This window comes from Rhizophagus irregularis, chromosome 1 (assembly GCF_026210795.1).
Source record: "Rhizophagus irregularis chromosome 1, complete sequence".
Classification (NCBI taxonomy): domain Eukaryota; kingdom Fungi; phylum Glomeromycota; class Glomeromycetes; order Glomerales; family Glomeraceae; genus Rhizophagus; species Rhizophagus irregularis.
Genome location: NC_089429.1, coordinates 2,944,194 through 3,049,947, shown reverse-complemented (window position 1 = coordinate 3,049,947; position 105,754 = coordinate 2,944,194). Strand labels below are relative to the sequence as shown.

Sequence of the window (105,754 nt, the reverse complement as noted above, 5' to 3'; positions counted from 1 at the left end):
TCCCAAAAATCTGAAAAGCTGAAATCTATGCATCATGGTAAATTAGTGTGTACGATTAGGCCACACATTTCAACTAAAGGTTATGGTGTCCTTCTAACGTTTTTTATGAGGCCATTGGCATGTGCGCAGTCTTATCCTTCAAAAAGAATAAAGAAAAATAGTAGAAAAATAAATAAATAAATAAAAAAACAAAAAAGAAACAAAATCCTCTTCTCTAATTTATCTTTAAGCTGAAATTCAGTTCCAAAAAGATGTTTCCTAAAAAAACAAAGTAAAGAGAATATCCTAAGTCATTTAAGCCAAATTCTGAAAGAGAAGATTGACCAAAAATATTCTAAAAATAAAAGTATTTTTTTTTTAAAAAAAAGCAAGTCCAATAAAAAAAAATATTGGATTTGACCAGATTATCTGATTAATCTGATCAATCCAATTATCTGTGTAATATCTGATCAATCTGGTATTATTTAACAGATCCATCCAAATTTTCTGAAATCCATTTATTCTTAATCTAAATCATCTGATTCAGTCAAAAAATGGATGACAGATTGAACAAATTCTACTGGAGCATACCTCTATTGCAGAGTAATATTAATTTGTGTTTAATAAATAGATATTAATGTTGGCTTATTTTTTAATAATCCAATATTGGTGGTATTTGAATTTGAAACTAAGATGTCAGTTCAACTTAACTAATCTTTTTTTAGTAAGCAACATTATTTTCATCATTAAGTTTATTTTTTTTTAATACTTAAATTAGAATTTTGCTAATTTGCTTTCTGGATTAAATAATCTGAATTTAATCATCCCTCAAAAATTTATATTTTATATTAATCATTTTTTTTCTTAAAAAAAAAAATTATTCATTTCACTTTATATAGATTTATTTATTTGAATATTATAGAATACTATAATTAACTTTTCTTACATACATTTTTAACAATGTCTCTCAATTTAATTGTAATTATAATTTACATTTTTTTTTTTTTGAAAATTGGGGCAAAATTATTTAATTATATAAAATTTACTAGTAGGTTAAATCATTCTAGGTTATTATAATTTAAATTAAATATAAATCAAATTTTATATTTTATTTCAGATTTTATTTTATTTTAAATAAATAAATATAATAGGACTATGAATTATTTATATGATAATTTATTATTTGACTTTGTAAAATAATAATTTTAGATTATAGGGTTATAAGATTTTAAAATAACCAAATAACTTCAAATCATGCAAGTTATAGAAGATTAAATATTAATGTAAAAAAAATTAAATTACATGTATAATTATTCATTTTTAATTAACATTTAAATACATATATATATAATGTGACAATAGAAAATTTATGATATGACTATTTGCCAAATTTTAAATAATTTATTAAATATCAATATTTAAACTTGAGATTAAAAAAAGCTTAATCAAAGAAATATTGACTTTCCATAATTGAGGATAATTTAAATTCACCTTTTTCTGGCAATTTTGGAAAAGTTAAATCCACCCAAATGTGAATATATTTTTTCTTTTTCTTATTTGTTTCTGCTTCCTCATCTATATCATGATCCTCATCGAATAAATCATCTGATATATTATTAATGTTTGTTATGTCAGTCAATGACTTTGCTACTTCATTGTCCAAATCAATTGCATTATTAGCACTTAAAGTGTTTGTAAATTCTCTGAGTTTTGAATCCTTGTTCTTTTGAGAATTTGGTATTATCTTATATAAATCATCTAAGCTAAGGGTTGGTTCGTATCCATTATCTGTTATTGTTATCGAATTCTTTTCTGTCTCTTCCATCTTTTGCAATTTTAATTTTTCAAGATCCTCTCTTAATATTTTAACGGGAATTATATATCCTTTATAACGCTCAATAAATTCATTTCGTAGATTTTCCATGATAGGCTGTTCATGAAGTTGGATGAATTGATCACGTATTATTTTATTCATAACATCCACATCACAAGCATGAGTCCAAAAACTATCATGCACAGAAGCAAAAGTTAAATTTTTTTCGTTACAAGCTAGTGCAGTCATTAACATGTGAGTTGCATCGAGAGAATGAATAAAATTGGGTGGAAATGCTTGTCGTTGTTTAGTAGAGTCCACTGGACTAGGATGATTCGGATCTGAAATATTAATTGTTTGAAGATTAGTTTTGACAGCTCTCTTGCTTAATTTACGATAAGGTTGCACAATTGGCAAGTCTAATGGAGTAGTCCAAACGACAGTTGTCATTTGATTTTGACCTGGCTTACTAGGTGGAATTTTAGCTATAGGTCTTTTTTTGTTAATCAAATTGTCGTGGTTGTTCCTTTTACTCTCACATAACTCTTTTTCACTGTCATTTATAGTATTCTTTTTATTACCGTTTTCATTGTATTGTAAACTTTCTAGATTATGATTAATGAAATTTTCATCATCTCTATATTCGGAAGAATTTTGATCTAACACAACTTCTGCCGGTACACTCTTTGAAATTCTCTTAGCACATTCGACAAGCCAGTCCTGGATAGCCCTAGCACCATAAAACATTTCTCCAAGACATTCAAATACAAGTCTAGTAATATACAATGATAAATCTCTAATTTTCTCCTGAGGAATATCTTGTCTCTCTTTGAGACGTGATTCTATTTGTAACCTAGCTCCAATAAAAGTTACACCATAAACACTTGTCATCACAGGTTGTTTGACAATTTTACGAGAAATCTTGCCATGCAAAATTAATGCTAAATCTTTTACATTTATTTTCGCATCCATATCACTATATATATTAAAAGGATATAAATTGTTCTGTTTTTTATCTTCCAGAGATTCTAACGGCTCAGAATATGCAGCTAAGTCTTTTGCTATCATTTCATTTACTCTCGCAGCTACGCTAGTATATATATCAGATGGTTTATCTGAAGGATATAAATCGACCTGTTTTGCTCCTTCCAAATCACCACCAAGTGCCGCATAATGTTGTAATCCATTACATGTGCCATCTTGATGTATTGGAATTTGTGAGAGGTATTTTTCGGGATCTGGAGACTCTAATGCATCTTGTAGTTCAAAACACGCAGCCAAACATTGCCAAGGATCTTCGGCTTTTATCCACCAGCCTCTGCCATCGAGAGGGTTTTTAGCGGAATCTTTTATATCTTCCAAGTGGTCTTCAGTAAATTTTATACGATCTTCAAAGGAAACTTTATCATTCCCAGCTAGATTGGCAATTTGAATCTTAAGCCAAGTCAACCCATTTTTACGCAATGGTTTGGAGTCTTTAAACAGTAATAGACCTCGACACAAATCATTTCCTAAGTGATTAAACAGAGGTGGTATAGGGTATGCACGACCTCGGAAATCAAGACTGTGAGGAAAGTACATATTTTCGTTTAAAAACTATAAAAGAAATAAAATTATAAGTTTCGTTTATTTATAAATTCAAAATATTTATAGTTACTTACAGCACCAGCAATATCGACTTTATAATTTGCTGTACACCTTTCAGAATGATTATTACAAATTTTACGAGCAATATCTTTACAATCTTTAAACCACTTAACTTTTACAGACATTTCAGTTTCAAAATTCTCAGGTTTATCGGGCATTTTTAAGTCTATTTCAGCTGGTGGTATATTGCCTAAAGCCTCTCCTTTATTCCAAGCTTCTAGCACTACTTTGTATATTTTCTTATTAATTGTCCAACAAGTGGATCCTAGAACATCCAATCCTGCGAAAACACGGTCCAAATGTCCTTCTTCAGATGCTTTTTGCAGATAAGCCAATTGTTCGGGACAATCTCTTGATCTCATAGCATATGCTTACATAGAAATAAATTTAAGTATTAAAACCGATAATTTAAAGATATAAAAATATCTTACGAGAAATAATAAATAATAATAATTCATACTTGGAGATGTAAGATATCCACCGCTATTATAAGTTAACCAAGGTCTTGGGTGAACCAACATTGGTAACATTTGTGGATGTATACTATCTCTGACAGGTTCCTTTGACAAATATTGAATTAATTGTGGATTAAACTTAATAATTCCCGTCCTTTTCCCTTTATGTTGAATATACGAATGATAAAAGGCGGGTGCTTCCATAGAACTAAATTCGTATTAAAACTTAACCATTTGAATAAATAAAATAGTAAATTATTATTATTATATTTACATTTTCTCGTTTTTCTCTTCATTAATAGTAGTAGTTGGTATAGTTGCACATTCTAGTAACATGGAAGCTAAGATAGAACCAACCTTTAAAATTGAAATAAAGAGTAAACATTAAATATATTTTGTAAAATTACTGAAAATTAAATAAATACTACCTTAGCTCTGACGGCTATTGGCCATTCGGGGTTCCAACTTGTTTGCATATCTTTTGACTCAAATTTGGCTGCTGCTCGCCGAATCGTCATATTGAAAAGTTTTCCAGAAGCAAACAGTTCATGAACGCTTAAATCTTTGTTGAACTATAATATAGGTAAATTGGAATAAGAAGCTTCTTGAATATCGCACATTTATATAGTACCAAAAAATAAACATATATTGTACCGCAAAACGATTTCGTCTCTTCTTCAATTGTTCTGAATTATACTCATTCTCAACCGATTTTCCAATCGAAAGCACAGCACGTGTAGTTTTCACTCCTTCACCAATTCCTCCTCCGCCATTTTGACGCAATAATTCTAATATTGTAATAGCCGAAAGTTTTTCAGCGCTTAATAATTGCAAAAATGGTCCGTAACTTGCGCGTTCTCTATCTTTTGAATATAAGTGTAAATATAAACATAGTTTACTCAAAATTTAAGATCAATTTTTAAGAAAAACATTTCAAGCACTTACCAGTTAATAAGGTATCTTTGTTTTTACATCTCTTCAATTCCTCTTGAATTAGAGGAACTAACTTTTCGTGCCACGACCACATTGATTTTTTCAAAACATTCTTTTGCAAATTAACAAATTTATCTTTTCGTTCATTTCCATGCTTCCAACGCTCCGTAGCAGCTAGTAATGCATTCTCTTCTAATTTGATTTGACGTTTAACTGAACCTAGATCTCTTTCCTTGATAGCCGAAAGAGCACTTTTCATCAACCTTACTCCAAACGACTAGAAAGATTTGAATAAAGATATTTTATTATATTTTTTAAACGTAAGTATATCAACTAAATTATACCTTTGTAGAAATTGGCTCATCCACGTTCAACTCATTTATCATAACGGGTGTTTGTTTTTCAATAACATTCTCAATTTTTTCCATAAGCTTTTTTGATGTTTTGTTGGAATCTGTATCTGCTCGTAATAACTATAATAAATATTTGACATCAAATCTTAAAGTTTCATTGAATAAACCAATAATATAGTAGCTTTTCCATTTAGATATAACTTACATATAATACTTTTTCTGTTTCTTTGTCAGATAATAAATTACTTTCAATTAATTGTTCAAACGAATAACCACATTCTTCAATTTCTTTTACTAGAATATTTAACATCGAAGATCCGAGAAAATCTAAATCCAATCTTAAAAATTTTTCATTTAAATAATGTTAATCTTTTTGCTTAACCAAAATAAAACTATATTAACGAATATACTAAAGGAATTTCGCACCTCAAATAACCTCTTATTAAAATAGCAAAAGTCGCTAAATCAGGAGTTAGCCCATAATAATTCAATTTATCAAACCATTGTAAGGCTTCATTGATCCTAGGCACAGGTTTTGTTTCTAAATAAGATTCAATAAACTCATTATGTAGCTTTATGTCTAAATGTTTTTTCGTATCACTTGAATTTTTATATAAATTGGTTAAAATATGCCTTGCACGTTCTACTTCTCCTATTTTTAAGCACGCTCGTAAAACAGCGAGATGTTCTGTAAAGAGTATTTTTCCCGTTTCTCTGGGTGTATAACGAGGTTGAGGAAGGATTACTAATGGGTTATTTATGCTTAACGGTTCTGGGGAATGATAGCTTATTTCAGAAGAAACAGTGGACATAGCATGTTCTGCTGTCGTTGAATAATTATGTATTGCGAAGGGCCAAGTCTGGGCTGGTGAAAGTTCACTAATAGTCTTGGTGAGGTCATTTCCGAAATGTAATCTAAAGGTTTCAAACCTTTTATTACTTTTATTCCTTTTTAACGATATCAAATAATAAACTCTTAAATTAATATGAATATTCGGTCGCGGAATACATTTTGACTTAGTATTTCTTATAAATGTTATCATTATTTAAAAAAATTTTTTTTTTTGTTTATTGAAAGATCGCTTTCATCTTGATAAAAAAAAATTTTTAATCATGTGATTATTACTACCATCAGGATCAGAGACCCGGATTTATTCCGATATTAAATCGCAAATTTTTATCACGATAACGGAAAAAATTCCGATTTTATTTCGATAAAAAATTACCAATTATAGAGGTCGTCTAAAGCGGGGAAAATCACGTGATTCGGTGTAATTTTAATTAGAATAATTTTTTATAAAGAAAGATTAATAGAAACTTTAAAATCATAATATAAGTGTATTTTTATCTGCTTTGCAAGTTTACTTAAGAAAAAAAAGTGGATTTTGAATATTGTTTTTGACTTTACATATAACTTTGCCGATCATTAAGGTTGCTTGTCTAAACCTCTTCAAAATCCTACGATTAGTTTTGTCAAAATTTTACTATAGATTTATTATAATTTCGGCAGAGTTTCGGCAGTTTTGGCATTTATAATAAGTTTCGGCAGTTTCGCCTTTCTCCAAAATTTCGCCAGTTTTTTAATATAACTTTAATATAGTTTTGGCAGAATTTCGCTTTTCGGCGAAATGCCATCTTGCCTAAACCCCTAAGTTTCGGCAAGCAACCTTACCGATCATATCCAAAAATGGATAACGAAATTGAAAAAGTCAAATAAATCAAAAATAGCATTCAAAACCCTACTCTGCGCTCAAAGTAAACTTGCAGAGCAGGCAAAAATGCATTTAGGATGTATATTTAGAATGGTTAAATATATAGTAAAAAGTTTTATTTTATGAAAACAATTTTTTTTGAAGTCACGTGATTCGCCCCCACTTTAGGGCCATCCTTAACCTGATTCACCGGTCCAGATGCTTATTCTGGACCAGTCAACTTTTGATTGGCTAATCAGCCCTTTTATTACATAACTCCGGCATAATTTATTTTATCTCTTACTCTTCCTATCTTTCACTCTTTCTCTATTCTTTTTTGTGGTATGTTAGTACTTAGTATTTCATATTTCATTTCAGTTTGTATATTTTAATTTTAATTGTATTTATTGTAGTTTTATGATAATACTAAATGTTTTTTATTTTCTTTTGAAGAGTTTTATGATATATTGATATTATTCTGGAAATCAAGTGTTTTTTTTTTAAGTTTTGGGGTTAAGCAAAGTTGTTCAAAAAAGGTTGTAAATTACACATTTATAACAAAACTTTTAAAGCTAATATAATACTATTACTTTGTACTTTTGTTTTGATATTAACGTTAAAATAATTTTAATAATAAAATTACAGTAAAAAATAATGTAAAGACCTTTTTTATAAAGTTATATATGCAATTTTACTTATTTATTAATAAAGTTTAATAAAATGCATACCAAAATACAAAATTTAAATAACATATTACTTTAAAACGGTAGTATTAAATGCTTTAAAAAAAGGCATTTCGTAACTTTTTTTTTAAAAAACGTGAATTGTTTTTTTTCCAAGACAAATGTTACACAAAACAATCTCATCCAATTAGATTTGCTGGTCCAGGATAAGCATTTGGACCGTGGCCCAGGATAAGGATGCTCCCGCTTTAGATGACCTTTAATTATAGTAAGAAACATTTGATAATTCTAGCCGGCTTACATCTTAATGTTGGCCAATTTAGATTGCACTAGTGATACGATAATAATTTTAACCAAAAACTGTATAGATATTGCAAAATTGCAAAATCACATTTTTTAATGAGACTTCTATCATGATATAGTCAATAAAATATGCAATAATGATTGGCTAGTTGTTACATATTAAAATAAAATTGTTAAAAATCATAAAAATTCCATTTTATTTCATAATACAGTGACACCTCTCTAAGTGCACCCCCCTTAGGACCATAGTAAAAAAATAGTAGAATGTGCACTTAGAGAGGGTGTGCATTTATAGAGAGTAAAATATTAAGAGCTCTTATAAGTTGGGGAGATGTGCCATTTGCGACTTAAAGAGAATTTATATAGCGCGTGCACTTATATGTGCACTTATGAGGGTGTCACTCCGTACAGCAAAAATTCTGATTTATAAAAATGGAATTTTCCTGGGTCTCTGATTAGGATTTACCGTTATAACATCAACAATTTTATTTAAGAGAAATATGAAAAAAATAATTTTGGCCCTTAGATAAATATAAAAAGTGAAAATGTAGTAAGTAGCTAGAGCTCTGCAAACTGATCTGACAGATCAGGTGACCTGACGGGTTGACCTGAAATATTCAGGTCAGGTCATCAAATTCATGACCTGACATGGGTCAGGTCAGTACTAGTCGGTACCTGATCTGTCCTGTTGACCTGACATATATTTGGGTCAAATAAATTAAAAACGCCGAAACTAATAATGATTCCGGTGTTTTTACATGTAAAATCAAAAAAAAAAATGCTGAAACTATCAGTTTTGGCATTTTTACATGTAAAATCTAAAAGAAAAATGCTGGAACCAATTATTCTGGCACTTTTACATGTAAAATTGAAAAAAATGTCAAAACTATTAGTTTTGGCATTTTTACATGTAAAATCAAAAAGAAAAATGCCAGAACTAATTATTCCGACGCTTTTACATGTAAAATTGAAAAAAATGTTGAAACTATCAGTTTCAGCATTTTTACATGTAAAATTAAAAAGAAAATGCCAGAACTAATTATTCTGGTGCTTTTACATGTAAAATCGAAAAAAATGCTGAAACTATCAGTTTTGGCATTTTTACATGTAAAATCAAAAGGAAAAATGCTGAAATAAATAGTTTTGACATTTTATATATAAAAACAAATAGTAAAAAACATTACAAAACGTTTTTTTACAATATTTAATAATAAAACTTCAGGTAACCCAAGTTACCTGAAGTGACCCGAATACTTTCAGGTCAAATAGGTTAGGTCGGATCAGAACGGTTTACCCGACCTGACCTGATCTGAAAAAAAATTTTAGTTTGGGTTAACCAGGTAACCCAACCTGATCTGACCTGTGCGAAACTCTAGTAGTAAGGTATAATGCTGGAAAATTTGTTGTAAATAAGGTGTAGATTTTTAATTTAAAATTCAAGTGCACTAAATTTGGTAATATAGATCTAATTATTTGATCCAGAATATTTGTTATTTTAAAAAAAATTTTTTGTCAATTTAGTCCTTTTTTTAGCATTCACTTCAAATAAAAAATATAAGATGAATGATATTCTAACATCAGTAAATTTTTTAAGGTAAAATTCTGAGAAAATCTTCAGCCTAAATTTTTGTGCAGATCTACTATCCTGTCAATGGCTCAACGCATATTAGAAAAAAATTTTTAATAAAATTTGCACAAAATTTTAAAATTTTTTTCAGAATTCTGGTAATTTTCTGGATCTACAATAAAAAGAAATGAACGTTAGTTAACATTCGTTAAATAAAAATAAAAATAAAATTACTTTTTTTCAAAGTTTACTTTCAAAATTCTTTCGTCCAGGAGTTAGAGAACAAAAATTCTACAAAAAAAAATTAATCAAAATGTTAGTAAACATTTCGCAAATTAAAAATAACAAAAAAAAATAAAGAATTTTGAAGTTTTATCTTTAAAATTCTTTTCAGGAATGATGATGACTTACAAAAAAAAATGAAATGTTAGAAAGCGTTTCACTAAATAAAAAAAAAACATGAAAGAATTTTGAAGGAATTTTACCTTTGAAATTTTATCCAGAAGTTATAAATCTGCAAAAAGTAAAAATTGAAACGTTAGTCAACGTTTTGTTTAAATAAAAAATAAAAGGTATTACTAAATATCACCAGTATTTATTGTCACCACATCACTTAATTCTGGCTGAAAATTATAATTTTGGCCAGAATTAAAAAACACATCATAAATTTTTTTTCAAAAATTTCAATTTAAATAATAAATGTGTTGTAACCAGCAGAAATCAAACATAAATTAATGAAAAACAGAAGTTGTAGGTAGAGTAGGAATTATAGAATTAAAGGAATAGAATTAAGGATTAGCCAGTAATGCAAATCTATTACTTCAGGTCACTGATCAAGGATACGATCTATATAAAGATATTATACATAGATGATGGACAATACTCCTATTATACGAGTATAAACTGGATATATAATGTCATTTATTATATCATAGTTCTTGAAATAAGGATATTTTGTATTACTATATTTTGTATAAATATAGGTCCTATTTAATTTATTTTAATAAATTGAATTCTGATTTGAAATTGTATTTTATTTTTGTTAACCACGTTTTTTATATTACTATTATCACATAATACTAACTCTTATTCATGAAGCCTGATTCGATGTAGTAACTCTTATAAGAGAATCAGAGGTCTTCAGTGTAAAACAAACCTGAGTTAAATACTAATCATACTAAAATTTTGAAAATTTGATTAAAAAAAATCTTTTTTAAAACAAAAAATTGTATTTTGCTTATAAAATCAAACTTTCCTATTTTTTTCAAAAACTATCTAAAGTACAGCTTTTATACACAGGTCGAAAAGTGAAAAATCAGGTATCAATCAAGTACCAATCAGGCAGTTTGCTAACTTTTGATCCAGTGATCAGAAAAAAATGAAATATAGCTCATTGGAATTGTCTCAACAAGACGAATCTAATGATAGTAAAATCGCATCTCTAGGATTAATAGTTAATAAAAAATTAAATAAAATATAAATGATACATTTTTATTTTTATATTTTACTTAATTTCTCATCAAGTATTAATCCTAGAAATGCGATTTTACTACCATTAGATTCGTCCTGTTGAGACGATTCCAATGAGCTATATTTCAACTTTTTCTGATCACTGGATCAAAAGTTAGCAAACTGCCCGATTGGTGACTGTATTTGGCGAAAATGCCAATCAGTCACCAATCAGCTACCTGATTGGTGACTGATTGGTGCCTGATTTTTCACTTTTCGACCTGTGATAATCTAAGGCAAACTTGTTCTACCCATAAATTTACGTATAGTAATGATATTTTATATTATAATTAGAATAATATCTCAGTCAAAAATTTTTGAAATTCAAAAGATATTTTACATATAATGACGATCACCACTGGTAGGACCCCAGAAAATACATATACAGGTCACATTTAAGTTTTAGCAAATTAACTCAAATTTAATTTAATGTCCAAATTTAAGTTTTGGTGAATTCATGAAATTTAAGGGGTAGTCATAATTTTTAGTTTTGGCGAATTATATGAATTTTCTCATAGTCATATTATATGTTTTGGCGAATTAAATGGATTTTCTCATAGTCATATTATTCGTTTTAGCAAATTTATCCTGTTTTAATATTTTTTTTCACCCTTTCTCATGATCAAAAGTATATATTTTAAAACTAAATACGTGTTTTTTTTACAAAAACTTTTAAAACTTTACTTTTATAATGTTGAAGTGGAAGCATACTTGAACTCGCTTAAGTGATAATAAATTTTGTGCAGCTATTATTAATAAATGTGAAGTATTTTGCAAATGTGGACAAAAGGTTATTCTTGATAATGACTATGATGTAAAAAGGCTTAACAAACATTCTAGAAACTTAAGATGTAAAATAAATAATCAAAAATGACAACTTGGTTTACCTGGTTTGTTTTTTGTCTTACCTAATCCTAAAAAAGTAAGAGAATACTTAGAATATTCATTACCGCCACCACCGCCATCATTTTCAAATAAACCATGTCCTGGATTTCATTCTGAACAAATTGTTACTTATATTAATCAAACACCAGCTACATACTGTTAAAATAGAAATGTGACGCAGTAATTTTGTAGATCAATTTTGTAGATCATTTCGTAGATCTCTTGATTTTTTCGATTTTCTTGATTTTCTTGATTTATTTGATAAATCTGATAAATTTGATATATTTGATTTATTTATTTTATTAATTTTATTTATTTTATTTGTTATATTTTATTTATTTGATATATTTATTTTATCTTATTTATTTATTTTATTTTATTTATTTTATTTATTTATTATATTTGATTTATTTATTTTATCAAATATTCTTGATTTTTATTTTATTATAAATAGTGATAGGATTTTACCAAGTAGGAGGAGGTCAGTTAGTGAGGTCAGTTAGTTAGTTAAGAATTGTATTGTAGTTTTCGAGTTATACGAAAAGAGTATTATTCCCAGTAGTATAATTCAAGATAGTTAATTTCGCAACCAAGAGATTATCTATATTTTTGTCGTATTCAAAATCTTATATTATTTTAATAAAAACCTATTTTCTTTAACTGAACATTCAACGTTATTTCACGTGATTATTTGTGATCAACTTAAGACTCTCTTATTAAGTTAAACTCCAGTTAACCTGTTAAAGCGTTAAAGTTTTTCAGTCGGCTTTAATCGTTGACAGGATAACAATTTGGTGCGAGTTGGGTGGAAACTAAAGAAAAATAGTAATTGTGAATGAATAAGGAATTTCAGTATTTACAACAGATTTTTCAGCATATAGAAGATCATAACCAGGGAAAACAAGATTTAATTGAAGATTTATCGTGTGCAGATTGCTATCCAGAAGATCAGAATTTAGGATTATTAGAGAATCCCAGATTTAGAGAATTTTGGCAATTCGTTATTTCACCCAGGTATCCAGATAGTGTTTTTACACAAAATACTATACGAATCTTTAGGAAATTACAGCGACAGCGAGATATCCAAGAAGCTTACAAACTAATTCAGGAGTTAGTACAAACTATTAGGTACATAGTAATACCGGCATTTGATACATTAGTAGAAACGATACAATTTTATTGGGAAGTAACAGACCGATTCAATAATTGGGAAGCATATTATTCAGAACAATCATCAGATACAGCCAGTAATACAAGTAAGATGTCAGGGAAAGTGAATCAAAATAAGACAGATAAAAATAATGAAAGTTCAGGTAGTGAACAACAATTTGGAGGAACTGAGCCTACAACAAGTATACAAGACAAAGCATGGCAAGACCAACGAAATGAAGAAGGTGAAAACGAAGAAGCAGAAAGTATAATATCACATGATACAGTACTCAAAAATGGTGAAGATAGTAGCTTCAGTCAAATAGGTATAAACGATACTTCAAATGATCACATTTATGATCCAAAAAAAGAAATGAAAGAGAAGCAAAAGGCTAAAACCAGCAGTAGTTCAAATAAATGGAGTACAGAACCGTATTCAACTTATAAACCGTATCCTGGTACTGGATCATCATCAAATCTTAAATCATTTGTAACTGTAAAACCGTTTCAGGGTTCATTTGGTTCTCCTAGTATTAGAACATCAACCTTGAAAACTTCTCGACAGAATGACCTTCTTGATTTTTCTAGTAATAATTTACAAGATGATGAGGAACCAGAAGAACAAACTCCTATTAATGAAGCTGAACAAAATAAGATCATGTTCCAGTTTTTTCAACAGGCACAAAAATTTTACGCAAAAGGAGTTGAGCCTAGAGAATCTAGACTAGTCGACTTTCCAGTTTTCAAAGGAGGAAATCAGGATCCTGTTGAATGGATTGAAGCTTTTAGTAGAGCTTGTGTAGCTAATAGAGTCAGTGAAGAACGAGCGATTGTTTTAGTAGCATCCTATCTTAAAGGGACAGCATTAACTTGGTACAATCGTCAAAATATTATTTTTTGGGAGAATGATAATAGTCCTCAACGATCATTTACGCATTTATTTAAGGATCATTTCTGTAATCCCTTCAGGATTAGTCAATGGAAACATCAACTGCGAAATAGGAAACAAAAACAAGGAGAAACAATTGAAGAATATATCGCAGCAATCACAGAATTATGGAAAAGAGTGGATCCCACAGATAGACGAATGGAATTAGATAAAATCCATGAATTTATTGAAGGTTTAAGACCTGAATTCATTGTACCTGTACAATCTGCTATGCCTCAAACAGTAGAAGAAGCAATGGAAAAAGCATAAGCATTAGAAACTGCTTTTTCAATGGGAATGGATCTATCAGTTTATTCGATGATGCCAGGTTATTTGCAAAATATGAATGGAGGAATGATCCCTGCTCGAACCAACTTAGCCATGTATCAACCTGCCTATTCGATGAGTTATTCCCAACCAGAAAGTGTAGAAAAGATGGTTGAACGGAAAATCAGCGAAGGAATTACTGCAGCATTAAGTCAAATGCGCACAGAAACTAAACCAACCAATCCTACTCCAAATAATAACAATAATAATAATCAAAATAGGAATAATTCAGGATGCTATGTCTGTGGAAGAACTGGCCATATCGCGAAAAACTGTCGTCAAAGAAATAATCAACAAAATAATAATAATCGCAACAATAATGGAAGAGATTTAAGGAATGTTGATTGTTATAATTGTGGAAGAAAAGGACATGTATCTAGGAATTGCAGGTCACCACCATCAAATGATAATAATAGTAATAATGGAACCAATAATGGTTTCCAAAATAATGGTCGTTTAAACTACTGAACGCACCTCGGGAGGGGGAGAGTGCGAATTTTAGAAAACCCTCTAACGAAATTAGTACTAAAAGAGTGAATTGGAAGGACCCATTAGAAGAAATCAGACCTATTAAAAAGCCAATTCAACTATTAAAAAGACCTACATATGTTCTCAACATTTTATATAATAACTTTGGAATTTATTTATCGAAACGGCTACAGAAAAATAAAACAATGTATAATTTATGGCAAGTAGCAGGAGGAAAAGTAGAAAATCGTGAATCTTCTCTTCAAGCTGTACTTAGAGAAACAAAAGAAGAAACAGCACTAGATATTAAAAAAGATGAATGTGTATTTTTATTTAACAACCCAGCTTTTAATTGTGATGTTTATTTAACAAAAGTACCTGATTACCAAGAGTTACAGCGAACTGAACCTGAAAAACAAGGAGCTTGGACAATTACTTCTTTTGAACAATTCCAATTTATGGCAAAACATAATGAATTAACCCCAACACTAGTTAATTATTATACTGATATTCTTAACCAATTGATTAGAGAAGAACCAGCATATCTTAATCAAAAAGAAAGAGCCGAAGAAGCTTTGTATGGAGAAGCGATTGTATATGGACAACCTGTTAATGTCTTAATAGATTCAGGGGCTGTAGGTTGTATTATTTCTAAAAAATTCCTAGATAAAGTCAATAAAGGAATTGAATTACCTACGAATATTAAAATCATCGATGTAACGGGACAAAAGTCATCACCACTGGGAATGGTTCAACAAGTTCCAGTACAAATGAGGGATATTAAAGTCTATATTAATATGATAGTTACAAACTCAGCTGAATATAATGTTCTGCTTGGTAATGAGTGGTTGAAAAAGGTTAATGCAAACATTGATTATGGACAGAATACCATCACCATTAAATATGAAGGAATCCAACAACAAATTCCTGTCACATGTTCTCAAAAATTGGACCCAACAAAATATACAGTCATTGACCCAGTAGATGAACTAGAATTAGAAGATGAGTTAGAAGACACCATAGCAGTTCCATTTTATAGGGCAGAAATAACCAAAAGTACTTTTCAAATCAATGATCGAGAATATCACCCAGGATATTTAGAATATATTAAGCAACAAAGTCACAATAGTACTGGTATAATTAATAGTAAAGGGCCAGGAAAATGCCTATGTAAAACCTTAGGAGAACAAGAAGTTTGTGATAATTGTCAAATAGTTCAAGAAGATTGGAACATTTATCACGTGATGCAAGAATCAGAAAGTTCGAATATATTTAATATTCAATTAGAACCAGAAAAAGTTGTTCCGATTGGAGAATTAGAGGAAAATCAATATCAATCACTTTATCAATTATTGGATAAAAATAAAGACTTATTCGCTAAATCATTGCAAGAGTTAAAACAAACTCCAGAAGGGGAACATATTATTATCACTGAAGAAGTGCCACCTATTAAAAAGCGAGCTTATAGGACAGCACCAAAGGAAAATGAATTTATTGAGAGTGAAATTAATGACATGTTAGAACAAGGGCTAATAAAACCTTCAACTAGTCCCTGGTCATTTCCAGTAGTAGTAGTGAAAAAGAAGAATGGAAAACTTAGGTTTTGCGTTAATTATAAACCTCTTAACGATATTACAAAAAAGGACAATTACCCGCTTCCAAGAATTGATGAATTATTAGATTCTTTACAAGATGCACAATGGTTCACCACTTTAGATTTAGCATCAGGGTATTGGCAAATAAAAGTAAGGGCGGAAGACCAGGAAAAAACAGCCTTTATCACAAAATTTGGAACATACGAATTCAAGGTTATGCCTTTTGGACTTTGCAACGCACCTGCGACGTTTCAGCGAACTATGGATAAAGTTTTACATGGGATAAAGGAGAAGTTTGTTTTAGTTTATCTTGATGATGTTATTATATATTCAAAAACTTTTAAAGATCATATTCAACATTTGGAAGAAGTTCTAAATAGAATTCGTAAGGCGAATCTAAGATTAAAAGCAGAGAAATGTTATTTCGCAGCAGCTGAACTTCAATTTTTAGGACATGTTGTAGGAAAAGAAGGTGTTAAACCTGATCCAGAAAAAGTTAATAAAATGGTTAATTATCCAGAACCTCAAAATATTAGAGAATTACGCGGAGTCCTAGGATTATTCTCTTATTATCGACGCTTCATCAAAGATTTTGCTAAAGTTGCTGATCCAATGTACAAGTTATTAAAAAAGGATGCACCTTACGAATGGACAAATTTACAACAGAAGGCATTTGAGAATTTAAGAGATAAATTAACAACAGCACCAATCGTACAATACCCAGATTTTTCAAAACCTTTCTTTTTATATACCGATGCTTCAACTATAGGGTTAGGCGCAGTACTTGCACAGAAAACTGATGATCAAGAGCATGTGATTGCCTATGCTAGTCGAACTTTAATACCAGCGGAAAAGAATTATGCCATCACAGAATTGGAATGCCTTGCGATTGTATGGGCAGTTAAATATTTTCGACATTATCTTTATGGAAGTAAATTCACCATCATCACTGACCATGCAGCGCTCAAGTGGTTGTTAAACTCAACAACAGAAAATAATAATAAAAGATTGGAAAGATGGAAGATCGCCTTATCAGAATATAAATATGACATTGTATATCGGAAAGGAACTAAACATGCGAATGCTGATGCATTCTCTCGTCTTGACTCAACCTCAACCAATAATCACACCAATCCTTCAACCTCACATAACGATTATGGATGAACAACTATATAAAGAATTAATTTTATTTTTAACAACTCTCACTTTTATGGATGGTATAACTGATAAACGGAAAACCCAAATTCGGAAAAACTCAACCCAATATATTTATCAAAACAATATTTTATATAGGAAAACAAAGGATGGTATAAGAAAAGTAATTCTACGTGAACAAATAGAACCTATTTTATATCACTTTCATACAGATATGAGCGGTGCTCATTTAGGAATAGACGCTATAATTGGAAAAATCAAAGATCGATATTATTGGCCACAATTAGGAGAAGATGTAAAAGAATATATAAAAACTTGCGATATTTGTCAAAGAAGAGGACCTACCAATCGGCGAGAAGAACTGATACCAATACCAGTTAAGGGACCATTTCACAGGATAGGAATTGACATTAAAGGACCATTACCGATCACCAGTAGTGGAAATAGATATATTATTGTTGCCATGGATTATTTTACAAAATGGCCAGAAGCAAGAGCGATATCCAATATTAAAGCAGAAACAGTAGCAAAATTTATTTATGAAGAAATTATTTGTAGACATGGAGTTCCACAAGAAATTCTATCTGATAGAGGAACATCATTTATGAATAAATTAATTGATGAATTATGTGAAAATTATCAAACTAAACATCGTCTTACCTCAGCTTATAGACCTCAAACAAATGGAATGGTTGAAAGATTTAATCGAACAATTGGTGAATGTATTGCAAAATTAGTTCAAGATAATAATAAGGAATGGGATCAATTAATCGATGCAGTACTGTTGGCATATCGAACGAAAAAACATAATACTACAGGAAAAACACCATTCTATTTAACTTATGGACGAGAAGCAACCTTACCAATTGATTTAAAAATTCCATCACAAATACCTCAAAATGAAAAAGACCCAATGCAAAGACGAATTTATCAATTAATAGTTGAATTAGAAGAAGAACGAAATGATGTTTCGTTAAGAATTGAAAAAGAACAAGCGAAGCAAAAACAAGTATATGATCAACAAGGAATTTCAGAAAAATTGAAAATAGGAGATCAAGTCTTAGTAGAACGAACGTGGCTTAAAAATAATTTCTCAGCAAAATTAGAAAATAAGTGGATAGGACCTTATTTTATTCATGAAGTGCTTAATGATAATGTTTATAAACTTAGAAATTTAGATGGGAAATTAGTTAAACATGTAATTCATGGAAATCGGCTTAAGAAATATCACGAGCGAAAATTGGAACCAATAGTTATAGTTTGAGAATAGTGCAAAAGTTTTATTAAAAATAAGGAAATTATTATTGTTCATTATTAATATTATTATCAACGTTATTATTATTATTATTATCATTAATATAATCAGGACCATCAGCAACAAATATTTGATCGTAAGAAGAAGAGGAAAAAGATGAAGATGAAGATGAAAGTATAGGTGAAGGAGATTTGGGCATATTATCGTCAACAACAATCATACCATATTTTTGTATAACACTCATCGCGTGATAATATTTATTTTCAAAATATTTTGTACTATACATAGCGCTTTTGTTCTCCCTTTTCAGTTGTTTTACTTCGCCCTTTAAACCGACAATTTCTTCATCTTGTTGAATGACCTTTTTTTGGGCCTCCCAACATTCTTTTTGGGCGATAGCCCACAGTTCATTATTAGATTGCGCTTCTTCTTCTTGTTGATGGATTTGTACGGACTGTAAAACCCCAAATTCCGTCAAAATTGCAACTTCTTTTTGTAAGGAATTATTTTTAGCTTGTAAGGAATCATTTTCAGATTGAAACGTTTGAACTTGATCTTGTGTTATTAAATGGAAAAAGTAGAAATACCAAGTTAGTCAAAGACTAAGTGAATAAATCGATAGTCCAAAAAAAGTTCTACAGGGGGAGTCCATTCAAGACTAGATATCCTGGAGGTAAAAATACCCCGTCTGCAAGTCGAAAAGAGCCAGATAAATCAACTGTTCAAGAACCGGATAAAGGTCGAAACCCCGTCTGCAGGCTATCCCCGTTTAAGAAACATTTTAAGAACCTTGCGTGCAATACTCACCTTCAAGTTGACGAAGTTGTGATTTACGAGCAGCCTTTAGGTTTTTAAAGCGAGCTTGTGATTTTTTTTGGGATGTTTTTGATCGACGGCAGCCCATTTTAATAAGGATGTTAGGAAAAATATGTAAGTTTTAATAAAGGTGATATATGCAAAAAGATTTTGCGGAGAAGTGAAGACAAGGGAAAGGGAAAAATTAGGTTCTTAAATAAGAAAAAGACACGACGCGAGAAAATGTGCTCTAGACGAAATAACAAAAAATGACGTGAAAAAATTCAATAACAGCTGATAATTATTACACGTGGAAATAATTAAGGAGAAGAAAAAGCTATTTTTAGAACAAGGAGAAATGTTTCAAAATAGTAATACGCGATTAACTAATTTAAAGGGTAAAATCAATCAAACTAAATTAGTGAAACAATAATGTCGCGATCTACCAAAATTAGTAGTTGATCATTAATAATATTAATTAATTAAGTGCGACAATGAAATTCTTATTTAAAGACGCGTTTTATTTTGTTATGATTCACTTTTTCTCATCATGACGCCTTACGAAATTGTGTTACAAGACCTATTAATTGAAGGAAATAGTTCTCATGAATTACAAGACGAACCTTATTCAAACGAAATGGATGATAAAACAAAAATTCATGTGACATACCGATGTTTATTACGAGCTCAACGACTAAAACAAAGAATTCCAGCTCTGGTTTTCGCATATTTTTTAGGACAGCTTATTGAACAAAAAGAATTAACTAAGAAGCAAGTTAGACAAATGGTTTCAGAACATTATTATTGGATTTCTGTTCGTGTTTATTATATTTTTGAAACAAGTCCTACTCAGATTTATCGTACCGTTAATACTACTGTTAATTTGATAAGATCTTTAAAACAAAATGAAATTAAGCAATTGGTATTGGAAATTTAAAGACTCACAGGAGTTCGTTCTTTAAGGGGGGGAAAGTGTTAAAATAGAAATGTGACGCAGTAATTTTGTAGATCAATTTTGTAGATCATTTTGTAGATCTCTTGATTTTTTCGATTTTCTTGATTTTCTTGATTTATTTGATAAATCTGATAAATTTGATATATTTGATTTATTTATTTTATTAATTTTATTTATTTTATTTGTTATATTTTATTTATTTGATATATTTATTTTATCTTATTTATTTATTTTATTTTATTTATTTTATTTATTTATTATATTTGATTTATTTATTTTATCAAATATTCTTGATTTTTATTTTATTATAAATAGTGATAGGATTTTACCAAGTAGGAGGAGGTCAGTTAGTGAGGTCAGTTAGTTAGTTAAGAATTGTATTGTAGTTTTCGAGTTATACGAAAAGAGTATTATTCCCAGTAGTATAATTCAAGATAGTTAATTTCGCAACCAAGAGATTATCTATATTTTTGTCGTATTCAAAATCTTATATTATTTTAATAAAAACCTATTTTCTTTAACTGAACATTCAACGTTATTTCACGTGATTATTTGTGATCAACTTAAGACTCTCTTATTAAGTTAAACTCCAGTTAACCTGTTAAAGCGTTAAAGTTTTTCAGTCGGCTTTAATCGTTGACAGGATAACAATACACAGATCGAAAAGTGAAAAATCAGGCACCAATCAGGCAGTTTGCTAACTTTTGATCCAGTGATCAGAAAAAAATGAAATATAGCTCATTGGAATCGTCTCAATAAGACGAATCTAATAGTAGTAAAATCGCATCTCTAGGATTAATAGTTAATAAAAAATTAAATAAAATATAAATGATACATTTTTATTTTTATATTTTACTTAATTTCTCATCAAGTATTAATCCTAGAAATGCGATTTTACTACCATTAGATTCGTCTTATTGAGACGATTCCAATGAGCTATATTTCATTTTTTCCTGATCACTGGATCAAAAGTTAGCAAACTGCCTGATTGGTGACTGATTGATGCCTGATTTTCCACTTTTTGACCTGTGATATAAAGGTGTATGATGACGAGAAGTAATTGAAAAAGAAATGTTTCCAAATAAGTTTCCAAATAAACTACCATTTAATTTCAAAAAGCTCAATAAGGAAGAAATAACTGATTTTAATCAGCAAATGATCGTTGAATCAGAATTCATTAGTTGATCGTTCTTGGTTAAAAAGAAAAATTAGTTAACGTATGATGATCATTTATTAATTTATTAATACTGACGTTTAATTTAGAAATGTGCATTCGATCAGTTAATTGTAAGAAAAAAACTTATAGGTACCCTGTTCATCATGTTCCCATATTTATTTTAATTCAACTTTTTGAATCATTTGTATTGTGCTGTTTCCGATCTAAAAAATACTAAATTTACACTGAAATTTTATTATGAAAATAATCTATTATTAACATATCTAAAAAATGGTCATATTAAACAATTAAATGAATTTTTTGATACTGAGGATTCATCTGTAAGATTTTGGATGGAACTTGCTAATAAATCCGTTCAAGGTACATTTGACCAAAAACCAGTATTTAAAGGACTTTGCTATATTATGTTACAAGCTGCAGAACGTGAAGAACAAGGAAAAGGCTTACGAAATTTCAAATATTCAACTGAATTTTTAAATTTTCTTATAGTGTTGAGAAGTATTAGTTTAAAAGCATTGGATTTATTCTGTAAGAATTTAGCTGGTATGACAATTCGTACAATAAGGTAATGATAATACAATTAAAAATTATCTAATTAGCATGATTATATCTATAATAAAGCATAATTTTTTATATGTATATAGGTATCATAGAAGTATTTTTGAATTCTTCGTGATGTGAACGATAACTTTTTGGTACATTAATATTAGGATATCTTTTAATAAGATCTGAAGTCGTTAAATTTTGTTGAGATTGAGATTGAGTTTGACCTATTGAGGCTGAAATATCTGGCAGAATAACGAGTTTAAAGGGAGATGAAAAAACTGTAGTATTAGTATTTCGTGTTGATAGTGTTGACGAAGTAGTAATATTACGTGTTGAAAAACGTGATGCTAATATTAACGATCGTGATGCCGGTGTTGAAGAAGCAATATTTGAAGGTGTTGGTGTTGAAGAAGCAATATTTTGTGGTGTTGGTGTTGATGAAGTGGCAATATTTGGAGGTGTTAGTGTTGAAGAAGCAATATTTGGAGGTGTTAGTGTTGACGAAGTGGCAATATTTTGTGATGCTGATGTTGACGATTGTGATGCTGGTGTTGAAGAAGCAATATTTGGAGGTGTTGGTGTTGACAAAGTAGCAATATTTTGTGATGCTGATGTTGATGATCGTGATGCTGGTGTTGAAGAAGCAATATTTGGAGGTGTTGATGTTGACGAAGTGGCAATATTTCGTGATGCTGATATTGACGATCGTGATGCTGGTATTGAAGAAGCAATATTTGAAGGTGTTAGTGTTGACGAAGTGGCAATATTTCGTGATGCTGATATTGACGATCGTGATGCCGGTGTTAAAGAAGTAATATTTGGAGGTGTTGGTGTTGACGAAGTGGTAATACTTGGAGGTGTTGGTGTTGAAGAAGCAATATTTTGTGGTGCTGGTGTTGACGACTCAGCAATATTTGGTGGAAAAGTATTTGGTTTCGATGGTTTCTTACGAGTCATTATTGGTTTTTTTTTTCAAAAAAAAAGAAAGATATTTTTTGTACGGACGAAGAAATTGGTCCACCTTTTATATCTATTTTTTACTATCAAATTAGACTTTTAACAATCAACGATTAATTTCACTTAAACATTTGTATCAAATTAGACTTTCAATTAATTAAACAGATCAAATCAGACTTAAACTTTTTCATCAATCAAAATTAAACTTTCGCATCAAATTAGACTTTCAATTAATGAAACAGTTAAATCAAATTAAATAGTATGGTGTACGTATGTTTTATTTTTAACTGTTTCATTAATTGAAAGTCTAATTTTCGTTCAATTTTCCATTCAGCTTTGTGTGTCCAATTTTTCTCAATTTTTTGTCTATTTCATTCAAATTTTGTATGGTTTTTTAACTATACCATCAATATCATTTTAAAAACGGAATATAAAAAATCACAATATTACTAAAAATTTGACATCACTAAAAATTTGATATTAATAATTACAATTTTATTCAACATAAAAACATATTACAACTTTAACTTTTATCAAAAAATGAATAAAGGGAGAAGAAAACGCATTGCTGCTAATATCTTGAACGAATATAATAATCTGAGTTCTTCAACTTCTGAACGAACTTATGCCGAATTTACGACCAGAAAACTAAGATCGAAGGTTCTGTGCTATTGCAGCAATTGTAATGGGAAAATGATTGATCCACGCATAAAGGAGAGACATGAGCAAACGAATTCTTTAGAACTATTAAATTCTGATAAGGCTCTAACGTCTCAAGAGTTAGTAGAACTGATTGATTCGACAATATCGTTAGTAGAACCACGAGATACAACAATATCGTTAGTAGAACCACAAGATACAACAATATCGTTAGTAGAACCACAAGATATGACAATATCTATTGATACATATTCTGATAATGATACGTATGAGGAACAACAATATGTATTTCTTTCACGTAAAAAAGGTCAAAAACAGGCACACTTCGTGATATTACTGAAGTTGAGCAAGTCGCTGAATCAACTGAATATAACACGGATGATATCTACACTAGTGAATCTTCGATACAAGAAGATTCTTCTAATAATGATGATTAGAGATGCGATCCGGATGAAATTTTACAATCCGTGATCCGCACAGATCAATCCGGATTATCATAGGATTAAATTTGGATAATCCGGATTAACTTCAAATTTTTGGGTATCTCGGCATCCAACGATCGTATAGAGATGCACTATAGCTCATTCGAATCGTTGCATTGAGACGATTCGAATGAGCTATAGTACATCTCTGTACGATCACTGGATGCCGAGATAATTGGCAAAACGTGAAACATCGGCATTTTTATTTTACGATCATGCAAAATTTTACGTTTTGCCGAATATCTCGGGATCTAGTGATCGTACAGAGATGCACAATAGCTTATTCGGATCGTCTCAGTGCAACGATTCGAATGAGCTATAGTACATTCCTGTACGATCGTTGGATGCCGAGATATTCGGCAAACCGTCAAAAATCGGTAGTATCGTAAATAAAAAATGCCGATTTTTGACGTTTTGCCGAATATCTCGGCATCCAACGATCGTACAGGGATGTACTATAGCTCATTCGAATCGTTGCATTGAGACGATCCGAATAAGCTATTGTGCATCTCTGTACGATCACTGGATGCCGAGATATTCGGCAAAACGTAAAATTTTGCATAATCGTAAAATAAAAATGCCGATGTTTGACGTTTTGCCGAATATCTCGGCATCCAGTGATCGTACAGAGATGCACAATAGCTCATTCAAATCGTCTCATTACGATGATTCGAATGAGCTATTGTGCATCTCTGTACGATCATTGGATGCTGTTTCGGATTAAAACGGATATCCTTAATCCATCCGGATGCATCCATTATCTGTTCAGATCGGATGGATTGGTGGATGATCCGAATTTTCGGATTTCGGATCGCATCTCTAATGATGATAACGAATTTTCAAGTAATTTTGAGAATTATTCTCATCCTATGTTCTACATACCAGATATTTCAGATACACCGAATATTTCAGAATTACCAACAGATGAACTAATTAAGGGGATTTTGATATGGATTATGAAGTTCAGGTCAAGTCATAACATACCAAATACCGCAATTGAAGAATTAATACAATTTATTAAAATAATATTGAAAGTGTGTAAAAATATCAATCCCGAATCATTTCCAAATTCATTATATATGTTAAGAAAAGCGTTAGGACTTATCGATCGATTTACGCAATTTGCAGCTTGCCAAAAATGCCACAAATTATACAAAAAAGAGGATATAATATCAAATGATGATAATACTATTATGAAATGCAGCCATGTCGAATTTCCAAATTCGGCTACAAAGAGATTAAAGCAATGTCAAACTCCTTTAAGAAAGAAAATTTCTTTAAATAATAGCAAGGGGTAGAGGGGGCCAACTGATAGTTACACAATAATAAATTCGATCAATAAAACTGTCCTACATATAAAATCCATATACTTTACTATAAGAATATAGTGATTTACGAACAATATACCCTTGCAATTAAAAAAATTTACTAAGTAAATGTGACATCTCTTAAAATATGATGACTATCAGATCTTTCTTAACACATACAAGTTCTTTAAATTTTAAACGCGCTTTTCTCAAAAGAAAAAATTTCCATCGGCAAATTTATTACCGTAATTATGGTAAAAAAAGTAAATTTTAAGCCTCTTTAATTGAAATATTTATTAATTTAACCCTTTTTATGCCTTTAGAAACGTGTATTAAGTGACTGTACTAACTATCAAATACTAAAAAAAAATAAGCATCCCGAAGCCCTTCAAGAATTATATAATCTTCGACCAGAATTTAATGGCAAACCAGTTTATTTTTTTTATAGAAAAGCACAGTATAGAGAGGGACTTTTAATTTACGACAAGCAAGACAGAACTTTTTATGTTTTTGATAAAAAAACTAATGAAAAATTTGATACTTTTGCTTCTTGGATCAAATTTCTCAAAATTAAAAAAATATTTAGTGGCGAACGTTCAGCACTTGCTACAATTTTTTTTGAACCAAACTCTTCTGGTTCTAATTTAGCTTCATTATTAAGAACAAGGCAAACTCCATATTGGAAAAATTATAATTCTGCAAATATAGCAGAAGTTACATTATTGATAAAATTATTTAAAACATCAAGACACGAGTTTTTTGATATAAGGATAAGAGAAAATGTTGAAGGAATTAGTGTTATATTTTTTGGAAAAGAACAGAAAATAGAAAAGTATTTAATTATTAAGTGGCAAGAAAACTTAATCTTTTACGAACTAAATATATTGGAAAAACGTGTAAAAAAAATAAATGGAATAGAAATAGGAATTGCAACTGAACGAACCCTTTCAGAAATAGAGAAAACAATTTGTTACATATCTGTAGCAAAAATATGCACAGGTCAAAAGACTGAAGGTATTGATTTAATTACTTTTTTTCATTTTTAATTAATTATGATTTAAAGTTTTTTTTTTGTATTTTAGGGTTTGAAAAAGTAGTTCAGCTTTAAGGAACTCATCTTGTGAGAAATCAAAAAAATTCCAATAATTTTCATGAACCCTTTGCAATTTTAGAGAATCGAAGTCAACCTCATGAAGCCTATAGAAGATTGGACTGTTATTTGTTAGTAGCTGAAGTAAATATATGTGAAAATTGTAAAAAATTGAAAGACACGTTAATAAAAATCAAAAATTGAAATCTTATGAATGATTTACCAGTTAAAGTTGCGCATACTTTCCAGGAAATTTTATCTAAAAAAGTTCAATTTCAAAGAAAGGTATTTATTTATAGAATAAGATATTAAATAAAAAATGTATATAAGCAATTAACGTTAATGTAATTTTTAAAGAAAATTGCAAATCAGAATCAAACTATACATACCTTGCAAAATCGAATTAAACAAAAAGTGGAAGAAGAAGGAGAAAAAGTATCGGAAGAGCTGTATCAAATTGCTCAAGATATATCTAGAAAGGTTGTTAAAAATGAAATTGATCTTTCTTCTCTTAATCCAATTTTTCAGGAATTAATTAGAGTTCAAAGTGGAAAAGCAAATGGAGTAAGATATCACCCAATGTAAGTATATCTACTAAAAAAGTTGATTAAATAAAATAAAATATATTAATGACTTACTTATAATTCTCTAGGTTTATGCGATGGGCTATTTCTGTATATAGCCGTGCAGGTCATGTTGCTTACAAAGCAATGAAAGGTATTATGCGATTACCTTCAATATCTTTAATAAAAACCTATATAAATGAAAGTCAACAACATTCAGGATGGCAAGATAAAACTGCTCGTCATATTCTGGAAAAAATGTCCATAGTAATTATGGTCGAATTGGATTTTTCTCTTATGATTCATTTAAAATACAAAAAGGTTCGTTATTTACCCTAATAAATACTTATTAAAAAATCGTTTTAAAGAATTAATTAGAATTGATATTAATAATAGGCTTACTTTGGAGCCAGCGAGATAATTGTTATGTTGGATATTTGGATTTTGAAAATGAAAAAGAAGAATTACAATCATTTGCAATGCAATGTGAAAAGGAATTGCAAACAGTCAATAATAGTAGTTTACCTACTAATTTAAAGGATTATGATCAGAATCTAGCAACACAAGTACATCAAATTGTTTGGCATTCAGCTACTTGTAACTTTGCATATCCTATAGCATATTATGGAATTAATACTCTTACTGCACATGAAATTAATAAAATTCTTTTTCATCTCGCGGTTAATCTTGAATGTATCAGTATACATACTTGTGGATCTGTTTGTGATGAAGCTGGAGAAAATAGGAATCATATCAAAAGTTTTGACTGGTGGGCTTCATTCTAGTCTGCGGGAGATATTGTTGAAGTTAATATTGGTAAAAACAATTATGAACGAGCAAGAATTATATCAACTAACCTTGATCGTAGTAAATTTGCAGTGTGTTTATTGGACCCATCCTTTTCTAATGAATTTCAAGTTAATCATAACTCATTAAGGCAACCAATGACTACTAAAAAAAATTGGAATATTAATGATTTCTGAGAATTTAAAAGTCTGAAGGATAATAAATGGCATACAGCTATTATCACGAATATTGATTCTGAAACACAAACTTTTATTGTTACAATTTTGTCTAGTAAAGAAGAATGGAATGTGGTAAAAATATCTCAAAATATGTACATTAGGCCCCTTTATGATACCCAAACATATTGGACAAATTATAAAATAATCAACCCAATTACCGGTACACTATGGGTTTTCATTAGTGATCCTACACACGTTTTTAAGAAACTTCGAAACAATCTTTCAAAAAGTCATATTGGAGAAAGCCGAAATCAAAGTATTAGAGAAATTATGATAGATGGAAATGAAGTTAGTTGGTGTCATATTCAAGGTGTTTATGATTATACTGTACAAAATTCAACAGCAAAAATTACAAGACTTACAAAGCGTCATGTTTGGCTTACATCTTGGAGCAAAATGAGAGTTGATCTCGCTAAACAGACTTTATCAAAGGATGTTATAGTTGCAATGAGAACAATTGATAAACTGAAAGAAATATCAGCTGGAACAAGAGTAAGTAAAAATATTTAATATTAAAGATAAAATTAATATCGATTATAAAATTTGATGTATAATAATATTATGAATTTTTATTAGGAATTTATCAATTATGCATACCTTTACCGGCAAATATTTCATAGCAAAAAACCATTGGAAGGTCTTAATGATTCTCGTATTCAAACTCTAAAAGAAATACGTGATTGGTTTGTGATTAGAGATAAGCAAAAAGCTAGCAAAATAAACTGGATCTCCCCACAATGTCAATTCGATATACTCTTATCTATTTAAGGTTTTTTGGGAATGGTTGAGAGGATTTTTGTATTGTATCCAAATTCAACAATTGAACCACGCAGGATATCACAGGATATGTTAGAAGGACTATTTGGCACAATTCGACAGCTTGGAGGAGATTCCTCCACGCAAACATTAAAAGGATATGGACATGCATTAAACAAATTTCAGATTACCGCAAAGATAACTACTGAAATTCAAAGCCTTAACTATGGAAAATCAAATCATGCCAGAATGGAACTTAATTGTCTTACTCGATAGTAGGTATTTTTATAAATTAAATCTGTTTAAATCATTCTTTTTTATATTTAAATAAATAAAATTATTAATAATTGTTTTGAAAAGTGATTACAGAAAAAAAATGTCAAAGATATCGAAGGATAAAAATATACACCCTACTTTATCTAGTCATCTTATCCGATTATCCAGCATATCTCCATTTACATGGCAAATCTTTGAAAATCTTCTTATGAATGATCTGTTTATGGGAAAAATTGAAACTCCGCCATCATCTTTCAGTAATGAAGTTAACCAACAAAATCAAACAATTTTATTACTTCAAAAAGAACGTCAACAGCTCTTTGATTTATGCCTTTACGATGATAGAATTATTTCTCTATTGGAAAAATGGAAAAAAAACATTAAAGATATTGCTTTGAAATCAATTCCCAATAAAAAAGGAAGTCTTTGGATGACTGTGTGGGTTTCTCACTTGGAGATTAGCCTGAATAACTACCTATGTTCTGGCATTTGGTTCTCAGAATTTCAAGAAATTATTTCCCAAAATCATTCTGCTATACGAAGACTAGTTGCCTACTTCCTAATCCACGAAGTGATAGAAGAAACATTTAAGGAAAATTTTCGTAAAAATAAAAACATACAAGAACATGCAGACCCTACCTTGATTCCTAAAGTTATTACTTTGAACCAGGCAGAATCACTAAAATTTTCTTATATTATTGGTTGGGTACTCTTCAAATTGCTCAAAAGAGATCACGTAATGAATTCCCATCCAAAATTTCAAGTTATGCATACTTTACTTAAAGCTCACTGCGAAGAAAAGGTTGAATATATGCCAGAAACAAAATCACAGATCACTAACATTATACCTAGACCCGAATTTACTCAGTTCATGTATTATTTGGAATCTTTAATAATTGAACTGTTCGAGAAACATAATGAATTAGGATCAAATATCCTGTGTTATGTGAAAAATAGTCTTCTTGCTAACTTATCTCTAAATCAAATGTTTATTACAACATTGAAATCAAATAATATTACTGGTGTTGAATTAGAAGATGAAAAATTTGGGTTTATTTATGAAAGATGCGTCACTATCTATATGAAAAGTCGACAAAAAACATGGAGAGACGTTAATAATTACATTCTGGAAAAAGGTACAGCAAGTTTAAAAGAAAGCCTGAAAACGATGCGCTCAAACAACCTAACAACAGAAAATAAAAAGCCCCTTATGAAGAAGGCAAATTTACCTACCGATCCTGCTCATGTTTTAGAACAATTTTGAGTATGGGCACAACTTGAAGGAGCAGAAGACTCATTTTCTAAATTATTTTTAGTTTCAGAATTATTCATATGGGCCGATTTGATGCATTAAGTAGTAAATTTGTTATTTATTAAAATTTTTGTTAAAAAATTTCAATAAAGTATTTTTTTTCTATATAAAAATAATTGTAAAGCTTAACAAATTTACTTTAGTTACAAAATTATTATTTTTGGCAAGATAGTATAAAGTTATAATAATAATCATCTATCGTCTCCTCAAAAACCTGTTGTCCACCTGTTAGACATGCTGTAATTTTGGCCGAAAATACCGTAATGTTAGCCAAATTTCCCTTAAAATATCCGATAATGTTGGCCAAATCCATTTTATGCGTTGAATCGGCCCATATGGTGGATAATTTGGGCATTTGGAATTTCAACGCCATATAAAAGAAAACAAAAATTGGTGCCTATAATTATTTATAACTTAAAAAATTCCACACCATTTACCGAAGAAGCTCTTAAAAGAAGGGTTATTTTTATGGAATAACGAAAACATAAATAATAAATATAGATAAATTTTAAATAAAGTGGAGTTTATTATCAAAGTTACTAAGATTATACATGAATAAGATATTAAAGCTTTACTTAAACTGACGAGAAAGCCAATAATGCACAAATAACTGTAAAATTTTGGCAGTAAATAGTCTTCAACTATACTAAACTACTTTTGAACATCGGCTTTTAAAAACGTTGTATGTTAAAAGTTTTAGGCTCAACATTTTTTTTTTCAATATAATGAATAATGTGATCGGTATAATTTCAGGGGGGACAGTTCATAATTGTGATACAAGGTAACACAACAAAACAAGTTGGCCCCCTCTACCCCTAGATAATAGTATATCAATTGTTCCTGAATTAATTTATCTGGTCTTGAGTATACAACAGCAGCTTTCTAGTATGTTCAAGTGACCAGGATTTGAAGAATTATTGCGGCATTGGACTTGTCGTTCAGTAATTGATAATATTTTATCAAACATATACGACGGGCAAATTTGGCAAAATCTTAAGGAATCAAATGAACAAGGATCAAATAACTTTTTCTGACTGGACAAGGCTGATACTCATCTAGGATTAATGATAAATTTGGATTGATTTCAGCCGTATGAAGGAACAATTTACAGTACAGGTATAATATACGTAATAATATGTAATCTACCTCGAGATGTTCGATTTAAGCCTGAAAATATGCTTATACTCGGCATATTACTGGGCCCAATGAGGTTAATTACATAGAGTAAATCATTACCTTTCACCAATAATCACGGAATTAGAATCATTTTGGGAAGACGTAAATCTTAATCGCACTAATGAATGTCCAAATGGCAAAGATATTTGAGCTGCATTAATAATTGCTTCGTGAGATATTCCTGGAGCTTAAAAATTATGCGGATACATCTCTACCCTTGCATCATGCCATCGATGCAAAAAAAAGGGCCAATAATCGCAATTTTGGTGGTATGGCGGATATGAGCGACTGGTTTATCATGAAAGATCCAGTCGAGCATCGTCAAAAGGCTTTAGAATGGCGATAATGCAAATCTAACGCAGAAAGAGAGAGATTCGTTAAGGAGAATAGCGTAAGGTGGTCTGAAATATTAAGATTGCCGTATTTTGATCTGATTCGTTTTGTTGTTGTAGATCCGATGCATTGCCTTTTTCTAGGAATCGCTAAATGGATAACAAAACGAATATGGATTGACGAAGGTGTATTAACAGAAAAAGATCTTCAATCAATTCAAAAGAAAATGGACGAATTTAAAGTACCATCAGATTTGGGACAAATTCCTGGTAAAATCCATTGTGGTGAAGGGTTTCTAGCTTTACCGCTGACCAATGACGCAACTTTTTCCTAATATATGCCACTGTTGCTTTATGGAATCATCTTCCGGTTAAAGATCGCAAAATTCTTACGTATTTCATAAGAGTTGTATGATTTTAGTTAGATGAATTGTGGAGATTAACGATATGAAAGAAGCTCATGAACTTTTGGTAAAGATAATTAAATTGATCAAAGAATGCTATGGCGAAGAAAAAATAACGCCAAACCTCCACCTATCATTACATCTATGTGAGTGCTCTTACGATTACGGACCCCTGTATTCATTCTGATGCTTTAGCTTTGAATAAATGAATGGCTTATTAGGTAATTCAAATTTAATTGTATCAATTTTTCGAATTATATTATTTCATTTAGTAAAGATTAATAATAAATTATTTATTAGGATCTTTGCCTAATAGCCACCGCCAAATCGAACCTGAACTAATGCGTCAATTGATGACCGAAGCGCAAATAAATGATATTATTAATAGTTCAAGTTCAGAAGTAATAGGACTCGAATTACTCGATAAATGACCTTTTGTCGGTTCTCTTTCTGAATTTCTAACAGATGAAATGTATCAATTTTTGATGAATTCTAGAAATATATCGGAATCACCAATTACTGGTTGTGAGAAATTTCTGGGTAAATTTTTAGCATTGCAATCCAAAGATATTTATCTTGAGGAACAAATCTACAATTTACTTATCGAATATTACAAGAATACATATGTAGATTTTATATTCAGAAAACCGTTCATGGAAAATTTACCCAATTCAACGATCATTATCAATAGAGCGAATCGATATGGAAAATGTCAAATCTGTGCAGAAACTTTTGGATCTGCTGCTGCAACACGACATATTAAGAGTTCATTTGTCTTAGCTAAATTTATTAATCATGATGGGAATAGCGTTGATACTTACTCAGGTCAAATCCAATTTTTTTTCGAACATAGCGTTCATTTATCTTCCCGTAAATTGACACACAAATTGGCTTACATCAAATGGTACAAACCAGCAAATTTGGCATCTCAATTCCATTTCAGTATTGATGATGATGTCGAAACTTGCAACATCGAATTATGGGAAGATAGTTTCTACCTAAGCAGTAGAGACAATATAATTCTGATACACAATATTTTAGGTCGATTTATACCTGTAAAATACAAAAAATTGGATCGATCTAATGCCAGGGAATATTTAGCCGTTATTCCTATAAATAGAAAGTTTCATTTGCGTTGATTTAATATAACATTCGAACTGGTATTTACACCAATTCGAATTTCAAAACATTTTTTAACAAATTATTTTTTATCATATTTAGTATTATTAATATAGTATAACCACTATTTTATCTAGAAAAGTGAATAAAAAAGTATGCAATTCAGCCATTATTTTTTATATTTTTTTGTAAAAAAAAAGTTATAGTTCGACCATTATTCTGTTAGGTTGAATATAGTTTAATTTTATTATACGCATTTCAACTATCATTCTGCAGGATCGAATAAGAGTCGAATATAGATTGAATTGTATATCATTACTAATTTAGTTAAAAATTGGCCAAATTTAGGCTGAATTTTTTAGAGGCCAAATATTCCTATTTCAACTAGTGTCCTATTACACCAATTAGCCTATCTACGGATCATTTTATTGATGACTCATTTGAGAGTACTCTTTCTGCCGCATGATGTAGATCATTTAGATAGTTCCTTTAAAAATATGGGTTCTTCAGATAATTTTTTTAGTGATATTATTTCTCTGGCTATTAATTGGAATAATTACCTCGATCCTAATGTTGATGAAGATGAATTAATTGAGGATGGCCTAAGAATGGATGAATTTATGGGCACAATGTATGCTGCATTTGGTCTTCTTCCAGTTCTATCGATAAATTTTCAGATTCTGATGATGAATCTTCTTTCCTGTCTTTTGATGATGACACTTTAATATATTATGAAATTGAATGGATAGAGTTATTTTTCTGTTCAGTTTATTTCTCCTTTATTCCGCTCTATATACGGCCTCTCTCGTTTAATTTGGATTTAACTGAGATCTTTTTAAAACAACTTCCTGTTCCTTTGCCTTTGCCTTCTTTCTCAACTTAAGGGTCACTTATGGACGTCAGTCATTTTAGAAATTTTTTGTACGATTTTCGGGTTTTAGAGTGGTCTTAGTTCCTCCTTCCTTTTCGTCTGCGGATTTTAAATTTTATGATAGATTATTTTGTCTTCATCCTTTCATTTATGATTAAATAATTCGCTTTGCGTATTTATTTGAAATATATGCTGGATTTCTTGTATTTACTCGCAGAATATTAGGTTTCTGCATGGTATTTATATAGTGTTATTTTCTAATAAATTTCTTCTTATAGCTAATATGCGTTACTCTTCCTTAGCCGATATGCTTCCTTCCTTACTACAAATTTGCGACCCCGGCCTTTCTAGGATTTTATTATCTGCTGGGATCGTCAAAGTAGTTGAACAGTCCTTGTCTGAACTTGTATGTTAGCCTTCGTTATCGTGAGTTGAGATCGTTTAGACCTGGGTAGTTGATCTGAAATTTTGCTATTTGTGATTACGATTAAGGAATTTATAGTTTAGTTTTCTTCTCTATATGTACTTTTTTGTGCGACTATTTTATTTTTATTTTTTCTTATGTTTGTTATCTCTTATATATGTTCTGAGTGCGCATAAAAATTAATAAAGTATGACTGTTAGTACGATGCAGAACCTTTATAATAGGAACTTAAAAAAATTTAAATAAAATTTGATTTTATGATTGGATTTTAATTTTATAAAAAAGGAATTGATTTATAAAATAAAAAAAAAGTCTCAATTTTTTCAGATTATGTAAGCATCATGTGTTACATATATTAACCAATCAGAAATTAGAATTTTATATAATGATGAGATTTGTATTTTATTATATGTATTTTTTGACCAAATTAAAGTAAAATTACTTAGTTTTTGAATTCTTTCATTTATAAATTCATCTGAATTGTCTTTTAAATATTCACTTGATGGTATATAATTATTATTTATAACATTAAATTGACCTATATTTAAAGTTTAAACAACCTTATTCATTAAATCTTTTTTTGCAGTTTAAAATTTTTTTCTTGGCATATTAAAAAAAAAATCTGTACATTAAATGTAGCTAAAAAAACCTGTAATACAAAAATTTAAACTATTCTCAATTTTGACTAAATTTAATCAATATATTTAAATTACAGATTTTTAAACAGCTAAAACTTAGCCAAAATTTAATTTAGAAAAAAAATAACTGATAATTTTTAAAACTAATGGTCATATCTATAAAAATTATCGGTTAAATTTTTTACTTTAATATAAAAAAATTTTTTTTTAGGAATTTATAATCAATCAATTGTTACTATACATAAGTAGTTGAGTATAAAGGTTCTGCACTATATTTTAAATGTGAGTTGTAAGGATCTACGCAACTCTTTCTCCGATTTTTAAAAATACTAATAAAATTTTTTCTTGAAATTTTCGCTCAAAATTTTCTAAGTTCTCACTAATTAATTAAAAATTTCTTTAGTTGCTTTCCTTTTTACTGAACTTACAAACTATAACTACACCTCCAGCTCTTTCTGTTATTAACCTGGATATTCTGCCACTACCACATCCTGAAATTTTATCTCCTTCTGGAGACTGGCCTTTATCTTCCAATAATGCTGCTAGCGCGTCTAATAAATGTTCACGTACCGTCTCTGCTGATGATATGAATGTTGATATAACTTTGCCCTCTGTTCCTGCCTCAAACTCTGTACCCAGCGTTCCTTCTGGTCTTCCTAAGGTTGCTTGCTGAAACCTAGGGATTTAGGCAAGATGGCATTTCGCCAAAAAGCGAAATTCTGCCAAAACTATATTAAAGTTATATTAAAAAACTGGTGAAACTTTGGAGAAAGGCGAAACTGCCGAAACTTATTATAAATGCCGAAACTGCTGAAACTCTGCCGAAACTATAATAAATCTATAGTAAAATTTTGACGAAACTAATCATAGGATTTTGAAGAGGTTTAGACAAGCAACCTTACATCAGGAAATTATATAGTGTGAAAAGTTGCGCAAGTTTACACATCATAATATTTCGTAAGCTTCCAGACCCGCCGCAAGTTTGCGTAAGCGTAATATTTTGTAACTTTTTAAAATATTTCGAAATATTACGATATGCAAAGCTTCGTAATTTTACGATTTGTAATACAGTCAACTCCCTCTATAGTCACTCCCGTTATAGTCACATTCTACTATATAGTCACACCAGTTGAATGTTCAAAACACTTTATTATTAAAATCTATCCTATATAGTCACAATCTATCTATAGTCACTATCACACCTATCCTCAAAAATCTTATATTAAAAAGAACCGTTTATAATCACAGTTATATAAAGAATATATTAAATAACTTGGCATCTAATAATCGTACAAAGATGTATCATAGCTTGTTAGAATCGTCTCACTGAGACGAATCGAATGGTGGTAGTTTTATCCTTTTCCAACCACTGGCTGACGAGTTATTCAACAAAATGTTAAACATCGGCATTATAATATTTCTTGATTTACGTTTTACTGCGCCATTTAACATTTTGCTAGATTTCTCGGTACCTAGTGATTGTAAAAAGACGATTTATAGCTCGTTGGAATCGCCTCATCGAGACGAATCGAATGGTGGTAAGCTCATCTCTCTGTGATCAATATTGGCGGAGTTATTACTTAAAAACCATTTAATATTTTTTAATTTCGGAAATTGATCTAGTGATTGGATTTCGATGTATCTTATACCATTAGATTCGTCTCATCAGGACGAATCGAATGGTAGTAAGATCGTCTTTCTAGGATCAATATTGGCAGAGTTATTACACAAAAACTATTAATATTTTTTTAATTTCGGAAATTAATCTAGTGATTGGATTTCTATGTATTTTATACCATTAGAACCGTCTCATCAAGACGAATCGAATGGCGGTAAGATCATCTCTCTACGATTAATATTGGCGAAGTTATGATACAATAAAGTTTTAAGTATAATTCTGGCTAAAATTATGTTAATTTTTGGCCGGAATTATGATATACAAATATAAGAAATTTTTTATATAGTCACATCTCTTTATAATCACCAAATATGGACTGTCCCAAATGTGTGACTATAAAGAGAGTTGACTGTATTCCGTAATTTTGTGGTTCGCAATATTTCGTAATTTTACATAATATTTCGTAAGTTTTCAGACCCGCCGCAAGTTTGCGTAAGCGTAATATTTTGTAACTTTTTAAAATATTTCGAAATATTACTGTATGCAAGGCTTCGTAATTTTACGATTCGTAATATTCCGTAATTTTACTGCGTAATACTTCGCAACTTTTTAAAATATTTCAAAATTCTATGATGCGTAATGCTCCATAATTTGACGATTCGTAATATTCTGTGATTTTACACAACTTAATATTTCGTAATATTTCAAAATATTTCGATAAATAATACTTAATTTTCTGTACTATAAGTTTATATAATGTATGTTTTATTAGATATAATTTTATTAAACCATAAAAAATTACAAGTATTTATTAATATATACAGAATACATAAAAGTAAAAAAAAGAAAGAGTAGAGTAACAATATTATTAGACGTAAAAAGAAGAGAAACAGCTATAGTAACGTTAGTATTAGATATAAAGATAAAAGAAATATTGTTATTATTGTTAGTATTAAGGTAAAAAGAGTTAAAGAAACAGTAAAAGGAGTAAAAGAAACATGGATATTATCGTTAGTATTAAAGTACAAGTAAAAAGAAATAAAGGAAACGTAGATAGTATTGTTAGTATTATGACATAAAGTAACAAAGAGGTAAAAAAAAACGCGTTAATATTAAAATAATTAGTATTAATAAATAAATATTTCTATACCTGCAAAGTAATTGAACAAAAGAATAAAGAAATAAAGAGAAAGGAAAAAATAAACATGTTGTTAGTATTGTTAGTATCGTTAGTATTAAAGTACAAGTAAAAAGGAATAAAGGAAACATGGATATTATTGTTAGTATTACGATACAAAATAACAAAAAGGTAAAAAAAATGAAAATAATTAGTATTAATAAACAAATATTTCTATACCTGCAAAGCAATAAATTATGAAATATATGTAAATATATTGTATATAATTAAAGAAATAATAGAAAGAAGAGACAAAAAAATTAAAAATATTGAACAAAAGAATAAAGAAATAAGAAACAAAAATAAATAAGACAAAAACGCATGCATGATTAAATGATTAAATGATTAAATTACATGCAAGGATCAGCCTAATTTTGATTGGCCAGAAAATACGATATCGTAAAATTACGGAAATCCGCATTTTAAAAAATCACAGAAATTGTATATGCACAATTACTAAATATCATCCCCTCGTGATAAATTAAAAATTATCAATACAAATTCAACACAAATTTAACAAATTTAACGAAATTTGGCCAAAATTAACAAATTTTTACCAGAATTATCAACACAAATTGAACACAAATTTCAGCCACAATTTATTTATGTCACACCCGTGTTGTTAAGAATTAATAACCATTTTATTTATTAAAACTATATTAATTATGGTAAAAAAATGCTATTACATGTGATATATATAAAAAATAATATTTATTTCCTATGCAACCCATAATTCTCTAATAAACTATTTACATACCGACCTTCCTTCTCCGTGTTATAAGAGTCAATAGAAAGTAAATATATCATCGTCAGCTATGCCATTGTTAGCCGCACCATCGTTGGCCACACCATCGTTAGTCGCACCATCGTTAGGCCTACCATCGTTAGTCGCACCATCGTCAGCCGCACCTGCTCCATCATCAGCTGCTCCATCACCACCATCATCTACATTATTACCATCATGAGAATCGTCATCCGAATGTGTAAATTTATCCCTATTTTCCAACTTTTGCTAAAAATCAATAAATAAATAAATAAACTGTAATTCAAATAATTCACATTTTGCAAATTGTAAATTAAAAACTTACTAAGTTGTTGATTATCTTCGACTTCATTATACTTTCGCTCATTTGAATGTTTTGATTATTAGGATTTAAGTACGTTTCACATATGCTAATCGCATACACTATTTGTGTTTTTGAGGGATTTTTATTTTCTTTTTGCAACTTATCAATTATCAGCGACATATATGTCGTAGGTTGCCTATCTTTAACCTTTTTAAATAGGTTGTTGTAACATCTTTTCACCTCTGCCTTACTCTTCCATTCCTGAATTTTTGACGGACTAGTCTGAGTGTTAATAGACGGTAATTTATGCCCAGTCGCTTCAAAAACAGAATACATAACGTCTTTGACTCTAGACGTGAACGTCCCTCGTATGCTTCTATGTTGTTGTACTAACTATTAAAAAAAAATGTTAGTATGAAATTTAATAAAATTCATAATTGCTTTAACTTACAGTCGGGGCAATTTTTTTTTCGAAAAAAATAATCCATTGATTTTTTTGAACTGGCGCATAAATTCTGGATTTTCGTCTTTTAAATATTTTTCGGTAGCGAGTTTGTACTCGTCTTGCGAAGGATAAACAAAATTTTCAAATAAAATTTTCGATACCTTCTTAACGAGCTCCTAATCAAACGAGGTTAGCATTTCAGGTTTACATTAAATAATATTCATCTTTATTACCTTTACATACTCCGGATCTATTGTATTATTATTATTTTTGTTATTATCGTTGAGCTTTTTTTTCTATGCTCGAGAGACGGGTTTCGAGATTTTTTTGTCCGGTAATAAGAACTTCAAGCTTAGAAATTATCTGCGAATTGGTTCTTAATAGTTTTTCTATTGTTTTTTTATTAACTTTAACAATAAAATATAATTTAACTATATATTATATAATTTCTTTTATAAAGAATATGATACATATCATGTCATATATACCATCAACGCTATCATCAGATATTCTCACTCGCTTTTCAGCTTCACTACCCTCAGTACTACGTTTTGAAAATCTTTCATTATCGTCAATTCTTCGTTTCTCACCACGCTTTGTAGCCATTATGATAATAAATTTGAAACGAAAATATGAGAAAAAGGAGGAAATATATGAGAAAAAAGAGGAAATATATGAGAAAAAGGTGAACTAGAAAATTCGAAAAGGATGAGGAAAAAGGGGGAAATACATGAATCAGAAATTCAGAAAAAGGAAGCAAGCTGTCATAAGGTAATTTCCGCCATTCTATACTAAAAAAAAAAAAAACTTGCGAAATATTGCGAAAAATGGATGAACTAATGCGAAATATTACGAAAAATGAATGTACTAATGCAAAAATTTTGCATCGTGATATTACGAAAAAATATTGTAACACTTTCATAAGAGAACTTTAAAAAAAAACTCTCGTAAAAGCACATAGTACAATCGAAATATTAATCAAATTCAATTTATAAAAAAATAATATGTTATACATGTTGGGGCTTTTATGCATGGAAAAAAAAAGTTGCAGCCAGTGAACTCATTTGGCTGATCAGATTGATAGTGATCTTGAGCGCTTATAACCTGATTATCGCATAAATTTGTGGCTGATCATCTGTCCATTATTGTAAAAGTGATTTGCCGTGTTAAGCCAATAAATTTGCGGCTGATTATCAGATGATTAACCGATTGAATAAGCCATCCGAATTCTTACAGCCCGTTACAGCAAATTCAAAATATGCGAAACACTCAGCACTTTTGCTGTCAGATTTACTTGGCAGGTTGCCGGCAAATTGAAATAGTAAATAAAATAATAAACAATATTTATATGGTACATCATAGACTTGTTACATTTATTTTTAGATTTGCCAACCCACGAACTCGGCAAGTTCCCGACAGCAAAATTGCTGAGTGTTTCGCATATTTTAAATTTTGCTATAATGCGTAAAATTGCGAATGATTTTGCGATATTAGCCACCAGATTCTTACAGCCAGTTCCATTCATTAATGCGTAAATTTGCATAGTCGTGTCTATTCAAATAACTCAATCAATTGTAATCCATTCAATTAATTCATTAAATTTTTACAATGAATTTGCAATATAATTTTATTACACACATAATCTCATATAAATTAAATAGTGAATTGATACTTTTCATCAAATTTGACGCGTTAATTTAGTAACATGAGTTTCAAATGCCCCCTTTGTATGCGAATATTCAGTCAACGCTTTGCATATACTCAACACGCCTAAAAATGCTTAAAAAATGTAGAAGTAGAAGTAGAAGATGATGATGATAATAATGATAGTGAAAAATATAGCAGTGAAATGGATACAAGAAGTAATCTAAGTAGTGAATATGAAAATGATAAAGTTGAGGTAATTATGTTATTCCAGATTATTCTTTTTAAAGAAAAAGCTCAATAATTATGTTATTCCAGATTATTCTTTTTAAAGAAAAAGCTCAAATTATACTAACTCATTTTGGTTTATAATTTTAGGTGAATGATGATAATAATGTACAAAATATGTCATTTGACAGTATTGGAAGTGCAATATCAGAGATAAGCCTTGAAGATAGTAACTTTGAAAATATATTAGATTCATCTGAAGAGCCTGAAATTTTTGAAGAACCCAAAAATCTCAATACCAAAACTTGCACAGAATTTCCTAATGATGCTTATAAAAATCTAATGTTATTAGTAATGAAATATAAAATAAACAATAAAGGTGGTAATGAAATAATACGTTTTTTTAATAAACATTCAAATCTTATAGAATCACCATTACCAAAAAATATTGAACAGGGACCAGCATTTATGAATAATATGAAGTTTTCTAATTTAGAATTTAGTAAAGTTCTTATAACAAAACATAAGGATAAAGATTATTTTCTTTATTATCAAAACTTAATACAGTGCATCAAAAATATCTTAACTGTTCCTGACATAACACAAAATTTTGCGCTATCTTACGAAAACTATGAGGTAAATAGTAAATATTAGTTAATTCAATAATTTAAATAATATTTATTTTAATTTATTTATATTATTTTATAGTATAATAGAGAAAGTATTTACAGTGAACAAAACACTGGAAAATGGTGGAAAACTACGCAAGAATCCTTACCTACTGGTTCCAAATTATTATCAATTATTTTATATTCAGATGCAACAACTACAGATACATTAGGAAAAAGTCAATTGCATCCAATATATATTTCATTAGGCAATATCCCAATATGGCGTCGTAATAAATAGGATGCAAAGCAACTTTTGGGATATTTACCAATTTTAGAAGCTGCAAATAAAGATCTGGTTCGTGATACCTTTCATAAATCTTTACGTCATTTACTAGAACCAATTATTTTATTAAAAGATGGTATAGACCTTTTTATAAATAATGAAAATACCTGGTTTTATCCTAGAGTTTCAACTATTATTGCAGATTGGCCAGAAGCCGCAAGTTTTTGTTTAGTTTATAAATCCTCCAATTCAAGCCTTCCATGTCACTCCTGTTTAATTAAAAGGGACAATCTTGCAAATATAAACTTATCGGTTAATGATGTAATACTAAGAACTCATGATGAAATGCGTAAATATTTTGAAAATGATACACAAAAATCTGTTTGCATAGAATCTGTACCTAATTTTTTTTGGGATTTGCCGTAAGTATGCAAAAGTAGAAATAATTATAATAACATATATATATATTAATTATAAATATTTATATTATCAAGGAATATAAATATCTACTTGGCTACTGTTCCTGACAGAATGCATCATTTAGATTTGGGTTTATTTCGTTATCAAATTATCTTCACGTGCGATATCTTAAAATTGCAACATGTTAATGGTAATAAATTAGTTGAAGAAGTAGATCGCCGTCTAGCAGCAATTCCACATTTTCCCGCCATTAAAATTTTTTCCAATGGACTGCAGTCAATTGCAAGTAGGGCTCCGATCGGTTCGGTTCAGTTCGGTTTTTGCAAAAACTGATACCGAACCGAATTGATCGGTATCGGTATTGATGATTACCGAAGCCGATCAGTTTCGGTAATCATCAATACCGATACCGGTCGGTAATTACCAAAAACCGAACCGATTTACCGAGCTTTTTTTAAAAAACGTTTTGTAATTAATATAACCATTTGTTTATTGTCATTCTATTGAAACGAAAATATTTACTATTTACAGCAGTACATGTATAATTTTTTATTTCTAGTTCGTACAAATTCCCGACTAGCGATCATCCATACAGTACATGGCTTAGACATCGTGAATTTCATGAGATTTCACAGTTAAATGCAGCAATTGTGTATTTATAATATTAATAATGTACTATATAATTATTATGAATAATAATATGCAGCAAATATCCGCTACATCAAAATAACCGTAAATTTATTGAATCTAGAATTCTGTTAATGAATAAAATAAACTGAACCTACAAAAGCAATATAAAAGAACGTCAATATGTTTCAAAAGCCAATGGCATCTCCACCTCAAATAAAACAACTTACCATCCAGAATTTCGTCCCAGAGAAGCCAGAATCTATAAAAATAAAACACTAGCAACTAGTTCTTTTCGACCTTACAGTAATACTCCTGCTATGGCGCCACTAAATCTCAATGCATCACCAAAAGGAAAATTCTTGTTTCATACTTCGCCTATAAAGTCACAGAAGCAAATCTTTGGGAATTTTCCTCAATGATGATCGGTCTGTATGTCAAGTTAACCTTAACTTTGATCAAAGTGATCGTTCAAAAGGTATCGCATCCATTGTTTTTGCGAGGAAAAATGATGCCGTACAGTCCGTTGAAACTTAGGAATATTAAGTCCATGAAATGAAGATTGAAATTGTTGTCGCCGGCTTGAATTACAATAAAAATTTGAGCCATATCTTAAAGGTGTTTCTGACGATAAACCTACAAAATTGGAAAAAAAAAAACATTGAATTCAATTCTGAAACCCTAAAAACAGTATATCGAGTCCTAAAGGTATCCACAATGCTGAAACTTACAAATTTTTTTTAAAAAAAACATCAGCATATTTCTTAAAACCAATTTCGAAACATTACTCCCAAAGAACTAGCTTACTATCTGAAAGTCCCCTCCAGAAAAGCTAAAACCTACAAAATTTAAAAAAAAGAAACGTTAGTACGTTTCTTGAAGTCAATTTCAAAACTCTATTCCTATAAAACAAACTTACCGTCTGAAAAGAAAAGCTAAAACCTACAAAATTTAAAAAAGAAACGTTAGTTCGTTTCTTGAAGTCAAATTTAAAACTCTACTCCCAAAAAACAAACTTACCGTCCAAAAGTCTTCTCCGGAAAAGCGAAAACTTATAAATTTAGAAAAAGAAACGTTAGTTCGTTTCTTGACCTTCAAAGAGTACTTCGAATTTTTTTTCATATTACTTACTGTAAAGGGTTCAATTCATAACCTCTCATTTCCCTTATTTTGCGCTCTTCTGTAGGTAATATACTGAACAATAATCAAATACATTAATAATTAATTACCCGACTTATGATCGAATTTCAATTAATTAGTGACGAATAACTTACGTAGTGGGTTTAGACCTATATTTAGAGGTAACCTAATAAAGATTTTGTATAATTCTCTTTGCATGTAATCTATTATATTGTCCATTGTTCTAATATAAAAAGTTCGTTGTAGATTTTTTTTTTTAAAAAAAATAATGCAACAGATCTACTTATTTATTTGCATATATTTATGTCAATTATTTTATAATTTGGATTCAAAGTTTATTTCTAAAACTCCCTTCTTGATAAACATCATCAGAATAAGGTGTTGCGAAATTTTCCCATTTGAAAGTTCCACTAAAATCAATATAGTATGTAAGGTTGCTTGCCGAAACCTGTTTGGCCTAATGCCGAAAGGTGGGCATAGTTGATCATAAGATTTGCATATAGTTACGCCAAGTTACACCAATTAATAATATAATTTAGATGATCAAATAATCTACAGATAAAAGATTAAACTTCAATATTTTACCGTCATCTTAGTTCTTTTAAGCTTTATCTAGTGTTAATGACGATAATTATGATGATAATGAGGAATAATAATAATGAGAAATAATTACAATAGTTAATCCAATGAGAATTAATTCTAATATCATGTGATTTAAATAATGATACTATTTAGGAAATAAATGATGTAATTATGCAGGGCAAAATATTCGCGATCAAAGTCCAGTTAACATATAATTATGCAGGCAATGCAGCAATTGTAATTTTATATTATATTTTAAAACATTGCAATTTAATTAAGGAATAAGAATAAGCATATTATATTTTAAAAATAGTGCAATTTAATTAAGGAATAAGAATAAGCATATTATATTTTAAAAATAGTGCAATTTAATTAAGGAATAAGGATAAGCATATTATATTAGAATCAATAAGTTTTAAGGACTTCGTTAATTAAATTTATTACATTAGATCAATAAATTTTAAGAACTGCGTTACAAAAAAAAATTTAGAACTGCGTTAATTAAATTTATTACATTAGAATCAAAACTGTGTTTATTTTGTTACAAATACTTTAATTATGTAGAATGTTATTATGTTCATCAGTTCATGTTTTAAACATTATAACAAATTTTAAAATTATTATAAATATTATGAAATTTGAATTTTTTTTCCGCAATTCAAAACCAAATTGTATTTTAATTTTCAAATTGTATTTAATTTTCAAATTTCAAGTTACGAAAAAATCATAAAAATAAAAAATGGCAGCATTAGTACCTTTTGTTCCACCGCCACCACCACCATTCCAATGGACGATTAATGCTGCTAGGCAGTTAATCGCAGAGCGAAGAAACTTACATCAGCAATTCGAAAGAATTGCAAACCGTCACCATGTAAATGCATGGACAATAATAGCAAATAGGGTGTTCGCTGCAACTGGATTTGCAGCGACACCCAGGCAATGCTCTACAAAATGGAATGCCCTCAAACGAGGTTATGAAAACCTCAGTAGGTTAATAAATAATAATGATGACGACATTCCTATTGTAAGCCCAAATAGTTTTGATAGAGCGTGTTTCGCTGATATGAACGATGAATTCTGGTTACAAACTGGTAATTATTATTAATTATTATTTTAAATTAATTTTATTTAGGCAATTCATTCAATTCATTAATATTTTTATTGGATTTTAGATCTGTTTAGACGAGAGTATCGAAGGCAGCATGCTGCGCATGATCGACGTCGATATGAATATAGATTGTGAAGGAAAAGAAGAAGGTCGCGATCTAGGTCTCGATCAAGAAGTAGATCAAGAAGTAGAGATAGAAGACAAGACAAAAGTAGAGATAGAAGACGAGACAGAAGTAGAGATAGAAGACGGGATAGAAGTAGAGATAGAAGACGGGATAGAAGTAGAGATAGAAGAAGAGGTAGAAGCAGGTCCCCACATAGAAGATAAAGATATTAAATTTTAATTTTTATTATATTTTTAATCGTATATTTTATTAGTTTAATATTAAATATTATAAAATAAATATTTACATACAAAAAATCATATTGTCTTTATTCTTATAAATTGTTTAAATGCCGAAAACTCTAATTAAATCATATAGAAAGTATTGCCGAAACGCCGAAACAGTTTCGGCAAGTTACGGCAGTTTCGCGATTTTGATAGGTTTCGCAGTTTCGGGATTCTTGATGATTTCGCGAAACTAGTTTCGGCAGTTTCGCGTACGCCATTCTGCCGAAACCCTCGAGTTACCTTAATAGTATGCTTTGTGCGACTAAAGTAATCTTTTCAGAAAAGGAGAGAGAAAAGGAGACGTCACACATGATACACAAAATAAAGTGAAATTCCGCAGTAATCTACCTGAAACGATTTCTGCGGTAACCGAAAAAACAAGAAAAAATACTTTTTTTTCTTCTAAATGAAAAAAAAATTTTATTTCTTTTTTTTTTAAGAGAAACTTCGATCATGTAATATTTCATGATGTTAACCAATATAAATACAACACCGTACAATATCTAAAATAAAAATCGATCAATATTGTACGCAAATAAACAAATAAACTAAACCATACAAATCTATTAAACATATCGTTTAATATTGCATATGATGCCCTGATATGTTATTACCCGATACTTCATTTGACCGGTGTAACTAATAAAAAATTTCAAAAAATAACGTTGCGAAACAAATACAGTTTTGCAACGTTTTTTAAAAAAAACATCAACGATCCATTTTTTTTTATTAAATTGGTTATGAAAAAGCATTTTCGTAAGACTTTGATTGAATTGGATCGGGTTTAACAATTTTATTTGTGAAAATTAAAAGCTATCAACACACATTTTCCATACATTTTCAACATTTGTGTTGTAAAGAAAGAAGTGAGGTTATCATAAGAAATTATATCAATCATCTTCTTTTGATGTAAATTATTCATCCAAAGTTTTCCTGAGTATCCAATTCTTCTCCATCCAAATAACTAACTTCAAATAACAAAATTCAAATATGAAAAACTAATAAACCTAACTTTAATCTAAAATACCTGAACGAAACCAATGCTTCAGACACATGACTGCACGCACAGTTTCAGGTGCAAGACTTGCTCTATCATATGTTATTACGTCAGCTGCGCTGGAAAAAATACGTTCAGCAGGAGCACTCGTTGCTACCAAATAAAATATTTTACATTAAAAAATATTATTGAATAATAAATAAAACAGATTAGTAATAAACTTGGGACCCCAAGGTAGTCCTTGGCCATGTTCGATAAGTTAGGATATTCTTCCTCGTGTCGCTATTAATTAAAAAATTGTTACAAATATTTAATTAAATAAATATCCTTTAAAATAATAAACTTACTTTCCACCAATTTAAAGTATCACACAGAGCTTGTGCACGATCAGCATTAAGATAACGATCAAATTCACTTACAGTTTCAATACGGCGCCGTTTGGAAATATGTGAAACAAGATCTTCATCTGATGAATTATATTCTATATTAGTATTTTGAGTTTCTTGAGGTGCATATAACGTCATATAGAGTTCAGATACCTATTAAATTATTATATAGTATGTATAAAATAAAGAAAATTATAATATAATTTAAATAAAACAAATAAAACTCATACAGTTTTTTTTGTTCTATCAACCCATTGGGTTTCCCATTCATTATCTTTCATATATTCTACTTTAAGACGTGGATCTAAAACTATATATATTACAAACATTATTAAAATTAATTAAATTAAATTAACTTAATAATAACTTACTTAAAGAAACTGCATATAAAGTTGAATCAGTTTTATTGTAGTAAATTTTAAGCTTATTAATGGCATTAATTGCCGCTTCCTATTAAAAAAAAGGAATTTAATTACATTTAATATAAATATTAAATATAAATAAACTTACTTTTCCATTTTCAAATCTATTTGGAGTATCCCGAAAATCCTCTAATTTATTTAACAAAATATTGTATATAGGAATCACGTATGATAGTGTTGGGTATGTTTCTCCACAAATTTGCTTTGTTGCTTTAGCAAAATACTAAAAAATAAAAATTTTTAATAAAACTATAAAAATACATAATTATATATATATAATTAAAATTTAACCTTCAATAACTCTTCTATTTCTAACAAATTAATCCATTCATCTTCATTAATTGTAAAAGGACGAAGATTTGAATCACTGTTACTTAATATATTAAGAGGCTAAAAATAAAATTATAATTGTTTTTAATAAATTAATTAAAATAAAAATTAATAAAATAACAAACTTACTTCCTTAAGTTTTCTTGCCCTTACAAGCATATCATACGTAGAGTTCCATCTAGTGCGAACATCTAGTATGACATTTAGATTTGGAACATTTGCAACTTTACATTGAGCTTTGAATTTATCTACTTGTTGGGGTGATGCTTTTATTTTTTTAATAAGAGTACGAAGCTAAAAGGCAATACAATTTTTAATAGATTATTAATTAAATTTTAATAATAATAATATAATAAAATTATTTACCTTAACTATCAAACTACCAACTTCTTCATTTGATGATTCATCATTATCTGTGGCTTTAAGGGTAGTAAGGACTTGTTGCGCTGCCAAATTGATTACAGCTGCGAACAACGAACGTGCTTATCTTCATTATCATAATAGATATATCTTTGAGAAAGATCAGATTCAACAGCTTTGAGAAATGTAACATTGTTGCTGGCATTATCAGTAGGGTTGCAGACATATCTTTAGGTAACTACCTAATACGTCAATACGTCATGTCGTAAGGGGTGTACTACCTTTTAGATGTTTTTGCCGTATATATGTATGTGGTAGTAAGATAGTAGTCACATGTGACGTATCTTATGTCGTATGCTGTATTATATGTTTATGCTTTATTATGTACCGTATGCCGTATATCATATAAATAAATTTAGTTCAAAATATGCAGATCTTTAAAAATTTTTTTCAGAAAAACGAAAAAAAATTATTTATTTATATCCAAATATCCAATATACTATTTATACTAATAAAATGTTATTATATTATAAAATATTAAAATCGTTACAAAATGTTATTCATATTATAAAATTATTATAAGTGGTAAAAAAATATAAAAAAAACCTAAAGTTAAGATTTACGATTTTCCAGAATCTGTAAGATTCCTTTCAGTATCTCTTTCACATCCTATAAATCCATTTAATACATCATTAGGATCATAATCCAAATCAGCTGGATCTAAAGGTTGTTCTTGTACTGGAGTAATATCAGAACTCATCTCTCCATTAGTATCATCAACAGCTGTCAAATCAACGATATTACTAATAGCCAATTCAGTATTTGAAAAATTTTCCGATGGTGAAGTTTGATTTAAATTATTATTTCCATCAATATTTACAGTATCATCATCCTCCTCTAAACTAATAATGCTATTAACTGAAGCAATATTAGTACTTTCTCTTAATTCACTTTCAGTAAGATCCTTACTCATATAACTTAATTCCTTTTGGATATTATTCATATAGTAAGACCGAATTTTTGCTATAGCTTCAAGTTTTTTTAAAGTCAAGTTAGTTCGTCTATCACCCAAAATCCAATTAAGAGTTGAGAAATTTCTTTCACAATTTGCTTGAGTTGGGTTAATAGAAAAAATTCGACAGGCAAGTTCAGGCAAATGTCGTGGCTGTATTTTAATTAATTTCCACTATACGTTTGGAGATTCAAGTCCAGAAATATAAGGAAGATCAAAAGGAGCAAGCTTTAATTCAAACCTACGAAGTTGAGCAATTAATTCTTCACTTTCCTTGCGAGTATGACCAAGACTTTGCCACATTTCAATTGCAGCTAAGGCGGCTTTATGAAAAGCTTCATCTTTTAAACCTTTACCTGTTAATTAAACAAAAAACTTTATTAATTTTATAATTTGAGATTATACAAATCATAACATTTATATAACCTCGATAATATGGATGAAGATAATAAGCCAAAATATAAAGGGGATGTAAAAATTCTTCAAATCGATAATTAAAAATATTAATAGAAAAAGATTTAAAGACATTGGTAATTGGTAATCGATGTATTGCATTAGCCAATTTAATAAGATGGATGAAGCAATCAGATAAAGTAGCTTCGTTTGCCTCTAAAAGATTTATACATTCTTTTATTGGCTTCCATATAGAACGAACTGATCGACATATGGAAAAAAAAGATTCGTCCTCCATTAAAGCAGCAACCTCATTGTTTGTAATAGAATTAGCATGCTCTCTAAGAATCTGAAAAATTGTAAAATTGAAAATTTAGTAAAATATTTTTTAATATTTTTAATTTTATTATTAATAAACATTTTACCTACCCAATCAAACACTGGCCGAGCTCTTAATAAAGCATCCGTTGTCATAAATAAAAACCCCCAACGTGTTTTCACCCAAGTTTGTAATCTGCCTCCTTTGATTTTCATAGTGGTAAAACCTTGTCTTAAAAGAGCATTACTAGCGTGTGATGTACTAAAATATCGATTAATTTTACCACATTCATTAATAAATTTTTTAATAGGTTCAAGTTTGACCAAGTCAGATGCAATCAAATTGATTGCATGAGCTGCACAACGTATATTCCATATATGTGGATACGTTTGGTGAATATTTTGTCTTGCAACTCGGCAATTGGAAGCATTATCAGTAACAATTGCGGCAAACTTATCACTGCCAAGTTTTTCAATAATACTAGAAATTTCTTCCGTTAAAAATTCACTTGTATGTGAATCTGACGAATAATCATATAAACCAATCAAATATTCCATTCGAGTATCAGTTGTGACTATGTAATTATAAATTGATTCCATTTTAGGAGTAGTCCAACCATCTAACGCTATCAGAGATAGAATTTAAAAAAAATATCAGTGTAAAATTTCGGGAGAGATTAACATTTAAAAATTTTAAATCAACAAGTTGCACATGTAATAAAAAATTAATTTATATTTACCTAAAGTAAGATTATCAGATTGTTCCAAATCACGTTCAATCGCCAGATTCACTCGTGTATATTCTTCTGTAATAAGATGGTCAGAGAGAGTAGTTCGTGATGGTGGGGAATAACCAGGATTTAGATCTTTAAAGAGATCTAAAACAAATGGGTTTTCTATTACATTAAATGGAATACCAGCCATGACCCAAGCCTTTAAAATCTTTTTATCAAGTCGGTCAACAACAAATTTGGGTAAAGACTGATCAGACTTATAATGATCGGTTATTTGTGTTTGAGTTGAATAAGGTGGTTGTGAAGAAAGTAATTTTTGGTTATTACGAGAATAGGTTGTTTGTCGGTTAGCTATATTTTCACGCCAATATCTTGATATCTCTTCAGGACATTGTATACATTCATTTGCCAGGTGCACTTCCATTTTTTGTGGCTTTCCTCTTGACCATTTTGTTTTACAATAGAAACAAATAGCTTCATAATGTCCATTATTCTTTTGTGCGCCTTTTTCATAATATTCCCAGATTTCTGAGAAGGGTTTTGTATTTTTTGGAGTCTTTGACAATTTTATTTTTTTGTTATTGTTTGGTATTGTATTTTCTTCATCTGAAGAAACTATAAGTTCTTCATTTTCATTAATAACTGGTCTTTTACCCTTTCCTGAACTGCTTTGTCCACAATTCATAGTTCATAAGTAAAGAGAATAAAAAAAAAGTTGCGAAACATATTACATTTACTTGTGTTAATTTAATTTCGTGACGTGATACAAGTACTGTACATCATATGATATGTCATACGTCAGATATTTGTCATACGTCAAGAGTTGTGGCAAACGGCATATGTGACGTATTGCCGTGACGTATGCTGTAAGGTAGTTACCCTCAAGAAAAGATATGTCTGCAACCCTAATTATCAGTCGTTACCCCAAGAATCTATATAAATTTTTTTTTTTAATTTTTATTAAAATTATCTTATTATTTATAGAAAAAACTAACCTTTGATTCAATATTAAAATTTTTTAAGCTTTTTAAAAAAGCATCTTTGATATTGGCACCTGAGTGCGGCCCTTCAAGTTTAATAAAATCTAAAAGGAAACTTTTTAATTTCCAATTTTCTGTAACCCAATGAGCTGTTATTCCCAAAAAGAAAAATTATTTGATGAAGTCCATGCGTCGATCGTAAAAGAAATTTTACTAGACGTATTCTACAAAAATTAAAATAATAATTAGTAAAATTCAAATAAAACTATTATTAAAAAACATTAATATATACAACCTGTAAAATAGAAGCAACTTTTTTTTGACTATCATTAAAAGATGTCATAATATAATTTTTGATTGTATCAGCAGATGGAATGAATGCATCTTTACGTAAAAGAAAAATCATATTACGAAAATCTTCAGATTCAACACAAGTAAAAGGAAGGTCATTTTTTACAATCCATCGAATAATAAATTTTTTAAAAGTTTCTTTACTATATACCTAAATATAAATATTAATAAAATACATGAGTTTATAAATTTAAAAATTAAAATATTCATATTTAATGCACAAAATTATAACCTATAAACTGAATAAAAAGAAATGAACATTATACTTACAATTACTTCAGAATTATTAATAGATTCACGTATTGTAAGTTGTTTTTTTCCTTTTTCTTTCATTAATTTATGTTTACTTTTAATATGACCAGCCATTCTGACGTACTTCCTTTATTGCAAGCAATTAAAATCTTACAATGCTTGCATTTTGCCTTCTTCACAGTTTCATCATATGTGAAGTGCTCCCACACCCAACTACGTTTCTTCGTATTAGTTTCTTTTTGTTCTACTTCACGCTCAATATTTTTTTCGATCTGCTGCTCCCCCAGTTTCAGTATCATCAACTTGATTTTCTTCAGTTTCAGACTCAGCCTCTTCCTCATTCTCATACTCAGCCTCTTCCTCAGTCTCATACTCAGCCTCTTCCTCAGCTTCTTCCCCAACTTCTTCCTCAGTCTCATACTCAGCCTCTTCCTCAGCTTCTTCCTCAGCCGTTTCCTCAATGTCGTTTTCTTCGAACTCGAAGTCATTATTATAATTAAAGTTATTATTATTATTATAAAGAAATTAGTATATAATTAATATTAGAAATGAAAAAAATGAAAAAAATGTAAAAAAAAGATTAAAATTGATAAGATCGATCTGCAAAAATTCGGTAATTAAACAATTCCGTAATATTGCAGATTGCGCGATTTTGCAATCATGTGATTTGTGGCGAGAAGAACGATACTAACGTTCTTGATTAAAAAAAATTAAAGAAAAGAAAAGAAAAAACGTCGTACTTGACGTTTTTTAATAAGAAAAAAATTAATTAGTTAGAAAACGCCAAGTGCGCCGTTTTTAAACTAAAAAATCAAAAAAAAAATGTATTTTTTTATTAAAAACGTCGCACTTTCGACGTTTTTAAACTAAAATCAAAAAAATGTAATTTTTTATTAAAAACGCCGCATTTTGACGTTTTTTAATAAAAAATAAATTAACTTAGTTAAAAAACGTCAAGTGCGACGTTTTTAAACTAAAAAATAAAAAAAAAATTTTTTATTAAAAACGTCGCACTTTGACGGTTTTTTAATAAAATTAGTTAAAAAACGTCAAGTGCGGCGTTTTTTAACCAAAACATTTAATTTTTTTTTTTAATTAAAAAGCGCGAAGTTCGACGTTTTTAATTAATTAAATAAAAAAATTATAAAAACGTCAAGTTTGACGCTTTTATTTTTTATGATTTTTGCCGCAATACTTTTGGCCGCTTTTAGCTTGCAAAACTTTTTTTTACCAAATTGCCAAATAAAAAACGTTTCGCAACATTTTTATAAAATCATCAAAAGAAAAAACGTTGCGCAACGTTTTTTTTTAACTAATAAAATGTTTCGCGAAGTTCAGTAAATCGGTTCGGTAAATCTACCGAAACTGATCAATAAATCTACCAAAACTGAACGGTAAAGTTTACCGAACTGATCGGTAAAATCTACCGAACTGATCGGTGAAATCTACCGAACTGATCAGTAAAATCTACCGAACTGATCGGTAAAATCTACCGAACTGATCGGTAAAATCTACCGAACTGATCGGTAAAATTTACCGAAACTTACCGAAAGTTTCAGTTCGGTAAATCGGTTCGGTAAATCGCAAAACAGATACCAAAACCGAAGTTACCGAAACCGATCGGTAAATTTACCGAAAGGTTCGGTTCGGTAAATCAGAATACCGAAACCGTTCCGATACCGAAACCGATCGGTACGGTTCGGTAGTTACCGAAACCGATCGGAGCCCTAATTGCAAGATTAACTGCTAATGAATATCGAAGTTTGATGAAAGTCATGATATTTGTTATTGATAATTTATATGATGAAAATAATAACGAAGTAGATAATTTTGTAAATAATGATGATCTTGCGAAATTGTACGAATATTGGAATGAAATGTATATTTTAAGTAGATATGAAGAATTTAGTGAAAGTGACTTGGAGAAATTTAATGTATGTATTAAAATTTTAGTAAAATCAAAAATTTAAATTAAATAAATTAAATTAACATTTAAATTTTAGGATGCAATACATAGATGGACGTGGATGTTTGTCAAGGCTTTTAAATTTGTTTCTCCTTCCAATTTGAAGTTGCCTAAATTGCATTCATGGGTTTATTACATTATTGACTCAATACGATCTTATGGCGCAATAAATGGCTATACCACAGAAACTTACGAAAGTCTTCACAAATATTTCGTTAAAATACCCTACCGAATTAGCAATAAAAAAGATGTCGAACCTCAGCTTTTACGAACTGTAAGTATTTGGAAATTTATTTATTGTATATATTTATTATATAACTTAAGATGGAAATTAAATTAATAGATAAAACGTCAAGCAATATCTATTAGAATGTCTCAACATTCAGTGAATCTGGCAAAAACACCTCGCACTTGTAAATTTTCTGCAAGACTCTTTGATTTCTCTTTACGAGATGCAAATACATTTTTAATGAAAAAAAAGATTCCGTAGACAATAAAATGCAGACCGGTTTTGCTAGATTTATAAGTTGTCTGGATTCATATCTAGATTTACTTGATGGGTTCACAATTATTGGTGAAACCCGAATAAACATATACGGATCAGTAATACTGGAAAATGGTGCCATAATGCGTGCCACAAACAGGTATCATAATAAAGTATAGTTTAGCGACATAGCTATTTCAATGGATTCTGAAAAATCAAATGATTATATATCAGACAAAGAACTTTGTTATGGACAGGTATTTTTCCAATTTATGTAATAATTTATTATAAAGTATTAATAAATATTTATTATTTATAGGCCTTATTGTTAGCAGAAGTATTAACAGACCCACCGCTAAATCTCGCATTAATTCAATGGTATGATTTTAAATCTAAAAGGAACCCATATTTATATGGATGTCCTCACTTAAAATTGATAGAATTATATAACTTTGTAGCTATAGAGTCTATACATGGTGTCGTTCACATAGTACCCCGATTTGATAAACAAAATGAATATTTCGTAAATAAATATATTTTTTAGTCACTTGATATAGGAGTTTTGATTTATTTTAATAAAATTATATCCTTAAAGAATTTATGGTCACGTTTCCCATATCATAAATAAAATGCAGATTTATTTATTTAATTATTAACAACACGGGTGTGACATAAATAAATCGTGACTGAAATTTGTGTTCAATTTCAGTTGTGTTCAATTTGTGTTGATAATTCTGATAAAAAATTATTAATTTTGGCCAAATTTCGTTAAATTTGTTAAATTTGTGTTGAGTTTGTGTTGAATTTGTGTTGTGTAATTTTTTATTTATCACAAGGGGATGATATTTAGTAATCACTGGTCGAAATCAAAAAATTGGACATATGGAAAATCAGCTAAAAATCAGACCAAAATCGACTGACATTACAAATCGGCACATCTGATTGATGCCAATCGGACAATTTAATGAAAATCCAGAAAAAAATCATCATATTTGATTGATGGCTGATTGATGCTAGTTGAAATCAAAAAAAAAATCAGACAAATGGCAAATCAACCTAAAATTTGCCTAATATTCAAATATGTACTTCCAATTTATGGAAAATTGACAATTCAATAAAAATTCAATAAAAATTCAATAAAAATTCGGCAAAAAATCATTATATTTGATTGACGGCTGATTGATGCTGGTTGAAATCAAAAAAAAATCTGACAAAATGACAAATCAACCTAAAATTTGCCCAATATTCAAATATGTACTTCCAATTTATGGAAAATTGACAATTCAATAAAAATTCAATAAAAATTCAATAAAAATTCGGCAAAAAATCATTATATTTGATTGACGGCTGATTGATACAAAAAAAGTCATCAAAATTAACTTTTGAAAAACATGATTTGTCATTAAAATTCAGAAATTCGGAAAAAATCAACACCAAATTTATAGTCAATTACTCAATTTATTATAAATTTATGTCTAAAACTTATAAGTTTATAATTGGTATTTTCTACTAATTGGATTTACGGCTAAATACTCTCTTGCATTTTGCCGGTTTGAGATTTGGTAACTTACTGGTACAAATCTACCTAAAATATGATGCACAGGTATTATACAATCACGACTTATTGGATAAAATTCAGTATTCCACAACTCAACATTACAAATTTCATTACTGCTAAAAATTTGCGTGTTTATACCAATGAACGTATGTTAGAAAATGTTTGACGGGACCATCCAGAAAGTCTACTACGTGAGTAAAATAATACTGAATTTGACCTGGGTAGGTGTCGACATCTTCATCATCCGTAATAAATTTCGCTAAGACGTACGAACTTTTTACATGTCTTAACGATAATGACGATCCAAAGACTTCTGAACCAATCCGACACCTTCTGAATTGGTTAATTTTGACCCTAATTATTATATCGTTATCTAAACCTTCTACAAGAGGCCTCCGAAATCCAAATGATTCGTAAGTCGCATTGTAATATTCAACCATTAAATTTAACATTTCACTTGAAAGTAGTATATTATGAGATACCGGCTTGAGAAATTCACCTGGGAAGCCTTCTTTGCCAGAAATCTGTGAATCTTTAATATTTTGTGAATTCAGCCAAAATCGATGCATCTCATCTGATGAAAATTCATCAGTAACTGAAAGGGACCTGATAGTATGCTGACTGTTTAGCAATTCAAGACCTTTTACTTCGATACCTGAACTTATGATATTTTCGATTTGTTTATCAAACATTAATCGACGCATAAGTTCCGACTCAATTTTCCTGTTGCTGTTTGGTAACGAAACTAAAAGTGCGAAATCAATAAATTATAAGCTAATATTGAAATCGTTAAAATCATTAAAAATCGTTAACGGATATTTACCTAAAATACCGTTCATACGTTCGAAAGAGAAACACCAAAACGCATATAATGGTCCATAATCAGATGAGCAATCACGCAAATGCAGAGAAAGATGAAGATTCGGTGTGATCTTATCTCTGCCGTGGTGATTCTCAATGAGCTTGACTATTTCGATAAGACTTCTATGGGCTTCATCCACCAAATTAGATTCTAGAATCCGATTTACCAAAATCGAACAAACCCTGACAAAATGATTCAGGATTCTTCTATCTACGTCTGAAAGGTGTTCCCAAAGTGATACAGTTGAATAAATTGTAAAGAATATTCACCACTGATCGGCCGTAAAATTGGTGAATCCCTCTCCACTATGAATTTTTCCTGGAATTCGACCTAAATCGGATGGTATCTGAAACTCGTCCATCTTTTTCTGAATTTTGTTCAAAGAATTTGGTGTCAAAATACCCCCATCGATCCAAATTCGTTTTACTATCCACTTCGCAATGCCCAGAAATAAGCAATGCATTGGATCGACTGTAATAAATCTAATAGGGTCGAAATATGATAGACGCAACAATTCGGACCATCTAACGCCAGTTTCTTTGACGAAGCGCTTTCTAGCAGCGTTTGAGTTGCATCTTCGCCAACCTAATGCGTTTTGCCGGTGCTCATTCGAAACTCGAGCAGAATACCCTACATCATCCATTCCAGCAAAATTATGCTGCCCATTTTCATAATTTGCTTTTTTCTCACACCTGTAACATGAAACTAAGGCAGAAACATGACCGCAAATTTTTCTTGTGACAGGAATGTCACATGATACTAAGATTAAAGCGCCACAAACTCTCTTTCCATTTTCGCATTCATAAGTACGATTTAGTGTTAACCCAGCCCAGAGTGTTTCCAATTCGTTAACTATTGGTACTAAATAATGGTTCACTTTATGTAGGCTGACCTCCTTTGGCCCAGGTAAAATGCCGAGAGTCAATAAATTTTCACGTCTAAATCGGATATCGCGTGGCAAATTGCATATAGCGGCGTATATGACACCGATACTATAAATGGTACTATCATATGGCTGAAACCAATCAAGATTCAGCATCAAGCCAAGATGAGAATCAGCCACTTCACTTCTGAAAAAATTTGGCGAATCTTCATTGTTAGATTCTTTAAAATTCTTCCACACTTGCCCATCATATATATCGGTCAAAATATTATCAAAATTCGACCGATTAGCCCAATGTCGGAGAGAATTTTCAAACCCAGGCCGACAAAACATAGTGTCAAGTTGTTGATTGATTCCAGCAAACGGATACATTAAATTAGGTCGTATTATTGTTCGATTTGTCGATACGCTAATTTTTTCAGACAATGCCGTATTGCAAAGACGTGATCTGTGAACTGAAGAATTGGGAAATTCTATGTGTTGACATTTCATTATAGCAGGATTGTCCTCTTGTTTGAAATCTACCACTTCCTCTTTTTTATACAATTTGTGACATTTCGGACAAGGTACAAAACTATGAAATTGGTCGTTTAATCCAAGCTTCTTTATTGTTAAGTAAATCGAATCTGGGAAATCATTAAAATCGTCACTACTGAACTCGCACAGGGCCAATTTCATAAATTTTATTAGAGTCTCAGTAGCTGTCTCTGCAATATTGAATCTTGTTCGAAAGTTCATTATCCAAAATAAAATCCATAAAAATCAATTATAATTCGATTCTGAATATGGTGGGTTTTGAAATGGTTCATAACTAGGTGGTAAATAGTCTTCAAAAATTTCAGAAATTCCAGAAATTGGATCATTATCTGATTCACTGCCTATAGACAATGTATCACTGTAGATATCTTCCTCTGTAGTATATTCGGATGATGATGAATCTTCTGGATTTTCTGAAATTTCCGGACGATTTGTATACTTTCTTGCACGTTGTCGAGGTAAGAAGTTAAATTCGACATCTTGATGTTCATCATCAACATCATCTTGATTACTGTTATCTGATTCTTCCGATTCTTGTCTAATAGATTCATCAATCATTCGTCCAGCTGAAGCGGGTATTGATGTTTCACCTATTTCAAGTTAACGAACTTGAGACGAAATTGTACCTTGCGAATCTTGGTATTCTTGATGTCTAGAATCGTGAATTTCTTTTGTGTGAGAATCCACCAAGTTGCCATCACAATCAGGACAATTACAAACTACTAGTTTTCTTTTATTACTTGTTGGTCTAGCAGAAGATACTATTTCTTTGTTTATTATACCAGAAATTGATCTATTTCTACGAGTAGAAGATGGCTGATTTGAAGGTGATTCTTCATCATCAAGATCGTCAAGTATACTAGAGACTGACCTTTTTCTGCTCATTTGTTTAGTGTTTGAATAAGTTTAATAAGTTTGACAAAATCCAAATTTGTTAAAAGGCCGATTTTTATAAAATTTGGAATAACCCAAAATTTGTATAATTTGTATGTATAATTAATGTAATCCTGGCTTCTATGATTATTTCAATAATTTTTTAGGATTTAATATTTTTTTTTGCAAATTTGGCAATTTTATATAATAAATTTGCGAATTTTCTAATTAATATACTTTTAAAAATTGCAATATGATTTAAGCTTATTTTACAATAAAAAGCTTATTTTTAAAATAAAAAGCTTATTTTATTTTAAAATAACTTTTATTTACAAGATAATCACTTTATCATCCCTTTATCATTTTCGGATGCCAAACAAACCTTATCAAAAGAAACTGTAAATTTTAGCGAAAGTTGAAAAGTAACAATTTTGTATTAATCGAAGTGGTATTGCTATAATAACAATATCGCTACAGAATCTAAATATACAAGGAATATTTTCGATTTTACTGCAAATTTTGACAAAGTATAACTTGCCGCATTAAAGTATATCAAATTTTAACGCAGTAGAACGCTAACAATTTTTGTAATTTTAATTTATTTGTCTTTTTAATTATGATTTATAATTGATTTTCCTCGAGAAATCAACGCAGGACGCTAACGATTTTCTTATTAATTAATTGATTTGTTTTTTTTAATTATGATTTATAGTTGATTTTTCAATCGAGAAATCAACGCAGTAGAACGCTAACGATTTTCTTATTAATTAATTTATTTGTCTTTTTTAATTATGATTTATAGTTGATTTTTCAATCGAGAAATCAACGCAGTAGAACGCTAACGATTTTCGTAATTTTAATTTATTTGTCTTTTTTAATTATGATTTATAGTTGATTTTTCAATCGAGAAATCAACGCAGTAGAACGCTAACAATTTTCTTATTAATTAATTGATTTGATTTTTTAATTATGATTTATAGTTGATTTTCCTCAAGAAATCAACGCAGTAGAACGCTAACGATTTTCTTATTATTAATTGATTTGTCTTTTTTAATTATGATTTATAGTTGATTTTCTTCGAGAAATCAACGCAGTAGAACGCTAACGATTTTCTTATTAATTAATTGATGATTTTTAAATTTATAAATAGGACGATATGACGATATTGAACCCGCTTCGATTTTTTAAACGAATATTGAGTGAATATCAAAATGTCAAATAATAGCAATAATAAAAAAAACAATAAAAAAATAACAAACAAAAGCAACAGAGGTTTCAAGAAGAAACACCTGACAAAGGATCTAATCGTCAACGGGGAAGAACGGAAGAAGAAAGTAATCCGAATGAGACGAGTGACAAAACCAATAAGTCGACTAGCAAATCGTCACCCACCAAGTCAAACAAACAAAAGCAGCAAAGGTTTCAAGAAGAAACACTGAGTGAAGGATCTAATCATCAACGGGGAAGAGCGGAAGAAGAAAGTGATCTGAATGAGACGATTGACAAAACCAATAAGTCGACTAGCAAATCGTCACCCACCAAGTCAAACAAACAAAAGCAGCAAAGGTTTCAAGAAGAAACACCGAGCAAAGGATCTAATCGTCAACGGGGAAGAGCGGAAGAAGAAAGTGATCTGAATAAGATGATTGACAAAACCAATAAGTCGACTAGCAAATCGTCACCCACCAAGTCAAACAAACAAAAGCAGCAAAGGTTTCAAGAAGAAACACCGAGCAAAGGATCTAATCGTCAACGGGGAAGAGCGGAAGAAGAAAGTGATCTGAATAAGATGATTGACAAAACCAATAAGTCGACTAGCAAATCGTCACCCACCAAGTCAAACAAACAAAAGCAGCAAAGGTTTCAAGAAGAAACACCTGACGAAGGATCTAATCGTCAACGGGGAAGAACAGAAGAAGAAAGTAATCCGAATGAGACGATTGACAAAACCAATAAGTCGACTAGCAAATCGTCACCCATCAAGTCAATCCTCAAATCTGCAAAGTCGACTAAGCCGACTCAAGAAGAGTCTGACGATGAGGTTATAGAAATTGAACCGCCAAATATTCCTAAAGGTAATTGAATTTTGGAAAATTGCTGATTGACATGTACGATAATTAATAATTTTTATAGATCAACAAGAGATGTTATCGGAAATGAAAAAATGATATGGGAATATTCGAATTCCACAAAAATTCGTATTAGTGGTTAAAGACGATCAAGGTAATGAAAGGATGATCGATGACGACGATACTGATTTAGAAGCAGGTACGATTTTGACTTCATTTGTATAAATTCAGAATTATTCGTAAAAAAATATTACTATTAATAAAATTCTTTATTTAGAAAATCTAAAATTAAAGAAATAAATTGAAGAAGTACAAGTAGAGAATGCAAAGCTTCAACGCGAAAATAACCGATTATTCGACGAAAATCATTTTTTGACTCGAATAAATGAGGCCTTTGCAGACGAGAATGACGATCTACGCAAAAGCTTAAACAGGTATTCGAGAATCCGTCTGCCTAAAGCCATTCATAGGCAGACGGATCTCGAACAGCTGGCAAAACGTCAAAAAAGAATTAAGACAAAAAAGTCTGAGCGATACGAGGAAGAATCGGAGGAAGAACGGTCTGGTTCTAACAATAATGATGAGTATGACGAAAAAGAAGCTAGGGTATATTAATTTTATTTGTCTGATTCAGTTATTTAAAATTGCAGTATTGAGTAATTAAGTACCGGTTATCATTATTTGTTATATTTAGGCTGAAATGAAGTCTATTTTGAAAACCATCGATGAAACTCGAGGACTAGATTACAATGAAATGTTCAATAGCGCGAAAAATCTCAAGATTCGTCGTAGGCTAGTTCCTGAATTGCATTCAGCCCTTGCTCCATGTTTTCCCGCTTCGAATAAGCAACTTACAAAATGGTTGGGTTGTCTCCACAAGTCTCGTTGTTCTCATCAAAGATTAATAGATAGGGGAAAAGCCGATGAAAATAAACACCGGGTGCACTCAAACAATCGAGTACACGACGTTAGTAATGATTTATAATTATTATGCTGAATTTTATTCTGATTATGTATTGAATTTTATTCAAATTATAACGTATTTTAGAAGAAAATCCGCCGAATGAAGGCGGCAAAGAGATTATATAGTTTTGACGATGAATGGATAACAAAATATGATAAGCGTAGATTACTAAAGATGTTATCCAATCGCTTATTTCATTCTCCAGAAATAAGCGAGACAGACAAAGAAGACCCAACAAAGTCCATAATTGCTATTTACGACTATTTGTGGAGATCTGATGAGGTTAGAACTTCTGAATCTTAATTTTTCAGACGAATCGCTGGATTTAATTTTTATATTTTATTGTTTCTTCAGCTTAAAAATTTGCTACGAAATGTACTCGATGTACACTCGTCAAATAAGTCGAAATTAATACGCGAACGTAGATACGACGATGAGGTACAAAAATACGACCGACCACATCCGTTGAATGCTCCCGAATGGTCTTATATCGTACAACAACAAGATTTAATATTTGATACTGATATCGATCAGGGTTTAATCACTGAATATGATGATGAAGAAGAAGAAGTTAGTAGAGGGACAACACCAGCAACTGGCAACACCACCGAAAATGATGAAGACCATAACAAGGAAGGAGAAGAAAAACCATCAAAATCAACGGTCGGCGACAATCATAATAATTCAGATTCTGATTTACATATGGACGACGCGCAATGAACGAATCTGAATTAATTTGGTAGAAAACTTTCTTTTTTTCGTCAAAAATCTATATATATATATAATTAATATTCCAAATTATTAGTATTAGAATTTTCTATAATTCAAAATAAATTTGTCTTAATTCAGAAAAAAATTAATTACAATTCGAAATAAATTTACTGCAAATTTACCGCAATTCAGAATAAAATTTACTGCAAATATACCATAATTCAGAATAAAATTTACTGCAATTCAGATGCAATTCAGAATAAAATTAACCGCAATTCATTAAATTTTTACCGCAATTCAGAATAAATTTACCGAAATTCAGAATAAAATTTACCGCAATTCAGAATAGAAAATTTACTGCAATTCAGATTAAAATTTACCGCAATTCAGATTAAAATTTACTGCAATTCAGATTAAAATTTACTGCAATTCAGATTAAAATTTATCGCAATTTATCAAAATTTATCATAATTCAGAATAAATTTACTGCAATTCGGTAAATTTATGAATATATTTTTTTAAACAATTCGGATCAAAAATACTAAGCAATTCAGATACAATTTGGATATTCTGATCGGCGTCGATCGGCCTGCCAATCAGAACTTTGCCTAAATTAATAAATCAGCCATCTTTATCACCAAATTCGGCCTAAAATCGGACATCCGATTTCTAGCCGATTTGGACTATTTCGACCAGTGAATTGCATGTACGACGTACAAGATTTTTTTTTATGATTTTTTTAAGAAATGTACGCAAAATATTTAATCAGAATATAATTGTTTTATTTTTAAATATGATATATTGATGATTTTTTTTTTAAAAAAAAAAATTGATTTTTTTAAAATTCAATAGAATGTGCTAATAATAAATTGGTTTATTTTTAAATATAATATATTGATATTTATATTTAAATAACCAAAACATGTACATGATTTTTAATTATTTTTAATTGAAATCAAACTAAGATTTTTTTTTTAAAAAAAATTAAAATAAATTAAGTGATTTATATTTATATTTAGAATCATGATATTTATATTTAGATAATCCATATCCGCATGAGATTTAATTAATATGTTTAATGATGAAAAGTCTAATAAATTAAATTTTAATTGAAACGAGAAATAAAATCAAACCAAAGAGGTATTGTTCAAATTTTATTTAAAGTGACATTTTACGACTTTGTTTCAAATTTTTACTCATCCCAAAATTAAATTATAAAAATCAAATCTAATCTAATAATGCCTCGCCACACACGTCGTTATTTTCACTATAACGTCCATTGGAACTGGGCTATGATAGACGAACTTGTTGACATACGCCGAGACAGAAACTGCGCCTACCACAATATTAATGGTAGAAGCCGCCAAGATTTTTGGGACTCTGTTGCCAATAGGTTCATATGACTAATATCTATAATTTCTTTAAAAAAGAATTTAAATTCAAATTAACCAATCCATTTAATTGAATCAGAATAAATAGAATATTTCAAACGAGGGTTTCCGGGCAACAGTGCAGCCAAAAGTGGAGGAACCTCATCAGAGATTACCATGTAAGTAAATAAATAAAATTACATTCATATAAATTAAATGTATTTACCGAATATTCAAACTGATTTTGATATTTAGAACTATGTCCTTTATCGTAATGGTAACCCTGGGCGGCGGCTGTAGACGCGTACCAGTGCAAGATATTATCGCGAATTTAGAACGAGATTTTGGGAGAGGCTGGGTAATTATACTATAATAAAATTTATAATTAATATTTACGTTCATGTTTTAAATTTGATAAATTTGATCAATTTTAGTCATGCGTGATGATCGTAGGGCAAGGAGAAACTTACCTACGTATCGTAGAAGAAGATAATTATTTTTATTTTTTTATTATTTATTAAGTGAGTAGCTAGGCCCAGTTTGTACTAAATATCGGCTGGAGACTCACGTTTTTTTTGGGCTGTGACTGATACTGACGTCCACGCCGTACAGCCTGGGTACTATTTTATAAAATAGTAGCGAACAAGTATCAAATGTGTATTTTTTTATTAAGTTATAATAAAAATTAGAATTTACTTTAATTTTTAACATAAAAATTGTAAATAATAAAAAATTCGTAAATAAAAATAAATTTGCTTTCCCAAACTTAAAAAAAAAGGTGTTTATATAAAAGAAAAGGTGTTTATATTATTTTTGATTATTCAATAGTATCACATGCCCCTTGTATACGTTCTACTGCATATGCAGTTTACAATCTTGTAAATTTTTGAAATATTTCAACTGTAATATTACGCAGGTTTACAGTTTCGTAAATATTCGAAATATTTTAACCGTAATATTACGCAGGTTTACAGTTTCGTAAATTTTTGAAATATTTCAACCGTAATATTACGCAGGTTTACAGTTTCGTAAATTTTCAAAATATTTCAACCGTAATATTACGCAGGTTTACAGTTTCGTAAATTTTCAAAATATTTCAACCGTAATATTACGCAGGTTTACAGTTTCGTAAATATTTGAAATATTTCAATCGTAATATTACGCTTGTTTACAGTTTCGTAAATTTGCAGAATATTTTGACCGTAATATTGCATAAATCTTACGATATTGAAAACTTACGTAATATTTTAACCGTAATATCACATAAATCTTACGAAATTGTAAACTTACGTAATATTTTGAAATTTTTTGAAATATTATGCCATAAACTTTCGTAAACTTACAAAATCGTAAACTTACGCAATTTTTCGCGCTATAAAATTTCCTGATGTAGTTCTTCCCATCAATAAAGTAAAATTGCCTGCCCAAACCTCTCCAAAATTTTATGATTAGTTTCTCCAAGATTTTACTATAGTTTTATTATAGTTTCGGCAAGGTTTTAGCAGTTTTGGCATTTATAATAAGTTTTGTCAGGTTTCACTTTTCTTCAGAGTTTTGCCAACTTTTTAATAAGACTTTCATATAGTTTTGGCAAAGTTTCACTATTTCAGCATTTTGCCAACTTGCCAAAACCTATTAGTTTCTCCAGCAACCTTACAATAAAGTCCAAGTGGTTTCCTCTTCCCAAACTACCTCAACAACTGTTGAAACTGTTGCGTCTCTATTCATGCTCTTTTCACCATTGCTGGTAAGGTTCCGTTGTGCATTGTAAATTTTTCCTTCGGAAATACTATTACATCGCCATGGTGCAATTCAGCACCACTGATCTGATCGGCCAATTTGATGACACATGGGCTATCCTATGTCTTGGTAATTACCTGCGCGTCTGTCCAGCTACTTATTCAAAGCCCAACGTGATGTCTGAAGGCAATATGTAGCAGTTTTAGCTGGTATTTCTAAGAACATCAAAGAAGCTGATTTAACTGATATTTTTCGCTAAGGCGATCAACATTCCACTATTTTTCACCTCCTACAAACCTAAACCTATGTGTATATAAATTTTTACTCACAAGCCACACTTGATTCGGCCCTCGAATTGACCATTTCCTTCAAGAATCGTGGACTCACCTGGTATTCCTCTAACCAAGTTAAGGATCTTTACCATGTATATGGCCGTAAGGGCTGTACACCCTTCCAATGCTCTCCTCGCCTTCCAGTAAATCCTCTGCCCAACTTGATTAGTTATATTTCTGCTTTAAAACTGGCCCACAATGAGGCCGTGCTGCTGCTCATTCTTCCTGTCAATTAGAGATCCTGGGCGAAACTGAAATATTTAGTCATTTGACTAAACTGAAATAGTTTAAACATTTAAAATTAAAAGACGAAATGCTGAAATTCAATATTCCATAGTATTTCCATAGATTTTTTATAGATTTCCATGGATTTTTAATTATAATAATTGCTTATAAAAAAAAAATAATAAATTTATATTAAAATATAAGAATTAATGTATACATCGCGGGGTGTGATCTCCATATTTATCACTTCATATACAAATTCTATATCTTACTCTTAAATATATTATGCGATGATTATCATGCATCGCTCTTAAATAAAATTTTTATTGGGCGATGATTAATAATATCGCCTTATTATTTTACTGATTGATCATTGATAGTTTATATACAGATTTTCCCATAGTATAATACACGTAATCTCTTTTTCCTTTTATTCCCATGATAAATAAAAATACCTTTATCATATTTTTTTTTTCCTTTCATCACATTATGGATAATGTATCTATTATTAATGAAGATAAAGAAGAAAATATTAATGTTTCTGATACTATTCAAGAAAATATTAATAACAATATTTCTGATACTATTCAAAAAGGTTTGGATAATGAACCTCTCTTAAAATTGCCACTGAAAATATTAGTCTTGATACTACTTTTGCTTCTTGGGAAGAAGCTGAAATATTTCTTGAGAAATATGGGTGTCGTAATGGTTTCTCTATAAATAAGTATCGAATATCAAGAAATAAATCCAGTCAATTAATCACAAAAAGAACATTTACATGTGAGTTTGGTGGAAAGTTCAAGTCAAATAAAAAGGAAACTGGAAATCAACGAAATACCAGAACTAAAAAGCGTCAGTGCCCCTGGTACATAAATTTGACATTTCCATAACATGCAACAAACATTACTATTAGTTTATTTGAAAATGAACACAATCATGAATTAAGATCAGATACTTGTGAATTTAATAGTAGATATAGAGAAATTTCAAAAGAAATAATGGATAAAATTGAAATAATGACTAAACATGCAAACCTTTCAATTACCGTACAACACAATCTTTTAAAGGCACGATTTCCAAAAATTAATTACACAGACTCAGATTTGTCAAACGCCATACAAAGAATCAAGATTATCAGCCGTAGTAATATGCACAATGATGCATCTGATCTTCTTATAGGTCTTGTACAAAAAAAGCAAGAAAATCCTCATTTTTTTCTTAAATTTGAACTTGATGCTGATAATCGTCTTGTGCGGGTCTTTTGGATGACTCCTGAACAAATTATTCTTTGGATTAAATATCATGATGTAATTATTAATGACAACACAGCTAAAACAAATATGTACAATATGCCATTAAGTTTATTTGTTGGTATAGATAATAATGGACGCACAAGATTACTTGCACAAGCTATTGTAAGTGACGAAACATTTGAAACATACCAGTGGATTTTGCAGTGTGCACTTTAAGCAACTGAAAAACAACCAATAGTATTCTTTACAGATGCAGATCCAGCAATGGATGCTGCAATTCCTCTTCAATTTCCAAACAGTTATCATGCACATTGTATATATCATATTGCCCAAAATTTGCCAAAAAATTTGAAAGCAAAACTAGGAAGTTTGTATAATAGTTTCATTGAAAAGTTTTATAAATGTCGCAATCTCTGTGAACCTTTATTTTTTTCACGATGGACTAGTTTGTTAGAAAATTTTCCATTAGCTAAAGATTATCTTCTTAGAGTATTATGGCCATCAAATAAATCATGGGCACGCTGTTATTTGAAACAAATATTTACAGCTGGCATTGAAAGTACTTCCCGAGTTGAAGGAATGAATGCAATCATTAAAAAAACTGTTAGAAGTAATTCCACTTTGTGTCAACTTGTTGATCAATTATTTGAACAACTTATTTCAGAAATTCAATGGGAAAGATTTCATGAATATTGATCTTCAACTACTAGTTCAATTTCAGTATCAATAGGAGAAGATCTTTTTCCATCTGTAATTAAGATAATGGAAAAGTATTTATGTATAAATACTATAACTGCTATTAAAGTAGAAATGGCACAATGTCTATATCTCCAAGCAACTATCATTTTATTTTCAGGACTGGATTTTACTCAAGAACAGGTAATTATTTATCGTAAATTAGAGGGTTAGGGTTAGGGTTAGGTTAGGGTACGGGATTAGGGTATGGCATTAGGGTTAGTGGCATTAGGGTTAGGTTAGGGTATGGGATTAGGGTGTGTTATTAGTGTTAGGATTATGGGTTAGAGGTTTGATAGATAAATAAGAATTCATGATTAAGTATCATACTAATTGTAACATTTATTTTATTGTTAGGAAATAGAAGCTTTTTATTGAATATTCTTATGACGCACAGCAAATTACTTTACAGTCAATTATTGATGAAATTGGTAAAGAAGATATAAAAGAAATCTGGAAATTTTGTGATATTCGTCCTGGTAAAAAAGATCATATGCATTATATTGTAATTTCCAATTAAATTTCGTTTATATGTACATGTTTAACCACAATATCAAGGGGTATAATTTGCCGTCATTATTTTCGCGTAATGATGTTTTCAAAAGTTGCTGGTTTTCATATTTCAATGATTCCAGAAAGATGGTATCAAGATGTTTATCAAGGAAAACCATTGACGCAGGAAACTGGATTAATTTTTCTTCATGAAAATGAAAACCTGGAAAATAATACTAATAATGATTTAGAAATAAGGATTCCAACTCGTAAAGCTATTACCATTCCAAAAACTGTACCTATAATGAAGAAAGCTATTGAAAAAAGAAAAAAGTATGGTAAATTGTGGGGTATGGCTTGTGAAGCTACTTTACTTGCACTTGAATCTAATGATAACGAAATGGAACTTATATTACAAGATTATATCAATAAAAAGAAGCGAAACTATGAAATGATTTCAGAAAGCAATACAGAAATTGAAATGGAACAAAATCATATTAATGAATCAACCAATATAAGTAATGAATTTCAAGAACTTGGAAATATTCAAAATCCACTAAAAGCTAAAACTAAAGGCCGTCCTCCAACAAAAAGATATAGAAGTAGTATTGAGCATGAAAAGGGAGAAAGTAGTAAAAGTGGTTGTTCAAGCCGAAATACATATAAATGTTGTATATGTGGACAGTGCGGTCACAATGCAGCATATCATAAGAATGACAAACTTAAAGAACACCAACAATAAATATTGTATGTAATTTGTAATTACTTTTTATTGTAGAATGTAAAATATAATATAAATTTAATAAAGTGACATATTTATGTATCGCATGTAATGAAAATTATTTATTTTTCCCAAAATATAATATTTTTTAAAGAAATTTATAAAACTATTTTATGTATAATATAATTTAATATATTTTTATAATAAAATTATAATTTTATATAAATAAAATTTAAACTTAAAAAATATCAATATATAGTTTAGTCAATGACGAAACCGAAACTAGTTGGTGACGAAACTCAAATTTTTGGCAAAAAGAGTTTAGCCAGGTATCACTACTGTCAATCATCTTCATGATCACGTTTCTGTTTCACCAGCGACCCTCCTGTCCTACTCATGGCTCTGAAAGAAACACTCAATTCACTTGAGAATACCCTTCTGATCCTACTTCCTCGAATAATCCGTCAATGACCCATGATCAACTGTCTCAGATTTCTGGTCAGCCCGTTATTTCTCCACCCTCTCAGCAAGGTTCAAGTATTTTGCCTGAAGATGTGGCTGCTCTCCGACAACAAATTCTCGACCTGTCAATTATGATTCGTGACCTAGATGCCAGGGTAGATTGGTTTTCTACTCAGCTTGTGGATCATAGTTTTCGTATTGAGAAATTAGAAGCAGCTGTTTTCTTTTATGAATCTGCATGTGCATATCCTAATTCCTACAACGAATCCTAGGATAATCAGGATTATTCTTCCTAGTACCAACCGGACTTATGGTATGAATCGCATGAAGATATGAACAATTGGGACAATCCTAGCTCTGCTCCCCCACCTGAACAACAATCATCTTTACCAAATGTGCTTATGCATCTCTCTCCTGACACATCCTTTTCTTACGATGAAAATTCAACCATCCTTCCTTTTCGACACGTACCGTTCCTATATCAACTGTTTTGCAACTCAAACGTGCCTCTAATCCTTCTCAGCCTATTGATTTCAACAAAGAACTTGTTTCTATTACTTCTACACAGCAAAATATACACGCTTAACTTGGTTTTATCTTAACTAGGCTTGACAGTTTATCTGGTTTATCTCCCCCAGTTACAGCAGCATTGGCCAATAATAACATTACTCCCTTCTTCCCCGCTGTTTAACAGTTGGGTGGTGGGAATTAATTCTTGATGCTATATAACTATTTTAATGAGTGACAACACTCGTAACAGGGTACAGCAGGACCCTATTCCTGCTGATAGTTCAGATCGTATTAATTTTTATAATAATTCTTCCTCTTCTTTTCCATTTCATATTTCTCCTTCTGCTCATTCTACTGATTTATTTTCATCAAATATTTTACAGTTGGAATCCCTTAATGTTCGTTCTTTAGTTAGCTCAACCAAACAATTAGATTTGTTTTCAATCCTTTTATCCCATGCTTTGCATGGTATTATTTTAACTGAAACTAATTTATGTTTCCCTGCTCATCATTACATTTGTGACACTTATTTAACTTCCTATAATTTTCTTCCTAGTTTACACATTCTTCTACTACCAATCACCATTCTGGTGTTGGTGTTATTCTTCATTCTTCTCTTGCTATGTACATAGTCAAAAAGAAATTTTTTAGCGATAGATTGATTGGTTTAACCCTCCAGCTCCCAGGAAAATGTAATGTTTTACTTATTGGCGGGTATATTCCTCCCATCAGTTCTTTGAATCAATCAACTATCGCTGACTGTCATTCCACTCTCATTTCATGGATTCGCTCTGCCCAATCTTCTAATCATAATGTTCTTCTTGGTGGTTATCTTAATGCGGATTTTGATTCCTTCCTGACGTAATTATCAGCTAATCAGCCTGGCTCATCTCCCTTGAACCCTTTATTCAAAATGCTCTATGAACAACAATTCAATGATCTATGTGAAATTGATCGTTCCTTGCTTCTCCCATCCCTTACTTTTCGGTCTACCAGTTCTGGCTCTTTATCCTGGCTTGATTATATCTGGATCTCTCCTTCTTTTTCCATTCCACATCTCTGGTCTTCAGTTTCGGATTTGACGGATATTTTCTCTACTGATCACTTTTTAATTACAGCACATTTTGATTTTCTTGCATTTAGAGAACAACATGTGCCTAGTTTATACAGTAAGTTATTCTGCTAACTCTAGACAAAAGGATACTTTTACTTCAGAAGTTTTTTCTTTATTATCTGATACGTTTTCCTTTCCTTATACCTCAACTTTGAACCAAATTTAGCACCAGTTCAAGACTGCCTTGTTATCTGCCGGTCATTCTCATTTTTTAAAGAAAACTATCTTTTTGATGAAACTCAAGACTATTCCTCATGAGTTGCAGCCCTATATCCATCTGAGTTATAGTCTTGACCATTTTATTATGTCCTTACGGAAATTGACATCCATTTCCAGGTTAACTACTTCATGGTCTCGTTTCTTCAAAAATTATTTCCCAATCATTCCGGTCTTCTCAATAGTCTCTCACATCCATTACAATTGCCTATAATTTTCAATTCCTCAAATCGCATTCTTGGTTCAATTCCACAAATCTTTACAGAAGTTAAAGCAGTTCCTTTCAGCCAGCAATACCTTGGAATTTGATAAATTGAAGACTACTTCCATGAAATCAGCTATTTTAGAAAGAAACATTAATTTCTATGAAAACAAAGGCAAATTTATCTCCAGCTCTTTAAACTGAAAAAGATGATGTATTATTTTTGATCGAGTCCTTATTGTAGATGTTCCTGATGGTCTTAGACTTTTGGTCGCTCCTGAGGAAATAAAAGATGCTGTTATCTCACATTTTCAAAATATTGTTGGTCCTTCTGTTTCTCTATTTGATTCTCTTTCCTCTCTTCCTCCGCGATGGCAAAAAAGATACTCTCCATTAGAACAGTTTTCTGAATCTTTATATGACTCTGTAATGTCACATATTTCTATTTCAGAACTGCGTGAAGTTATTTCAGCCTCCCCTGCGCATAAAGCTTCTGGTCCTTCTTCCATTCCTTATGAATGGTTCAAATTGCTTTCTGATACTTCTCTTCAGTTCTTGTGTGAGCTTATGAATCGATGCCTTGACCTTTCTGACATCCCTGAAGACTGGCGTTCCGCCTCTATTACTCCTATTCTGAAATCTCATGAATTTGATGCCCTACTGAAAAATACTCGGCCTATTACCCTATTGGAAACTGCTCAGAAATTATTAGTTAAGATTATCAATAATTAACTTTCCAACATCCTTTCCTTACATCATGTATTACAAGGCAACAACTTTGCTAGTTTACCTAGCTCCTCCGTAAATACTCTGATTAATGTATTAGATGGTATCGTTAACCTTATAAAAAATATATATACGGTTAGTATACTGTATTTTCATATTTTGCGAACAGTATATTTATAGTATTATTACTGTATAATTACAGTATTTTCACATACTGTATATATTCGGTATTATGCACACTGTATCATATATACGGTTTGTGTACAGTATATTTTTCCAGTTTCACCTGTATATTTTATACTTGTAAACAGTAGAAAACCCGTATGTTTTATACTAATAAACAGTATATTGTTTTATATTTTATATTGCGAACAGTATACTTTTCCAGGATAAACCATATATTTTATACTGATAAACAGTACTTTTTTCCAGTTTAAACTGCATATTTTGTACTGATAAATAGTATATATAATTCAATTAAATCGTATATTTTATATTTGCAAACAGAATTTAAAATGCATTTATAATCAATAAAATTTTTATTAAATAATATTAAATATACAAATATTTTTTATAAATAATATAAATAAAAAACTAGTATAAAATAATATACTATTTGTAAAAAAAAATAATAGTAGTAAAATATAAACAAAAAAAAAAGAAAATTTAATTAGTAATATTATCATTATTTCAAATATAAAAAAGAAATAATAAAAAGTTAGTAATATTATTAATATATTAGTTAGATATAAAAAAGTAATAAAACGATAGTAGTAATGTTAGTAATATATTAAAAAAATTAAATAAAATACATAAAAGTAAAAAAAAAATATAATTAATATATGTTAACATATAATATTAATATAAAAATAAAAACATAAAACAGTGTACATATAGTTGTTTAATTAATATTGTTAAATTAATTCACCATTACAATTCCAGAAAGATATTAGTGAAAGTAATTGTTAATTGATATACGTGCATATCACTTTTTGTATAATTTTTTTTTTTTTTTCCGCAGCGCATTTGCAGTTTTATTAAAGTAAAAAAAATAAAAAATATATACAAAGTAAAATTTCCTAATAACTACTCTAATATAATTAAACTACAAACCACTTGTCATACTGGTAGTACCCCACGTGTGCACTGTCGAGTGATTATTTGACTCCATAGGTAGACTTACTTTTTGTATAATTAGTAGTTTGGTACAAATATATATATTATATATTATCAAAATAAGTTTTTTATTTAATTTTTATTATTATATGTTAAAATAGTTTTGGTATTCATTTTTCACCTTGATTGGCATACTACAAAAACTGCGGTATCCAACCTGTCACCCCTTATCACCCGAGTGATCATTGATTTTGAAATGTAACACCAAACCACCATGACGATCAAATTTTCCAGTATCCTCCTACCCCAAAGAAAATAAGGTTACATCGAAAAAAGTGACCAAAAAAAACAAAAAGCAAAAAATAAAAACATAAATCTTAGGAAAACTCAAAGTGCAATAAGAAAAACCTGGGTAATAAAACACCAAACATACACCACAACTCCGTCTCCTTATTTTAGAAAACTAACTTCTCTGCGATATTTTACTATAGGCAAACATGGTATAGTAGACTTTATCTTTATTAAATTTATTCAAACTTTACAATTTATAGAAAAAATAAAAAGAAAAATATATAAAAATAAACTAACTAAAAACAAAACTATATAATCTCCTAAGAAAAAATAAAGTAAAAAATTAATCTAAAAGAAAAATTGCATTACCCAGATCTTCCCCCTTGATATATTCCAACCAAAGTAGAAGCAACTATGCTAACATGAATCTGACTGTCATCTGATAATAAGAAGTATACGATCTGTAGTAAAACATAAAGCTAATTTTTCTCATTTTCTTCCCAACCCTATTTTATTTTTATCTCAAACCTTGGGCTTGATTAATTCGTTCGCTCATCAATGACAATGTCATATTATTAATTTATTTTTAATGGCTAATTCTTCTTCTTCTTTTATCCAATCTCTTTTTATATTAGAATGCGTTTACTTCCATATGGGCTGATTTGTTTACTCTGCATTAAAAAGAGTTATTGATTGATTTTCACAATTTTTGTTATTCAAAATTGTTTTGTAATACCAAAAAATCATCTGATTGATGATCACTTGACTAAATAATAAGTTGAACAAAAATTTACATTTGCGAAACTTAAATTATTAAATGTAAAAAAATCCATTTCACTAAATAAAAAACCCATTTCTCATATATATGGAATTTTTAACATATATTATTAAAAAGTAAGTATATTTTAATAAAATATAAAGTAAAATAAAAATTTATATAGCCTTAGTAGCTATAAATGTTTATAAAAGTATAATAAAAATATCATATAAAAGATGGTATCATAATAGATATTTTCAAACAATAAAAATAATTATTTTATGTCAGAGTTTGTATTACCATCTTTAAACGCAAATATATCAAGATTCACTGATCCGTATTCTATAATTTTAGGCTCGTCGGAAAGCCCTTGTTCTGGACTTTATAGGCGAAAAAAGAGCTCGCCGATTGAGGTACGAACTTTTTAACATGCTTAAATGCAAATATCTTGAGATCCACTGATCCATTTTTTATAAATTTAGGCTCTTTGGAAAGCCTTTGATCTGGTCTATATGAACGAAAAAAGAGCTTGCCGATTGAGTGATCTGGAGATATTTACGTTTTAAGTTGAGATACAAATTTTTAACATATATAGTAAGTGCTAATAATTATATTAATTTAAAAGAAATATTTACCAAATTATAGTATAATAACATTAAATAAAAATTTTTTAATACTTATTTCCAATTTATAGTATTTTGTATAATAAAAATGTAATAAAATTAATATTTTAATTAAAGGTAGACAAATCAGCCCTTATTAATTAAGGACTGGTCTATATGGTCTTCTCTTTTTTCTTTTAAAAAGGATTATATCACATGCACTATTGCTTTCTTGAATTCTACTCCCTTTCGCTTGCTTCAAACTCAACTTTCAAAGCTTTCATACTTATCATTGCTTGATGGATGCATTCCATTATTTGAATGCATCACACCTAACTTGTCACGTCAAACCCATCTCCCCACCAGAAAACCCATCTCCTCCAAAGGTAAATTATATAGAGTGTACTGAGCTTAATATTTTTCAAAACTATATTCATTTACATTATTTACTTTATATTTCAAGCAGTATGATTCAATCTGAAGCCTCTAACGGTATTGTTTCGCCTCCAATAACTCCAACAGCTACTTGTGATTCAAAATTCGAGTGTAATGTGTGCAGAAAAGTGTTTAAAAGTAAAAGTGGATTAACAAGGCATCATAATATTGTTAAAAAATACAATATTTCGCGTTCAGATCTTGATATTTTGCCTGAAAATACAACACGACAGTTTAAAGGTATTTTAGTTCATTATATTCATAAAAAACTGCCAAGTGGATATAAAAAATTAGGCAAACAAACGGTTTCTATACCTGCTACTGAAAGTCAATTTTACGCGGTATTTAAGGATCATATACATTATTATTCGGCTAGGAAAAATATTTACAAATGTATATTTCATGGAGTTTCAGCAAATCAGATATTAGCTGATATTTTAGAAATGCAAGAATGGGGGTTAAATTTTATGAGCAATGTCAACGTACTTAGTACGTTGTACTCTATGATGATAATAATATTAAATCTGATGATGAAAACCCTATTTTACAAGTTACCAAACAGTGTAAATCAAGATATGAACGTGGGCAACTTGTGGTAGAATGGAAACAACAAAAAAATAGTGATTTCAACGGTAATCTTACTCAAGCAGGACACATTTATTTTCATTTTTTTAATAGTCAGGCTATGATTCAATAAAATAAGCATTTATATCTATGTAAAATATTGATTTTTTTTAATTTTTGTAATATATAGAAGACAAAATTATATTTCGATATATGTACATCTTACATTAGAAATTAAAAGGATTTAATTTTAGTCATTAATTGCGATACATGATAGTGATTACAAACTAGAATAAAAATTCAAATGTAAATAAAAAATTTTAATCATTTTGCGTGACATGATACATTTTCGCGAATATTCTATTTGTACGTGTGTGATTGAACATCAATTTACTAATAAAGCACCATTAATAGCTCAAGGAAAACTTCGTTATAACCTTTAATTTTTTATTTTCTTTATTATAACAATCTTATTTCAATATATTCAATATACATAAAAGATACTAAATATTTTGGGTTTTGATATGAATTGTTTTAGGATTTTGGTAATTTAAAGGAATATTATTGTGATTATAGAAGAGAGTTCTATTTTCATTTTGTAAAATTTCAACAATTGCTGAGGATTGAGAATTTTTTTTACCACCACCATCTTTCATTGTCTTACAAAAAAAATAGGAAACTTGTTCATGATTTTTTTTTTCAACACCACTACATGAAAAAGCCTTCAATCCCCATTTCTGGTGAATTGCCATAAATTCGGAAATATGAAAAACCAACACATGAATATATGGAGTTATATTATCTGGTTGATATAAGCCTTTTTTAAATCCCTGAGTATTTGGAATACCTTCAGATGGTGTCAAGAATAAAGTTAACCAATTTATTGCATCATTTTTAAAATCTTCAGCTTTCACTGTTGGATCTTTCATTTTTATATAAAGCTCATAAAATTTGTTCCATAAATCTCGTACTATAGTAGCACGTCTCATTGAAAGAATTTTTGTTAAATCAAAAAATTGCAATACCTTAACTTTATCATTCCCCATCAGAGAAGTATAATTCCATGTCTTGGATCCATGATCTTGCCAAAATTGAAAATTAATTTTAATTCTTTTCATTTCATCTATAATAATTTTTCGTGCAGTATCATTAAATAAATTTTGTTCCATTAATTCTGCTATCAAAAGACTCCACAATCGATCAGTAATTCGTAACATTATATGCAACTCATCAGGAATCCAGTGATCAAGAGGTATCATATCAAAAAGAGGTTTTCTGGTATGTCCTTCATAATAATTATTTTTCTCAACTAGTTTATTTATATTCTTACTAATTGACCATTCTTTTGATAGGTCTCCCTGCTGTGATTTGCTAATTGTACACCAAGGACAAAAGTTCTTACTATGAGCACCATTAAAACCTAAGCAAGTTGCCAAAAACTTCCAATCTGACGAAAAGCAAAATTGAAAATTCCATCTAATATTATTAATAATTAATCCTTGTTCTTTTAGATTTCTTAAATCATGACAAAATGGCACCATTATATTTGATAAAGAATCATAATTCTCGCATCCTGGGTAAAGTATGATCGTATGATAACTATTTGGTTTATGTAAGGTATCTTTATCATCCAAAATTGCCATTGTAATCATTACATGTTTGATTTTTCTGCCAACATTGTGTCCATCTCCAGAAATCCGAAGATTAATTACTGGGTGATGCGGATTCAAAATTCTTTTCTGAATAAGATCAGGAACTAAATATCGCAAAATATCTTTAATATTTCTGTGACCACCTTTACCAACTGCATCAATTATTTCTTGTGCTATATTTTCATCCTCTATATCTTCATCTTCAGATAGATCTACTTGAGCATTTATATCTACTATTGATATTGGTATAAGCTGAGCCATTTCTTTATTTATTCTTTGACGTTCTTTAGATACAACTCCTTCGCGAGGTAGGTGAGATTCTATAGCACACAAACGTCGATAAGGATTCCTTGAAATGTTTCCTTCGTCTAATGCTCTAACCACTGATTCAATTTCTGTTTTTTTTTAATCTTGTCTTCATCCCCATAATGGATATCAAAGATACGATTTTTAACAGAGTAACGTATATTTTCCAATACTGGAATTTCTTCCACATTATAAAATTTTGGTACTTTCTCATTAAATTCGGTTAACAATTGTTTTCCAATAGATGTAGCACATCTTGTAAGAGTAGTATTGCTACATTGATTAACTTGCTTTAACACATGTGCACATCGTTTCCTATCTCTTGTTTTATCTAATATTTTAAGTTGAAGACCAAATAAATAAATACCTGACGTTTTAGTTCCCTTTTGCGAAGTATAATGCTATAAAAAAAATAAATTTTAGTTAGTTTATATAAAAAGTAAATAATCCAACAAAATATTTCATTATACATACCTTATGAAATAAATTTGAAGCATCTGTAGCTGTTTTTACTGAAGAAACTCTATATTCAAAGCATTTTCCAAACCAGACTTGAAAGATTGGCTTACCATCATTATAATTAATATGACATTGAACAGTACACTGATTTGTACTTCTACCCCAGGTTGTTTCTACTATATAGTTATTAGGAATACGATACTTATTCGGAGGAAGAGTATAAACTAATGATTCTTTATTAGGATATGTACCTTCTTTTATAATTTTATATGAAAAACTACGTCCTTGCTGCTTAAACTTAATAACTGGATCAAAAGGATAATTATGAATTTCTTCCATTTTTGCGATTTGTAAAAATTAATACAACGCGTAAAACTATTTTTTAAAAAAACTATTGTGAAACATAATTTTTGTACCAATTAAAATGATCGTAATCAGTGTCATCAATCATCATATGTCAATTTAATGATAGTCATTTGGGGTTACATCCTAAAAATTGGGGTTAGGGTTAATATCTGCACATATGAAATTCTTCAGTAATGGATAACATAAATTCCATGTCAGCTTTTGACAAGGAAATAAGAGTAGAGTCATCCATAAATACTAAATTGTTAATTCGCAAATCAAGGGAGAAATCTTGAGATGCAATTAAGGATGGTGCAGAAAGAACATAAGGATCAATCATTTCATTCTTCAAAACAGTAAGTAATGGATCAATATAAATGACCCATAGAAGGAGAGAGATAACTTCACCTTGGTCAATACCAATGTGAACCCTATAAGCAGGAGTAGATCTATGAGCGGTTAGTGTGTTTCGTAAAAAGTGAAAGGAGAAATTTAACTGCAGAAGCAGGAGGCGTATACGTTTGAGAGCAAAAAGTAACATTGTAAGATTGACTGAATCGAATGCTTTGGAAATATCTTGTGAAAGAATCCAAAGCGGATTCTTGTTGACATCGGCATCATGGATAATTGATTCTAAGGTAATGATAGGGTCGTGGCAAGAATTTATTTATTTATTTATTTATTTTATGTGAAGCCGGCAGGGGATACAAAACTGAGCATGATTCCGAAGTAATACAACCCAACTAAATCCTACCATCAAATTCCAGAGGAGCTGGAGCCCAACCTGAACTTCTTGAAAATAAAAGACCTGCACTACTACCACTACCGATAATAATCCAGGCGGACACACTGGGTAAAAAATAGGGGGAAAAAAAAGTGGAGAGGACAAGTCCCCTTTCCAAGAAATTGTGGTGCATACACATAAACCTATTCTATCCTAAAAAATAATATAATTCTGAAATTTGTAAAACCGCTAATTAAAGCGTAGGCTAAACTAGTTTCTGTAATAAAGTTAAAATCTCTGCTAAAACCGCCTTGTTATCTTTATTACCACCCTTTTTCTTCAAGGAATTCTTTGCCTTCTTCTGAGTTTTTGGGTGCTTCTCCTCCTGATTATTATTTTTTGGGACTTTCTTCGAGGATGTAGATTTATCCTTCTTCTTAGGCTGATTACTTTCCAAATTCTTATCAGACTTACCTGATTTTTTCAGATTCGGTGTATTTTTAGCCTTCGGTTTGTTTTGTGCTTTCTTCAAGGTAGGAATGGAGTGTCGACACCATTTCAACTCCTTACCATCAGGTACGAAAAACTGTGGCGTATCTAAGGCCCTTAGTGTGGTCTCCCAATTCTCGAAATAGGCCACAAGTTTCCTCCTTCCTTTACTTGTTTGAATTATTTTAAATGAGCTAGCACCGCACTTCATTAAAAATTCACATGGTTTACGGTCCATCCACAAGGTAGCCATTGTCATATCCTCCAGAATGTCATGAATGACGGCTTGGAATTTTTCACGTTGTTTTCTTTCTCGTAAAGTCCAACTTGCAGGGAACCATCTAACGGGTATACCTCCCAGGTCTGTCGTCCAATATTTATTAAACTGGGAAAGGGAAAAGGAGGATAATGCTATCTTGACTCTAAGAGTCTGATACTTGTACTGTCGCTTGACAGAACACTTGATAGTATTCCCCCAAAGTTTTAACTCTGCTATAATCTTCTGCAGGTCCCAGGTATACGGGATATCGTAAACTATAATGTCTCAGATTCGCTCTTGCTCCTCTCCAACAGCTTCGTATCCTGTCAGTATCTGTGTAGCTTCCAGTTTGGATGATTTCTTTCCCTTTTGGGAATTTTTGGCTGATGTTTTCACATCAGGTTTTGCCTTCGTTGATTGGTTCGTGCTTTGTTTATCATCTGTAACACGCGCCTTTTGTTTATCTTTCTTCTGGGAGTTTTCAGGTATTACAGTTTGATCAACAGTGGGCATTACTATATCAGGCATTGATGGAAGCTTGATAGGTACTGGACTTGGTGGTTTTTGGAATCCTTGGCGTATAAGATCATCTACATCTTGCTCAAAGAACGGTGACGCATCCATTAGATAATCATCAGTATCCTGAGATTTATCGTCATCGTCATCATCATCATCACCTGTATCGCCAAATTTGTAATAGAATTGGGTAGAAAAATTATCCCAAGACCTGGACGCAAAATATAACGCTATAGAAAATATTAGCGAAAGGGTGGTGGGTTGTATATTCATAGCTTGAGCTTGTAAAGTGAAGTTCGCGGGGTTGGCTGACTCGCCAAACCTTTCTATCAGTATCTTGGCTTTATCCTTAGGTACTGAGGGGTTTTTTTCAAATAAGTCCTTGAGGAAACCGTCCTGTATAAAAGAACTTAAGTGGTATGTAACAGTTTGGAAATAAATTTCGTTAAACTTGGAAACGAAGTCTAAAGCTTCTTCGGTTGTTGTTCGGCTCTTATCCATAGACATTTTTAAATTTATGTAATAAAATTTAATAAAGGGGATTATTTTTTAAAAAAAATTATTACGCAAAAATTTTCGTAAAAAATGTATTCGGGAAAGAGTTTGGGTCGTGGCAAGAACCACCAGGTAGACCAGCGAAGTTACCACCTTTTAAAACATCATGTGACGCCAAGATAGTGGAAAGGTGATTATAGAAAAATTTGACAAAAGATTTTCTAATCACTTCAAGTAAGGTGATAGGATGAGTGTTTTTTAATTGACACTTCCATTCATGAGGTTTGGGGATGGGAAAGACCATTGCTTGTCACCATAAGTCAGGAATATCAGCTTTGGAGAGGCAGGATCAGATCAAAATGAGAAGTAGAGCCAAGGTACGAGATCCAAGATGTTTGAGCATTTCATAAGTAATCATGGAAGGACCAGGAGCTTTATCATTAGGAGTGGAAGATACTGTAGATAACCATTCATCAAGAGTAGGGGGATTTATTAAAGAATCATAAATGGAGGAGGACACATCATCCATGGGTTGATAGGCAGAAGACCATCTATTTGAGGGGTGGATTTAATTGGCACAAAGTTTTGGAAATGGTTAATGACAGCATCATCAATATCCTTCAGATCGGTAAGCCAAGGAAGACACGGTCCAAAGTAATGTGATAATGAGAGCGAGAAAGCACTGATTTGATAAAAGAAGAAAGGTCAGTTTCAAAATTATTATTTCTATCATCCAGACGGGCACGGATGGAAGAGTCTTGAAATTCTTTTTCTTGAAGTAGGTGAAATCCCCGTAAAGATTTTGAAATGTTGGATAAAGAATCAAAAAGTGATTTGAAATCATCTTGTCGACATGATGAAAGAGATAAGGGTAAAGTGGGAATGAAAGTAAACACTTTCTTATATAGATGAAGAATGTTTTGAAGTCTAATCAAATGGGTAGACCACTTATGTTCATGAGCAGCAGAATAGGTTAAAGGATATTTGCACAATAGACATATCGAGTGCAATAGGCAATTTAAAAACCAATAGTGTTGAGTTAAGATTTCCAGTTTCTTAGGGACTTTAGGAGTATAATTGTTGCCAACTGTAGCAGAAGGTAAAATGGCGTTGGCAGCTTTAAGGATGCGTGATTGAAGATGTTCGCACATTTGATTGATATGCCAGGAAGAAAAGGTTGAGGTGAGACGGTGCATAAAGCATCAGCTTTGTCGGCGAATTCTGTCCATTGGGAATCGGTAACAGAGTCAAATTTGAAGATACGGCGGGTTTGACACTTAAATTTCGAGCATGAGCCAATTTGGTAGAAGCGAATAATAAAGACATATCATAATATGTGATAACAGGGTTATGATCAGATATGCAAATGTCATGAGCATCAAAGATGTAAGCAGTAAGAGCTGATCCTTTGAGGAGAGGGCAAGACCATACATAATCAACATGAGTAATTTGGTCATTATGATGAAAGGTACCTAAGGAGCTGGAAAGATTAATAGGAGTATAATCTTCATATCCATGAGAGAGGAGATGATAAAATAATCAGTGAATATGTTTAGAAGCAACTTGAGGTTGATTAAAATAAATAGGATAATATTTATCTAAATGCATATTGAAATCACCATAAACAGCATGGTAAAAACCAGCTTGTTTAGTAATAACAAGTTGTTGAATAAGCAAATTAATAATGTCAGAGCGCAAAGCACCATCAGCAGGAGGGGGAATATAAATAACAAATATGCGTAATTTCACATTGCCTTTGAAATATAAGTCAACAGAAAGTAATCATGAAGAATGAAATTTAAAATCTTGTATATGACAAGCAAGGGAATTATCAATGAAAAGAGAAACTCCACCAGAAGAAAGAACCTGTTTAGAAGTATCCAAGTTTGAGGAAAAAATAGTATAGTTGGTAATGCGTTTGGATAAAAACATCATTTGTTTAAAGTGAAGATGGGTATCAACGATACCACCAAAAGAAATATGTTTAAGGGAAAAAAAAGAAGAAATTTATTTTAGTTTGACCATGCATTCTAAGGCCATTAACATTAAAAGAGGAAATATTAAATAAATTGGGAATAGGAGAAGTGTTACTGGGAAAAAAAAAAAGATTCATGTAAAAAAAAGTCAGTAACATTATCAGGGTTGGAAGGATTTCGTACAAAGGTATCATAATCAAAATTATTGTCTGACAATAAAACACAATGATAAAAATAATCGGGTAAATAAGATGAAAAAAAGAGAAATAAATGGAAGAAGCTGAATCAGCTTGTTCCAAGGAAGCGCCACCAATGGAGCTAATGAATTGTTTAATGTGACCAGTAAGCTGGTTCAATTTACTTTCAATAACAACTCTACTATTCTTAAGATCATTAATTTCATCTTGCGTGGAAAAGATAGAAATAAAAGGAGGAGCACTTGAAGAAGGAAGAGAAGAGGAGTGCGGCGTGGTAGAAGCAATGGTAATTGAGGGTGGCTGAGGCCACGTTAAAATACTTTTTGGAGGTGAGAAAGATTTAGCTAAAGGGATATAGGAGCATCCTCTTGTATGAGATCCAAATCAGGTTCGTTGGTTGTAGGGATTGGATCCAGACCAAGGTGAGATTCAATTTGAGTCATTCGTAGGTCAGCAAGTTCGAGAGTGGAGATGCATTTGTGAAAATTAGCAACTTCACACTGTAATTCACGCAACAGGTTTAAGATGTTATTAGCATCATTAGGAGATAAGGCAGAATTAGAGGGAAGAGGAGGAGAAAGAAACAGAACGTTCTTTGCTATTATGTTGAGTATGTTGGGAAATACTGGAATCAGTTTTATGCTGATTGTTAGTATTATTATTATTCTTCTTATTATTGTTATTATCACGTTTTGATGTAGAAACAGATCGGTTTCAAGACTGCGAGCGAGATTGGGAATGAGAATGTGGGTGAGCATTATAACATTGAAGCGTTCCTTGAGTTTTGCCACCAGATCATGAATATGAGTACGTCCTCTGGATTGTTTGAAAAACATAACTGTACGGTTACCAAAAATTCTATGGATGAAGATTACGTTGCTAACGCCCAGACGGCTGACGTTGGAAAAGATGGTTTTTCCTCTTCTCCTCAACAAAATATCTGGCGAAAATACTTTGACCTCCTCCCCAAAAAATTCTGCTGCCCAACTGTGCCCAGTCACATCGCATCTTCTGGTAATGTGGACGTGTCCATGCATGCACCTTCAAACAAAGACAAGTAACAACCCCTTAACACGTTACCCGATTTGGCTTCTAATGATGCTCCTTCTGACGATCATGTCCCTGATCCAGTGGTGATAATCTCTTCTTAGAAACCTATGAGTCGTACACTGAAAAAGCACGTATGACTAGTTCGGGTGATGCTAAGCGTCTTGTTATCCATTTCCATACTGCTGACATGTGACTTATGTGCTGGCTCTTTTCATTCTGAGTTCCCTGACCTTGTATTCCATACACATGACCCTTGCCAACTCCGATCTGGGCTATCCAAGTTACTGATATTCCGTTCTTTATTAAGAAAGATAACCTTATGGCCTACTTCAAGAAATTCGAAAACATTACTTCTTGCCGCCTCTTTTCAAGACCCAATGCGAAAGTACAACAAGCCCGCATTGTATATGACAATGCTGATTCAATCACACGATTTACTGACCAATGGGCCATTTACTGCTTCTCCACCTGTCTCCGAATCACTCTGTGTTATTATTCTGTGGATCAAAAGGCTGCGTGATATCAATTTGTTGCTATCCTCACTCAACTTCCCCCTAACATTAAGGATATTAACCTTGCTCTCCTTACCTGTGAACTTGGCGCTAAAGCCATCAACATACCGCTCTCCCTGAATTCCTATAAACCCAAAAGATGGGCATATGTCACCTTCAATTCCCAAGAAACCATGGATGCTGCTCTAGAACAAACTGTCAGCTTCCAAGAGAAAGTGCTTTTCTGGTCCTCCCCTGATAATACTAATGTATTCGTGATCCAGTGGCAAAACTTAAGGAACGCTTTAATGTTAATCAACCTCGCCATTCTAACTCCAATGCCAATGCACGTTCTCGCTCCCATTCTCGCTCAAAATCCAGAGATCGATCTGCCTCCACATTAAGACGTGATAATAATAATAAGACCAACTCTAACAATATTAATAATCGAAACACTCCCAATCCTAACTCTACTCAGCACACCTGGCAACACAGTAAAGAATGTTCAGTCTCTTTCTCCTCCTCCTTCCGTTCCATTGCTCATCTCTTGCCTTGTCAAACTCCTAATTCTGCCTTATCTACTGATGATGCTGCTAATATCTTAAACCTTCTACGCGAGTTACAATGCGAAGTTGCTAATTTCCATAAACGCATCTCCGCTCTTGAACTTGCTGACCAACGTATGACCCGAATTAAATCTCACCTTGGCCTGAACCCAATCCCTACAATTATCAAGCCTGAGCTTGATCTCATGCAAGAGGATGCTACTATATCCCATGTCCCGCTTAATATTCATCCTTCTGCCAAATCCTCCTCACCCCTAAAAGTATTTTAACGTGACCACAACAACCTTTGCTCAATACTACTTCTTCAGCATCGCGCCCTCCTTCTCTACTCTCCCCAGGTGCTTCTCCGTTTACTCCTTTCTTCTCCATGCAAGAAGAAATCAATGATCTCAAAAATAGCAGAGTCATTATCGAAAGTAAATTGGACCTGCTTACCAGTTCTATTAAACAATTCATCAGCTCCATTGGTGGCGCTCCCCGGATCAAGCTGACTCAGCTTCCTCTAATTAATTTTCTTTTCTATCCCCTGACTGTTTTCATCATTGTGCTCTAATGTCGGACAATAATTTTAATTATGATACATTTATACGAAACCCTTCCAACCCTAATAGTGTTACTGATTTTTTTTCACATGAATCTTTGTTTTCTTCTTCTAGTAACACTTCCCCCATCCTGAACTCTTTTAATATTTCTTCCTTTAATGTCAATAGCCTTAAAATGTATGGTCAGAATAAAATAGAACTAATTTCTTCTTTCTTTTCTTTAAAACATATCTTCTTTAGAGGTATCGTAGACACCCATCTCCATCCTAAACAAATGAAGTTTTTATCCAAGCGTACTATATTTTCTTCAGACTTGGATACTTCTAAACAAATCCTTTCCTCTGGTGGTGTTTCTCTCCTTATTGAAAATTCCCTTGCTTCTCATGTACAAGATTTTAAATCCCATTCCTCACGTTTACTTTCTGTTGATTTATATTTTAAAGGCAACGTTAAATTGCGCATATTTGTTGTTTATATTCCTCCCCCTGCTGAAAGTGTTTTGCGCTCAGACACTATTAATTTGCTTATAAATCAACTTATTCTTACTAAACAAGCTGGTTTTTACCATGCTGTTTGTGGCGATTTTAATATGCATTTGGATAGTTATTATCCTATTTACTTTAACCAACCTCAAGTTGCTTCTAAACATATTCACCAATTATTTTATCATCTCCTTTCCTATGGATATGAAGATTGTACTCCCATTAATCTCTCTGATTCCTTAGGCACCTTTCGTCGCAATGACCAAATTACACATGTTGATTATGTATGGTCTTGCCCTCTTCTTAAAGGATTCGCTCTGACTGTCTGCATCTTTAATGCCTGAGACATCTGCACATCTGATCATAACCCTGTTATCACATATTATGATATGTCCCTGCTATTCACCTCTACCAAATTGGCTCGCGCTCAACAACTTAAACGCCAAACCTGTCGCATCTTCAAATTTGATTCTGTTACTGGATCCCAATGGACAGCATTCACTGACAAAGCTGACGATCTATGTAACGTCTTGCCTTCTACCTTCTCCTCCTGGCATATCAATCAAATGTGCAAATATCTTCAATCACGAATCCTCAATGCTGCCAAAGCCACTTTGCTCTTTTCTATAGTTGGCAACAATTATACTTTTAAGGTCCCTAAGGAACTGAAAACTTTAATTCAGCATTATCAGTTCTTAAATCGCCTGATGCATTCAATACATCTCCTGCGCAAATATCCTTTGACCTATTCTGCTGCTCATGAACATAAGTGGTCTACTCATTTAATTAGACTTCAAAACATTCTCACTTTATATAAGAAAGTATTTACTTTCATTACCACCTTACCTTTATCCCTTTCATCATGTTGACAAGATGATTTTAAATCACTTCTTGATACTTTATCCACCCTTTTAAAATCTTTACGTGGATTCCAACTTTTTAAAGAAAAGGAATTTCGGACTCTTCTATTCGATCTCATGTGGATGATAGAAATAATAATTTTGAAACTGACCTATTCTCTTTCATTGAATCGGCACTTTTTCGCACCCGTCGTCATATCACTTTGGACTGCATTTTTCTCAACCATCCCACTCGACCTCAGCTTTTAACCGATCCTAAGGACATAGATGATGCTGTTATTAACCACTTCCAAAGCTTTGTGCCTATTAAATCTTCTCCTCTTTCCTCTATTGATGCTTTACCTGATAGATGGTCTTCGGCTTACCAACCCATGGATGATGTATCCTCTTCCATCTATGATTCTTTAATGAATCCCCTACCCTTGAAGAATGGTTGTCGACAGTTTCTTCCACTCCTAATGATAAAGCACCTGGTCCCTCCATGATTACATATGAGATGCTCAAACACCTTGGTCCTCGTACTTCGGCCTTACCAAAGCTGATATTCCTGACTTATGGTGACAAGCAATGGTCTTTCCTATTCCCAAACCTCACGAATGGAAGTGTCAACTAAAGAATACTCGTCCTATTACCCTACTTGAAGTGATTAGAAAATCTCTTGTAAAACTTTTCTATAATCGTCTCTCTACTATTTTGGCCTCACTTTGCTGGTTTACCTGGTGGTTCTTGCCGCAACCCTATTATTACCCTAGAATCCATTATCCATGATGCTGATATCAACAAAAACCCACTTTGGATCCTCTCCCAAGATATTTCCAAAGCCTTTGACTCAGTTGATTTAACAATGTTACGTTTTGCTCTCAAACGTATACGCCTTCCTGCCTGTGCAGTCAAGTTCATTCTTTCACTCTTTATGAAATGCACAAATAGCGTCTTCACTGCTGATGGATCCACTCCTGCTTATAGGGTTCGCATTGGTATTGACCAAGGCGAAGTTATTTCTCCTCTCTTATGGGTCATTTATATTGATCCGTTGCTTACTGTGTTGAAGAATGAAATGATTGATCCTTATGTTCTTTCTGCACCATCCTTAATTGCATCTCAAGATTTCTCCCCTGATTTGCGAATTAACAATTTAGTATTTATGGATGACTCTACTCTTATTTCCTCGTCAAAAACTGGCATGGAATTTATGTTATCCATTACTGAAGAATTTTATCAAATTAATAATACTTCAGCCAATCATAACAAATATACGTTAATCACTAATTCGTTGTCTTTAACCTCAAATTCTGCCTCTCTTCCTGTTACTTTTGATTTGAATATATCTTCTCTAAATAGAGTTTCTTCTATCTCCATTACTCCAATCTCTATGACCATTAAAAGCTCTCGCGATTTCATTAAGAAACAACTCAAGCGCGAATGGCTGTGACCATCCGACCTGCAAAACTCTCTGCCAAACAAGTTGTGTATTTACATAATGCCATTCTTATACCAAAACTTGAATATCGGATGCAAGTTACTCACTTGTCTGAATCTGACTGTCACCAGATAAAGAAGTATACGCTCTGTTAAGCCAATTTTTCTCATTCTATTCCTAATCCTATTTTATTTTTGTCTCAAGCCTTGGGCTTGATTAATTTGTTCTCTCACCAACGACAATGTCATATTACTAATTTGTTTTTAATGGCTAATTCTTCTTCTTTTATCCAATCTCTTTTTATATATAGATTATGTTTAATTCAATATAATTTTTTAATTCCCATTTCTCCTTTAGTAATTAATGACTGGTCTATATGGTTTTCTCTTTTTTCTTTTAAAAAGGACTATATCGCTTGCACTCTTGCTCTCTTGAATTCTACTCCCTTTCGCTTGCTTCATACTCTGATGGACGCATTCCTTTATTCAAATGCATGACTCCCAAAGCCTTTAAGGCTTATTACCCTACCCTACATAAAAGACAGCTGTTTTATTTATCTCAGCTTATCACACCACAAGGCACCCATTATTATATCTTAGAAGACTTTTTATGCAAATCTAGTAGGAATACGCGGCCCTGGCTATGCTCCTTTTTGGTATAAAGATATCCAGAGACAAACTACTATTCCGGATTCCAACAATCGATTGATTGATGAATATATCATTACTCTTCTTGCGAATGACACCTCTACCTGTGAACTTGAACCTTGTCTTTCCTCTCTTCCCACGACTAAGAACTGGATAGTCACGTTAGATGATAATGGTTCTCCCCTCTTTGGTAAACAACTTTTGGTCCAACCCAGTCATGGCACTGATTCCATAGTACATTGGATCTCTCCTGACTGTGAATCTTTGCCGGGCGATATCATCAAACTCTCTCCCTATCCTGGTTGTGCTGAACATACGCCTTTACTATCTTCTAAAAGACACAATGCTGATTTAACTCTTTACATTCTCTCATTCTTCCTACCACCAACAAACGGATTAGGTGTGATACCTCTGAGGTGACCTCTCTCCTTACGTGGGCTGATATAGAAGATGGTGTTCGTCTTCATTATAATAGATGGGATATTCCTGATTTCTCCCCTATTGACGCCTTTGAAGCTCCTATTATCCCTACTACCATTGAATCTTTAGCTGCTGCTGTGTTTGCTAACTCGCCTTTGATTCCCTCTATGGATTCAAAATATATCTTTTTCACTGATGGATCTCTTATTAACCTAGGAACTCCTGATGTTTCCATGGGTTAGTCTTGGATGCAAATTGTACCGGACGCTGGCTTTCCCAACTCAATCGCTACTTATGCATATGGTATTATTCACGATAATCCTTCTTCTTCTCGTGCTGAAGCAGCTGCTATTTATGCTGCATTAACTGTCTCTCCTCATGATTCAGAAGTTACCAACTCCCAATAAACATTTTATTTCTCCAATTCTACTTACGTTTTCTATCATGGTGTAATAATGATGGACAATAAAAAACATAATTTTTCCCTTACTCTTCTCCCCTTTTTAATTTTAGTCAACTAAATGTTAATGCTTTATGTTCTCCAGTTCAACAACAAAACTTGTTAAATTATTTTTTTTACTCTTCTTTTGGTATATTATCTTTAAATGATATGTAACTCTTCCCTTCTAGTGCTAAATTTATTTTTAAAAATGAACATCATCAATTATACATGCCACCCAAATTATTTTGGGCTGCCGTAATTATAAGTAAAATCCCAAATTCAATTATGACATCCCAAATTATTTTGGCACTTTACATAGTAAATTATATATAAATTGAATGAATTACGACATCCCAAATTATAATTATGGCATCCCAAAATAATTTGGGCAGCATGTATATCATCAATTTAATTTTTGATCTTATTGGGCCTGCTCTTCTTCCTCCCACCCTCATGATGGTATTGGCCTTTTACTTCGATCTTAAAATGGTTGTTTGCTAAAACTAGACCTATTTTTTCATCAGACAAAAATTTCTATTATTTTATTATATAATCCTCCTTATAGTTTTATTCACCATAATTTATGTGATAAACTATTATAGCTGATTGCAAAATTGTAATTTGAAAATTTGATATTTTGAATTTTTCAAAAACCAGTAAAAAATCAAGTTAAAAACCTGTTTATTCAACTCCTTAAATAAAAATAGAAATATACTAGGAAATGGAAACCATTGTGGGTCTAGAGCAAGAAAATTTTGTTAATTACTTTTGCAACATTTCGAATTTAAGGTTAGATAAGAAATGTAGTAATCATAAATATCAAATGTAATAATTGAATGTATACGAGCATGGCGGACATGCTTATATCACCTTGCCGATTATTTGCCGATCACATAATTCCGGATTTTAAAATTTATTGCAAAAGCCACAAATTTTTCAAAATAATGTGGCAAAAAAATTATGGAAATCTAAGCTAAGCATTGAATCATCATATAATTTTAATTCAATAATTGTTAGCATAATTTTTTAATATTTTTATAACACATTATTCATATATGATAATTCATAAGTTTTTACCGATCATCAGACAAAATTTGATGGGCAGAGATGAATATGCATGGGCGAAACTCAAAACTTTGCACAAATATTCCTTATATTATGTAGAATCTATAAAAAAATAATGCAGTGATCTGATTCATAATGCAGGTTTTTTATTAGTAACATATTTAGTGAATAATTTCGTAAAATGAATAAATATATGCCAAATAATAATAAAAGCTAAAAAGTTTCTAATGAAATTTAATATGCAATAAATTAAAACCAAATTTAAATTATTTGTGTAATTTGAGCATATATTATTATGTAAATTTTTTTAGCAACGGTATTTATATTATGTGATATAATTGAATAAATGATCGGCAAATGATCAACAAATAATCTGCTATGTATACGTTAATAAAATTTGAGTATTATTTGTAAAATAAAATTTAAATAAGTATATCATACTATTATCATGTAATTAATTATTAACAACAATTGAAAATTGGTAAAAATAAATTCGTAAGAATAAATGCATAATTAACCATTTTTTATCACTAATATTTATTTTAAATATGATAATCTGGCGTGATGATCATATGCGATATTCGATTAACAAAAGTAAAATACAAGCCACTATGAAGTTTCTCTATAGCATGCATAATGGATAATAAATTCATAAGCCGAGACACACTTCAAAAGCGTAAAGCTAGAGAGAATGAAACATCTAGTCAACGTGAAACACGCCTTGCAAAGCAACGTGAAATTACGCGGCAAAAAAGAGCAAGGGAAAATGCAAATGCTGAAGAGCGAGAGGTGCGTGACGCACGTAACAAAGAATGAAAACGCGTAAAGTTAGCAACATAAATGGACGAACAACGTGAAAAACGTCTTAGTTACTACCATGAACAAAGAAAATACCTGAAAAATATTCAAAATACAACAGCCCAAAACTTGAATTCGCAACAAAAAAATCTGCAGCAAAAGTATCAAGATAGTGGCACAGACGGCGCAGAAGGTGATGATGCAGAAGATGATGACGCAGAAGATGGCGCAGACACACATACCGATGCTGGTGTACTTGGTGAATTCGAGCGAAATCTTCTAAAGAAATTTTATAACAAAGTCAATAAATTTAAACATTCGCTCTGCACAACGTGCAATGAAAGTTTTCCATCAATTGTAATTATAAGAGGGAATGCCGACGTTGCCATAAAGAGAAGCAGCCAAAAAAATTTTCAAAAGATAACAATATGGACCCAGGCAAAGTACCTGATAAACTTCGTGATCTCACAGAAATTGAGAAAATGTTAGTTGCGCAAGTATTTCCCGTGATGTCAGTTTATAGACTTTGTGGAGGTCAGCATGGATATCGAGGAAACGTAATCAACTTTCCTCAAAATGTCTAAGAATTTGCTTCAAAGCTTCCTAGGCATCCATCATTATTAGATATGCTTGTTATACGTCATCAATCTGTGAGCAATGCAGAAGCGTTTAGGGATTTTAAAGTTCGTCGTGATAAGGTCATTCAAGCGTTAATCTGGTTAAAACAAAATAATCGTTACTACGCTAACGTAATCATTGATCATGAAATTCTCCAGTCTCTGCCAATTGATGGCACAATTGATGACCAACTTCAAGATATTAATGAAGATATTGATTACGACGAAAGTGAAAATGACGTTATTACACATACCTTCATTCTACTTTCACCCTCAGCCAATCGTGAAGATACTGCTATTAGAAACACACTCAATCGAATACAAAATGAAAATCATCACATAATGTGGTCACAAATAAATGGAAATCCTGTTAACGAATTCCAGACGCCAGGGTATATAGCATGCGCATTTCTAACCTTATACCCGACTGGAAGTGCAGACTTCGCACAGAACGTATTAGAGATATAAAGCCTGCCAAGTATTTCAGGCACCTTCTTCAATACAAAGACAGAAGATTTACGCGTCATGCTCGTTGGTGGTATTTCGCATTGAATTCCCAAATGCGTTGGCGATTACTACAAGAAGGAAAGGTGTATGTTAAGCAAAATCTTACCGATGCGTAAATTACCGTTACAAATATTCAGAAAAGAATTACCCAAGGCGATAACTATATAGCCAATAGAATTATGCGATTTGGAGAAGGTTTACGTGAATCTCGTCAATTTTGGTATGCTCGATGAAACGAATTAAATGATATAATTAAGCAAATAGGACCGGATGGCTTAATCTTTTTTATGTTTAGTGCTGCCAATTTGCATTGGCCTAAGCTCCATCAGCTTATGCCATCTAACGGTAATCGTAAAACTTCAGCCAAACGCCATCACCAAAATATCGTGGATAATCCTCATATTGCAGACTGGTTTTTTTATAAGCAATTTGAAATTTTCTTTAACGACATCTTAAAAAAACAATGGGATTTGAAAGATTGGTGGTTTAGGTTCAAATGGCAATATCGCGGCAGTGTTCACGTGCATGGAATCAGAAAAAAAAAAATGCACCTACAATAGAATTAAAGCATATGAAGGAAGATGAGAACAAAATGAATGAAATTATACAATATCTTAACAGTCTCGTTACCACAATAAATCCAGGACTCAATATGCCTGTTTCCTGAACGGCATCTGTGCCAAAAGAAAAGCAATGAATTAAATGATGACTAGCAAGACTACATCGACTTGATTAATAAATTCCAATAACATACATAGTGTTCTGAACAGGTCGGGTCAATTCAGATGACCCATCAGGTCGACCCGTTTGACCCGTTTAACTCGTGTATCAGCATTAATTAAAAATGTCAAACTTAATGTTTTTTAATTAAAAAAAAAATGAATAAAGTTTTTTTTAATGAAATATGTTGAATTTGACAGTTTTTCATTAAAAAAATTTTGAAAGATGGGTCTTTTAATTGAGAACATCGAATCTGACATTTTTTAGTCTTTTAAAAAAAAATAAACTTTTTTTACTAAAAAAACGTCGAATCTGACGTTTTTTTAGTTTTTAAAAAAAACAAACATTTTTTTTTAATGAAAAATGTCAAATCTGACGTTTTTTAGTTTAAAAAAATAGAATTTTTTTTTTATTTAAAAAATGTCGAACCCAGCAGTTTTTAGTTTTAAAAAATAGAAATTTTTTTTTTAATTAAAAAATGTCAAACCTGGCGTTTTTTAGTTTTTTTAAAAAATAATAAACGTTTTTTTTTTTACATAAAAACATCAAATCTGATGCTTTTTAGTTTAAAAAAAGAATCTTTTTTTTTAAATTAAAAAATGTCGAACCTGGCGTTTTTTAGTTTTAAAAAAACAATCATTTTTTTTTACGTAAAACGTCAAATCTGTCGTTTTTTAGCTTAAAAAAAAATTGACCAATTTTTTTTCATAAAAACGTCAAATCTGACGTTTTTTAACTTAAAAAAAAAATTAACCAGTTTTTTTTACATAAAAATGTCGAATCTGACGTTTTTTAGTTTTTTTAAAAAAAATAAACGTTTTTTTTACTAAAAAACGTTGAACTCGGTGTTTTTCATTAAATAACATTTTTTTTAATGACAAATAATAATAATATATGTTTGTGTAAATAAATCAGTTGCACAATTTTAATAATCTGTATAACAATTGTATTATGCTATGTAACGATTGCGTAATTTCAGTTTGTGTTATATTGGAAAGTTTTTTTTTTTTGACAAAAAAAAATTTCTAATTTTTTTTTCAATTATAATAACAAAAAAAAGAGAGACAATAAGTATAATGAAATTTTCATAAAATATTTCAATAATTACAACTAATGATTAAGGTCGTAATGATTTAAAACAAAAATGATATCATAATTAAGGTTGCTTGCCGAAACCTAGGGGTTTAGGCAAGATAGCGTTTCGCCGAAAAGCGAAATTCTGCCGAAACTATATTAAAGTTATATTAAAAAACTGGCGAAACTTTGGAGAAAGGCGAAACTGCTGAAACTTATTATAAATGCCGAAACTGCCGAAACTCTGCCGAAACTATAATAAATTTATAGTAAAATTTTGACGAAACCAATCGTAGGATTTTGAAGAGGTTTAGACAAGCAACCTTAATCATAATAGGTTTGAAGATCAAAATAATGCAAAACGTTTACGCCAAGAAGAGATAAATGATACAATAAATGATGAATCGAGTGGAGAATCAAAAACAGAGATTGATAATGAAGAAGAACATGGGGAAAGTGAAAAAGCTGAGTTATCTGGTTCTGAAGATAATACAGTCAACTCCCTCTATAGTCACTCCCGTTATAGTCATATTCTACTATATAGTCTAGAGCTCCGAACAGGTCAGCCAAATTCAGGTAACCTGACCTGACCTGACCTGAAATTCAGGTCAGGTATGAGATTTTTAAAAAAAATTCAGGTCAGGTATGAAGATTGACCTGACCTGATTGACCTGTTGACCTGAAACTATTGATTCTACTATATAATAAAAGTGAGTTGCAGTATTGCGATTCACTTTTTTATATTGATTTTATATATAAAAAGTGAATTGCGGTATTGCGATTCACTTTTTTATATAGATTCCATATAAAAAAAGTGAGTTGCGGTATTGCGATTCACTTTTTTATATTGATTTTATATAATAAAAGTGAGTTGCGATATTGCGATTCACTTTTTTATATTAATTCTATATAAAAAAAGTGAATTGCAATACCGCAACTCACTTTTTTTATATAGAATCTATATAACAAAGTGAATTGCAATACCGCAACTCACTTTTTTTATATGGAATCTATATAAAAAAGTGAATCGCAATACCGCAACTCACTTTTTTTATATGGAATCTATATAAAAAAGTGAATCGCAATACCGCAACTCACTTTTTTTATATTAATTCTATATAAAAAAAGTGAATTGCAGTATTGGGATTCACTTTTTTATATGATTTTAATATAAAAATGTTGAATCGTAATATTTCGAGAAAAAACGTTGCGAAAACGTTTTTTCATAATATTATATTAAAAAAATGTTTTGTAACATTTTTTTTTTTGATATTTCAATAATAACGTTGCGAAAACATTTTTTTCATAATGTTATATTAAAAAAAACGTTTTTCAATATTTTTTTTCAATATTTTAGTAAAAAACGTTGCAAAACCGTTTTTTTTCATAATATTATATTAAAAAAAAAAAGTTTTGTACCATTTTTTTTCAATACTTTAATAAAAATAGTCCTGAAATTTTTCAGGTTTCAGGTCAGGTCAGGTCAAACAGACAACCTGATATAACCTGACCTGACCTGACCTGAAAAAAAATTTCAGGTCAGGTTTATCAATTAACCTGACCTGACCTGACCCATTTGGAGCTCTAACCATCATGATAAAAAAGAAAAAAACATCATCTGTTAATAATACATATATAAATACAGAAATAAAATTGAACATATCAAAAAAGCGAGAAAGAAATAATTACTCTGGTACATCTAGTCCAGATCAGGACTCTTCCCATCCTGGTCCCTCTTTCCAATATATTGAAGAAAATATAACATTATTTTCATCAAAACCTTTATGTTTTCGTATTCCAGCACCTACAATTGATGAAAATAATGATGAAATCAATTATTTTGGTAAGAATTATAATGTAGATAATATAAATGAGGGGGAAGAGAATGATGATGTAAATAATATGGATGAGGAAGAGAATGATGATATGGATAAGGGAGATGATGTAAATAATATGGATGGGGAAGAGAATGATGATGTGAATGAAGGAGAGGAGAATGATGATGTAGATAATATGGATGAGGAAGAGAATGATGATGTGGATAAAAGAGAGGAGAATGATGATGTAGAAGATTTTTTCGCATCTCCTAAGATTGACAATGACAATGAAGAAGCATTTATAGTGGAAAGCTTAAGTGATTCTATTAATACTGAGATTATAATATGGCTATTTAAATTTCAACAAAGATTTCGATTGCCTGATATTGCACTTGAATCCTTAATAAAATTTTTTCATATAATTCTTATGCGCTTTGATAAGTTGCAATTTGAAAATTTTCCTACCTCATTATATATGGCAAAAATATGGTTAAACATTTTTCAACCGAAAATGCAATTAGCTGCATGTACTGATTGCCATAAATTGCATAATGTTAAAGATATTATTGCATATAAGGAAGAAGGAAAAGTTGCTATCACTGGTCAAAATTAATACTATCGGGTATCTATCGGGTACCTAATATGTGTACAATATATGTAATATATGTGTATGATATTTAACAATGCTACACATATCAGGTACCCGATATGTGTAGTAGAAATGTAGAAAAACGGTGACGCATCGTATGTCATGTATAAATGTCTTACATACGTATCGGGTAGTTAAATATCGGTCACATATCATAGACTTATTGGGTACCCAATATATTATGATATATATCATATAGATATCATACAGATATCATACAGATATCAGACGGATAGATATAGGATAATGATTTCGTATTAATACTAGTAAATTTATTATAATTTAATTCAGGCAAAAAAATTATAAAATGCAATCATAATTTATATATTTTTTTAATTTTAATTCAAAACTTTATTACAATTTAAATTTATTTACACTTTTTAATTAAAAAAAAACAATTATACTAATTATACTTGAATACTTGAATAAATATATATAATATATAACTTCTACTAAAAGTAGCATAAAAATAAAATCACTTGTTTACTTATACCTGTTTGATTATTTAAAAGAAGCATTAATGATAAATATATTAGTAAGAGAAAAGAGAATGTTATTAAAAAATATTAGTATAGATATATAAATATAGAAAATATTAGTAGAAACATTAGTAGAAAGAAAAAGTTAGTAGAATAAAAAATGTTAGTAGAAAGAGAACGTATATCAGTAGTAATATAATATTAATAGAAAATATTAAATAGTAAAAATGTTAATATAGTAGAAAAAAATAATAAAAAATATATTAGTAGAAGTATTAGTAAAAGAAAAGAAAGAAACGAAAAAAAAATGGTAGAAAAACATTAATAAAGAAAAGAAATATTAGTAATATATACCTTTTTATGCATTTCTAGATATAACAAATAAAAAAAAAATATAAAAATATGTATTTCTGGTTATATTAAATAGATAAAAAATTGTGTTTTTAAGTAAAAAAAAATTGAGAACGAAGAAAAGGTTTTAATAAGATAAACAAAAATGCGAAATGTAAATATTTAAATCATGTGATCACAAGATAACAATATTACGTAACGTAACTTACCACATGTTATTTTATAGCCTGAATACATTTATAATTAAATTTGGTAAAATTACGTCATAAAACAAAAATTTCTCAATCCAAATGACCCCTTCGATTAAAAAATTATCAAAAAAAAAAATCTTTCCAAATAAACCCTTAGAAAATTTCTCATCAAAAAAATATTTGAAATGACACCTCTAGTTAAAAAACTTTTTTAAAAAATTTCTTCAAATGAACCCTTAGAAGATTTATTAAAAAAATCTCAAAAAATCTTTCAAATGAATTCTTAGAATTTCTTTATTAAAAATAAAATGTCCTAAATGATCCCTTTAGTTAAAAAAATCCCAAAAAATAATTTTCCCAAATGAACTCCTAGAAATTTTCTGTCAAAAAATGTCCCAAACGATCCCTTTAGTTAAAAAATTCTTAAAAATAATCTCTCCAAACGAACTCTTAGAAAATTCTCTATCAAAAATGTTTCAAACGATCCCTTGGTTAAAAAATTCTCAAAATAATCTCCCCAAATGAATCCTTAGAAAATTCTCTATCAAAAAATGCCCTAAATGATCCTTTTAATTAAAAAATTCTCAAAAAACTATTTCCCAAACGAACTCTTAGAAAATTCTCTATCAAAAAATGTTCCAAACGATCTCTTGGTTAAAAAATTCTCAAAAATAATCTCTCCAAATGAATCCTTAGAAAATTCTCTATCAAAAAATGCCCTAAACAATCCCCTTAATTAAAAAATACAAAAAATAATTTCCCTAAACGAACTCTTAGAAAATTCTCAATCAAAAAATGTCCTAAACCATCTCCTTAATTAAAAAATTCAAAAAATAATTTCCCTAAACGAACTCTTAGAAAATTCTCAATCAAAAAATACCCTAAATAATCCTTTTAGTTAAAAAATTCTCGAAAAACTATTTTCTAAACGAATTCTTAGAAAATTCTCTATCAAAAATGTTCTAAACGTTCCCTTTAGTTAAAAAATTCTCAAAAACAATCTCTTCAAACGAATCATTAGAAAATTCTCTATCAAAAATGCCCTAAGTGATCCCCTTAATTAAAAAATACAAAAAATAATTTCCCCAAACGAACTCTTAGAAAATTCTCAATCAAAAATGCCCTAAATGATCCTTTTAGTTAAAAAATTCTCAAAAAACCATTTCCCAAACAAATTCTTAGAAAATTCTCTATCAAAAATGTTCCAAACGTTCCCTTTAGTTAAAAAATTCTCAAAAACAATCTCTTCAAACGAATCATTAGAAAATTCTCTATCAAAAATGCCCTAAGTGATCCCCTTAATTAAAAAATACAAAAAATAATTTCCCCAAATGAACTCTTAGAAAATTCTAAGGTTGCTTGCCGAAACCTTCTTAATAACTGCCGAAACCTATACGGAAAATGCCGAAACTATATTAAATCATATTAAAAATCCTGCCGAAACTTTGCCGAAATGCCGAAACCCCCATTTGCCGAAACTGCCGAAACCCTGCCGAAACTATAGTAAACATATAGTAAAATCTTGCCGAAATTTATCGCAGGATTTTGGAGAGGTTTTGGCAAGCAACCTTAGAAAATTCTCAATCAAAAATGCCCTAAATGATCCTTTTAGTTAAAAAATTCTTGAAAAACCATTTCCCAAACAAATTCTTAGAAAATTCTCTATCAAAAATGTTCCAAGTGTTCCCTTTAGTTAAAAAATTCTCAAAAACAATCTCTCCAAACGAATTATTAGAAAATTCTCTATCAAAAATGCCCTAAGTGATCCCCTTAATTAAAAAATACAAAAAATAATTTCCCTAAACGAACTCTTAGAAAATTCTCAATCAAAAATGCCCTAAATGATCCTTTTAGTTAAAAAATTCTCGAAAAACCATTTCCCAAACAAATTCTTAGAAAATTCTCTATCAAAAATGTTCCAAACGTTCCCTTTAGTTAAAAAATTCTCAAAAACAATCTCTCCAAACGAATCATTAGAAAATTCTTTATCAAAAATGCCCTAAGCGATCCCTTTAATTAAAAAATACAAAAAATAATTTTCCTAAATGAACTTTTAGTAATTTCTCTATCAAATGATACCTTCAGTTAAAAAATTCTCAAAAAATAATTTTTCCAAACAAACTCTTAGAAAATTCTCTATCAAAAAATTCTCTATTAAAAAATGTTCCAATGGTCCCTTTGGTTAAAAAATTCTCAAAAATAATCTCCCTAAATGAACTCTTAGAAAATTCTCAATCAAAAAATGCCCTAAACGATCCCCTTAATTAAAAAATTCAAAAAATAATTTCCCTAAACGAACTCAGAAAATTCTCAATCAAAAAATGCCCTAAACGATCCCCTTAATTAAAAAATTCAAAAAATAATTTCCCTAAACGAACTCTTAGAAAATTCTCAATCAAAAAATGCCCTAAACGATCTCCTTAATTAAAAAATTCAAAAAATAATTTCCCTGAACAAACTCTTAGAAAATTCTCAATCAAAAAATACCTAAATGATCCTTTTAGTTAAAAAATTCTTGAAAACCTATTTCCCAAACAAATTCTTAGAAAATTCTCTATCAAAAATGTTCCAAACGTTCCCTTTAATTAAAAAATTCTCAAAAACAATCTCTCCAAACGAATCATTAGAAAATTCTCTATCAAAAATGTTCTAAGCGATCCCCTTAATTAAAAAATACAAAAAATAATTTTCCTAAACGAACTCTTAGAAATTTCTCTATCAAATGATACCTTCAGTTAAAAAATTCTCAAAAAATAATTTTTCCAAACAAACTCTTAGAAAATTCTCTATCAAAAAAATTCTCTATTAAAAAATGTTCCAACGGTCCCTTTGGTTAAAAAATTCTCAAAAATAATCTCTCTAAACGAACTCTTAGAAAATTCTCAATCAAAAAATGCCCTAAACGATCCCCTTAATTAAAAAATTCAAAAAATAATTTTCCTAAACGAACTCTTAGAAAATTCTCAATCAAAAAATGCCCAAATGATTCTTTTAGTTAAAAAATTCTCAAAAAACCATTTCCCAAACAAATTCTTAGAAAATTCTCTATCAAAAAATGTTCCAAACGGTCCCTTTAGTTAAAAAATTCTCAAAAATAATCTCTCCAAACAAATCTTTAGAAAATTCTCTATCAAAAATGCTCTAAATGATCCTCTTAGTTAAAAAAATAATTTTTTTAAACAGACTCTTAAAAAATTTCTCAAAAAAATCTATCTAAAAGTTTCTTAAATAAAATCCCTATTAAATATTATTTAAATGGACTTTTAAAATTTCTTAGAAAATTATTTATAAAAATTATCTAAAAAATGAATTTAAATAAAAAATTTTAGTTGAAACGGATTATATATAATACAGTACGTTGTACAAAATAAAAATCTTATGTATTAAAATTTACATATTGGGTACCTGATATGTGTAAGATAGATCAATGCCCGATATACAATATCAGTGACTAATAGCTTAGCTATCGGGTACCCGATATGTAAAAATACCCGATATTTATCCAATTAGCCACCAATATATAGGTACCCGATATGTACCCGATAGAATTGATTTTGACCAGTGTATAATGAATTGCCCGTATAAAGAGTATCCAAATAATCCAATATCAAGTCGTAATCACCAATGCAATAATCCACTTTCCATTCTCAAAAAAAATAAAAATGCAACAATTGCGGTACCTCGCATGCTTTATCCTAAAGCCAAACATTCGTCAGCAATTGAGCATTTTATATCAACGACCAGATTTTGAGAACATGTTAAAATTATCAGGGACTCAAAGAAACGAAAATAATATCTATTCAGATATTTACGATGGTAAGGTATGGAAAAAATTTTCCATTTGATGGTAGTACCTTTTTTACAACAGAGACTGCCATAAGCCCATAACCCATCTAGGTCTTCTCCTTAATCTTGATTGGTTCCAACCATTCTCCTACACGCAGCATAGTACTGGCGCTATTTATGCGTCTATTTGCAATCTTCCAAGGTCAGAAAGGAATAAACCCAAAAATATTATATATTTGGATTTCTTACCAGGACCAAAAGAGGCAGGGTTGGAACGCATTAATCATTATCTAGCTCTTATTGTAGATGAGTTATTAGAACTTTGGAAGGGGTGGAAAGTACCAAAAACTCACCAATTTTCCAATGGTTTAGAAATAAAAGTTGCGTTAATTGTTGGATCGTCTGATACTCCAGCTACACAAAAGTTATTTGGTCATAAATCTGCAGTAATGAAATGCTATAGATGTGATAAACGTACCACCTATAGCGAGGAATTTAGAAAAACTTATTACGGAGGAATGCAAGACTATAATGAATGGGTAACAAAGCCTGCAGATCTTTTATTACATAGGCAATATGCTCATGAATGGTTGCAATGTAACTCAAAGTCCTCCAGAGAAGCACATTTTAAAGTACATGGTATAAGATGGACTAAAGTGCTTCGCATACCATACATGGATCCTATATGATTTGCTGTAGTGGATCCTATGCATTGTCTTTTCTTCGGTGTTGCAAAATGGATAATCAAATCCATTTTTGTAAACCAAATAAAATTAACTATGGAACAACTTTGTGTAGCACAAAACAGAATAGATAATATTGATTTACCTTCTGACATTGGTAGAATTCCTCCAAAGATTGCAATCGGAAATGATAGGTTTTCTAACTTAACTGCTGATCAATGGAAGACCTTTATTATGATTTATTCTACATCTATATTATGGGATATGCTAGATGATAATGATAGAAAGATCTTAGGGCATTTTATTCGAGCTTGTAATCTTTTAGTAGCAAGATTTATTACAGATGATGATTTGAAGGAGATGCAAGAGAGGTTAAAAGATATGGCCTACCTTATAGAATATACATATGGACCAGAATTTATAATAAGCAATATACATCTCGCACTTCATATCCCTGATTGCTGTCGTGAT

General features: G+C 30.5%; 16 protein-coding genes across 16 annotated transcripts; 10 read left to right on the top strand and 6 right to left on the bottom strand.

Moving 5' to 3' along the window:
* Positions 1–1,242: 1,242 nt before the first annotated feature.
* Positions 1,243–6,242, bottom strand: OCT59_000622 (uncharacterized protein). Its single transcript, XM_025321976.2, has 10 exons — positions 5,607–6,242; positions 5,386–5,518; positions 5,172–5,300; positions 4,840–5,104; positions 4,549–4,757; positions 4,323–4,466; positions 4,169–4,251; positions 3,900–4,102; positions 3,454–3,809; positions 1,243–3,388 (listed from the first exon to the last, which is right to left on the bottom strand). Exons 1-10 carry the CDS (start codon positions 6,221–6,223, stop codon positions 1,421–1,423), a joined length of 4,107 nt encoding a protein of 1,368 aa, XP_025167489.1. The 5' UTR covers positions 6,224–6,242; the 3' UTR covers positions 1,243–1,420.
* A 16,010-nt stretch (positions 6,243–22,252) lies between these two features.
* OCT59_000621 (uncharacterized protein) lies at positions 22,253–23,125 on the bottom strand (the record flags this gene model as incomplete). The annotated part of the gene is made up of 1 exon (XM_066138957.1): positions 22,253–23,125. One exon carries the CDS (start codon positions 23,123–23,125, stop codon positions 22,253–22,255), a length of 873 nt encoding a protein of 290 aa, XP_065988402.1.
* Positions 23,126–23,665: 540 nt separating this feature from the next.
* Positions 23,666–24,222, top strand: OCT59_000620 (uncharacterized protein; the record flags this gene model as incomplete). The annotated part of the gene is made up of 2 exons (XM_066138956.1): positions 23,666–23,994; positions 24,093–24,222. 2 exons carry the CDS (start codon positions 23,666–23,668, stop codon positions 24,220–24,222), a joined length of 459 nt encoding a protein of 152 aa, XP_065988401.1.
* Positions 24,223–25,825: 1,603 nt separating this feature from the next.
* Positions 25,826–26,682, top strand: OCT59_000619 (uncharacterized protein; the record flags this gene model as incomplete). Its single annotated transcript, XM_066138955.1, has 3 exons — positions 25,826–25,828; positions 25,898–26,588; positions 26,657–26,682. The coding sequence occupies 3 exons, from the start codon at positions 25,826–25,828 to the stop codon at positions 26,680–26,682; spliced, it is 720 nt and encodes a 239-aa protein (XP_065988400.1).
* A 192-nt stretch (positions 26,683–26,874) lies between these two features.
* OCT59_000618 (uncharacterized protein) lies at positions 26,875–30,548 on the top strand (the record flags this gene model as incomplete). The annotated part of the gene is made up of 8 exons (XM_025328229.2): positions 26,875–26,949; positions 27,022–27,245; positions 27,317–27,548; positions 27,641–27,996; positions 28,222–28,744; positions 28,829–28,935; positions 29,086–29,283; positions 29,369–30,548. The coding sequence occupies 8 exons, from the start codon at positions 26,875–26,877 to the stop codon at positions 30,546–30,548; spliced, it is 2,895 nt and encodes a 964-aa protein (XP_025167486.2).
* A 3,576-nt stretch (positions 30,549–34,124) lies between these two features.
* On the top strand, positions 34,125–34,352 carry OCT59_000617 (uncharacterized protein; the record flags this gene model as incomplete). The annotated part of the gene is made up of 1 exon (XM_025328228.2): positions 34,125–34,352. One exon carries the CDS (start codon positions 34,125–34,127, stop codon positions 34,350–34,352), a length of 228 nt encoding a protein of 75 aa, XP_025167485.2.
* Positions 34,353–39,139: 4,787 nt separating this feature from the next.
* Positions 39,140–40,473, bottom strand: OCT59_000616 (uncharacterized protein; the record flags this gene model as incomplete). The annotated part of the gene is made up of 3 exons (XM_066138953.1): positions 39,140–39,367; positions 39,444–39,811; positions 40,356–40,473. The coding sequence occupies 3 exons, from the start codon at positions 40,471–40,473 to the stop codon at positions 39,140–39,142; spliced, it is 714 nt and encodes a 237-aa protein (XP_065988399.1).
* Positions 40,474–52,987: 12,514 nt separating this feature from the next.
* Positions 52,988–53,552, bottom strand: OCT59_000615 (uncharacterized protein; the record flags this gene model as incomplete). Its single annotated transcript, XM_066138952.1, has 3 exons — positions 52,988–53,059; positions 53,131–53,337; positions 53,457–53,552. 3 exons carry the CDS (start codon positions 53,550–53,552, stop codon positions 52,988–52,990), a joined length of 375 nt encoding a protein of 124 aa, XP_065988398.1.
* Positions 53,553–53,693: 141 nt separating this feature from the next.
* OCT59_000614 (uncharacterized protein) lies at positions 53,694–54,100 on the bottom strand (the record flags this gene model as incomplete). Its single annotated transcript, XM_066138951.1, has 2 exons — positions 53,694–53,915; positions 54,062–54,100. The coding sequence occupies 2 exons, from the start codon at positions 54,098–54,100 to the stop codon at positions 53,694–53,696; spliced, it is 261 nt and encodes an 86-aa protein (XP_065988397.1).
* Positions 54,101–55,213: 1,113 nt separating this feature from the next.
* Positions 55,214–55,894, top strand: OCT59_000613 (uncharacterized protein; the record flags this gene model as incomplete). Its single annotated transcript, XM_066138950.1, has 3 exons — positions 55,214–55,372; positions 55,442–55,678; positions 55,748–55,894. The coding sequence occupies 3 exons, from the start codon at positions 55,214–55,216 to the stop codon at positions 55,892–55,894; spliced, it is 543 nt and encodes a 180-aa protein (XP_065988396.1).
* A 194-nt stretch (positions 55,895–56,088) lies between these two features.
* OCT59_000612 (uncharacterized protein) lies at positions 56,089–56,432 on the top strand (the record flags this gene model as incomplete). The annotated part of the gene is made up of 2 exons (XM_066138949.1): positions 56,089–56,145; positions 56,208–56,432. The coding sequence occupies 2 exons, from the start codon at positions 56,089–56,091 to the stop codon at positions 56,430–56,432; spliced, it is 282 nt and encodes a 93-aa protein (XP_065988395.1).
* Positions 56,433–61,757: 5,325 nt separating this feature from the next.
* Positions 61,758–64,354, top strand: OCT59_000611 (uncharacterized protein; the record flags this gene model as incomplete). The annotated part of the gene is made up of 7 exons (XM_066138948.1): positions 61,758–61,814; positions 61,872–62,676; positions 62,807–62,869; positions 62,978–63,276; positions 63,365–63,637; positions 63,719–63,916; positions 63,989–64,354. The coding sequence occupies 7 exons, from the start codon at positions 61,758–61,760 to the stop codon at positions 64,352–64,354; spliced, it is 2,061 nt and encodes a 686-aa protein (XP_065988394.1).
* Positions 64,355–70,943: 6,589 nt separating this feature from the next.
* Positions 70,944–71,234, top strand: OCT59_000610 (uncharacterized protein; the record flags this gene model as incomplete). Its single annotated transcript, XM_025330700.2, has 1 exon — positions 70,944–71,234. The coding sequence occupies one exon, from the start codon at positions 70,944–70,946 to the stop codon at positions 71,232–71,234; it is 291 nt and encodes a 96-aa protein (XP_025170488.2).
* A 446-nt stretch (positions 71,235–71,680) lies between these two features.
* Positions 71,681–71,947, top strand: OCT59_000609 (uncharacterized protein; the record flags this gene model as incomplete). The annotated part of the gene is made up of 1 exon (XM_025327596.2): positions 71,681–71,947. The coding sequence occupies one exon, from the start codon at positions 71,681–71,683 to the stop codon at positions 71,945–71,947; it is 267 nt and encodes an 88-aa protein (XP_025170487.2).
* A 6,764-nt stretch (positions 71,948–78,711) lies between these two features.
* Positions 78,712–80,964, bottom strand: OCT59_000608 (uncharacterized protein; the record flags this gene model as incomplete). The annotated part of the gene is made up of 3 exons (XM_066138946.1): positions 78,712–80,243; positions 80,306–80,567; positions 80,641–80,964. The coding sequence occupies 3 exons, from the start codon at positions 80,962–80,964 to the stop codon at positions 78,712–78,714; spliced, it is 2,118 nt and encodes a 705-aa protein (XP_065988393.1).
* A 13,283-nt stretch (positions 80,965–94,247) lies between these two features.
* Positions 94,248–94,800, top strand: OCT59_000607 (uncharacterized protein; the record flags this gene model as incomplete). The annotated part of the gene is made up of 3 exons (XM_066138945.1): positions 94,248–94,413; positions 94,531–94,668; positions 94,778–94,800. The coding sequence occupies 3 exons, from the start codon at positions 94,248–94,250 to the stop codon at positions 94,798–94,800; spliced, it is 327 nt and encodes a 108-aa protein (XP_065988392.1).
* Between the last annotated feature and the right edge of the window lie 10,954 nt (positions 94,801–105,754).

What these genes read in the sequence shown, in the direction of transcription:
- OCT59_000622 (XM_025321976.2), bottom strand. Translation starts at nt 6,223, where the DNA reads ATGATAACATTTATAAGAAATACTAAGTCAAAATGTATTCCGCGACCG. An exon ending in TTAATAAGAGGTTATTTGAG is followed by an intron (nt 5,519 to 5,606) that starts GTGCGAAATTCC and finishes AAAATTTTTAAG; the next exon opens with ATTGGATTTAGATTTTCTCG. An exon ending in ATGAGCCAATTTCTACAAAG is followed by an intron (nt 5,105 to 5,171) that starts GTATAATTTAGT and finishes AAATCTTTCTAG; the next exon opens with TCGTTTGGAGTAAGGTTGAT.